The 144,179-nt window shown below is 34.0% G+C and overlaps 1 protein-coding gene across 1 annotated transcript; it reads left to right on the top strand.

Annotated features, from left to right (window-relative positions):
• The first annotated feature begins 32,088 nt into the window (after positions 1–32,088).
• On the top strand, positions 32,089–136,423 carry FAT4 (FAT atypical cadherin 4). Its single transcript, XM_026698017.2, has 17 exons — positions 32,089–38,609; positions 81,277–81,408; positions 83,099–83,360; positions 84,735–85,085; positions 88,813–89,735; positions 90,311–90,485; positions 97,619–97,799; positions 102,335–102,585; positions 103,457–107,806; positions 111,253–111,357; positions 113,932–114,239; positions 118,904–118,989; positions 120,824–121,003; positions 121,574–121,698; positions 122,124–122,341; positions 123,919–124,180; positions 131,710–136,423. The coding sequence occupies exons 1-17, from the start codon at positions 33,324–33,326 to the stop codon at positions 133,578–133,580; spliced, it is 15,066 nt and encodes a 5,021-aa protein (XP_026553802.2). The 5' UTR covers positions 32,089–33,323; the 3' UTR covers positions 133,581–136,423.
• The last annotated feature ends 7,756 nt before the right edge of the window (positions 136,424–144,179 follow it).

The following is a 144,179-nucleotide window of genomic DNA, read 5'->3' as shown; positions in this document are numbered from 1 at the left end:
TTTACACAGCTATTTATATATGTATTTATTTATATTTCTCTGATTTTTGACATGGTTCTTGTGCTATAGCTGTTTGTTATGTGGCAGATCTTTAGAATGACCAAAAAAGATCACAGCAATGTCATTTTTTAAAAAGCGGAGGATACCAAATTATTTTTTTTATAAAGTAGTAATGTATTCAAGTTTGAAGCAAATTCCAATTAATATGATTGTTTTTGAAATACATAGTTGAAATATTTTTTTCATATTTCCATTCAAAAATGTTTTTGAAGAAAGAAAAAGTACTGGATGTTTGGAAAACGAGTGTTTGAAAAGTGAGGCTTATTAATAAGTCGCTATTATTCTGAAAATACATCTGGATGCATAAGTATATTTGTTACCTTTCTGCTTGCTTCCACTCTGTCTTTCAGAAATGTACTTTCAAAGACTGTTAAAAATGAATGCAGAAACTGTTGCTGCTTTAAATTAATTATTTTCAATAGTTTTTTGGAAAAAAATGAATTTTAAAAAATATAAACTATTTTAATATATTTTAAAATAGAAAATTTGAATGGATCTGTGTTTATACATTAGGACAAAAATGCACATCATTTTATGTTGAAATTCAGTATTGTTTCATTTGTATACATATAAACATGATTGTAACTATAAATTTTAAAATACAAATACAGTTTGGAATTAAGTGGCCCAAGAATTCCACTTCATCTAAGACCATGCAGAGGGGTACAGTTGTAATGAAAATAAATTTCTATTAGCATGGCTATATCAGAAAATCTTTTTAATTATATCCAAGATAGTTTTAATTTTCTCCCATCTGCTGCTAGAGTGAGTTGAGAGATATTCATATAATACTTTACCAAACTAAGAATTATATTGCTATATTGTGATTCATTTGATAAAATGATGTATCTATCACAGTACCTCACCATACATTTTGGGGTTCACTGTGTTACTGATGTTTTACCTTTCCGCAGATCAAATCTGTATGACTGCAAATGTCCTCTTGTTGTTTTCTTACACTATTAGCATAATGTAATACCCACAGTTAACATCACTTAACAAGAAGGGATACCTCATGCCTTCCACTGTTTTAAAAGGGCAGTGCATATTATGCGGAATAATTTGTTCTGTCTGGGTTCCATGCATGGCATATGGATATAATGTTGTGGAGATTGAAAAAGCCATTTACTGTGTATCCTTTCACCACATCCCCACCCTGTGGGCTTATAGAACAGCTGTTATCTTTGTAATACCAGGGTAGCTTTCCCAGGCACTTAATCTGCATGACATTGGATTTCATTCTCTTCATACTCAGCTGCTAAATCCTGGCAGACAGCCCACTTACACACATAGTGTGTGTGTGAGAGAGAGAGAGAGAGTGAGGGGGGGAAGAGAGAGAGAGAGGAAGAGAGAACTCTGTAGTTATTTTCTGTGACAGTTTCTTGACAGACTTTTACATAGAGATTGGTGGAAATCTTTCTCAGTTTTCTTGTTTATAGAATAGCATTCTTTATTGGCCCAATGTGATTGGACACACAAGGAATTTGTCTTTGGTGCATATGCTCTCAGTGTACATAAAGGAAAAAAATATCATCTTTATTGGCATGCAAGTATATCAAGGTCCCATCAATGCTGTGAATAGCTACATTATATTGAACTGAGAAACTGGTCTGGTTTATATTTAATTTAATTTATTTATTTATTTGTCAAAAGCTTATAATATAACAGAAATAAGAATAAATATAAGTTTAAATACAAGAAATAGGAACTAATTATTGGGGACAATAGGACAGGGACGGTAGGCATGATTGTAAGCTTAAACAAAAAAAATACCAACATTTACTCATTTGTTCATAAACTTGAAATAAAGATATATTAATTGTGAAATGCTGACCATCAGATAATTTCTGGATTGGAAATTCTTATCTTAATTTAGGACTTTTATAAAACACACAGTTGACAAGGTGTGGAACAACTTATTGTCAGAAGTTGTGGGCGCTTCATTATTGAAGGTTTTTAAGAAAATCTTGGACAGTCACTTGTCTCAAATGGCGAAGAGTCTCCTGCTTGAGCAGGGAGGTTAACTGGAAGACCTTCCAGCTCTATGCTGATTTTAACAATAATTTGTTGACTGTTTTTATGACTTTAATGTGTGATCCCAATCTACAGATTCTTCATGTAAATGATAAAAACTGGTCCAGGTATCCTATAATTTAAAATATAAAAACAAGCCTTATTGCAATTTGTTCAATATATAATGTACATAGTCAGAACTGCCCTTTTTTCAGTCAAAAGTGCAGAAGAGTTAGCACTATCAAACTTGAAGAAGCTGTGCCATTAAGTTTATTAATAAGTACATTAAGTATATTATTTCTGAAAAACCTTGCCAAGAAATATGAAGGGAACAACAAAAAAAGTCCAAATCAATAGACTGAGGATTTAACCTTTGTAATTTGGTGATATTCCAAGCTGTGTAATCATTTTCTGTCTTCATATTCTATTATTCCCTATCAGTAGAAGAGAGCGAAACTTTAATTTCATTCATAAAATAAACCTATTCGTCTGTCTGAACAGAATGCTAATTGTATCAAGTGACTGAAGAACAGAAAACAACTTGCCATTTGTAAACATATATTTGATTATTCATGAAATTCTTTGGAGAAATTGTCAATTGCAATTAGCTGTCATGAGAAAGGGATTGGAAATGTGCATCCAATATTATCATATTTCAGTTTTACATTTCTTAAGTTATAGTTTATAATTGTAAACATTAAAAAGAAGAGTTGTAATTTGTTGGATATTCATGTATGGCAGGCAAAATCTTGTAAAAATTGGGGTAAGTTGACAAAGTGAATGAAACAAGCCTTAGCATCTTCTCTTTCACCACCATTGAACCAGAGGTGATATTCAGCCAATTCAGACCGGTTCTGGCAAACCAGTGGCAAAAATTTTGACTGGTTCGGAAACCACCAAATACCACCTTTGGCTGGCCCTGCCCACCCACCCCTGCTCTCTGAACCAGTTGGAAAAAATTTTTTAAACCCACCATTGCACTGAACCCTCTGAAATTTTCAGGCATGCTTGCAGAAAACCCCATGCTTCAAAGATTTCAACTCTCTTTATTAAGACTCCTGAGAAGGAGAAGCAAGAAAAAGAAATCAATCCTTAAAGAACACATAGTAAGAACTGTTTTGTTTTTTCTTCTTGAGGGCATGGAGAAATTTTCAGGTATAACTTTATTTATATTGTTAAACAGCACATGTTTTATGGCATATTTTTCCAAAGAAAATTGCCTATCTGAGTCAAATCAGGCCAATAATTTCATTAGTATCTATTGTAGAAGCCACAGAATATAGATATTCTCATACAGGAGAGTGAAATTTTAATTTTTAGTTTTAATCATATATATATATATATATATATATATATATATATATATATATATATATATATATATATATATATATAGATCTTTGGTTGTTCGGGTTTTCTCCCGCGTAAGATTCAAGTATCTAGGCAACATTTCGATGAAGTCTCATTCATCATCTTCAGGCTTCTGTCTCCGGCTCTGTGCTTCTCAGAGTAATGTGAGATTGCAGCTGCTTCCTCCTTTTAACTGCCAGTGGGGGTGGGACTTGATTGGGTGGGGGCTTGGCTGTGTTCTGATTGGGTGGGGGTGTGTTCTCATTGGTAGGGGTTTGGCTGTGTTCTGATTGGTTGGGGGTTAGCCGTGTTCTGATTGGTTGGAGGCGTGTTCTGTTCAGGTGGGGGCTTGGTTGTGCTCAGGTTAGTCTTAGTTGCTGGGGGATTTGAGCTGGTGAGTTTTGATCTTGCTGTTTGGCTTCGGGTTCTTGGTCGTGCTGCATCTTCATAGTGGGTGTCGGTTTGCTTCATGTATGGCTCGGAGGGGTTTGAAGTGGGTAGTGATGCAGCTGCAGTGCAGCTTCTGGTCCATGGTCGTGTCTCATCTTCTGAGTGGGTGGGAGTCTGTTTTCTACATGGAAGTGTGGTGGTGGCATCTTGTGTGGCTCTCATGGGTGTGGGTCTGGTGTCCTTCTTCATGTTAGGTACTCGTCTGTTCATGAGGGCGGGTTTCCAAATGGCTGGAAGGCGGGAGGTGTCATCTCGTTTGTTCATGCTGTGTGGGCGTTTTTCTATCTCTATGGCTTCTCTGATTATTCTGCTGTTGAAGTGTTCGGTTTTGGCGATAGTTCTGGTATTTTTAAAATCAATTTCATGTCCTGTGGCTTTGAGGTGTTGGACCAGGGAAGAGGTCGTTTCTTCTTTTTTTTTTGATTGAGTTCTTATGTTCTTCAATGCGTACACTTATTCTTCTGTTAGTTTGTCCAATGTATGTGGTAGGGCAGGCAGTGCAGGGGATTTCGTATACTCCTTGGTTTTCTAATTCGATTTTGTCTTTGGGGTTGCTTAGGATGGTGGATATTTTTCTGTTTGTGCAGAATGCTGTTTTGAACCGAACAACCAAAGATCCACATATAAATACCCGCGAGAACCTCAGAAAACATATATATATATATATATATATATATATATATATATATATATGTATATGTATATGTATATGTATATGTATATGTATATGTATATGTATATGTATATGTATATGTATATGTATATGTATGTATATGAAATAACTTTATTCTCCTTTTATGGAAAACACCATAACATAATAGTATGGTGTTATGATTAAGGCACTGGATTGGAGTTCAGGAGATCCAGGTTCAAATCCCTATGCCTATATAATCACAAAATGATTCTGTGTTGGCCACTATCTCTCAGTCCAACAATCTGACATGTTTTGTCCAGATGAATGACATAATATAACAATCAATTAATCAATCAATCAACCAGGTGATACTAAAGGCTTATATGAAATAACATTTTGTTCCAATAATGATCAACTTGATAGTTATGTGAAAGCCACATAAAAGACCTGAAGTCTAGAGTATATTTCCATTTATGTTTATGGATAAAGTGATAGTTAGAAACATGCCAGATATACACACAAAAAGAGAGAGGGGAGGGAGGGAGGGAGATGGAGAGAGAGAGAGAGAAAGAGAGGAGAAATTTAAAGAATAAAAAATAAACAAGATAAGTAATAAGACAGACCTGCTGCATACATGTAGTTGAAAAAAGTGTAAAAAACCAGCTTGCTGTCAGAAGTTGTGGGTGCTTCATCACTGAAGGTTTTTAAGAACAGTCACTTGTCTGAAATAGTGAAGGGTCTCCTGCTTGAGCAAGGATAGACTAGAAGACCTCCAACACCCTTCCAGCTCTATTCTGATTGAGTAATTGATTGATTGATTGATATAGGTTTCAAGAATATAAGGATATTGTGGTAGAATGTAGTTTGGATTTCCAGGAGGGAAGGGCAGCATTTTAGAGAGCAAGGGGGCAGCTTGGTCAGAAGAAAGAGAATTAAAAAGACTCCTCCCGAGCAATTCTCAGAATATATCTTTAGTGATGCAAATAGTTCCTTTGATTTGGCAGGATTTTGTCTATCAAGAGGAACAATAAAGGAAACTGTTTAGCAGTAATTCTGTCTGCCTTTCTTTGTCCTTGGGGTCTGAAAAAGTATAGCTATAGTGAATGGTATTGTAGATTTCTTCTTGCATATAATCATTACTACCCCTTAACAATTTTATACTCCAAAACAATAGCTATTGCTGCACATCGAAGCAAGTATTAAACTAAATTAATTTCTTCAGCATGTGGTTTTAAAAGAATTATGGGGAAAATACTAGTTTTTATTTCTTTCTGAAAAGAGATGAAAATGTGAGTGCATTTAATATGTTAATTCTATTGTGATGGGGTGTAAAGGCTCAGTGGTTAAAGGCACCAAGCTTGTCAGCTAGAAAGCTGACTGCCTGGGTGCGAGACTCAAATATATTTTATTTGTAATATTTTACTTATTTATAAAAATAATAAAGGCCAGATATAAATAAATAAAATAAAAATAATTTTATTTATTGCTAAATCAGATTACAAATACATGTGCACATACATGCACATATACATACCATACATACTCTACATTTGGAATTAGAGAAACAGTTAGAGAGCTGGCTCAAATTACACATGGTTGAACAGATGCTTTGCATTTTGAAGAAGAAATTGTGGTCAAAGGGTAGCTGGATGTGAGATCCAGACTGCTGATAATTCTCTATGGACTAATGGAAGATATTGAAATCACCCTCATATTTCTGATATAGCTGTTTTTAGTTGTTTGTTTTGGGAGTCAACAACAGAAACTGAGATACCCACTTGCAATCAGCTGGGAATCATCGGTTTCACCAAGCTCTGAGCCATTCATGTAGCCTTTTCAAGGACTCAAAATTCAACCTAACCTCACTTTTTTAATCACCTTGGCATTTAATTTTCTGTTAATTGCCTTTTCAAGATTGAAAAGCTTTCAAAAATTGCCGCTTTTTTGCTGGAGTGAGTCTCCCTTTAGTCCATTTACAAAGAAAGAAGTATGTGTTTCCAGATTTGTAAGATTTTATTTTTTGTAATATGCAGCAAAAATGTTGTTTTTTCAGAAAGTTCTTTGAAGAAATGTAAAGAATATGAATGAAATTGATTTAAAAACAACATGTTGAACTTAATTAAAAATATCCTCTCCCGTGGGAAAGAAATTCTGTGTTTATAAGTTGCTGATAGGAAGGCTTTGAAGGTTAACCACCAGATGGCTGCATTAAAAGGAAATTTATGATTTGTGGACTCCAAAACTGAGTAAGTTACTTAACCCTATAGTGCAACCAAAAAGTGCTAAAGAGAATCAAGCCTCCTTGAATAAAATTGAAAAGTAAATTATTAAGGATTCCTAATATTCTAACCTAAAAAAATTAGATAGGAATATTGGATTTAACAATAGATGGAAGATTATTTAAACAACAACAACAGAGATAGATAAACAAGATATCAAAAGAATGGTGTGGATTATTTAGTTAAACTGAAATACAAGAGATTCACTGGAGAGGCTGCACTGAAATTACAGTGGGCTTTGATAAAGATGACAAGGAATAAAGATAGAAGAAAGCAGATGTTAGAATTTTATGTATGGGATTTAAAGACTATTGGGAAAAAGAAAAAATGTAAAATTGATTTGTGGCTATGTAGGATATACTATGAAAAGGAAGCTAACCACCAGATTGTAAGAACACATGCAAATGGTCAGACAAGGAGAGCTGAATTTACCAGTAGCCTCAGATTGCAATGAACAAGGACATACATTCAATTTCACAGCTACTAAGATTGTTGGATGAGAGGTATAAAAATAGCTAGGGAATGATTGAAGCCTGGGAAAAGGGCCCCTGGTCAGTCAACAAGGGTGCTAATTTATCACCAGCTTATCTGGCACTTAGAGCTGAGGAAGCACAAGGAAACAACTTAATAGCCATCCATCCATACTCCAATCAACCAATAAGAAGCCACATTCAAACCAGGCACTACAGAAATATGACATATAGAATAGCCCAAAGCATAAATTCTGGTGAAGAGAAGTTTCTTGAAGATGGGCTCCAGCACAAGTCCAAAAACTGCAACATTATCCTGAGAAATGTATATTTGCTTTCATTAATGGATTATTATTTCTGGTGCTGTTCAATGGATGCTGTTCAATGGATAATTTGACTGTCTGGGTGCAATGGTTTACTCTGCAATATATAGATTATTACCTTTAGTATATAACTATGAGTTATTATAATGAAATGATTAAATCTCTGATCATTTTTACTGGTTATTTTAACCAGATAGTTTTCACTTTGGAAATATTTAATTAATACAATATTACCAATTTTATTAATTGTTAATATTGTACTGCTAACTAAAGTATACAAAACATTTGTTAGACCAATTCTCAAATACAGCTCATCTGTCTGGAACCTGCACTGCATATTGGACATTAATACAATTGAGAATGATATTTCACAAAAAGAGTCTTCCATTCTTCTGCTTGTAACAGAATACTTATATCACCAAAGTTGAAATTTTGGGCTTAGACTGCTTAGAACTATGCTTTGACTTAAGCATAGTACATAAAATTACCTGCTATAATGTCCTACCTATCAATGACTATTTCAGCTTCAACCACAACAAAACACAAGCATACAATAGATACAAACTTAAGGTAAAATTTTGTAAACTTGATTGCAGAAAGTATGACTTCAGCAACAGAGTTGTCAATGCCTCGAATGCACTACCTGACGCTGTGGTCTCTTTCCCAAACCCCCAAACTTTAACCTTATTAGACTGTCTACTGTTGACATCACCCTATTCCTAAGAGGTCTGTAAGGGGCTTGCATAAGAGCACCAACGTGCCTACCATCCCTGTCCTAATTTACCCTGTTATTTGTACCCATTTCATGTACTCTTAATCATGTTTCCGATTATATCTGTTATCAAAAACATGCTTGACAAAATAAATAAATACATACATACATACATACATACATACATACATACATACATACATAAATAAAGTAAATAAATAATAAATAGCCTGGAATATCTGTGTTAATATTTTTTTAGATAAATAAGGGTTTATTATTTCAGATAATACTTATCAATGCCTAATTTTTCCAATGTTTAATTGTTATTTGAGATTAGATGTTATCTATTAGCAAGAGGCAATATGAGGATAAGGTTTTAAATAGAGGTGAGAATAGCTATGTTGTTAGATACGTTTGTTAACTTTTAGTGGACCTTTACTATAACATAAGCTGAGAATTTAGAGATGAGTTTATAGACAATGCAGTGGGATATGAAATGAAGATGTATCTGATGGTAGTTTAAAAAAGGTGATAAATTGTTAATGTAGAATGTACTTGCTGGAGATGGAGGGGGAAGTTTCTTTTTTTAGGTTGTTTTTCCTGTACAGTATATATCCCTTTAATGTATTTTTGTATCAGTTTTCCTGTTTAATATAATCCCTAACAAAAATCAGTGTAAAAAATAATGATGGTAACACATGGATCAGAAATGAATAGTAACAAATCCACATTGCAATAAGATTTGATGTATCAGTGAGATGGATGGAATAAAAATGTAATAAATAAATAAATAAAAGAAATAAATAATGGAAGCTCAAAACACAAAATACAATTCTAATGCTCCCCAAGAATAGAATATATTAATACTAACTATTATGGTAATTATGAGCCTTGGTGACATAGTGGTTAGAGTGCATTACTGCAGGCTACTTCTGCTGCCTGCCACCTGCCTGCAATTTGGCAGTTCAAATCCTACTAGGCTCAAGGTGGACTCAGGCTTCCATTCTTCCAAGGTGGGTAAAATGACAACCTAGATTGTTGGAGGCAATATGCTGACGCTGTAAACCACTTAGAGAGGACTGTAAGTCTGCTACTGTTCTCCACATTTTCCAATCTTGTACAGCTTTTCTCAATAGTTTTATGCTCTGGCTGGTGTCGGCTATGATGGTGTCTAGCCACTATACATTTTGGCTACCTCATTTCCTTTTAACATAACTGCCTTTTCCAGTGGTTTGATTACATGCCATAGCCAAACGAAGTAAGTTATAATTATGTGGGGTTTTTTTTTTTTGTTATTTTTAACACTTATTTTACAACAAGTAAATATTCCTATAAGAAATAGTAGGAAAATTGAAAGACAGTTTCAATATGGGAAAATGATAATACTTTTTCTGCACTTTCTACACACTATGCATACTTTTGTATTTTTGTATCATTTTTATCTTCACTATTTTCTCACATTAAAACATCTGCATAACCTTCATTTACAGAGAAGTCACTGCACCCTCCTGATCATTTTGGGTGAACATTTTTGTACATTTCTCATTTTACAATATTATTTTTTAATTTAGGTGTTCAGGGATGTGCATGATATTCCAAATATGGTTACCTCATAATTTTACTTTAACATTGCCTAGGCTTAGGTTCCTGTTTTATTTTAATGGAGCAAATCACCAGGTTACAGGAACAATTTGCATGAAAAGAAAAAAATGTCTACAATGAGGCCTGGTTGCATAGTTGACATGGTTGCTACCTGCCATGGGATGCAAGGATGTATTCAGACATCTTTATTGCCAGTTCAACTTTGAAACTGAACAAAATGCCTGTATTATTAAAATGACAAAAACAATTAGAAAGAAATTAATGAAGTGATCACAGTTCTTCAGTTGACAAGAGAGTAGTCACCACAGGAAATTAAATTAAATTGAATTAAATCTATGCAGATACTGTGGGGATTTCTGGTTTTATCAAATTGTATTTGTGAATATAAAATGTAGTTTTAAATCAGGCTCTGTGCTAAAGCTCATTAATGATGAAACAGTGATATTCTTCATTTAACAGTTTATATTATTGATAATTACCTTTTCAAGACTGATTTTTTCATAATTAATTTAATTAAGGTATGATTTTATGATGTTAAGATAACAGTTAAGATAATAATGATTATCCATGTATATTCATGAAATATCAAAATATTTAGAACTATTTTTTTTCTTTATTAAAAGAAGCAATTTGAAAACTATGCACATATGCTTCTCTTGTTGTTATTCCAAGACTACATACTTTCCCTGTCCAATAATGAGCTAGAATGAGAATAAGAAAAAATAAATATTAACAATCTATCCACTTGTATATATGTGCTGGCTACAGTCCCTCTGGCATTTAGTTATATGTTGTATGAGATATGTTCTTTTAAATTTTACTTATACAAATATTAACCTTTAATTATTGCCTTACCATTAAAAATAACAAAATCTATTTCATTATCTGCATTTCAGAGATGAGATGAGATGAACTGAATTTATCAATACAGAATCTGGTAGGTGTGATGTATCATAACGTCAATGACTTCTACCCTGCAGGCTATTAGTAACTGGAATTTTATGGCAACTGCAGTTCATATTATTTTAATGAAAATCACAAATAAAACATTAAAATAGTTTTATATATGAGTCTGTAATGCTATGCTCAAAGCCTGAGAGAAATTTCATGCTCACCACTCGGACATGCCTTGTTTATCAAGGAAGAGAAGCGCCCCTTTACCAATTGATACAAAGATCATGAATAACATTCTGAAAAAGAATCTCCTCAACCACCTGAAACATGTGCACTTCTAAAATGATTCAATTATTGATATTTCTGTAACGTTTTCTTTTTACTATAAATTTGTTAAATAAAAACTTTAGGTAAATCTTGATTTCTATTGATGTAGGTTGCCAAGACTCTAACCCAGGGGTCTTCAAATTTGACAGCTTTAAGACTTGTGGACTTCAACTCCCAGAATTCTTTCTCTAGTCATGTTAGCTCAGGAATTCTGGGAGTTAAAATCCACAAGTGTTAAACTTGCCAAGTTTGAGGACCCTTGCTCTAACAGAAGCTTTCATAGTATTAAAATCTGTTAGTTGAGATAGCTTTAACTGTCATAGTTATTGACAAGAATTCAACAAGCTTTCTAGAACCATAGGCTGCCCAATCATTTCATTTTTTTTACAAATGTCCATCGTTTAAAGCACTTTCTTGAAATGCTAAAATTAATCTATTGGATCAACAATTCTATTCTGTGTCCACCTTCCATAGTTAGATAGTGAAACAATGTTTCACTGAAACATAGAGAACAAATATGTTTTGTTGCTTTATTATTTATCAGAAAAACAACTTGTCTGATTTCAGCCTTTTTGCATATGATTACTTGGCTCATCTCTCCACTCATGTTGGGAGATGGGATATTACTATTTCTCATATCATTGCCAATTCAGTCTGAACACATATGCTGGTTTCCAATCTTCTTTCCTAATCTTGGAATGCATCCATCTGTTTTCATACACTTGTCCCGCCACTACTTCCTACTTCAGATAAGAGATATGTAGAATTTGAGATGGAATACACTTGAACTTTCAATGCAGAAGAAACAATCTTTCTCAATCTTTACCCCAAAACTGGATAGAAATCACTTATACAAATCTTACAAAAATTCAAACATAGAAATCCATAACCTAAGAATTTTAGCAATCACCAGATTTAACAACAAAGAACAAGTCCTATGCATAGAAGCAATAGCCAACCATTTTTGCATTTATTTCTTCTTCCAGTTCCACATAACATATTTTTTGATCTCTTTATTTAAATGTTCTGGCTGGCTGCCATCTGCCCTTTGTTTTTGCATAGATCATATTTGCTATTATAATTTTTTACTGACTGTGTGAGAACTAACTTGTTGATTATTCATGTTTCAAAATAATTCCTCTGCCTTCACCCATACTTTCAAAACTCTGCTATTGTTCCTTCCCACTTTCAGTGGAAATTTATGATAACCAATGGGTACTCCACCTTTTTTTTCCTAAAGAGGCAGAGGATAGAAAAAAAAATAAGTTTCACCGGAGAGGAAAGTGCAGGCAGAAGAAATGCCCGACATGCCAAGGAAATCTTGGCAGAGTCCACTTGTTCCTTGAGAAATCAGTGAACAGCCTGAAACTCCTATAGAAAATGTAAGGTTTTAGGTACTTAGGTAAGATGTGCCAGAATTCAAGTATGTAATGGTCATGACTTAAAAGGACAGATGCATAAAAATGAATGGAGTTAAAAGCAGTGATAAATACAGTTTACAGCTGACATGAACTGAATTACACAGTAACAGACTAGGATTTATTAAACTTCATATAAAAAGGTTATATACAGTGTGAGAGAGAAAGAAAATGATTTCTGCTTTTATATACAGAGACATTTGAGTGTACATATAAATAAATTGACAGTTGTCTCATATTTGCATGGTCACAAATTAGACAGTTTTCTTCTTACATTGCAGTACTTGTTAAAGGATATTTTACTTTTTGTCTAAAAGATGCACTCTTCCTGTTTTATGTTGGCAAAATGCCAGCTAAAATGCTGTTACCAACCACATCGTCAAGAAACATATGTTGGTTCAATAGACCTAACCTCTTTTTTGTTTGTGTGAAGAAAACTTGTTATCTAGAAATTTTCAACTTCAGAAATGTTGGAAGACACATATTCTTCAGATTGAAAAACTGCCTTGGAGATGGCTAGAAATATCCCCATCGCTACTCAAATGACTCATTGGCAAAGCATAAGCTATGGTTAGACAAAACCAAAATCCTGGGTGATTTTTCAGATCAAATAAATGTACCAACACTTAAATCAAAAGCATTAGTTTTGTTTTGCTTTAGAGAGAATCAGAATTCCCTGTTCCAAAAATTATTATCTTATGACTATATAACATTGCTGTATTCAGTCATCAATAGGTTTAAGCCTCAAATCCTCAACATTATTTTTGTATCATCTTAGATCAGGGGTGTCAAACTGGATTTCTTTGAGGACAGGATCAGTATTGTAGTTCTCCTCTGTGTGCCAGTCTGGGGGGGGGGGGCAGGGAGCGGGAGGAGGTGGAACATACACCTCCAGCAGAACTGGCTAAAAACAGGCCGTGTTTTCGGCTTTCCCAGCCTCCAGTAGCGAGGCTCTGAAACAGTACATTTTTGGCCAGCAGAGTGCTGCTGAAGCCTGGGAAGGCTAAAAATGAGCTGTGTGGGGGCCTCGCAGGGCTTCTTCCACATGGCTCTATTTGACCAGCAAATTCCAAAGGAGGCCGTGGAAGCTGAAAACGGCCCCCATAGTGAAATTTTGTAGACAGCTTTGTTTAGGATGACAAACATTTCTTTGGAGAGTTGTCATTATAGAGATCTTCTGGCTGCTGTGATAAATTTGCATGGGGTTTTGCCAGCTAAATAACTTAGATTTACTAAAATCTTCAGTTTTCATCAGTAAATGGTGACTAGTAAATGATACTATTTGCCATATTAATTTGGACTCCTTTTGATTTGTGATCTCTGAGGAATATTTAGTTTGGATCCCTTTTCATCCTGGCTGTTCCAAGTAGAATAGTGGCCACCTCGATCTAAACTTGAAGATTTGCCAAAAACTGTAAAGGAAGTTGTGGTGTGCTCCTTTGAACGAGATCCTTTAAATTAGGGCAGTCAAACTCCCGGCCCATGAGCCGAACACGTCATGTGCTAGCCACGCCCATGTCTGATTTAGCAAAGGGGAAAAATCCCGATGTGTGACACCGCCATGATGAAGTGAGTTTGACACCCCTGTTTTATATTGTTTAGTACTAACAATTAGTACAAATTAACTATGCAGCTCTCTAAAAGGAGCAGATTATGTTTGCTTATTATCAGCTTCAGGCCTGGATATGAAATTAAGGCATTTTTGTTATTGTTGCAGATTATTCCTATCAGGCCAGGATAGCAGTAGTAACACTCTGTTAGTGTTTTTAAAGCTCGGGTTGGGTGTTGAACATTATCGACCATGATATCTTACAGTACTAGGGGAGTTGGTGATAGTAGATACTGTCTTTCAGTGATTTTACTCCTTCTTCAATGAATAATTTTTGTCTATTATGGAATGAGAAGTTGGCCTAGTGGCCCCTCATTTACACCCTGTTACAAGGATTAGTTCTTTTTCCATCTGTTTTTTAACACATATATGAAACTGTTGGGGAATGTTGTATGCTGGTTTGATATGTAGTTTCATTAATATTCTGATGATAGTCAATGGTATAGAGTATAAGTAGCAGCAATCTCTTTATTTTATTTATTTTATTTTTTATTTGCATATGTAATCTTTTCTATTATTTTATTACAGATAACTATTTTTTTCTAGTAAAATAAAACAGTTGAAAAAAAAATCTGCCCTGAAGTTTTTAATGAAAATTAATAAAGTCTGGAATTTTGTCTATTTAATGTATTACATCTACTTATTTTCATAAATGACAAAACAAATGACATCTGACATCCAATCTGAATGAAATTTCTTTTATATATGAAAACAAGACTTCTTGTTTTTATAACATTAGCCCTGGAAATGGTCTATCTGTATGACCACTAAGACGCAACACTGACTTGGTTAGACATAAACAATGAATTAATCTAAGAATAAATCCTACTTACACCAACAGAACAAAATAACTATGATATGTAAAATCATAACACTATTCATAACTTCATGACCATCACAGTTTTGGACTTGAATTATGACTTAGGATGAAGTACGTTCACCAAAACATTGTTCTATTTGTGTGATGAGCTAAAGAGTCAAAAGAGAAAAGGGAAAATAATTTTGTGTCAATATTTCTGAATATCTTTTCATTATAGGAAGTTTTTTTTTTATAGTCCATCCAGCATACAGTGCTTTAACTGATCATATACTGAAAAACAAATGATGCAATATTAATTAGGGTTATGTATCTGACATTTTCATCTGAATCAAATTTGTTCAAGGTTGCATGCTGACAGATTTGTGGTTGAATCTGAAATGAGATTTAGGAAAGTACTGACTATTATGCAAAGGCTATCATGCATTCTACATTGAATTGCCGGAAGCTTTTGCAAACATGATGGTTGGTTTGCTTTCCAAACATCTTAGCAAAACTGAATAAATCAGTAATAATCAATTAATGTTCTGTGTCTAAGGACAATTAACTAATTTGAACTTTTATTAGGCTAAAAATATTTACACATTGTTTCTAATAAATTATTCTGGCAAGTAAAAATAAAGACCAATACTCAGAATTACAAAGTTAATGAGTACAGATAACTGTACAGTGGCTTCCATACAATCCAAAAAGCTAATAATTTAAAAACTATTAGTGTTGTGTAGATCCATTAATCTGCATGCTTACTCTATAAAAACTTACAACAATGTCCTAACTGAAAAGGTCCAGCAACTTTAAATAAGTCCAATAATTAATGCTTCCTTATACATTTGGGGTGCATCATTTTAGTACAGGTATAAAGAACATTCAGAAAGATTCCCATTTTATGCCTTTTGCTATAATATTTGAAGAGCCCCACTTTCTCACACATATATATGATTAGGAAACTGTAACTGAAGTTTAAAGTTGTGGCTTAACATAAATGGCAATGAAACAGATTTTTCTGCTTATTTGTTCATGTTTGCTACTATCTAAAGGTTATTTGAATTTTTGCAGTACAGGTGCAGATGAATTGGGAGCTTTTCAATGAAAATTGAAATTTTGCTATTGATCAGAACATAAAGAAGGAAACTAGAAGTAGGATCATTATATTGGGGTTTTCCCTCAGCTGCTTCTAATCCAGACATATATGAAATATTATTTACATTTAGAATGTGTAATTATGTTTCCCTATTCTGTTCTTCCTTTTCCTTTCTTGTTTTTATTGCCTTGCTTTTTAGATTAAAAACCATTTTGTATTCAGGAAGATTCTTGTTATATTAATTGTATGCAATCAGATGTACTGGGAATATTTTTCAATTGAATATCAGATAAACACAAAGAAATAAGTCAATAAATAATAAATTAGCCTAGAATCTTTCTCACAGTTACCAAGTCTGGGTTACGAATTCAAGATGACTATTAGATAGCAGAAAAGAACAAATGAAAATAAAATTTACCATTAACAATTTGTTCCCACTTTAGAGTGGCACAGAAAAAGAGAATTTCTTTTTCTTTTTAATTTGCTCATGATTGTCAATTATTTTGACAAGTTTCTGTCCACTATCTGAGACTCAGCGTTTATACTAGATGCTCCACATAGATTAAAGTGTTTTTATTGGATGCAGCATTAAGTTTTTGTAAACAACTTTATCACTGAGCAGCAAATGGAATAAGGGTTACTTGCTATCAAGTAGGAGAAGACAATCATTTGATTATTGTCTACAACATCACACAACTTTTACTCAACCCACACATTAGGAGAGAGTCTAAACATATTTGCAGAATTGGAATTTGAAACAATGCAGCAGTTTTCATTAGATACTGTATATACTGTATAAACTGAAAAATCTGGCCAATACAAAATGCTTTGAGTCCAGTTTTTGAAATTTTAATTCCAAAGTGTTCCCAGAATTGTTTCTGGGTGGGGTGTGTGTGTGTGTGTGTGTGTGTGTGTGTGTGTGTGTGTGTGTGATATAAATCACTTTTAGTTTATATTGTGTATGTGTGTAAACACACAGATGTTTGTATGTATGTACGGTATGTATGTTAAACAGAAGTATAGAAATATCAAGGGTTCTATAGAAGAGTCCTATTGTATAGAAAGTATCAGAACATAATAATGAAAATATGAATATTAAACATAGCTTAATGATTCTGATTATAATAGTAATAATATGTAGCGACATCTTTAGATCGAATAATAATACATTGCTTGCTAGAACTATTTAAAAATTAAATAGCATGAGCGCCCTCTACTGTTACACTGCTTTTTTAACATGCTCAAGAAACCCAGGCATGGCTTTGTGTTTCTACATGAATACATTGATGAGTACAGTGTTGTGCTTATTTCAGATGCTCATATAATTTAATATGGACAAATCAAAGGTTCTTTAAAAAGAATCAATATCATCTTTAAAGAAGTTGTAGAAAAGCAGGAGAAAGAGAAAGAGACAGAGAGAGAAATTATATTTTATCAGAATTATACCCTTAAGCTGTCATTCACACATAATTTCTGCAGTAAGGTCTCATTTCTTATTTATTTTTCTAAACAAACACAGACAAAACAATACATAAAAACAAAAAAAACATCTTTCAATTACATACAGTCTGTCGACTGATTGCAAGTCTTTTGTCCTACGTGTCCATAGTCCTCCTTCACAAGTCCCATAAATTCTCATATTTTACATTTTATGTATGTATATATATATATATATATATATATATATATGTATGTATTATTATCATTGTGGTTCTTTCATTTAACAATAACTATTTGTTCCACCACTTCATATAGGATATTCAACATTTTAAACCAATATGTAATGTAACTTCCATTGCCACTTCATCTAATAAAAAATACATTATCATTTTCTCTTAAATTCTATTATTTTTATATTGTAAAGTTATCTATAAATATATCATTTCCACACTTTTTTTCCTAACCACTGATAGAATAAATCCCATATCTTATAATATTGTTTTTCTTCTTGTTTTCTAATTTCAAATGTCAATTTACTCATTTCAGCACATTCCATTATTTTCTTAATAATTTCCTCCTGTGTTGGTATTTTCTCATTTTTCTAATTCTTTGCAAATACAATTCTAGCTGCTGTTAGTACATTCACAATCAAATATATCAGTTCTCTACTGTATATTTCTGGTACAATACCCAATAAAAATATTTCTGGTTTAAAATCAATATGACTTTTTGTCATTTTTTCCAACCATGTGTGGATTGTAGTCCAATATTTTTCCACCTCTGTGCATGTCCGCCACATATGGTAAAATGAGCCAGGTATCTGATGACATTTCCAACATTTTTCGGATTTATTCTTAAACATTCTTGCTATTCTCGTTGGGGGAAGATGCCACCTGTAAAACATCTTATACAAATTTTCTTTATATGCAGTTGACATTGTCATTTTATAATTTTGATACCATAGTTTTTGCCATCTCTCTAGGTCAATCCTGTATCCAAAATTTTCTCCCTATACAATCATTGTTTCTTAACTTGTTCTTCTTCTAATTTAACCTCTAATAAATATCCATATAATTTCTTAATCACCTTTTCATCAGTACCTGTTAAAATTTTATCTAAGGCAGTCAGTTTATCATAAAAACCTTCTGTTTTGAGAGCTTTATCATATCTAGAATGTATTTGCGCATATGAAAACCAATTCATCCTTATATCTTGTTGCTCCAGTTCTTGCATAGATTTAAGTTCACCCTTCTCATGCATAATTTCACCATATCTATTTGTTCCATTTTATATATCACTGGATATGAAAATGCTTCTATAATTGAAAGCCAGACTGGAATTTTCAGATAGTGTTGTCTTTTAATCTTCTCCCAATATAATAATAAAGCCTCTTGTATATAGTGTCCTCTAAAATATCCATGTGTTTTAGTTTCCTTGTATCATAGGAAAACATGCCAACCCAACAACAAATCATGTCCTTCAAGTGTCAATAGTCTAGTATTTCTCAATGTAATCCACTCCTTGACCCACATCAGAGTTGTCACTTGATAATATAACTCCCAATTTGGCAGACCGAACCCACCTCTTATTCTAGCATCTTGTAATAACTTTAATTTTATTCTTGCTTTTTTCCCTTGCCAGATATATTTCAGGACTATTTTATTCAACTCATCAAAATACTCTTTCCCTAATCTAATTGGAATTGTCTGGAACAAATATAAAATTCTTGGTAAAATATTCATTTTAATTGTTGATATTCTCCCTATTAATGATAATTGTAAGTTTTCCCATTTTGCCAAGACTGTCACAATCTGTTGCTTGAGTTTGTTATAATTATTCTCTTTAAGTGTGCCACATCTTGCTGTCAAATGTATTCCCAAGTATTTAACCTTATTTGTGATCTGGATTTCCAGGACTTCCGCCAATTCTTCCCTCTGTTTTACTAGCATATTCTTCGTCAGAATCTTTGTTTTATCTTTATTTATTTTTAAACCAGCTACCACTCCATATTCCTCTATCTTTTCTATCAGCCTAGTCGCTATTGCCAGTGGGTCTTCTAATATAAAAACCAGGTCATCTGCAAATGCTTCTAATTTGTATTCTTCTTTCTTAATTTTCATTCCTTTTATTTCCTATGGTTCCTTTATATCTCTAGTTAGCACTTCTCATGTTAACACAAACAACAGAGGTGACTGTGGGCAACCTTGTCTTGTACCTTTCTTTATAGCAATAGAATCTGTTAATTCCCCATTAATCATTACCTTTGCTGTTTGATCATGATTTTTAGCTTCTATGGCTTGAATAAATTTCTTACTAAAGCCCATCTGTTCCAATTGCAATAACATAAATTGTCAATTTACATTATCAAAGGCTTTCTGTGCATCTAAGAATATCAAGGCCATTTGTTTTTCAGGATGTGCCTCGTAGTATTCCAATGTGTCCAGGATAGTTCTCATATTGTCTTTAATATGTCTCTTTGGTAGAAATCTATTTTGATCGGGGTGAATAAAATTATTTAAATATCATTTGAGTCTTTCTGCCATTATTGAAACAAAAATTTTATAGTCTGAGTTCAATAAAGAAATGGGTCAATAGTTCTTAATTAGTTGCAAGTCTGCTTCCTAGTTTGGCACAAGTGTAATATATGCTTCTGACCATGATTTAGGTGTCCTCTTTTTTAACATAACTTCATTCATAACTTCCAGAAGCAAAAGGTTCAACTGCTCCTGTAATGTCTTATAAAATTCAGCTGGCAATCTGTCCAGGCTCGGTGCTTTTCCATTATTTTGTTTTTTAATTGCTTCCATTAGTTCCATCATCGTTATGTTTCCTTCTAACATCATTCAATATCTTTTGGTATCAGAGGCAAATTCGCTTTCTGTAGATATTGTTTAACCTTCCCTTCCTCTATTATCTCTTGTTCATATAACTCTACATTTTTCTCTACATTTTTTTTTCTTCTCTGTGTTTCCATAGCAGGTTTGCCTTGGTCATCTATCAATTGAGCTATTTTTCTTGATTCTTTCTCCTTTTTCAATTTATATGCTAACCATCTGCCTGGCTTATTTGCATCTTCAAAATAGTTTTGCTTAGCATTTCTAATTTTCCGTACTAGTTCCTCTTTTTCCATTAGTCCCATTTTGTGTTTAACTATGTTCATTTGTATTTTCACATCTTTTATTAATGGTGATTTTTGTAGTTCTTTTTCAAGTCTCTTGTAATCATCCTCTAACATTTTCAACACTTGCCTTTTCTTTTTATTTCTTATCTTTGTATAGTCTATTATTAAACCCCTAAGGTAAGCCTTCATTGTATCCCACAAGTTTTGTAATGAAGTATCTTCTGTTCTATTCTCCTTGAAAAAGAAATCCAACTCTTTCTCCATTTTCTGTGTGAAGTCCTTTTCTTTTAATAAAGCATTATTTAAAGTCCATCTAGATCTTTTTCTTTGTCCTTTCCACTTAATTGTTATTGGGTTGTGGTCTGCCCAGGTATCAGTTTCTATCTTGATTTCCTGTATGTTAATAATCAATTCTGCTGACATCCATAACATATCTGTTCTGGACCATGATGAGTGTCTATTTGAATAAAAAGTATATTATCTATTTTGAATATTTCTTTCTCTCCAAGCGTCCTTTAGGTTTAATTCATCTGTCATTTAAAAAAAACATTTTGGCAAGATCTTTCTGTTTTGTTTTATTATTTTCTGTGTTTTATAGTCCATCTTCTTGTTAATTATTCCATTAAAGTCCCCCAACATACATATATTGTCGTATTCTAAGCCAATTATTGTTCTGTGTAATTTTTTATAAAATCCTTCTTGATTGTCATTTGGAGCATAAATTGCAGTTAAAAGTAATTTCACATTATTGTCTGTTATCTTTACCATCAAGGTCCATATAAATTTGTTTTGTTGGAATTGTATCTTTAATGTATAAGACTACTCCTCTTTTCTTAACTCGTGTCAGTGAAGTAAATATTTTCCCTAATTTTGGCTATACCAGTAGTTATTGTTTTTTAATGTGTACTTCTTATAGGCAAATTATATCAAATTTCAATTTTTCTAATTTATGAAATGTTTTCCTTCTTTTAATAGCAGAATTGAGTCCATTTATATTAATTGTAATCAATTTTTTCTCTTCCATGTTTTATACTTTTTAAGAGGGGTTAGCAGCTCTGGTTGATCTCACCTCCCGTTGTTCTTTAGGTTCCCCGTTACCTCCTACAGCTCCTTGTTTCTTTTGAATCACTTCAAGGCACTCCTCTTGTAGTTTGAGTATTGCTTCTTGTCTTTCCCTCTCATCTTCCTTGTCTCTGAAATATTCTGCATAAAATAGTTCTGCTTTCTCAATTGAATCAATTATATGTCTTTGCTCTTGCCATGTAAACTGAAGGCCTTCTGGTATCAGCCATCTGTAGCTCACACCTTTCTTCAAAAGAATTTTAGTCAGGAATTGATATTCTCTTCTCATCTCTCTTATTTGTCTAGGTACTCGTTTCAAGACCATAATCTCCTTGCCTTTATTTCTCAGTGCTTTCTCTCTTGCTCTCTGTAATATTTGCATTTTAATGGCCCTCTTCGTAAATTTTATATGTACTTCTCTTGGTAGATTATTTCTCACTGCATATCTTGTAAAGACACAAAAAAATTCATCTTACTAAGGCTTTATAGAGTGGTATTAATACCTCACTTGATCTTGATTGTATCCCTCTGTTAACGCAACCTAGGATTGCATTAGCTTTTTTGGCTGCTGCTGCACACAGCTGGCTCATATTTAGCTGGTTCTCCACTAAGAATCCAAGATCCCTCTGACAGTTACTGCTATTAAGCCTGTTTCACCAGTCCATATGTGTGACGATTAATGTCAAAAACCAGGTATACACATGAATGTTCAAAGTAACAAATTTATTGCTAAAAGCCAATGCACTAACTTCTCAACTAATGATCAGCACATAGTTAGATAAGGGGCAATGGCATTCAAGATTGGTTGGACTTCATTCTTTTGTAGCTATGTAAGAATTCTAAACTGATACCTCACTTCACTCCAACTCCTGACTCTACCAGTCTCTCTCCTACAGTATTGCATATTTTTTAAAACAAAACAAAAATGATTCAAGAATGAAATAAATTATATTTGATAAACAATATATTAGATCATACTTGGAAGTTAGCCTAATACAGAGTAAACTCTTATTTGCATACCATCTTTGCAGAAGCACAATTATTATGTTGCAAAAGGGATTGGAACAATGCTATTTATCATTTAATAATTAGGCATAAAAGCTTAATTCCTTCAGAACAGAGACTGTAGCCAGTGTTTGTTACTTTTATGAACCCAAGAAATATATGCAGTATCTTGTTATATATTTTATTAGAAAGAAAAATATTTATGATCAGTAATTTCAATTAAGGCAAATGGGTATAGAATTGTGGCTTTCTATTTCAATTCTGTAGGCACATATGTACAGGTAAAGCCTAAAGAAGTTTTCAACTAAAATGTACACGTAGAATATTATATACTGACACCACTGTTTAAATGATGTCTCTTGGAACAATGTTATTAAAACTTCCTGGAATGTAACTTGCAGTTTAAATTGACAGGTGGCTCACTTGATAAAGAAATAATATAGATGAGGTCAAAGTTGTATTTAAGTGCAGCAGTAAAAATATAAAGTAGAATTGGCTCACATAATTTGTTGCGCCCATAGTATGGGATCAGCAATTGATGAATGCTAGTGTTAGTAGTAAATAGAGAAATTTAGCTACAAAAAGCACTTATTGAAATCAACTCATATAAATTTTTGTACAATTAATTTTTATAATAAAAAAGATAAAGTGTTACTGGTTTTAAGTAAATAGCACATGAATGCAAACATACTGCAACCTATCAAACATGCAGACTCTTATTCATCACATGGCTAGCCAATGCCTGACTCAGAAGACAGATTATGCCCATCACTTTTCTGGAAAATAAAAGGCATGGCTTTAGAGAGGTGCAAGATATATCATATTCTATAGAAAAGGAAAAGCCAAGAAAAGTTACCAATATATGTTCTTTCATTTGAGCATTACCAGGCCCAGCCAGCCTGGCCAATAGTGAATGATAAAATAACCTTAAATTCAACAAAATCTGGATACATTGCTATGTGATAATAGCCCAGTTTAACTCCTATAGTAAGGGCATAGATGCTCAAAAAAAATAAAAGGCCTATTGATTATTACTTTTCTATTTATATTGTAACGTCTTTCTCTTTCTCTAACTATCTTTCTCTTTTCCCTATCTTTGGATTTATTCCTATTGTTATAGATTCAAATCAAATAGACTCTTTTCATCATCATGTGAAAATCAACCAACCACCAGGGGAAAGTAGATCATAGGTAGAAGACTTAAACTTCATGCATCTACCTAATACTCTGCCTGCTCTTTGTTTAAAATGTTGCTAAATTTAGGTCATTTTCTTCTGCATTCTTCTTAGTCACACTTGCATGCAACACATAATCACTGACTGTTCTCCCAAGATGCTTTTTATGGCCATTCTTATATTTCATGAAAATAAGATATCTTTTCTTTTAGAGTAATAAAACTTGCTTCATTAATCGTTAGATAATATAGATTTCTATTCCCAGGAACACACATACAAAGAACACATAAATGTCTACCAATAACAGGGTTGTAGGTTTTGAACTACAAGTGCAAAGAGGTTCCTTGAAGAAGAGAGAAAAGGCAAATCTCATCATTAGCTAAAATAAAGATTCAAAAATAAAGTGGGAACATTCAATATGAAGCCTAAAATTTAACCCAGTAGAAAAACTAAAAAGATCAGAATTTTCCTTCTAGTTAATCATGATAAAAACAAAGAAAGAATCATATTTATGCTGCACAGTCCAATAGAAACATAGCAAGACAGGATAATTTGGGATATTGCAAGGACGAGAACTGGGATTATCTGGTGAGAGCGAGTCTGTTACTCTGTTCCCATTATTCTCAAGTTAAATTCCCACACTAAAGAATATTCAAATGCACACAAGGAACACTTCACCAACACCTAGATGGATGTGTCTTCTCTCTTTGGTCTCCTTCCTGCCACTAGTCCTTCATCAGTCTTAATGAGTCAACAACTCTTGGTGATCATCCATAAGTCTAACATAGCCATTTTCAGCCTTTTTGGCTCCATATGTCTTTGACAATCTTCCTTCTGTTCTACCTGTTATCTGAACTTTTACAATATTTCATTTGTCAACTGAAGGCTAAATTCTCCCTCTCTGCAATATATATTCCTGCAGGCCAAGTTTCAGAAGGCCAAGACTGCCAATTCTTTCAATGTCTCAGGGAAGATGAATTATTTTTGTTGGCTCAATATTTGGCATTTTTGTCCACCCCAAGTATTATATCTTTGAAGAACTAGGTGCTAGACATACAGCTCTGATAAACAAGTATAAGTTGTTCAAAATCATAAAGCACTTTATTCACTATCTTCTCGTTACTCTAGACTATTTTATTTTTATAAGACTGAATACTTCCTTTGATCTGCTTCCTTCCCAAGCTCCTTCTTCTTATGTAAGCTATTTTTTCCCTAATCTTTCCTATTTAGTTGTCACCCACCAATTTATGATAGTCGATGAAATTCAGAAGCATTGAATGTGGTAGTTTGGACATATCGGTCGCATGGCACAATGCCAATTTCCTTATTGATAGCTCTGGAAATCACATCCTGTGGACTGGAAAGTGTAGAAATCAGCTCCACTTGGCTGAAGAAAAAAATATCTAGTTAAATTGACTCAACCATATATAAGGGAAACAACATGTCTGCAACAAATGAAAATGGAAAAACATGCCATGGGTTGTCAGCATACCCATAGTGCCTACAACTGCATATGAGTTTTGCTGTGTGTAATTACCAAGTGTGACTTAAGGAATTCAGGTTCAGGTTATGTGCTACAGCCCAATCTCCTCACAGAGCTGTTTTTAAAAATTTTCTATTCAAAATAAAGTTAAAACACAAAACACCAAAAAAATTAAAAAGTCGATATTTCTTTGGTCTGCAACTTTCAAATCAGATTCCTTTTGGGAATATAACTTGTTCAAAGCTACATATTTCTGAATATTTTCTATGGCCATTATTATCTCAACAATTATTATTTTTTTTGCTTGTCTGTAATCTGATACATTGTTGCTTTGTGTAACTTAATCAGGGAACAAACGCTGAAGCAGAAAGAAAGAGTAAAGATATTTTCTGGATATTTTTTGGATAACATTAAAAGTAAAAGTCCAATATTAATGTAAACCAAAAGCACTTCACCATCCAATGCCACACCGTGTTTCCTTATGGAGAAAATTAAAATTATTCAAGGCAACAACATAAACCAAAGGGAAAAAGAAAAAAAGAAGAACAACTAGAGTTCTCAGAGTTGTTGTTGCAGGAAAAATAGGACTAGGAATATTAGCGAAGTTTGCCACCTTAAGTTATATACTTTTTAGAGGGCAAGTATAGAAAACAGCTTATATCCTACAATGATACCTTTAATATTATTTTAAAAAATAAATAACATCTTCCTATCCCAGATCCTTTATTAAAAATCATCCAAAATAGGTCACATAAGTGTCAATACATAATGAGAATCTAAACCAGAATTGAACTAAATTCAAATACCAGGGATCTTGATCTAGGGTCAAATAACCAGTGGCTAGGTCTGTCCAAGTCCAAGTGAATAGAGTTCAAAGGCAATCAAGTTATTCTGCCATATACAGTAAAATAGACCACCACTTGTATTTCTTCCAATAAATATGCCAGATAAATATACCAAATATCCAGTACAGTTAATATTTTCCCAATGTTTTATTTGCTATTATCTACTTCATTTTTCTCCTGGTAGGTTTTCAGAAACATTCTTATAAATAAAAGTAACTTTCTTTAGATTCAATAGAACTGAGTTTGCAGGAGATAATAGACCAAAATATCCTTTTCTGCATGATCATCATCTTTGAATATGTTCTTTTCTTTCTTCTACTGAAGAAATATTGTTTTGGTTATGAAAAGACAAGAATAGTAAAAGTATGAGTTATTTCTATAGAGGACATTAGATCCAAGAAGAGCAAAGGAAACAGTAATAGCCACTCTTTAAGAGATGAGGTGGTAACATAATCAAATTGACTTCAAAGTTTTTTCTCTTTTACAGTAAATATTTCTTTCATTCTGATTCTGAAAGAGTCTAATCTTTAAAGTTTTGCTGCTGTCTTATATTTATGCCAGATGCCAATTAAAAGAAAAGAGACTTGCAAGGATTAATGACCTGTGATATCTCTTTGTTTTCCAGAGCAAACTCATCCAAACATTTTCAGACAAAACTCCTTGTAATGGTTATATTTGATCTCCCACTTTCATTGCAGCTTTAGGAAAACACCACAACTAAGAAAAAGGAAGAAGACAGGGCATTTCATACTGATATGGAAAGAGCTGTCAGTGTTTTTTGGGGATTTCCTTTATTATTTTTCTCTTACCATTCTTCAGAAATACTCTTTTATGTTTTGCATTCACTGTTGGATGTTGGATACAAAATAAAAATAGTAACATGAATTTATTAGCGGTTTATTATCTTGTTCTTAGGGGGAAAAAGGCCTGTTGTATAACTTTAATTCACAAAATTATATTCTGTTTTTTTTGTAGTTATATGACTGCATGTAATATTAAGACACACACACACACACACACACACACACACACACACACACACACATTAAGTAACATTTTATAAACTGTAGCAATCAGGGGGTTATTTCCAGAACATAAATTCATATTCAATTCATATTTGTCTCCTGCAAAAACAAATACTGGTATTTTTAAAAACTTTAAATCTTTTAGAAATTCTAGAATAATTAATGGACCATCAATTTAGAAGCAACCATCTTAAGCAGGGGTGGGCAACTATGGCCCTTTTATGAATTATGGACTTCAGCTCCCAGAATTCCTGGCAGTTGAAGTCCATAATTCATAAAAGGGCCATAGTTGCCCACCCCTGATCTTAAGCAACAGGAGTTCTTTTAACATAAGATATTCTTTCCTGTTGCACATATTTCATTGGCAGAAATAATTTTCTTTCACTAACAAAAGATTTATAGGCCCATTCAGAGTGAAAAATAAAATATTTTAATTCTTGACCATTGTTATTTAAGGTATACAGTTATAGGGTATAATTGGCTCTAGATTTACTTATTCAATAGTAGTTTCCTTTTATCACTTCTCTGTAGATGGAAAATCTTACTTCAAGAGTCCTTTTCAACCGCCACTCTTGGGAGAGCCACCACTTTTAACTTTGGGTGTAAAGTTTGGGTATTTACTAGATGAGAGCCCTCCTACCTTAGAACAGTACTATCTTTATGCTTATAGAGGCTGATGGAACATGTTCACCTCTTAAGGAACACCATATATTCTTAGAAAGGTAGTAGACTGCAATGAAATAAACTTCTTAGTGTTGCTGTACAATGTGTATAATAAATAATAAATAATACCAAACTTGCATATTCATATTTGTCCAACAATTTTACAAGAAACTAAAACAGAAGATATTAAATAGAAGTCAATGGAAACCTTGCCACTATTTTGACAACATTGCCCTATGATATTGACTTGTGTGGTCAGTGTCCATGAAAACAGTGCTTATCAGGTGTGCCATATTTTAATTTTGTTCCAGAATGTATTTTTATAAATGCCCGTGTTCTTTTGACATATATCAATAATGGGAAAGCTAACAGGAAGAGAACAGAAAAGGGCAAAATTCCCTTTGTACTTTTTAATAATAAAAGAAAGTAAAAAATAAAACCAAACAGTGTCCTAATTATGGGGGAGTTATAAGTAATGATTAAATATTTAGACAATTCTGTCTTACAGAATTTCAGAATATCAAACTGTTTTTTAAAATGTTTGAATATTTAATCACTACTTATACACTCTCAGCCCAAATAAATCATACTTTTATAGAAGTATCACTATATATTTAGAATTTTCTGAGATCAAATTCTATACAGGATATACAAGAGTCTAAGGAGGAATGCTAGGCTCCAAATTGGAATGTTATTTTTAAATTCCTTTGGACAATGAAAGGCAGGAAATGCTTATCACATTCATAGATAACAAATTCCTGAATAGCTAAGATTAGAGGAAACAGAAAATGGCATATATATTTCATTATAAGTAATAAAATTTAACAAAATTTCAAAATAACAAAAACATTGGACCAACACAGATAAGAGGATTAGGTTTTCATCTCTGTTATCCAGTTTTTAGGGGTGGAATCATCAATATCCAAACAGAAGCTGTAATTTAAGTGCTATTGCTATTGTTATTATTAAAAAAGGAGTTTGATAAGTACTTATGTGGTGGTAGAATTGCTGAATACGTTTAAGTAAATATTTAGCCACTTAAATGGCTATTATAACTATTAATTTCATTTGTATTCCTGTTTGTATGGCCCCTTCCAAATACATGATGAGAAGGTGGATGAAGAATTATATTGAAGTTAATGATAGTTATTCTTAATGCTATGGATTTGATTAAGTTAAAAGATATAATCTGGTTAATTTGGCTGAAGTTTTTTTTTTCTTCAGTTCCTAAATAATCTATCTAGACTTTACAGTCCTGGATCTTTATTATTATACAAGCCAAATGCTTCACAAACATTTCTTTTACTAGGCTTTGCATTTATTTATATATTTAACTTGTTGGTGTTTCCTGATTTTATTTCTTTATTTACTTTCTACTTTCAAAGTCAAAAGTTGGAAATTTCTTCAGGAACCAGAGGAAGAAGATGTCAACTACATTGACAAGAAAATGATGTCATATGAATAGAAGTCTTGGCCTTTCATACTTTTGTCATGATATCAGTCCAAATATGTAAGTCAGAAAATTTTGTTACCATACTTTGGTCAATTGGTCCCTGGATGTCTATGCCACTGATTGAATACAATTTGAAGTTTTTCTAGAAAAGATACTTTCTGCAAATTATATATCTTCCAACTAATTTTGTCCCAAGGCAACTACAAAGAAATGTCATTAATCTCTCTGTCTCTCTCTGTCTCTCTGTCTCTCTGTCTCTCTCTCTCTTTCTCTCTCTCTCTCTCTCTCTCTCTCTCTCTCACACACACACACACACACACACACACACACACACACACACACGAATGACAAATGACCAAATGACAGTTGAAAAAAATCAAATCCTAGGTTTTCATGGTATAAAAAAACATCAGGGGGCGCTCTTTGCCTGCTGTTGAATTTCTGACCATGAACCCTGGGCATACATGTCTGCAAAGTTGAAAACCAACGAAACTTTATTTCTATATAGCTTACAATTGCTGATTTGACTGTGCTTTTCTAAATAAAAAGGCCCCTACCAGACAAAAGCAACCAGAGAATTTTGCAGGAGTAGAATAATTGTTCTCATTCTATTGTTGTCCCACTTGTTTTTTTTAAAAAAGTTCCAATAAACTGGAAGGAAGAAGGAGGAAACTGCAAGGGGAAAATCCAACATTTTTCAAGTGGGGAATTATAATGGCAAACCATTTATCAGAAGATACTGGGCCGGCTCTGCTCGTCATCATCTCCTGTGTATGTTGTGGGTGCTGATTGTACTCCTAACATTTATTTGTTAGACTATGATACCAATTCTCTCTCTCTTTCAACTCAAGTTAGGGTTACTTTGAAAATTTACTCCACAGCAGCATTTCCTATTTAATAAGGTTATTATTCTTATTGTTGTAAAGATAAAAGCCCAAGTCCATTTTCCATTTTTTTTGTTTTTTTCTTGTCATCTCAATTTTACACACACACACACACACACACACACACACACACACACTTATAATTGTAAAAATACTTGTAGTTCCAAAAATGATGGGGATGTATGTACACCCACCCACACAATAATATTGGTCACTGACTTCAATAAACAATGATCAACAACCCATCTGGAAATTTCCACATGCTTTCTCTTCTGTATCTATGTGTGGTTAAAGTCCAGTCTTTTAACTCATTTGTAGTATCTGCTTTCAGTTTGAGCTCAACTTCATAAATCATAAGAGAGATAATATATGAACCACCCAAAGGAGAATTTTCAGTCAGATTAGTTTGGGTGGAGAGTTCACATACCCTTAAACCTTTCTCCTTGAAAAATGGGATTTAAATGTGCAGCTTTCTTACCAGCTGCTTTGGAGTGGTACTAGCCACACCAGAGTTGGGGTAGCAACATTACTGATCCCATACCTTCCCCTTCCCTACTAAAGGAGCAATCAAGGCTGCTCTATCCCTACTATCTCCCCATAAAGCATAGTGGAAACGGCCACCATTCATCAAAGCAAGTTCTGTCCTTAGGGGTCAAGTGACAATCAAAAGAGCAGGTGCATTTTTAAACATTTATTTATTCCACTCTCCTACTGAGTGGCACTGTGGGAAAGAGGGAGTGCTCAAATGCCACCAGCAGCTGTTCTTTGGCATCACACCTGCTGTTGGGCCACCCACTTGAAGGCACAGCAGCCGAAACATCACCCATCCTCTCTCTTCACTTGTTGCCGATCTTAGTCCTTGTGGTGGCCTCACAACACTCATTTCACCTTCTGAGGCGAACGGTGTGTGAGAGAATATGCTACGAAGGGTATATGCTAGGAAGATATGCTGCAAAGAATATGCTGCAAAGGAGGAAGCCTTTGAAAACTGTCTGATGTCTTCTGCCCTTACCTGAAGAAACCCAACTGCAGCACCTCATAAGGAAGAAAATAGTCTTTACTACTAACGGTTCCTTGCCCAGACATCCATTGCCTTTTGCTTTTATTTATTTTACTGGAGCGGCTGGGAGCTGGGAATTACTGGAAACCCCTTCGCCAAAGGCAGGATCCCTCCCTCAAGCACTGATCCGCAGGAATAATTGACCAACAGAAAAGTGTACAGTATGCATGGATGATGGGAACTGCAATCCCACACATCTGGATGTTAACAGTTTAGGGGAAACTTGTACCGCTGCGCAAGAAAGCAACTTCGGCCAAACTTTTTATTATTCTCGCCCGGGTGAGAAAATTGAAAGCAACCCACCCCCTTCCAACGGAGATAATATAGTTCAAATTAAATCCGCGTCGCCCCTTTCCCAGACATGCTTGCTTAATAATCCTTTTCGGACTTATTGTTGATTGCGGGCCATTCAGTGTGGATTTAGCTTCCACCCTATCCTTTCCCTTTTCTTCTCTCTTTCTCTGCGCAAAGCTGACATCTAAGCAGAGACGCGGACAGACTCCCCAGCTTCCCGGCTCTACTTCAGCCAAAAAAATAATAATAAAAATAAAATAAAATACCCTAGCAGACCAGATTCCCCCTTCTCAGCCTCGTGTTCCCCACCCCCCTCTCCTGGCTGCCAATTTATTTGATTGACAGCCTATGGAGCCATTGGGGCTCAGGTCAAAAAAAAGTGGGGGGAGAGCTTCTCGAAAGCAGGCGATGAAGAGGCGGAGAGTCGATTTACTCCGACTCAATGAAAAGAAAGGTGGGCGGGGTGGGAGAGGAAAGACCAATTGGAGGAGGAGATGAAGATAGCGCGGACCCGCAGGGGAAACGGGGGGGGAGTCGCCTCTGAAAGTAAAGAGGAAAGAGCTTAATGAGTACCGTACAAAGTTTCTGCCTGGCTCGCTGCTGTGCGGTGTGTGCGGGCAAGGAGGCTTTCCCCCTCCCGCCCTCCTTTCTTTTCTTCCCGCGGAATCAAGCAGCTCATCTGAGGGTGCGAGGGGGCTCGCAACGCCGAAGCGAGAGGCTGCCTGTATTGTCTTCCAAGGCAAACCTTCGGGATTCCAAAAGTGGGCAACTGATTTTAACAGAGTCAGAGGACCAGTTGCTTCCCTTCCCCGCTTCCTCTCTGCCTGGCTCTCTCGCATTCACTCCGGGATCCCTGCCTTTCACTTGCTTCCCTTCCCTTCCTTCCTTTCTTTCTTTTTGACACTCTTCCCTCCCTCCTCCCCTCAACCTCTCGAGAGAAAACGCTGAGCTCAGCGAATTTGCAAAAGCGGCTCGCCTGTCAAGAGCCCAGCCTGGAACCGAGCTGGTTGCGCCGCCGAAGGAGGCACGGAGGAGCGGCTCGCTTTAGCCCAGCGGAGAACTTTTTCTTTCTAACAATGCCCGGCAGCAGCCTGGACCGCGCGGACGTCCCCGAAGTCTTCTTCGACCGACGGCGGCAATTCCAGCTTCGGCCGGACGGGGAAAGAGAAAAGTAAAGCTACGGAGCAGCAGCAGCAGCAGCAGCAACAGCAGCCCGTAAGTGAAGGAGGGACTGCTGGCACATCTTCCCTTTGGAAGGCGCTTTCGGTTGCCTGCCAGCAAAGCCGGGGAGGCAGGAGGGAACTCGGCTCAACTCCTCTCCCCTTCAGCGGGGCATTTTGTGGAAGGGAACCGGCTCCCCGTCCTTTTTGCGCCGACCTCGGGGGCTGCGGAGTGTTCTTGGGCATGCAAACGCTCCCCGGTCGCACAAGTAGCTTGGGGAGGGAAACTGGTATCAGCCTGGCTCTCGTTGGAAGGCGGCAGCAGCAGCAGCAGCAGCAGCAGCTCCTGGACCCTCCGCCGACTCTTCGCCTTGGGCTGGCCTTCGTCTGCAGCGGGGAGAGAGGGCGAGAGATGCCCGCGGGGGCGGAGGTGTTGACAGCCCTTCTCTTCCACCTGAGCGCTCCCGGTAATGTGGATTTGACGCTGCTTGCCTGACGCTCGCTGGACTTTCCGCCTTGTTGGGTTGGTTTGCCTTGGTTTGCGGGCTGTCCTGGACTGTGGCTGTTATTAGACAGATTTGCTTCGCTTCCCCACGTTGTCCCTCATCTGCATCATGGGCTGCTGGGGGGTGGGCAGCGCTTCTTCTTTTTTGCTTCCTTGCCTTGCGGTCTTCCTCCTGCTGCCGCTTCGTGCCTCCACTGAGCCCAGGCAGCTTTTCAAGGTGCTGGAAGAGCAGCCACCAGGCACCTGGATAGGCACCATTGCCACCCGGCCGGGCTTCACCTATCGCTTAAGTGAGCACCATGCTCTTTTCTCCATAAATGCTACATCCGGAGATCTGCACACACTTGCCACTATTGACCGGGAGAGCCTGACCAGCGATGTGATGGACCTTGTGGTGCTTTCCAGCCAGCCAACGTACCCAAGTGAAGTGCGCATCATGGTGCTTGACCTCAACGACAATGCACCTGTCTTCCCAGATCCTTCTATTGTGGTGACTTTCAAAGAGGACACAGGTAGCGGCCGACAGCTTATCTTGGACACAGCTACAGATGCAGACAGTGGAACTAATGGGGTAGACCATAGCTCTTACCGCATTGTGGGTGGCAATGAAGAAGGCCGATTCCGACTTAACATCACTCTTAATCCTAGTGGAGAAGGGGCCTTCCTGCACTTGGTCTCTCGTGGTGGGCTGGATAGGGAAGCTACTTCAGCCTATCAGCTGCTGGTGCAGGTAGATGACAAAGGGGAACCTCAGAAACATGGATTCCTACAAGTCAATGTCACTGTTCAGGATATCAATGACAACCCACCTGCTTTTAGCCAGACTCTCTACCAAACTCGAGTGCGTGAAGATGCACCAGTTGGGGCCAGTATTCTTCAGGTAATGGCAGCAGATGCTGATGAGGGCACCAATGCTGATATCCAGTATCGTCTGGAGAGGGCAGAGAGTACTGGAGGAGATGGGATATTTCCTTTTGAGGTGGACCCTGAAAGTGGGGTCATCCGTATCCGGGAGGTTTTGGACTATGAATCTCAACGGCAATACTCACTAACAGTTCAGGCTATTGACCGTGGAATACCAGCTTTGAGTGGCCGTGCTGAGGCTCTAATCCACCTGCTTGATGTGAATGATAATGAGCCAAGGGTCAAATTTCGCTATTTCCCAGCCACCTCCCGTTTTGCCTCTGTAGATGAGAATGCAGCACCTGGCACAGTTGTGGCATTGCTGACTGTGAGTGATGCTGATTCACCAGAAGCCAATGGGAATATTTCTGTATCCATCTTGGGTGGGAATGAACAGCGCCATTTCGAGGTCCAGAGCAGCAAAGTACCCAATCTCAGTCTTATCAAAGTGGCAGCTGCTCTTGATCGAGAACGCATTTCCACCTATAATCTCACCGTGGCTGTGACTGACAACTTTGGACGTTCTCCTCCATCACCTGATTCAGTCCCTTCTTCTCTGAGTCCAGATGGCGCCTCTCCTGCCCCAGTGAGCCGCTCTTCTGTGGCCAGCCTTGTCATCTTTGTGAATGATATCAATGATCACCCACCTGTTTTTGGGCAGTCGGTATATCAAGTCAATATTAGTGAGGAAGTACCACCAGGCAGCTATGTACAGGGCTTAAGTGCTACAGATCATGATTCTGGTCTTAATGCCAACCTGAAGTACAGCATAGTTTCTGGAAACGAGTTGGGTTGGTTTTGTATTAGTGAACACAGTGGCCTAGTTACTACTAAGAGTGTTGATACTGTCATGGCTACATCTCTGCTAGGTATTTCTGGTCAAGACATGGCAGCATCTGGTGGGCTGGACCGGGAAATAGCTTCACAAGTGGTTTTGAATATTAGTGCCCGTGATCAGGGTGTGCAACCTAAAATTTCCTTCGCAAAACTGGTAGTGAATATCCTGGATGTTAATGATGAAAAGCCCCAATTTAGTAAGCCAGATGGGTATCATGTTTCAATAGCAGAAAATACCCCTCCAGGAACTGAGTTGCTAGTCCTCACTGCTGTGGATGGTGACTTGGGAGACAATGGGACTGTGACATTCATCCTGCAAGAGAGCGAAATTGGGGGAAATTCAGGTGGTTTTCCAATAGTTAGTTGGGGAGCCTTTCACTTGGATCCTGTTTCAGGTAGACTTAGCACAATCTCACAGTTAGACAGGGAAGAACAAGAACACTATTCACTGCATGTCCTGGCCACTGATCTGGGCAATCCTGCTCTCTCTTCAGTGGCTCTGGTCAATGTGAGCTTGCTTGATGTGAATGATAACAGCCCTTTATTCTACCCTATTCAGTATTTTGCTCACATCCAAGAAAACGAACCTGCAGGCAGCTACATTGTCACTGTGTCTGCTAGTGACCCAGATCTTGGACTCAATGGCAGAGTTAGGTATAGTATCTCAGCAGGAGATACTTCCAGGTTTCAAATTCATAGTCAGACAGGGGTTATCACCACAAAAACCACTCTAGACAGAGAAGAAAAAACTGCTTATCAATTACAAGTAGTAGCCAGTGATGGTGGCAATTTGCAGTCCCAGAATCAGGCCATAGTTACAGTCACTGTTTTGGATACTCAGGATAACCCCCCAGTATTCACTCAGGAAATCTACAGCTTTGTGGTGTTTGAAAATGTTGCCCTGGGTTATCATGTAGGCAGTGTTTCTGCCCACACTATGGATCTCAACATCAACATCACATATCTGATCACTACAGGTGACCAAAGGGGTATGTTTGAAATTAACAAAATGACTGGCTTGATCACCACTGCTGGTATTATTGACAGGGAAGAGCAAGCATTTTACCAGCTGAAAGCAGTGGCCAGTTGTGGAACAATAACTGGAGATGCTCTGGTCAATATAACAGTTAGAGATTTAAATGACAATTCAGCCCACTTTCTTCATGCAGTGGAAAGTGTGAATGTGGTTGAAAATTGGAATACGGGGCATACCATTTTCCAAGCCAAAGCTGTTGACCCTGATGAAGGTGCAAATGGCAGGGTTGCTTACAGCCTAAAACAAAATCCTAAAAACCTGTTTAGTATTGATGAACAAAGTGGTGCTATCAGTTTGACAGGGCTTCTTGATGTAAACGATGGGTCTTATCAAGTGGAGATTATGGCCTCTGATTTGGGAGTTCCAGAACATTCCTCTAGTTTCATTTTAACTGTTTCTGTTCATGATGTAAATGATAACCCACCAGTATTTGATCAGATTTCTTATGAAGTCATTATTTCTGAATTGGAGCCTGTGAATTCCAGATTTTTTAGTGTGCATGCTTCCGACAAGGATTCAGGTACAAATGGTGAAATAACTTATAACATAATTGAAGGAAATACAGGAGATGCCTTTGGCGTATTTCCAGATGGCCAGCTGTACATAAAAAGTGAACTAGACCGTGAAGTGCAGGACAGATATACACTATTGGTTGAGGCTTCTGACAGAGCAGTAGAACCGCTCAGTGCCACAGTAAATGTTACTGTTATTCTGCAAGATGTAAATGACAACAGACCACTGTTTAACAGCACCAATTATGTTTTTTATTTTGAAGAGGAACAGAAAGGTGAATCCTTTGTAGGTAAAATAAGTGCTGTTGACAAAGATTGTGGATCTAATGGGGAAGTCAGATATTTGTTTGCACACATGCAGCCTGATTTTGAATTGAATGCTCTAAGTGGAGAAATAAAAAGTACTCATCAGTTGGACAGAGAATCCCTGATGAGACAAAGGGGAGTTGCTGTATTTACACTTACAGTTATTGCAGTAGATCAAGGGTTGCCAAAGCCTCTAAGAGATCAGGCAATAGTGCAGGTGTACATGAAGGATATAAATGATAATGCGCCAAAGTTTTTGAAAGAACTGTACCAAGCAACAATATCAGAATTAGCCCCAAACCTAACACAAGTTTTAAGAGTTTCTGCTTCAGATGTCGATGAAGGTAATAACGGACTAATCCACTATTCTATAATTGAAGGAAATGAAGAAAACCAGTTTGCGATAGACACTGGCACTGGCCAGGTGACTTTAATTGGGAAATTGGACCATGAAGCTACTGCATTTTACTCACTTACAATCCAAGCAGTGGATTCTGGGACAGATCCCCTAAGCTCCCTTTCTATGCTGAACATCAATGTGTTGGATGAAAATGACAACAGTCCTTCATTCCCTAAAACTGTTTTATTTGTTGATATCTTGGAAAACATGAGAATTGGAGAACTTGTAACTTCAGCCACTGCTACAGACTCAGATTCAGGTGACAATGCTGACCTTAATTACAGTATTACAGGAACGAATAATCATGGCACATTTAGCATCAGTCCTAATACTGCCAGTATTTTCCTTTCAAAAAAGTTGGATTTTGAAACACAGTCATTGTATAAACTAAACATAACAGCAAAAGACAAAGGGAGGCCTCCGCGGTCTTCCACCATGTCAGTTGTAATATATGTCAGGGATTATAATGACAACCCACCCATGTTTACAGCTGGAGACATATTTAAGTCTATTGTTGAAAACATTCCTATTGGGACCTCGGTCATTTCTGTAGAGGCTCATGATCCTGATGCAGACATTAATGGGCAGTTGGCATATACAATCATCCAGCAGATGCCAAGGGGAAACCATTTCCATATAGATGAAGTCAAAGGGACAATATATACAAGTGCTGAAATAGACCGTGAATTTGCTAATCTCTTTGAATTAACAGTCAAAGCCATGGATCAGGCTGTACCTATCGAATCTAGAAGATTTGCTTTGAAGAATGTGACAGTTCTTATAACTGACCAAAATGACAATGTTCCAACTTTTGTATCCCCAAATGCTTTGGCTGTAGAACCTTCTGTTGTAATAGGTACAGTCCTAACTACAATTGTGGCTGCCGATCCTGATGAAGGAGCAAATGGGGAAGTTGAATATGAAATAATTAATGGGGTCACCGACATATTTATTCTGGATCGCTACAGCGGAGAACTGAGAGTGTCATCAGCTTTAGTGCTATCCCAGCTTATGTACAGCTTCATCATTTCAGCCACAGACCTTGGCCCTGAAAGAAGAAAATCAACCACTGAGATGACTGTAATTCTACAAGGACTTGATGGCCCTATTTTCACTCATCCAAAATATATTACTATTTTAAAAGAAGGCGAACCTATTGGGACAAACGTGATATCCATTGAAGCAGCTAGTCCTCGAGGGCCAGAAATTCTGGTGGAGTATTTCATTGTATCAGTACGTGGTGAGGACAAAAAGTTTGGCCGCCTCTTTACTATTGGCCGCCACACTGGGGTGATTCAGACTGCTGCTGTTTTGGACAGGGAGCAAGGAGCACGCCTGTATCTGGTGGATGTTTATGCCATTGAAAAATCTGCAGCTTCCCCTCGGACCCAGAAAGCTGAGGTAAAGATTTTTGCTTATTTCGTTATTTTTTTTTCCTGTCCTTGTCCTCTCTCTCCATATACCTTTTAATCTCCAAAATACAACACTATTGTTTGTTTGCTTTCTTATCATCTTAAACTCTCATTGTGTGCAGTATTTATTAGTACTAGTTCTTTCTGAATTCATTGTGACTTCTGAATCAACACTTTTAATCTTGGAAGTGTTACTTTCTTTAGAATTAACAAGATACTGTCACACTTCAGAAGTAATTTGTGTGATGGTATATGAACAAAGATTTCTCTGCATAATTAGTACTTGCCCCAAATATTTTGCTAGTTTTGAACTAAAGTGAACTAAAGTGAACTAAAGTGTAGAGTTTGAATATTTTTGTGTTATACTCATTTAAGTAATAAATATGAAGTGTAAGGGTATTTATTATTGTTCTATCTCTATTGCCCTGCAATTAGAGGAAAGAAATTTTGCTTTAGGATTGATTTCAGCTTAAATTGTTGTATATGGATTTTTTTTTTACTGTACCACACTGTGACTTTTTCTTCTTAATCATTATACAATAATACAGTGTTGGATGAGACCCAAGGAAACTTAGCTGGTTCTTCCAAATGAGTTTCCCTTTACCATTCTTTCCAGTTTCTATTTCTCAAGCCTTGCCAATATTCAGCTTTATAAAAACATGCAGAAAAGATGAGAGTTACAGAAGCCAAATGGTGAATATCAGAATGATTTTTTTATTTCAGTGGTTCAGGCTACATGGATTCCAAAACATTACAAGGACATCACTACTATCACTACTACTACTAGTACTAGTACTAGTACTAGTACTAGTACTATTATTGTTATTATTATTGTTATTGCTATTATTGTTATTTTGTGTCATGGATATGTTGATTTACATAACTTTCCTAAGCTAGAGCCTGCTTTGTCTGTTGAGGACATAAAGAAAATACAGTGCCAGCTAAGGTGGGGGCTTTCCTTTTCCGTTTGACATTGTTTGAGCCCTCATTTCTGCATAGTATTCTGACTTGTGTTTTTACTCACAAAAACCTGGAACACTCAGTCAGCAGGGGATGCCGGAAGTGGAGAATGACTCATTGGCTTCTGTTATGGTGTAAGAACTTGAGCTCTGAACTCAAAACAGAATTGGACAGTATAAAAATTGCACCCAAGGAATATTACCTTAAGCATATGGTCTCACTTAATTAAGTGATCATGTGAAATTCACCTCATAAACATACTTAATTTTGGATTGTAAAAATGCTATATTTTAAATTGAAATAAGCATGATATATGCCTGTTATCATATGCAGTGATTTGATTCCAGTTATGACATTATTCTTGATTAAGTATTTGAAGCTGCAGAATTCTGAGATCTTGATTAACCCATATAACAGAATTATTTACTCTGGAGTAGTCCCTGAACTACATTTTCCCTTTGCCTAGGATGTGCTTGGTTTTTTTTTTCTCCAAATATGTCAATGAAGTCACCAGAAATCAAGTCTGATTCTAATTTGTCTTTAAAGGCTTATTTATTTGTTTGTTTGTTTTTGTTTGTTTGTTTTATTAGGAGAGAAATTATGCAAGCCTAACCACATAATTTCTTGCATCATTTTATAATTGCATTAAAAATAAATGCATTTTAACTAAATAGTAATTTAACTATTGTTATTGGAAGGAATCTTACCATATTTTATATATTCAATGAATATTACTGTATAATATGATAAAAAAAGGATGACACTGTTTTGTACTATTTGTCCTCAAGTTCAGTCCAGTTCAACCAAGGCAGTTAAAGCAAAATAAATTTTAAATTTCAGCATGGGCTGTGATTTTACATGCATTCATATTAGCTTGGTCCCACTGAACTTAATGTGGTTTAACATTTCATAGAACTATATGGAATTATTAACTTGTTTTTATACTTGAATCATAATGAAATTATATATGATTGTATAGCAAATAGTTCATTAAGTGAGGCATCAAAATTATTTGAGTAATGACATTCCTGTGAAAACAGCACATTATTGCAAAGAAAAAAGATTTGAGCAAAATAATTACATTATTTGTACCTTATTTTATATTGTTACAATAAAAACACAGTTTAATATGAAAAATGAATTTATTGTATATACTCAAATCTAGTATTTGTTGTTAGTGCTAGATTGTGCTTACTTTATATCGACAGTGATACTTTTTAGAACAAAGTCTTATTGACTTGCACACTTGCATAAGCTTGCATAGCATAGAATTCCAAACCCTAATAATACATTAAATGCTTCAAGGTGTGCAACTTTAGAATTGACATATAACAAGAGGAAGCTCATATTTCCTTTTTTATTTTTTAATGTCTTTTTCTAATACAGCAATAGCAATTGCACTTAGACTTATATATCACTTCACAGCCCTCTCTCTAAGCGGTTTCATAGAGTCCAACAATCTGGGTCCTCATTTTACCTATCTCAGAAGGATGGAAGGCTTAGGCTGCTCAGAATCAAACTCCTGGAGTGAACAGTGAGTTAGCCTATTTTAACAAGAAGCATTCTAACCACTGCACCACCACGGCTCTTATATGCCTAAATGTGCTGTTTCAATAAAATTTGCACAAATTATTACAAAGGAATGTCATTTTTCCCAATGCCATATCTAAAGACTGTCATCTTCCCTATCTCCTGTCTCCCTTTGGGGGACTTTTTTGCTTAGTAATGGTTTCATTGTCATCAATTTCAATTGATAGCCTTTATAGCAACAAAAATACCACTTGATCTTCTGTCAGCAATAAAACTAGCAGTTCTTAAATCCAAAAAGTGTAAGAGCCCGATCTTTGTTTGATTTTTCATGTTTTGAAATAAGAGTACAATTTATAAAGCTATGTTAACTTTCAGAAAGCTGGTCCAGATATTATGATAAAAGAGCTTATTGAATCTGCCCAATACTAATTTTAGGTAAATGGCAGTATCAACAGCTTTATTGAACATCTTTACAGTAAGGTGGTACAATATGAAAGAAAAGAAAAGAAAACACCCAGTCATTGTTGCTGCTGGATCCACTGGTTCCTGGATTATGCCTGGCACTAATATTGTTGGTGCACCTATCCTTAATGAGAAAAGAATGTTTCACAATAGATTATAAATTAGGAAACAGATATGAAGCCCTATATCAGTCTTTGATTGGGAAATTCTTGATCAGGAAATTTTTAAGATGTCCCATGATAAAGCAGGCAGTTTTAGAATCTTTACTAGGGTTAAAGTTTCATGTATGGTTTGCTTTCCAAGAACTGTGTGCTTTAGGATAATGGGTAAAATAATCATTATTTAAAAAAAGATTCTTTTAAGGATTTGGGATTTTTGCCTAAAATTCACTTTTTAAGAGTAGGGGAAACATGTGATAACAAGCTTGAAAGATTCTGCAAAAGCAGAGTTTATGCTTCTGGATAAAATAGATAGAGCAATATGTATGCAAGATTTTTTCTTGTGTATTTTCCATCCCAAATCCATTTAAAACAATTCTGCAATTTTATCTAGGCAGGCATTTATTAACTGGCATTTATTGCTGTACTATCTTTATTTTAACAAGAAGCATTTTTGATGGTCTTAAACAAACACTAGTATAAAGTTGTGGAAACATTTTGATTAAATTCATGTGAAGAAAACTAATCTCATGTAGAAATTTCAAATGTTCTTTAACTGCTTACACAATAGAAGTGTTAGATTTGTTTAGCAGGGTGTATTGGAGCATCCTTTTTTCACACAATTGAATGTTTTGTTAATTTCTCACGTATTTTTATTGTAATTATATATAGACAAAGATAAATATAGAACAATTACTTAAGTGATATGTGCTTTCACTGATTTTGAAATATTAGTACCAGCATAGGGCTGCAACTCTCTGCACTAATTGAAAGATGATTCCAAAGCAGACACTTCTCTCTCTTTCTTTCTGTCTCCCTCCCTCCCCCCTCCCCCTCTCCTTCCCTTCCTCTATCCCTCCCTGCCTCTCTCCTCCTCTGCACAGATCTTCTCTATTTGGAATAGAAAATGATACTGCCTTTAAAAGGTCATGTAATCTATTCACGAGTAACAATACAATTTAATTGTGTAAAACTGAATATACTATGTAAAGTTACCATATCTGGGCTGCAAAAATCTGGGTGATCACCATGTTTATTGTGTCCATTTCAGCATCCTGTCTTTGCGGTAACTTTAGTCTTGAGATATGCCCCTGTAAATGCATTTGTTATTTAGTTGTACATAACTTATTGGTCTAACTTTACAGTGTGTAAGATTAAAAATTCCTTATGATGGTATGGTAGGTTCATTAAAATGATCGCTTTTTAAAAGTCCTCTGCAATGATTAAGGTAGATGTTTTTCTTGGAATTTTCATATAACCATTTAGATTCCCTGTTGATCTGTCTGTTTCTCCATTTTATTTCCACCACTGGTGTTTCTGTAATCCATCATGAAGCGTCTTGCTGTGTGAATGAGAAAAGAAATATTTCCACCACAGGTGGACCAGATTGCCTTCACTTCTCAATTGTTTATTGGCTTTCTCCCTTTGGCTTATATCTAGACTGGTTTCTACTGGCTCCTTGCAAGATCAACAAAAAGCATTTGATTTCTAGTAGGAGATACTTTAGAACTTTTTAAAATTAACCCCAGTAGGGGAAAGGAAAGTAATATACCAAAGACTGGCATGTTTGGAGAATATTATTAGCAGTTTAATAAAACACAAGCATGATTCCTTTTACTTATTTCAGTAGGATTTAATCCTACATAATATAGGCTTGATTCACTTGTAAAATGCAACATACTGGTATGTGTTCATTTTTTCATGAAATTGTCCTTAGATGAATTATTGTTTGAATGTAGCAGAGTAAGACTTTTTGTCTCAGATTATGGAGCCTTGGGTATATTTCCCCCAATCCATAGTTCAAAGTGAAAACTTCAGATTCTGAGTAGTGAGAAGTAACAAATCAACTCATTTGCATACTTTCTTGGTGATTTAGTTTCCCTCTCAGTTTTTCCTTTTATATTACTGAGATGCCTGGAATCCAATAATAACAATATGCTACTCATAGGGAAGATAATAACCTAGACATTGTTATTTTGGACTACCATATTTAGAGAACTGGTTTACTTTCTCCAAGTATATGATAAAACCTATGAAAATTAATCCATACATTAAGGTAGAGGATCAGGTAAAAGTATTTTTTTTTAAATTGCAGAGTTTTGATTGAAATTTTTATATGGTTCTAAAGGTTTTTTTTTTTTCAAACGTGAGAATGTTTGGAATGTTACTGAGATTTTCAAAACTTCCTTTGTTTGACATTTCCATTATCTTAGTTGGAAGCCAGGTAGTGTCCACCTAAGGTTTTCTGAACTGTATTGCAAAATACAACATTCCACTAGATGGCAGCAAAGTGGTACAGAACTTCCAAAGTCTGCTGCCACCTAGTTTTCTTTTTTCTTTTTAAAAGCAGAGATATGTTAGTTCTAATCCATTTTCATCCCTAGATGGCAAAAAATAGCTAAGGATGATAACGTTAATAAAATGGGATCATTTTAAATTATATTGGAAATCCATATATACTTTCTTTTTCTTTCACCCCACCCCATGTGTTAGTGTGTGTGTGTGTGAAGTCTGCACACATGTTTGTGTGTATGTTTAAATAAATTTCTAAGCAGATAGAATGGCAATTTATAGGAGTGAGGAGGCAAGATAATTAAAGGTTCTTATTTATAGCAAAAAATAGGTTATATCAACTAAAGTTCAACAGAAAAATAATGTAAGTTTTCAATAACTTGTTTTATGGAAGAAAAAAGAGCATTTTGAAATGTTAGACGTCTTTTTTCAATTATAGACTGTTTTCATTTTTGTAAAAAGGTTGGGAAAAAATAACTATACAATTGTGTGTAAAATGTAGTTTGGCACAAGTTCCTTTATCTGTCAAAGAACTAAAAGTTTCAGTTACCAACTCATAATGCATAATTAACTATAATTAAACAAGAGTCAATAATACCAAGCTATTTTAATCATATCCTTGACAGGGATAATTATAGTAATACATTGTTTAATGAATTTATAGTAAAGAATAATGCAAAGACTACAGTTTATGGAGAAGAGAGAGAGAGAAAAAAATGTGCTTGCCAAAATACTTGGCCTCAAACAAAATGAAGAAGGAATAGTAACTGATTAATAGGAATTACTATTATTGTTACTGTTATTATTAGTATTATTTTTCTCTGATCAGTTCTTTGCATATGTCTTCTCTACATAGTATGTGTGCAGTAGAAAAACTATAAAATAATAAAAAGCAATTACAAAATAAATAAGGATAAACAGATTCCAGAAACCATTGTTCTGCTGTGACTTCATTTAACAAGGGGCACAACAATCCTGCTTTAACAAACAAGGCTGGGAGTACTTGAAATTAAGACTCCATGAAAAATATGTATAATTAGGGTTGAATTTGTAGCAAAGTAATATTAATGCCTCTTGCACGACACTTAAATAAGAGACCATATGATATAAAACAGATCACCACCTCTAATGCTAAGTCTCAGGAGCTTTTCATAGAAATAAAAATAGTGAATTGCTGCAACCTAGCCCTTGTTTGGAAATAAGCACAACTCTTTAAAATGAAACAAAATGTAATTTGAATTTGTAATTTGGAAGCATATAGGAGGGCTAGAGAGAACAACTCATCCATTTGTTTACAATTAAATGGATGCATAATTATCTTTTATGTTAATATTCTTAAGTTTTTAAATGGGCTCATTTGTTTGGAAAGATATTTAATCCATTTAGCTTTCCACCTTTATGTTTATATTTTGTAAAGAGTTCATACAGTGGTACTACAAATAATGAGCAAGTCATGAAAACTCAATTTTTTGTTTTCAAATATCTGATCTAATATGAGTCCATTGAGATTCTGGTATAAAATAGGAATTTCCTTATCAGAAAGAGCTATTATCATCATAAATTAATGTTCAACTTTGGTTTGTATAAGAAATAACTCATAAAGTGTTTTCTATTAATTTTATTCAATAACTAAATGTCATTATTGTACAAACAGGGAGCATGTATTGTCTCTACCTTTTAACGTTTAAGTTTTAAGATTAAATCTTAACTTTATGTTCATAGTAATCTTGAAACTAATCATGAAAAAATAAATAAAAAGGCACTTCAAGTGTCTTATTAAAATGTGATGAAAATAAATATTTTATCTTGATTACTTATGAACACCCATATCTTCAAATCTCATGTACCACATTTCTACAAATTATTTGACTTTTAAAATTTTCTTTTCTTTTACTGAAATCTGATGTATACAAGAGCATTTTTCTAAAGCATTTCATAGAGGTTCCAATATTTGGATGAGAAAAAAAAAACTGAACTATGACAAATGTCGATGATTACAATTCCATTTGTACATGTTTATAAAGCTGTTAGAGAATGCATATTTATCTATTTTTGTCTTGAAATTATATATTGCTGATATTACTTCTAGCTGCTATAGAACTATAAGGAATCAGAAAATTGAACTATTTTGGGGGGTAGTGAATGCATTCACACTATTGCTATACACAAGAAAAAGTTTATTGGAGAAGAGTGTATTTGACAGATTGTATAAAATGGAACCCTCCATATTGATTTTTGTAGATTTGCTTTATGTATGAAATATATCAAAAAGCAAATATTTTTCCTTTCTAATTTCTAACATTTTCTTAATTTTTTTTTCAGAAGTCATAGATTCCTGGGTAAAAATCCTTCCTTAAAATAAATGTTGCAATGTGCAATCAATTTGGAAGGAAGGATTTTCCATTGTGGAAGCTCCTCCTTTTCCCATCCAAAATTAATTTGTCTTCCTGAAAATATGTGGAAGCTTGTTTTGCCAGTTGAACCACTGGATTTTTCTTATTTCAGTTTAAGGTTCACAGATCATTTTATCAAAATCAGCATATTAAATTATGGGAAAAGCTTTATCTAACTATAGCATTTGGATTTATTGTACAATCATATATATGTACAGGGCTCACTGATTTCTTATATTAAAAATAACCATGTTTAGGGAAATCTAAAACATACTGTATAAAGTTACACTTGTAGTGCTTGTTTTTATATACAGTACAGTGTTTGAGGGTTTGTACTTCCAAGCAAATACATCTTCAATAAATAGCATATATATCTATATGTATACAGAGAGAGAGAGAGAGAGAGAGAGAGAGAGAGAGAGAGAGAGAGAGAATATATAGTATATACCCAGAACAATCTTTACTTTGTGTATGAACAACCTTAGAACTTGATCACTCTTAATAGATCTATCATGTAATAATTTCTTTTTTATGATCTTTAGCTTAAAATATTCATTACTGAGTCTACTGATTGTTCAGCCAAGTATTAAAGTACTTTGGCTATTCAGTTCTTTCTTTCCTCTCAAAGAAAGAACTTGGAGAAGATTGACTGATGTTCTGTTTGGTTTAAATGTTGCCACATAGCCCAGGGGAATAGTGGTGGTTTTAATTTATATTTTTTAGTTGGATCATGAGTGGTTTTACATACTTTAGAGTCATTGTATATTACCTATCATTGGTATGGTTATGTAATGGTTTCTATTGGCTGATATGAATGACCTCAAATCATATTGTCCAATGATTTTGATGCAGACTCACAAGGTTAATGTAAAATAAGTTTCTATAGAAGACAGTAATCAGTACTAGATCAGTGGTTCTTAACCTTTTTAAAATGTGTGGCACAGAATTGAATGCAGTACTGGTTCAATGACTCATCAGAAAAATATTTTAGATACGTAACACATAGTTCAGGGGGAAGTTTCACAGTCTTAAGTTATACATTTCAGACATAGAAAAGAAGATAAAAATCTTGTGGCACAGTAGAAATAAGTCCCTGGCACAACTACGTCGCAACACGCCTGTTGAAAAGAACTTCTAAAAACTACCTTAAAAGGGCATATCCTGTTGATCCAGGTAAATCAAGGGTGTTTATAGCAGGAGAAAAACATCCCTCAGATAATCAAGCCCAAATTGGATAGAGTCCAATGCATTCATTTTACAGTTGAAGCTCAATTTTTTTTAAGTTTCTAACATCATTTAACAAATCAATTTTTATTATATAAAATTTAAAGGGAAAACGAAGCAGCTTAGCCTTTCTCTATTAAAATAAGTGGAGCCAAAGAGCACTCCACTTTCATTGAATTGTTCTTCTATTGTGTTTCAGGTTTTATAGCACTGGAGATCATGAAATGGGCAATTTAGTTAATAGATTGGGTTGTTAAATCTTCATTCTCTCCACCCCTCTTTCATTATCTCCTCCTTCCCCATCATACACTATAGAATATTATGAACAAAAATGATTATAGTTTATTTACCTGCATATGATCTAATAGTTGTTAATATTTATCAACAGATAATCTGTTATTGTAACAATAATGTTAACCTTCTGCAAAAAGTATGTTTTGTATCTTAAAGAAATGTTCTTAAAAGGTCAATAGACTTTGGAGTACTATTATCTTATTTGGCATTAACACTCAAACTCTGGATGCTGATTAGTTATGCTTTAAAATAAAATCGTTTGAAGTTCTGTGGACTGCTTCTTCCATCATTTATAATGTTTTCTCTGGTCACAAAGAAGAAACACTTATTCAAACCTCTTTACAAACTTTTTTTAGTGAAAACTTTTGGAAAGTTAAAAGGCTGTTGGGCATAGATGGGTTTCAACTGTCTGAATTTTCAAACTACTACAGAAGTTGATTTCTCTTTCTTTTTAATTGTTTTCTTTTTATCTTTTTTATTTTAAATCAGAAAGCACTTGACTAACATTGCTCTTTTGGGGTAACAAAAGTGTTGGAAAATCTTTAGACATTTTATTGCTGCACTTTTTCACAATAGAAAATAGCAAATAAAGGCCCTTTCCACTTGATTAGATAGTAAGGCGAACATCGTCTGAGTGAAGAAATACCTTAACATTCCCTGATTTTCCTCTCTTTTATATTATTGTCCCTCTCTATTTAATTTGACAAAATAAGAAAACTGTGCCTAATCAGCCACAATGCAGTCATTCAGAAAGAACTTAACTTTGCAGGAATTGATGCATTTTTATATTGCCTAATGACTTGAGGGAACTATTGCAACATGTGAAAAGTAAGGTTGGGGAAGAGAAAAAGAAAAATTATAGCCATCTTTTGGTTCACAGGAGCAAGAGATGCAGGTCATTGACTTGATTTTCATGGGAAGACTGACTCTGGCTTGCTCGCAGCCTTGTTGACTGAACAACCTGATATTGACAGTCCTGGTTTGGGTGGGTGATGTGCAACATTATGCAGTGATTCATTAAAGCGAAGTAAGGCAAGATCTAAAAGAAAGATTTGAATGGAGAACAACAGTTCTAGTGTCCAGAACTGGACTTCTGCTTTCTTAGTGAAAATGTTTTTTAGTATACTGAAAAAATATTAATTATTAAAATGAGATATCCTTGTTAATTAACTGAATTGAAATACAGAAATGATAAATAAGCTGAAATCTATCCAATTTTTTAAAAAGTGTTTTTTTTTAAAAAGCATGGAACAACAACTATATATAGAGATTGGTTCTTTTATAAAGCAGTTTTTATAAAATATTCCTTGCGGTATTTGTTGGTTACCCAATTTTTTAGTCCAGGGCAGTCACATTAATTCATTCATGAACAAATCTGATTTCCCTTGCCTACATTCCTCACTTTTATCTTTCTAAATATAATTAATTTTTATGCTCATAAATATAAATTTATGAATTAACCTTTATTCTTAGGTATGGTTATGAATTCTTATCCATCAGCATTTGGTGTCAGTTTGGACATTTCTTATTTTTGATTAAATAAATCCATCTGCCTACTATATATGTATTTCACTTTTCACACTTCATATCTTTGTATAAAGAACTAAGTCAGTATTTGTATTTCTGTCTATTGTGTTCACATAGCTATGGAATTTCCCAGAATAAAAGAGACTACAAAATCATTTTCTATAAACAAAAATAAAATCTTATTTTATTTGCATTTTCTGCCAGAATTAATGTCCTGTTCATACATCATTGATGATACCAGATACGCAAATAGTTATAAGTATATGTTATATGATTATAGTAGTGTATAGGAAAGCCAACCACTGTTCTTCTATTCTAAAATACCTGTTGCGGGAAGACATTGAAAAATTAGAATTGGTTTGATCAATAATCTTGAGAAATTCTCTCTGTTTATTTGCAAAACATGAGTTAAGTAATTCTAATTTTTTAACTTAATAAATATCTTTTTATTTTCCAGCAGTCAGTTAGAACTCAGTGTCCCACAACCAAATGGAGATTTTGGTCATTTCTGAAAGGAATCAGTCAAGCTTCAAATGATCTTGCTAATTAAAAATAAATATAGAGAAAATATAAACAATGCTGTAACCTATAGATTCACATATTTATACTTACAAGTCACTTCTTTACAATCCTTTTTCTTTTCTTTGATTTCAGAACTTCTGTCTTTGGTATTCTCTTCTTTTTTTTTTCTTCTTTTTCATTTTAAATATTATTTCTTGTTAATTTTTGTTCTGCATTCAAAACTCTAATAAAGTTATAAAGTATAAATAAATTTATAAAGTGATCTTGATAATCAAATACAGTGTTAATGAAAGTTATGTTACTTCTCTATGTAAAGATTCCTAGATCAAACATATTTTCAGAGGAGACATTTATGTCACGATACAATGAAACAACCAATACTATTGGTTATTTTTTGGTACATTCAAAGATATTTGTATTATTACAGTTCTTCATTTGGAGCAACAGAGGGTTGTCTTTATAGAGAAAATACTTCCTGAAAACCTGTTATTTTTTTAAATACTTCTACCAGAGCATACTTTAGCTAAAGGTAAATCTAGCATGGCCTGACATTCTTAAGTAGTTATATGTGCTACAGCTGTGTATCCTGATTGATATAGTAATTCCCTAAAATGAGTAGTCCTGCTGATTTAACTGCGTGTGTATGTGGGTGTCGGCAGTATATCTACAGTCCTTTCTTCCAAGGGGCACAAAAATGTTGCTGATAAAAGCTGTTTTGTCACTGTAACTCTCTTTGAATTTTTCAAAGGCCAAGATGACAGCTGCCTTTTTGCTTACAGGGACATCAAGGGTGGTCTCATTTTTGCACAAGCTAATAATTTGTCTTAAGCAAAGTGGTGTCTGCCATTATTTACTTCAACCACATTCTCCTTTTTATCTGGTAATAGTTGCAGATAAAGAATTGTTGAAGGCAGTGTTAACAATTCCTTATAAACTTTTTTATGATGTTAAATTATTTATATTGGCAAAGGTGGCAAATTATTTATATTATGCACCTCTCAGAAAGCCTCCCTGAGAGAGATCTGAGGCTGTTAAGAAATAGGAAATATAAATGAATGCATAATAAATAAATAAATAAATAAATAAATTGGGCTTCATGAGTTGAATCATATTTAAATGTCTTATGAACACCATTCCATACTGTTTAGATCAATAGTAATCCGCCAAATACAAACACTTGGATTTTTATACCATTGAATTTTAATCCTAATATTAATTTTTTTACAAAATATACCATTTCATGATTACAATTTCTTCAGGTATTATAGAACCTTATAATTCACAAGCAATTATTAGTAATACCAGATAGAATAATAAGATGCTATTTCTTTCAGGTGTCCCCTTCTCTGTCTATATACTTCATTTTCCATTTCTGAAATCTACCTTTGTCTTTGTTGGACTGGTGGCTGGTCCAAGATCAGCCAGTTAGCTTTCATGGTTAGGCAAACTTGAACTTGTGGTCTCTTGCTTTCTAGCCTGGTGCCTTAACTGCTAGACCATACTGGCTCTGATGGGAATATCTGTAAATAATAAACATAGTAATACTCTCAAAATACTTGATAGTTACAATAACAGTTTTCATACATTAATCAGCACTTTACATTTAAAAATAATTAAAAAGAAAAACAGCAACAGCTTTGCACTAGCTGTTGCTTATTTACATTGTGGGAACACAAAATTTAACTACCATATAGAAGTTATATAGATATTGTAATGGTTCTTTTTAGTTGAAAATAGTTAAAATATTCAAGTAATGAGAGCACAAATAAAACATTTCTTAAAAGATTACATAAAACCTTACTCCCTAGCATATATCTTGCATTCAGTCTTACAATCAGCAACTTGAACAAATTATAGGTATTCATTGTGGTTATTTTCTTATGAATTATCGCCTTAATTGTACTGTCAAATATAATCCTTAATTCATATGAAATTTAGTTACATTGAAATAATACATTTTAATACAGTTTTACAATTGGAGTGACTGTTTTGGGATAATACAGTATGGGTTAAATTATATTTCAAGGTAATAAAATTATTTCTGAATATGAATTTAAGAGAAAAATTGGAATAAAAAGACATTGTTCTATTGATATTACTTTTCATCTATATCCAATACATCATGAAGGTAATATACTGCTGTCATTATTGTTACAGATTATGAACAATCTATTGGTGCTATCTTTTCATTGGTCATAGAATCCTTCCTGATTGCCTTAGTCTCTTTCACCTTTCCTTCTCTAAAAGCAAAAACTAAACTTATTTTTCAGTTGATTATATTTCTGTTTGAACAACTTGGCTTTTTTTGTGTAATGTTTTTGTAGTTTTTGCTGTTCACTGATTATTTTTCTTGTATTCTTAATTCATTAGAACTGAAGTATTTTCTAATAATGTGGGTGATATCCGAGTTGTCAAGTTATATACCTCTTTTGTCAAATTGTCAAGCCTTGAATGAGTAATGACCTTAGAAAGAGTTGAAATATTGACCTCAAGGTGAAAAGACTTATATCCATTACAAACTTTACAACACTCACATCTTCCTAAATTCCAACTGGAATAAGTAAAATTCTGGGAATAAGCTTCACAAAGTTTTTCTTCAAAAAAGGAAAATATGCTTAACATTGTAAAAATATAAAATTGTAGTTCTACCCATGTCTCCTCAGAATTAAAACACACTTTGTGAAGCTTATTCCCAGAATTTTACTTATTCCAGTTGGAATTTAGTACAAATAAATTTAACACATATATGTAAATTAAGCTATTTAGTCTAAATAGTGTCAATATCAGGAAGAAATTAATTTATTAAGTTAACAGTAATTAGTTAACAGGGTTAGACATTTGGAGATGAAATTTCTATGCACAGTGGGATAATTGGTCTGAATTATCATTTTAAAATAGGCTAAAGAAATAAAACTATGATTTTGTGGATACAATATAAAAGGGAAACATTAACAATCTGTGGCTTTAAAAATATATAGCCTTTTAGTGGTAGATTCTCCTGCAGCCTAATGGTAAACTATAATCAGGAAGTGTAAAGGGTCTTAGAAAGGGTGGTAGCTTCTTCTCCCACAGCAAGAGTACAAAGGATACTCTAACCACAAGCATAAAAGATCCTTGGCAATTTCCTATTCCACTGGTGTATGGATGTTTGTTCAGTGCAGTCCTATGTTCTGACAGCGACATTTTTCCAAGTAGCTAATCAGTAGACTGTCAAAATCCATGTCACCACTTTTCCCTTGAGATTTGGCTGGCCCTAACCCTGCCAGCCTTTTTAAAAACTCTTAGATATGGTTATGTTCCCAGACATGGAGATTGGAGTGTTAGTGGAGCCTATAGTATACAATGTTGTTTAGATTGGTTTGGTCTCTTGGCTTTTGCATTTGTGCTGCTGTGTTTTATACTATGAGTTGTATTATTTTTTACCTGCTAAAGCTCCTCAGAGTCACTGTGTGGACTTATATAATATAACTGATAAGTGTGCAAAGCATTGCATTAGTGGTTCGCTTAATACCTAAGTGTTAATGAGAGTGTAAAATCCATGATCATCCTGGCACCATCACAGTGCAAACGAATGTAAATTAAAAATGGGCTACTTAAAAAAAATAACCTTCAAATCAGGCTCAACTTCTGGTAACTTAGTCAATATTTCATATAGTTTCTTAGCTTTTCTGTTCAAATACAAATTTTTGTCACAGTCCCAGAATGTTTGAAGAAACTTTCAGAAATGAAATATTGTTACTGTAACAAGCACAGTGTCAATACATTACGTTTTGAAAATAAAAATAATTACATACAGCACATCTCCCAGACACAGATCTGAATTAATAATGCATAATAATAAGGACAAGGAAGAAGATACTAAAGAATTTCTACTGAATATTATGCTTTGGAAGACTGTTGTATTAACAAATGGCTTTTCATGCCTTATTGCCAGATTTTTTTTCTACTTTCCTGTCTATATCCTTAAGGTGTATCAGGCCTTCCATACAAGTGCTAGTTATACCCAAGTCTGCTTGAATTATAATGAAAATCAGACTGGCACCTTATGTAACATGGATTACAGAGGTAAAGCCATTTTTAAGTGGTTATATAGTGTCTGGAGCTTTATAAGCAAAAATTGATGGTAATATTTGATGCTGATAGCAAATGACTAAAATAAATTAAGTCATAACCTCAAAGCAGAGAAAATAATAATCCTGATAGCTGCTGCAAGGCCTTTCAAAAACTAGATAAGAATTATAGCACTATTGTCTAACATTCTAAATATTCTATTTTTGTATTTCATCATTCAGCCATTGATAGAAAAGATCCCAAATTATATAAAATTGTTTATCTTCTTGCTCTCTAATTTCAATAGACAATAAGGAATAATATTGATTTCACTTTCTCTTTTTCTTTTTTGGTATTTGATAGTATATTTATAAAATGGTTTTTCTTTTCTTTTTTTCTTCTATTTAGGATAGAACTGGTAGGACTACATGATTTGTTACAGAATAAATTACTTAAAATATAGTTATCTCATAAGGCATGATTGAATAAAAGTATAGTCAAATCTTTTTTTCTTTAATAATGATATGAGGATATATAAGTTTGCATTGACAATAAGAGTTATTATATAAGGTAATTGTAATTGTGACTACGAAATGAATGCACAAAACTGATGAACCAACCGACTCACTGTTTGTATATAAATACGGGAGAGCTGATGTTTTTATGTTTTGTCTGTTTGTTTGTTAAAAAAACAATAAAATTCTTTAAAAAAAAAAGAATTATAGCACTATTGGTTATATTGATTAACATTGATGGAAGACATACAGAATGAAGTGCACCCATTTGAAGAAAACCGATGTTCTGTATGCTACAAATTATACAATATGTTAAAACAATCATCTAAAACCCAAAACTAATCATTACTCATTCTGCAGTAAGCAGGTATCATTTCTTTCTTCATTCTTTGTTTCAGACTGAACTGTTCTTATAAAAGCTTTTACATTTGAATGTTTTATTCATGTTTACTATTTAAGGGAAACTTAATGATTTACCATAATAGTCTTCATGCCTTTGCTTATGATGCAAGTGTTCTATGGCTTGGATAAGAAGAATAACAAAGTAATTCAGGGAACAGGACAAAAACATGAAAGTGAACGTATTAAGAAATTGCTTACATCCATCTATGAAATTTCCTTGAGTTGACATGTGAAAAAAAAAGATATGTGACATCCTTGTTTTTAATAGATTTAGTTTTTATTTAGTTTCCTTGTCTTTTCAGTTAAATTCTTTGCATAAATAGCAAGTAACAATAATGGAAAAACCCCAAAAGCAAAGAAAACTATGAAAAAAATGTTTAACAGAAAAAAATTCTGAAATAGAATCTCCCAAGTAGCTTCTGTGAAGAAATCCCACACCCAGGTTTTGTATATATTGTTTACTGATAATGATAGACTTCCTTCCTTCCATTGAGCATTAGATACTCCATGAGTAAACGTATTACAAAGACAGGGTGTGCATATGCATGAAATTACTATAATATTTTTAAAGGTTAATTAAAATTGGAGACTAAGATTAGCCTTAATCCTGTTTTCTCCTTGGGGAAACAATTACTTCGTTCAGTTGTAAAACAATATCTTGCCTTCTTTAAAATCCCCAGCTCTAACCAGAAGTGCTATAACAAATATAGCTTGTAGCCCTTAACAGCAACCCAAATGTGCTTGCTCATATTTCCCAATAATAATAAACTAATCTTTATGTTTTGGATACTTAAAGGTTTTTTTAAATCCTCTCACAGTTGGAGAAACATCATTGTCAATAACCTTGAAATAAATAATCATAAATTGGCAATAAAAAAATGATACAGAGGAATCAATAAAAGAAACAAACTAGATCTACAGAAGATTGTATAATACAACTTTGAGGCTGTATCTTATACTGCTTTATGTATATGTGTATATATCTATGTGTGTGCGCGTGCAGTTTTATTGGATTGTGGTATACCACCCAAAGCTACTTTTTATAAAATAGGCAGGCATACAGATTTGTTAAATAAATAAACATTAGTTAATTGACTATTGGTACTAATTACATTATCTACAAAAATTACTAACCAAAAAATTAAGAGGTTTTTTAAAATCTTTTTTATTGTTTCTTTTGAATGGTGCATCGGTGTGGTTTATTCCTGCATTTTTGTTGATGGTTTATTTGTCTGATTGTCATGCTTTTCTATTATTTTGGATTTAACTTGGTCTAGGATGCTGTTTCCCAGTTGAAACTATACAGTAGTTAAGTATGTGTTGTTCAATTAAGACATTTTTTGTGTCTGAGCATGTCTTCTGACTACTACTTGGCATTCATGATGTCCTCTGCTAGTCTTCTCCTTTTTTGGAAGCTGTTATATAAGCAGTCTGTTTCCTATTTCTGGTGTTCCTGGTTGCAGAGTGTTTGTGTTTGATGAGTACATTTGTACATAGAGATAAACCACACATTCATTTGTGCTCATCTGAACAGTGTTTTTTTGAAGCTCCTTTTGTTGGATCTAGAGCTATGGTTGTTACTTGAATAATGGAACAATTGGTTGGTATAATGATTTTGCAATAAACTTGTGTTTCTACTTTGTCGTTATTGTGATAAGGATACCTGTTTTTTCTTCCTGTCCTTGTGAAGATTGTTAGTTGTGTTATGTATTTTCTCTAGTAGTTTCTTTTTATTTTAATAAACATACCATCTACATACCAGATCTATACTTTTGATTGTATATTTGGGAGTACTGTACAATCAAAGAGTGTATTACAGTTTTTGTTATGAATCCTGAGGGTGATGATCCTTTGGGTGTTCTTCTGATTTGTTGGTATGTTTGTCCAATAAAGTAAATTCTATGGCAGAGATTGATAAGTTTCATGATTTGGGGTATTTTGATCTCAGTATATTTGGCTAGATTGGATATGTTGTATAGCAGTGGCCACCAACCATTTTTGTACCACGGCCCGGTACCGGCATCACAAAATGATCCACAGACTGGTACCGGCATCAGCATGCATGACCAAGGCAAGGCGAGCCGAGCGACCGGCCAGCCAGCCATCCCCCGCTTCTCCCCGCCACCTTCAAGTCCTCCTTTGTACCTTCTCGTGGTCGATGGGCTTTTCGGGCTCTTTCTTAATCTCCTCCTGAGTAACGCGAGACTCCACCGCCATCGGGACGGCTCTTCGTTTGAAGCCGCCCCCCCTTTGACGAAAATAAGGTGCGAGGATTCCTTCAGCACCCAAACGCCGCTTTCCAACTGACGACCGATAAGCTCACCCGGAAGCACTTTCTCAAGCGCCGTTGAAACAAGATGGCGGCGCCCAAGCAAAATAGGCGGCCCGGTACAAAATGATCCATGGATCGGTACCGGTCTGGGGCCTGGTGGTTGGGGACCACTGTCGTATAGTATTGTATAGCCATTTTCTGAGCGTACTATAGTTGAGAGTTCATAGAATGTTCATTCCTTCTGTAAGATGTTCAAGCTTTTTGGTAAGTTCTTTAGTTACAGTACATTGTATGTTGGGATGCCTGGTAACAATACATTTGAATGTCTCAAAGGTGCTTTTTTCTTGAAAAGTCAACTGTACTGTTTTTACTTTGAGGAAGAAGAAGAAAATGTTTCATTTCTCATCCAAGAAACTTGGTTGTGGAATGTTCTTGGAACTGCTGCAAGGACTGTTTTGTAAACTGGAGATATGTGGTATCTTACTCCTCCCCCTCTGTTGAGGGAAGTGTGTTCAATTCTAACATAGATGGATTATTTTACCTCTCTTTCAAACCGATGATTATGTCTATCCAAAATCCATAAACAATTTCACCCTAACTCAGCTGACCCTGAGGGCACAGATCAACTTCCAAATGGCTTCAAAAGCTGTTAGAGAGTGCTCATAATCAGATGACTGCAAAGAAATACAATTCTTCCATCCCACCCAACATACAGTCTCAGTTAGCAGTACTTATCCTTCCATCTCCTCGCCATCAGAGGAAAAAAAAAACAGTCCAAATGCTTTTTTAAGAAAAAAGCACCTTTGAGACAACTTTGATCTGGTGACTGAGAATCTCCAGAGATAAATACCTTTGGTAAGTAAGTCAGGTTGTATGTTTTTTGATGTCCATAGAAGAGTGAGATATTAGATCTACATTTTCACTCATCATTATTCTTTTGTGATTTGACCTTAAACCCTTATGTCATTAGGGTTCTCTTGATCAGGTAGTCTAGTTTCTATATTGGGGGTGGTATTTACTGGAACAGAGGTTTCTTGGTCTTCCACCAATGCTTTGGATTTTGTACATATTGTGTTCTATCCATTAGGATTATGGTACAGTCTTTGTCTGCTGGAAGGATGATGATGGTTTGGTCCTTCTTTAGGATTTGAGGGCTGTCCTATCATCTGTTTTGAGTTGGTTCTGATTCTTTGTTCTTCTGGTATGTGGTATAATTATCTATCTTATGTTTTCTTGGATTTCTATGGTAAGTCTGGTGGTTTTAAAGTGCTTATTCTAAGATTGCAAATAATTCAAACTTATTAGAATTATTTATGTTACAGTTGAGGCCTTTTTGTAGGTTATTGTGTTCGGTAGTGGATAATGGATGCCTAGATATAAAATCTATTCTGGTATCTCTGCTTCTGGGCTTTAGTTTGAGCAATTTGATTTGGAGTTTAGTTTCCTTTTTTCCAGGTTATCTTAGGGATGTAGTCTTGATGGTGCAAGCATTTTGTGTGTTTTGGTGACATGATTTGTTCTTCTTGTACATGCTTAATCTCAGGTGACCATCCATGAACCTTAGCTATATCAATTTCACCCAATTATTATTTTATTGTAGACTTAATTTTAAAACTGCATTTTTATGTATTCTACCACTAATTTGAACTTCAGCAAATTATAAATAGATCTATCTAGAAGTTGTTACATTGCTTATAAGCAGGAATCCAGATCCAATTCAAGTGTTGGTTATAATCCTTTAATGTCTGTATAGCATAGCACTGAGATATATTACACTATAGTTGCCAGAATTAAATTAACACATAGTGTGAGAATGCTTCCTTGCAGGTCTATCCTCTTCATTAAGACACAAGGGCTATAAACCAGGCAATTGGTGTTGTTGCAAACAGCTCACATTTTATGGAATTTGCTGTTCTAGAGGCACAGATGGGTCAAAGACAGCAAGAAATGTGGGACTCAAAGCAATGCACACAATTTGGAGTGGAGGTTACTTGTTTTTCTTACATTAATGTAGTGACATCTATGAAGATTTTTTTATTCCAATAGAGACAGCCAGAATTGAGCTGGGCGATAAATACGGGAAAAAGTTAGCATTTTGCTGTTTGGTTTGATGATCACAGACTTTCAGAATTTTCACATTGTGCAAATTATATAGTTTAAACAGAAGAAATCCAGAACTGTGAGTGCTGAAGAATTGTTTGCTTTAGAGCAGACTGGTGTCTGAAAGAACTCTAAGTTGCATATCCAAACTCCAAAATATTTGGGATTTTAGAATAAAATAAATCTAAATGTCATAAAGTCAACAACTTCTTACGTCTTTGCCTCATCTTTAATTTTAATGGCTAGGCCATAATGCTGTTTAATGGCATGCTTTGTGTGATCAGGTTGTCAATTTCAGCTCTTCTTAAATTGTTTTTTTCTAGTTTGATCCACAGATGTTATCAGTATTCAGACTATGGATTCTAGATTCAAGCATAGAGATTTAGGGAATACTGGCTTTATGAAATCAGAAACATTGTGATTGAAATCATATGTAAATAATAAATGGAGGGGAAAAAGTATACTGGCAAAAATTGGTTTCTTACAATTTAATAAATGAATAAAGATAGTTATCTATTCAGATTAAACAGAAAATAGAAAATTTGTAATTTAAACCTCTGTTTTAAAACAAAATGCATCATACATTAATCCAAAGAAATCAATTTCATTATTTTTCATTTGTTATTTATTCTTGGATTATGTATTATGACACCTCTTTTTGAATGTTTTAATTATTGTGCAATGGTTATAATTGTACTTTCAAAAATAGTAAGTAATTCAACCATACCTTAAACTTTTTTTAAGGCTGAAACAGAAAGTTATAATAGCAACTGACATTCATACTAGAAATGTAAAACAAATCTGTCTGGTTCTTCTTTTCAAGCCAAAAAATATGGATGCCAAAAGAAGAATGTGTTACAGTATAAGTAGATGTGCAATTAAGGGTTAGCTAGAGAACTTAACAAAATGACTGGGATCCTAATTAAATTCAAACAAAGTGACATAGTGAATAAGTATTTCATAAAGTTATATTAAAATGTGCATTATGGGGTATATTATATTCACATTTCATATACTAATATAAAAGGTACAGAATATATGGTAGGGAGAATTGAAAGCGACAATAATTATAGAAATATTTTTATTGGTTTCATTTATCTGTTTGCTTAGTTTGCAGAAAAATGATCAAATTAATGTTACTGAGTGATTTGCATATTCCTAATTTGGATAGTCCCTGTTTTTTGTAAGAAAGGCTAGTCCTCTCTACTAAATTATAATTATAGTAGGATTTCTAATTAGGCATTAATAGAGTTATATTATGATTTTTTTTAAAAAAATAAAATAAAATTAGTGTGGAATGTTTACAATAAAGCTTACTCTTTGCTTTTAGTTCTCTGCTTCTTTGCCAGCCCATCCTAGAATGACATGTGATGAAAATATGTAGTTAGGATAAAACTACAATATGTAGTAAGGATAAAACTATAATAATACAAATGTATAACTGTTATTTGGTTTGTTTGGCTGTTAATCTTGGGACATTGTTTATTTTCATAGTTTTTTCCCCAATGTTTTAGGATTAGTTTATGGTCTCCATAGAATAGGCCAAATAGATTACAGATGTGTTTGCAGAAAGCCGATCGTATGCCAAATGGAAAATTTTAGGAATGTTGAGCAGGCACTATATGAATAAAAAGTTATTGAACTTGCAGAGTTATATTTCTCTAAGCCAGATAGCCATACATAGAGGATTTCTTTAGTGTTTTAATAATGCTTTATATGTTGAATTGCTTTTCAAATAGAACATAGCCTATAACTTAAGTTTATGGCTAAGTTCCTTTCTACCTTTTAATTTCTAGATAATAGTTTTTATATTGTCTTAGCCTCTTCATAATATTTCTAATTCAGAAGATGGCTGAATTATTATAAGGGATTTTTTTATAATTAAAATGATAATTCTGTCCTTTATTGTCAGTCTTCATTTCAGTTATAGCTAATACTTTCAGCTTTCCAGGTAACACCCTGCAATTGACTTCATGAAGTTATTCTATAGTCGAAATAAAGAAGTCATATATATTGAAAAGATCTGCCACTCCAGGACACAGATGTCACTGGATATAAATATTTGAATATATGTGTGCATTGATATTACCCCCAGTTTAAATCTAACCATCTTCCTCCTGTCCTTTTGAGTCAGCAGTCTTTTAAACATTATATTTCTAGCTTTGACATTTGTGGGGACCTATTCATGTGCTTGAGCACATTTGGTTCCTATGTCAGCCACTTCAAGGCTTACATTTCTTTACATTTTTTTACATATAGCTGTAATAAACAATCTGGAGTCTTTTGGTTATTTTGGATTCACTAGCTCTAGGAGAGGGCTGTCAAACTCCTGGCCCAGAGGCTGGATGCGTCACCCACTGGCCATGCCCAAGCCTGGTTTAGCAAAAGGAGAAAAAGTCTTGATACATCATGTGACACTGCCGTGCTGACATGAGTTTATACTTCCTGCTCTAGGAACTACAGGAAGGCCTTGCTTGCCAGAATTCTGTTGCTAAGCTATGTAGTTTTAAGCCATGACATCAAATGACTGCACCAACCTATAAGGGCAGTTCCAGCAGTCCCAGCTGTCATTTTTAGGCAGATCTTGCCTGATTGCCATTTCCAATATCCTGTCCCCATTAATTTTGCTTGTTGGAAGCCAGCAGTGAATGTCGCAAATATTTATCATGTGACACCAGAATGTGTAATGTTGTAATTGCCAAGCATCTGAATATCAGTCATATAACTGTGGGGATGCTGTGTTGGCCACAAATACAAGGATTCATCAAAGGCACATCTGTTCAATGCCATCATAATTTCAAATATTTGCCAAACAAGCTAATATTAAGAGAACGCTACCTGCATTAATAATGGGAGATGATTCTATGAATAAAAGGCCAAATGACATAGAATCACTAATAACTTTGATGTATAATTTTTGTATGTATGTATATATGTGTATATATATCTGCAAACTATCAATAACAAATACAATAAAAACTTTGTCAGTATATAAATTATGACCTGGGATAGACATAATAAGTCAGCCAATGGGAACTGTTTGGTGACTAAGAAACAGCAGCTGTTGTGAGCCATGCCAGACAGCTTTGGAGACTGGGCATGGCTTAGGACCATGATGGTGAACCTATGGCATGCGTGCTGGAAGTGGCACATAGAGCCACTTCTGCTAACACGTGAGAGGTTGCCCAGAAGAGTCTCATTGTGCATGCGTGCATGCACCTCGCCAGCCAGCTGATTGTTGGGTATCTGCCACACATGTGCAGGAGGAGATATGCGTGGGGGAGACACGTGCACATGCACAGAAGCATGTGGCATGTAGGGGGGGTTGTATGCGCATAGGCAGAGGCATGCAGTGCGGGGATCATGCATGCATGTGCAGAGGCATGCAATGTGCACACACAGGGTCACATACGCATGTGCAGGGGGCGGGGGGAGTACCTTAATGAGAAAAAACTAAGGAGAAAACATATTGCACATATATATATGTAATTATTTTAAAACAAATATATAACCAAATAGTAATCTAATTACTAAAACGTGGTATTTCTAATCACATTTTTCTGCAGAGCTGAACTGAATTTTGAATTTTAAAACTGTATTGATTACAGCAAGATGCACAGTAGTGTAGAAAGCAACATAGGCCTTAATATACTTTATATAAAAGCCACAAAATACATATCAGGTACTAAGATAGCAAAAGCTGATAAAATATTCATGTAACACATAATATAATCTACAAGGAGACAAGTATATTGTTTGCAGATATTGAGTAAACAAGTAATGTTGATAGCTTCTGGATATATATTGAGAATCAGATTACTGAGGTTTAAGTACACTGGTCCATTTATAGGCTTCAAGTACAATCTATCATTCAATGATACTTAGTTAAATATGATATGTAAGACTGCTTTTTCCATCTTAGTCTTAGCCCAGACTCATGTTGAATTTCAAATTTAGAACATTGTGTCTGGAAAGATGCCATCATTTAACCATTTATATAATTCTTGATTAGATATTAAAATTATAGACATAATATTTTACATGAAAATAATAAAATTTTATAAAATCAATTATGTGCCATGAAGTTGGGATCAAATCTTAGCATAATTTATAAAACACGAATATTGTAAATGTTGCTTTTAAAATTGTCCTAATTCTGACAAACAAGTGTTTTAGTATCCACATGTAGGTTATTCAATTTACACCCACAGCTTAGCCCAAATTTCTGTTGCTAACCAAAACAGTCGCTAAGTGAGTTGTATCCCCACTTTATGATCTTTATTGCCACAGTTGTTACATAAATCACTGCAGTTGTAAAGTAAATCATGTGGTTATTATGTACATGTGGCTTTCTCCATTTGATTTTACTTATCGAAAGCCATCTGTGAAAGTTATAAATGGTGATCGCATGTTGCCAGCACCTGAATTTTGATCATTTTGCTGCTATGGACACATGCAGGAAAACCAATCAAAAGTCACTTTTTTCAGTGATGTTGTAACTTTGAACAGTCAGTAAACATATGGTCAAGGAAAGGATTACCTATACAAACTCCAGCGTTTATCATCTATGATTTATAATTAGACAATCTTAGGCATAAAGAGAATATAGAGCTGAGACAGAAAATAAAAATTCTGTGCAAAGCAATATCAGAACAGATTAAAGAGAAGAATATTTGAAAGAAAAATATCAATTCTTTGTTTAATTGTTTTGATTCAAAATTGTGATTAAGAAAATCATTGTTAACCAGATTTAATTACACCTTAAAAACAATACTAGAACTAGAAGAGGTGTAAAAAAAGGTGGCAGGAGATGAGTTACTAGAATAGTTCCCTAGGGCATCTTGGTAGATTAAGTCATGTATATGTAAGGTATCATATGTCAGGGGTGCTTAACCTCCCGTGCAAGAGTCGGGTGAGCACACAAGCGTACAAAGCTACATTTGCATGCCAAACTATCCCCTTACCAGTTCTTGTCAGTGCTGTTGATCCGCAAAACCGGAAAGATTGGGGACCACTGGCGTGTATAACATGAACAGAGATAAGTTTTCTTATCTCACTCTATCCAAATTCAAAGTTTCACTAAAACTAAGTTCAGGCAGGCTCAAGGTGATGGAAGAAAATAATTCTTTATATGCAGTGCACAGCTAAAGTGTATTGATCTATTAACTTGTTCCAGTAATTGTAACAGCAGCCAGGTTGGGTGTTTTGAAAAGGAGATTATACCATTACATGGATGATTGGGTTATCTGTGATTCTCAATACTAATGGATATTTAGTTCGTCATTATTTGCATGCTTTTAATGCGTTTGCTGGGAAATGACCATAATGTTCTCCCATTCAAATTTGTGGACTTTCCAAATAGATCCAGTGGTTCCTGAATTAGATAGACCTATTGATTGATCTTACTAGACTCTTATGTTTTTAACCTAAATGAACCTAAATCTCATTTTACAGTGAAGTTAAAATTAAAATTGTGATGATTTGGGTGCTACATTTCCAGTTTAGTAAGTTTATTTTATTTGCTTTATTATTTATCATTTCCTTTGTGCTCAATTTTATCCACCCAAAGTCACCTTGCAAGTAGACAATCATATAAACGATCAAATAAATAAATGAAGAACTAAATAAGAGCTGTTTTGGAACAGTGGTTAGAGCTAGGAGTTTGATCCTGACTAATTCAAGGTTAACTCAGCCTTCTATCTGTCAAAACTCAGTAAAATGATGATCCAGATTATTGGGGCAATATGTTTATATTGTAAACCACCCAGAGAGTGTTATTAAAGCACTATGGAATGGTATGCAGGTCTAAGTGTTATTGTTGTTTTACTTACGGCAACCAATCACAGTGTAGATTGCATCAGGCATGAGTCAGTACTCTCTAACTAATTCAACTACAATTGTATGTTCTGGCCTACTGCACACTTTACTATTCCAGCTACTAAAGTCAATATCCTAACATATTGCTATAATTACATTGTGTGCCAATGTTCACTTTTGAATTTCTCTTTCTGGAATCCTATGGCCCATAGGTTATCAATGGAATTTGTGCTTGGGAAGTAGAATGAGAAAAAAAAATCATGTGACTACAGGAAACAAAATATTATTAACAGAAAAATGTATTTCCTCTTCTTCTTATCCATTTGAAAATTGTGTTAGGTTGTTAAGGTTTCCATTTGGAATGGGATTTAGCATAAAGTGAGTTTCATTCTTTCTTCCCTGCTGTGGAAATTTTCCATACATAGAATAAAGCTTGAATGATTTTAGTCTTAAGAATGAAAAGAAGTCTCTGCTGAACCTTAACCCTAACCTTGTTGAGGATCCAAACTTTGTTAAGGACCTTGGAGTACTCATCTCAAATGATCTAAGTGCTAAAGCCCACTGTAACTACATAGCCAAAAAGGCATTAAGAGTTGTTAATCTAATCCTACGTAGCTTCTTCTCTGGTAATATCACACTACTAACTAGAGCATACAAAACATTTGCTAGACCTATATTTGAATACAGCTCATCAGTCTGGAACCCTTATCGTGTATCTGATATTAACACAACTGAAAACATCCAGAAATATTTCACAAGAAGAGCTCTCCGCTCCTCTACTCATTGCAGAATACCTTATGCCACCAGACTTGAAACTTTAGACCTAGAAAACCTAGAATTACGCTGCCTCTAGTCCAATCTAAATATAGTATATAAAATCATACATTGCAATGTCCTACCTGAAAATGAATACTTCGGCTTTAATCATAACAATACAAGAGCACACAATAGATACTCAAGGTAAGTCAAGCTTACTCAAAAATGCAACCTACCCTCTTTTCTAAGAAGGGCTTTGCTAACTTAGAACACAGATAAAAGAAATTAAGCTTAGATATTATGGAAATATAAGATGGAAAAAAATAGCATACTGAAGATGGCTCTGTGAAATGCGAAGATGACAGCTGCAGTTATAAGAAAGGAGACAATGAGTAGATTAGATCCTACAACCCTGTCTGAAGAACGAAAGGACATGAGATACCACATAGTATTCCATATGATGCTTCTCATGAAGAGACTACAAGATAGCAGTTTCCAAAGGTGGGAGGATTTCAGGAAGAGGGAACAAGAATTGTCAATTAGAAAAGATTTTGTGTATGCTTATAGTAAAGAGTTATGGAATGAAGAATTTTAGGTCTATTAATTAAGAGGAAGTAAAAATAATAATAAAACTGTCTGTACTTGTGATCAGTCTGAAAAGTTTCTTTTTTCTTTTTCTTCCCTCTTTTTTTTGCTTTCTAACATTATATCTGTTCTTTTTAATTTGTATTATATTTTACTGTTGTAGTTAAAACTGAAATAAAAACATTACTTTAAAAAAAGAGAATATGGAAAAATATTTGTAAATAATAAGATAAAGATATTCATAGATAAGCTGGTTCTTACAACTGTAAATAAAATTGGTCCAGACAAATTAAATGAAGGAAAATGATTATTCATACCTGTAGTTGTGGTCTGAGGGGAGCAGTCCACAATGGATAGTAGTATTGTCAATTATTTTTTTTCAGTTTAATACAATTATACAGATTTTGCTGTTAAAAAAGTTAGGAAGCAGAGACTTTATTTAATTCGCAAGTTATAAGACACATATTTTAACAGCGTGGAGAAGTGGGAGACTGGACTGGCCATAATGAATAACATGCAGTTTGTTGTTATAGGCATCTGTAACCAGGTTAAGTCCTTAGAGGGTCACGATGAATCAGAAGATGTACAGAAGTGACTGTAACCTAATAACTTTATTTGTAGTAAAACTCAGGAGGAACATTTGGCAGAATTCCTGTGTAAACACAATTCCCCTCCTCTTGATGTTAAATAACTATGGAGCTTTTTGTCTGAGGCTTTGTTTTGGAGTCTGTTCTCTAGCAAGTGGCCGCTGGGGAGAAAAAAAGGAACCCACTCCAGAATGGAGTGAAGTCTAACATTCAAAAGGGACGAAAGAATCAAGCACAAGCAGGCTTGTTTGTAGGTGCAAATGTAAGCCAGATTGAGTAGTGGTGTTATAACGATTAAATTTTAGATGCACCCAAAGCTTTCCTCAGTTCCTTTCACAACTGTTTTTCCACAATGCTCAATCTCTATTTTGGATTAGTTTACCTATGGTTAGTTTGTTTATACATGGTCTTTTACATGTATAAACATCCCTTTTTTTCCTCCAAGTCCAAAAGCCATGCAGGTTTCCCATTGCTGCTAGGTGCTTGCAAATGAAGTAAATACTTTCTATGTTTAGTCTCTTAACATATTGCAGATGGGCTAAGTTTTGCAATTTGAATACAAACTGGGCTTAAGCTGACCTTGTGTTGTTTTCTTGTTTTTTCCCCCTCATAAAGATTTGTAAAACAAATCAGATTTCATTTCTTCCATCTTATACAAAGTGTTCATGAGTTTATAAAACAAGCACATTTAAATTTTTTGAAATACATCTTGGTTAGATTTAAATTCTATCAATCAAATATTTATTACTGCTATAGAGCAGCATGTTAAGTCCTACCATGCTAAAGGGGGAACTATATTTCATGTTACCTTTTTAAAGAATTACATAATGTTGCATTCATAATTTGGTAACACTGACTGACAACTTGTTTGGAAAATAGTTGGGGACAGGGATTACCGCTATACTGATATTAGAGTGAGCCTTCCAATTTTTTTTTTAGCAGTTTCAAGATATTCCAAGAAGAGAAAAGAACTGGCAAAATACTTAATATGAAAAGTATGTTGGCCTAGTGGTGAAAACTCTCAGTGCCCCCTTGGAAGATTTAGCGTTTAGTCCTGAGTAATGGCAGATATTTCTCTCCTGAGGCACAAAGAAAAAATATCAGCTGTGAACTGTGTGTGGCATCAGAAAGGGTATCTGGACAGTAAACTGTTAGTTCCATCAGTTGCCCCAACTATCCTGAATTAAAGGATTACAGGGTCATAAAAAACGAGTTTTTTTACTTCCTGATTAATATGCTGTGAACAACAATACATGATCTTGAAAAGTCATGGCTATATTAGAGCCATAGGTGCATAGAAAGTAAGCACACATTTGGCATAAAACTTGAGCAGAAGTTTTTGAGAGAAGACGAAGAGAAAATGATAAGAAATCAATATGCGGGATAGAATTTGAAGGAATTAAAGTTTAAGTTTTTTAATATGTTGCTGCTGCTGGTAGATATTAATGGATTTTTTTTTACTAAGTTCAAATGATGAGGCTTTAAAGATGTGTTTATGGTTCAGATATCTCTATAGTTGTGTCCAGGAGAGAAAAAGTTAGATCAGTATTCCCAAATGAGTTTAGAATAAAAATGTTTTTTTTTTCAGTTTTTCTTCTTTGACTGTTGATGTTTAGAATATGTGATTTCATACATACAAACACACATTATAAAATATTACATAAATATTATTGATAAGATACAGTGTCCTAAGAGTGAATGAGAGAGACATTCAAGATTGCAAGCTTAACATAATGTTCCAGCTGTATTAAAAAGAATAAATTGGAAAACATAAGTAATATAAGCAGAAGAACAAATTGTTTAGCATGGAGACTTTTCTTTTTTTCCAACTATTTCTTGCTTTCAAGTTGCAATCCTAAATGATTATGAAACATTATGAATGAGATATTTTATATGATCAACTTCTTTAACTTTTTATGGTAAAAGATTAAAGTAATTGAGGCGAGATAATGAGAATACCCCTGACTATTTTAATGGCCTTAGAATATCTATATATGTAAATCTTGTTGTTCATAATTAAATGTTTATATATTAAAATGCCTGCCAAAATATAAAAGTAGAAAAAAATCTACTAAAGAAAAAGATAGGATATATTTTATTTGTATTAAACTTTGCTAGAATTATTATAAAAAATGAAAGTAATCACAGGCAATATTTGAAACTACTAGATTCTCTCTAATGAAACTACTTGTCTTTTCTAGAGACTTCTTTTGTGACATATGAAATACACAGTATGTGTCTGTGCAGGTGTGTATGCTTGTGTCTGCAATATATATATACAGATATTGATTATACCTAGAGATATATGAGTATGTATGCTTGTCTCTGAAATATACAGGTGAAACTCAAAAAAATTAGAATATCGTGCAAAAGTTCATTTATTTCAGGAATGCAATGTAAAAGGTGAACCTAATATATGAGATAGACTCATTACATGCAAAGCAAGATAGTTCAAGCCATCATGTGTCATAATTGTGATGGGTATGGCTTACAGCTCATGAAAACCCCAAATCCACAATCTCAGAAAATTAGAATATTGTGAAAAGGTTCAATATTCTAGGCTCAAAGTGTCCCACTCTAATCAGCTAATTAAGCCATAACACCTGCAAAGGGTTCCTGGGCCTCTCAGTCTGGTTCAGTAGGAATCACAATCATGGAAAAGACTGCTGACCTGACAGTTGTGTAGAAAACCCTCATTGACACCCTCCATAAGGAGGGAAAGCCTCAAAAGGTAATTGCAAAAGAAGTTGCATGTTCCCAATGTGCCATATCAAAGCACGTTAATAGAAAGTTATGTAGAAGGGAAAAGTGTGGAAGAAAAAGGTGCACAAGTAGCAGGAATGACCGCAGCTTGGAGAGGATTGTCAGGAAAAGGCCATTCAAAAGTGTTGGGGACTTTCACAGGGAGTGGACTGAGGCTGGAGTCAGTGCATCAAGAGCCACCACACACAGACAGATCCTGGACATGGGCTTCAATGAACAACAAACAACGTCAGAAACGTCTTACCTGGGCTAAAGAAAAACAGAACTGGTCTGTTGCTCAGTGGTCCAAAGTCCTCTTTTCTGATGAGAGCAACTCATTTGGAAAACAAGGACCCAGAGTCTGGAGGAAGAATGGAGAGGCACATACTGCAAGATGCTTGAAGTCCAGTGTGAAGTTTCCACAGTCTGTGTTGATTTGGGGACCCATGTCATCTGCTGTGCTTCATTAAGTCCAGGTAAGGTCAACCCAGCCATCTACCAGGAGATTTTGGAGCACTTCATGCTTCCTTCTGCAGACAAGCTTTATGGAGATACTGAATTCATTTTCCAGCAGGACTTGGCACCTGCCCACATGGCCAAAAGCACCAACTTGGTTCAATGACCATGGGATTACTGTGCTGACTTATATTTATATTACATAATCCATTTAAAAACAAGTTTGTAGGAATAGTTAAAAGAAAATTTTATGTTCTAAATCATATATTTGTGAATTCCATTGCTTTTTACATTATCCTCAAGAAAGGTTCAGCTGAAAGATAGAAATCATAGTTTCTTCACTAGAAAAAATATTTCGCTAAAACTGGTTTTAGTCAAACTATATTGGTTTGGCTGAATGAAATAGTTTTCTGAAATTTTCCAAAACAAAATAAACAGAAAAGCAAGTGTTTTGATTTGTTTTTTGTAATTTGTTAAAAAGTTTGAACATATTTAAATGTTAAATATGCACTTTAACATGTTTCCACATAGTTTCAGTATCATGATTAAGTACATTAAAAACATTTATCTGTTTACATTTATGGATGTGTGCTGTATCTCGGCTTGTTCCTGAAAAGTGAAACTTCTGCAGAATGCATCCACAATATAAATTCAGTAAAAATTTTCCAGTGTCTTTTTTAAACCATTTTAAACCATTGTAGAGCTGAGATATAGTTTGTAACTTTCAGTTTATTGTTCCAAGTACCAAATTACGCATGACTCTTCCTCACTGTTTTCCTATATTTAGAAAATGTATAGGTAGAAGTCAAATTAGTATTCAAACTTTCTCATTATTAATATGTGTACTGACTTTTTATGCTATTTCAGTATTAATAATGTATCGTTTTATATAGTAACTTGAAAACAGAGATACCTGAAAGGGCAGGAATTATGCCAAACGTGTCCTTCATTCACATAATTAATTTCTCAGCATTTTTATTCAACAATGTTCTTGGTTTCCTTTCAAAGGTTGACACTGATAAAATTTGTTACTGATCTACTAAGATCTCTGGAAAAACCATTAGTACTATTATATTTCACTGCTAGGATGTCCTTTTTACAAAATAAATTTGCTCTGGGAATGAATGGTATGGAAAGCGAAAGAAGAATTAATCAGTTTCATTGTTATACTATGTCTCTAGGATGATTAAGTAGTGATTAAGATTGAAGAAATGGGTGGGAATCTTTTTTAAAAATATGTAAGTTAGTAAAATATTTTTGTAACATTAATTGTTCCATTATTCCATATTTTTCACTTTAATTAAATATTTATTATTACTGTTTTAGATTGCTCTGCTTTATCTGTTTTTATATGATCTCCTGTCATGATATTTCAGTAAAGCCTATAAATTATGAATATAGCAATATTTTTTAAAAAAAATTAAAAAAAATTGAAATAAACTTATGTTTTTCAAAAAATATCAAAGATTTAAGTAGACTATTTGTTTTCAGAAGCCTATTGTGAAGAATTAAAATGGAAATATAGACTTTAGGAGTGTAAATGGACACATTTCAGAAATAATGTAAAAATTGCAAATTAAATGAATACTTTCTTGAAACTAAATTTTTTGTGTACCTCATCTACAATATTATTTCAAATTATGTGATATATTTGCTCAAATACAAAACTATTTCTTTTGAAAACGTTGAAGTCTGGTAGCTGAAAATCATCTAAAGGTTTCCTACAGACAGGAAAACAGAAATGCAACATATTAAGAAAAGAGAAATTAGTATTAGTGGGTATTTAAATAAAACCACAGATAAATTGCATTTTTGTATGTTGTTAGAAGTTACAGTGTTAATTTAATACAGTATGTTAAATAATAATTAGCCATTGATTCAGCAGTGTGAGAAATCAGTGCTTAACTCATGCTTAAACATCTGGCATACAAGCATATCAGGTGTGCGGAAGTATGATAAAGGTAATGTTAAGTGATTTTTACTAAGTATTGTAGTAGGAAAGGACCAAGGTATGTGTAGAAGTCAAAAAATAAATATGAAGAGAAGAAAAAAAATCAGATAAATAAGATAGATTCAGCAAAATAAATTTTATTTGTTATATTTATTTTGATATAATGGACCATTTGGGGAGAAGAGGGTCATCTAAAACCAAATTAAATTAAATTAATATAGTAAGAGTCATTGTGTCATTTGCCTCTTTGTTATAACAATGTAGTTTATACCTTTATGTTATTTATGCAAACTTGATTCATTTATTTAATGACACAATTAGTATCTTTTTTAAATACATCAATTTATATCAGCTGTAAATAAGCATTCACACAATAATGTAAAATTCAAATGGTCAAAATATCAATAACTGGACATAGATTTTAAGATTAAAATTTGTTTCTAAGTGGAATGAGAGTCTTTAACAACCCCCATTTCCAGGAAATAGTTTTTAAATTGTTTTAATAGAATTATTATATAACAATCAGCCATGTTCAGATACAAGTGCTATTTTTGGAAAAAAAACCTTAACCATTGACTTCTTAAAATTGGAGGGAGGGAGGGAGGGGGGAAGGTAGGGAGGGAGGAAATATGTATATTTGTTATTGCTTGCACTAATTTGTTATTGCTTGCACTAAGACACTATTCAGAGTTTTAGTTAATATTGTCCCAATCTAACCAGTATCTCTTTTTAACATTGAACTGGGAAAATCTTGGATTATGGCTTTTTTATCTTTGTTGTTCCTTCCACCATACAGTTTGAGGCATGTTCATTCCCCCACTGTTCACACATTCATGGTCCAATCTTTATAATCCTACATATTTTTACTATTCAAATACCACATTCAGCTAGAATTCCATTGGCTTCATCTGGGTTCTTAATTTTAAAAAAGTCTTTATGCTGCAGAAAAGGCAGCAGTTGTCTGGAAAGGTTGGCAAATAATTCAAACAATTATGAAGGTATATTAATTTCATTGGAGCTAAACATAGCTGTATGAGGGGCTATCACTTTGGGGAGAAAAAAGAACTTATTCAGTTCCTGCTTTTCAAGCCACATGAGAAACACACAACTTTGTTATATCACTACACACTCAGTGGGCTTTCAAAGGCATTTCACTGTCAAGAGTATTGCTAACTACTTATCCACACTTGTGGCTGTTCTTGCGGTTCTTGGCTGAATGCCCAGTTTGCCTGTCATTCAGAGGGCTTCCCCACTCATCCCCCTCTGCACTGCTCCATTCTTCTTGATAACAGATATGCTCAAGCTGCAGGAACACAGGCTTCTGGCTGCTTGTGATGCATAGTGATTCATAGACAGAATCGTCTTAGTTTGTGAAATAAAAGCGGTGCCTGGCCCATGCCTGAGACTTAGACAAGGGAAACTTTTCTTTATTGCCGCCTCATGTTAAATTGACATGGTGCTTAAGTTTACTATTTGTTTTGCGTTTTCCTCCTCTGCTTGCCATGTAAACCCTTGCACAAACTGATTTGGCAGAATACTTTACACTTATAAAAGAGTACGCTTCATCATGGAAGTCTAACTTTGGGCGTTCAAATCAGGAATTATACAGTTGGGTAGAAAGATTTGGCTCACTCTTTGGATTTAGTTTTTGTTTCATTAGATTTCTCACTCCTATCCAGCCCTGTACTCAAACTGGAGAACATGGTAGGGATAAGTGAGGCAAATAATAGTATGATGTTTATCTTTTTACACAGATTTGCAAAAGAAAATATTGCTGTCCTACTAATAAATTGGTTTCCCTTGCCACAGACAAGAGCTTTTTCTCTGTATTACATATTTTTAATAAATGTATTTATTCAACATTTAAAAAAGACAATTTATACTTTTTACAATGATTCTGTAATGATGTTAACACAAATTAATAGTCTAAAATTGTATCAATTACTTCTCCATTCTTATTCACTTATATTCTTATTTCTCGATCTAACTTATAAAACTATTAACATCTGTATACATATATGTACATACATACATCATTAATTAATACTTTCTCATTTTTGATGTCTATTGATGCCTTTGCGTCTTCTTTCTAACCACTCATACCAAAAATTCCATATCTTATACTACTATTTCTCTTCTTTACCTTTTAATATCATCGTTAGTCTATCCATTTCAGCGCATTCGAGGATCTTCTTTATTATGACTGTCTCAGCGGAGATAGTGTCCTATTTCCAATTTTGTGCAAATGAGATTCTGGCAGTGGTTAGTATATAGAGTATAATATATTGGAAATTCTTACTAACTTTTCGTTAGTAGTTGCAGTTGATAAGTTAGTAACCTGGCTATTAAGTGAACCTGGCTTCCCCATTGACTTTGCTTGTCAGAAGTTTGTTAAAGGGGATCATATGACCTTGGGACACAGTAATGGACCCATTGCCAAGAATCTGAATTTTAATCACATGACCATGGGGATGCTTCAAAGCTCATAACTGTGAAAAATGGTCACGTCACTTTTTTCAGTGCCATTGTCATTTAGAAATGGCCACTAAATGAACTGTTGTATGTCGAGGACTATCTGTAGTTTTTAGTCAATGCAGATAAATTTCAACTTATGACCACAATCAGCACCAGACCACCTGATGCTAAGCGAGGCAGTTAATTGAGTCATGCCCAATATTATAAACTTTCTTGCTGTGATCAATAAGTAACTTACTATGATCATTAAGTGAGTCATGTGATTGTTAAGTGAATCTGGTTTTCCACAATGACTTTGCTTGTCAAAGCCCATCTGGGAAGTTGCAAATGGTGATCACATGCAACCATCAAGTACATGTCAGTTCCCAAGCACACAATTTCGTATTACGTGACTAAGGGGACGCTCTGATGATCATAAGTGTGAAGATCAGGTGCAAGTAACTTTTTTCAGTGCCATTGTAACTTCAAACAGTCACTAAATGAATGGTCATAAGTACAGGACTACCTGTATTGGGTTGAAAGATTAAAGCTGAAGAATATATGGCAATGATATGACAAGCTATAGATTCACAGGAGTATAACCAAATTCTAGCAGAATTAGTTCTCCTACATACAAAATATTATCCAACAAGTGTTAACAACTTAAGACACTTTGAATATAGTTTTAAATGAAAACTGAAACATATAAATAAGTATCCCTAATAATCAATTAGAAATAAGCAATGATATCCAAAGTGTAGAATAATACTTATAAATGAATAATTTATAAATATAAAGCATAAAGCAAGTTTCATTTAGTCATTAAGGCATCAGGGTAAAAAGTGGTAGACTGAATTCAAGTCCTGCCTTAGCCATGAAAGTCAGCTGGGTAATTTTGTCTCTGTCTCTCAGTTCAACCCATCTGACAGGATTGTTGTGGGGAAAATAGGAGGAAAAGGGTGTGTTGGATATGTTTGCTGCCTTGAGTGAAAATGGGATATATATATATATAAAAACAAATAATTAAATAGTAGTTAGGGCAGTGATGGCTAACCTTTTCCGGATTGAGTGTAAAGTATGCACATGTGTGAATACGCACGCGTGCCCGAACCCCCAAAAGGCATTGTGCAAACTCCTGCGCATGAGCCTTGCTCCATGCATGCGCATGTGACCTCCCATGATCCCGGGGATGCGTATGCAACCCCAAACATGCTTATGTGACCCTGCGCATGCACGCATGACCTTGCGCATACATGCATGACATCATGCATTTGCACATGCCCCAACACATGCACCCCACTCCTCCATGCCTGCATGGCACCCAAAGGCCAGCTGGCCAGCGGGAGGCACATGCCCATGTACGTTAGAGCTGAACTAGGGCGATGGTTTACATGCTATCAGAGAGGGCGCTGTTTGCCACTTCTGGCATGTGTACCATATGTTCTCAATCATAGAGTTAGGGGAAAAGGGGGCAAAGAAAGACGGAGGGCTTCAAGAATACTTTTTTTTCATAAAGTTTTTAAACATGAGGTTGTTTCCTTTTATAAAAAGAGTTTTGTGACCATCACATTTTCATTTCAGCCTTCACATCTATGCAAACTACACAAAACATGCACAATATATAAAATGAAAACATTCATTTCATGAATTTATCTTTGTTTGTTTTTTCTTGTGATGAGTTTTGTATTTAATTAAGAATGTTGCTTTGAAAGTACAATGGTAAAATAAGGAAGAGAAAGTGAGAGAAGAAATATTTTTCTCTCCCAACTTGTAGATTCAAAATTTCTCCTCATTAGAATATAAGTGAAATAATTTTTAACATACATTTTTTGTTTGTTTTCTTTTGTTTATGGTGAAAGGAACTGACAAACAATAAAAAATTGAATTTTAAATAATAAAACTTACTGAGACAACTGAGACAATAGCAAGAAACAAGAAAAAAGGTATTGTAGAAAGAAAGGAGTTCAAATTATATTGGACAATAAAAGGATTTTTGCTGTGATACACAGAAAATTAGAAGATGCATTAGGTGGACTGTCTACTTAACATGAACTATTCTATAGGTCCTTTGAGCCCAAACCATTGGCTCAGTGAATTTAGGCATTTTTTTTCCCCTTCATCTTGGCCCACCATATTCTATATTGGTATCTGAAATAATCTTATGTTCCTTCATAAGGCAAACTCTTATTTTCTTGAAGGCCTCTTGCAAAGGACATTTACTAGAAATTGCCAGACTTCTATGGAAGGTTTAGGCATTCAAGTGGAAGATAACATTTGTCCCCATTTAACTAGACAGCTGTCTTTTTTTTCTCCTAACATAATACCAGTAGTATGCAAATAAACAAATAAACAAATAAATGTAAGACATCTGGTGACCTCTTTCTACTTGAGTCACAATCCATCTGTAAGTCTCTGATGAGGCACATGCATAAGACCGCTGTGGTTAGAAGAAAGAATTATCAAATAGAGTTTTGCCTTGTGAGTGCAAACTATATTTACCACATTTAAGCTAGCTCAGCATATTTGTGGCTTTTTTCCTTGGTTTCACAAGACAGTTGAAAATATTATTGAGAAGCAGTATTGTTTCTATTTCATAAGTGGAGGATGTCATTGTTTTGCTCAGTGCATAGCAAACTATGGAACTATTGACATTAAAAGATCGAAAAGAAGAACCAAAATTGGATGTGTGTGTGTGTGCATGTGTGTGTGTGTATGTATGTATGTATGCATGCATGTATGTATTTATGTATACTGTATCTCACAGAAGTGAGTATACCCCTTCACATTTTGTAAATATAATAGTGCCTTATTTACTCCAGTGCTGTAGGATACTAGGATATTAATCTTCTATATTATGCAAAAGCAGAATTTTTATGGATATATAAATAAATATATACTGTATGTTTGTGTTTTGTGACTGACCACTAAGTAAGCAACTTTGTAGACTAGAACTTAGCTTGACTATTAAGCACTGTCCTAGTATAGCTTTGGTTGGCCTAGTTACATTGTTGCACACAAGATTCTTCAAGGATAAAGAACAATTTGGGGAGAACAAAGGGTCATACATTTGAATTAGGTAATTAGAAAGTCTGTAAGGAGTAGAATTTCTTCCATTGGAATAAATTATCAGTTTGACAGTTTGAAAGTGCTAGTTTGTAAGTGACAGATCAGATGATAAACGATGGGGCCTTTGGCTTTCTAGCTGAAGAAGCAGAGGTCAGAGCTGTAAAACGATCAAGTGGTACTTTAACTAGACAACTGATCTAATAATAAAAGACTGCAGAAAACAATTGACAAGAGCAAAGTTAAGCCAAAACCCTCATGCTTAAATTTCATGAAAAAGCATAAGAGAGCTAAAAGCAAAAAAAAAAAAAAGGCTTGTGCTGCATCTGATCTTGTGGATATGAATTGATAACGTCAAGTTCAAGAAAATCTGAAGAACTATTCCTGCTATTATTCATTGAACAAGATCAAAGAAACTCCTTTAAGTTTACAAGAAACTTGTCTAAACTTATATGATAGTGAAGCTTTGGCAATGTTCTGTTTCAAATTAATACTCATTTCATGATTTTTCATAATAATGTCATTTTTTCAGTTTCCCAAGCTACAGTGTTGATTAATGGTTGTTATTGGCTGACAGCAGGACACCTAAGTTCAAGTTTGCTTCCAACCATGGAAGCAGTGAGTTTGGGCCTATCTATCTATCTATCTATCCATCCATCCATCCATCCATCCATCCATCCATCTATCTATCTATAATCTATCTGTCATCTACCTACCTATCTACATCTATCATCTATCTATATAATTTGTATGTCATATGGGTTCCAATGACTATGTTATTCACAGCAACTAAAACAAGAAGAATATAATTTATAATAAATGAAAAATAAATGGAATAGAATGAATAGAATAGAATAGAATAGAATAGAATAGAATAGAATAGAATAGAATTTTTATTGGCCAAGTGTTGGACACACGAGGAATTTGTTTTGGTGCATATGTTCTCAGTGTACATAAAAGATACATTCATCAAGAGTCAAGTATGACAAACCAGGCTGGAACAAAGCTAAGAAATTACACTTTCCTTGACAAAGACCTGACTAACAATTAAGTATTCAACTCTCTACTAAATGACCATCTGGACATCAGAGGAAGCTTTTTTCAGAGGGCCTCTTCAGAGAGGCTATATGTCTGGTATCCTGATACACGGTTGAATTGAACGACTATAAAATTGAAATGGTTGGGCAGATATATGGGAGACAGTCCTCAAGTAATAAGGCCCTATGCCATAGTTTGTTTTTGTGGGGATCATCTGAAGAATTGTTATGCCACTTTACTTTCTGAAATAGAGATTTAGTTTAATGACAATTAAAGTTTTGCATTTTGATATAAAATAAAATATCAGATAAAGTAAATATGCCCATCTGTCCATCCATCCATCATCCATAATTCAACTTAATCATGCCACCCATGAATTATTAAGTTAAATACCAAATGAAAAAATGTTTTTAAAAACCATAATTATCCAAGATGCTTTTTATTTCACTTTCAAAAGAATTGTTAGGCCTCTGACTGTACATGGGATTTCCAGTGCTACATACAAAGTTCACTGAATTTTAAGTTACATCACATTGTCATCAGTCATTTATATTTATTCCTTTTTAATCATTCTGAATGCTAATTATCCAGACTTTATTTCAATCTGCATACTTATGATTTTTGCATAAAATAACAACTATGGGTTGGCTACAAATATTTTAGACTAAAAGGGATATTGTGAAATTGGATCTGGTAAAATATCAGTGACTATCTGAAATATCAGTTATGCATGAAAGTATAGTATGAATAAATAAACTGGAGAGAACTACCTTAAGACACAATCTGTTGAAATTTAATAGGCTTCTTTATTCTTTGTTATTTTAAAGGACAGAACCTGATTGGTAATAAAGACTTTGGTTTATCGTCTGCTGAGTATTATCTGTATCTATACCTTGGAACTTGGGACCATCAACAATTATAAACTAACATATCCATGCCTTGTTAATATCAGGCTAAAATATAGAAAGGAATGTTTATGGAGATTCTCAGTCATCTAGGTCATGGTTGTCCCAAAGGTGCTTTTTCAAGGGACAACTGGACTTTCTGGTTTTTCTTTGAAGATGTTTCATTTCTCATCCAAGAAGCTTCTTCAGAGCTTGAAAAAGCACCTTTAGGACTATAGAAAGGAATGTTTGTTAGTTTGAGCTTCTTGGAGCAAAGGTGAAATCAAAATTAATAATAATTAGTAATTTATTATTTATAATTAATAATAAATAAAAATATTGCACATTTAGGAATGTATTTCTATTTGGATTTACTAATTCATATTAACTGAATTAACTATTCAGATTTGATTTTATTTGAAATAAAATATATATTTATAGGACAAGATCAATAGCCTTGTAGATCATATCCATGCCTCTCATACCAAAAGTATATAAATTAGTTTGAAAACTATATATAGGAGCATAAGTTCACAAGATAATGAGTGCTGGTGTATGTCTTTGCATAAGTGATTCTAATTCATGTCTTTTAAATCAAGTTGAGGGAAATCTCAAGTGAATAGAGGTAGAAGTGCTGAAATACAATTACTTTCAGTCTGTCTACTTCTTCAACTATTGACTTGTTCCTTACTTGGTTTCTTTTTTCATTTACATGCTTTCTGTCTTTACTGAAGGGAGCTCTATCAGAACTGTGACATTATCTCCTTGGTGGTCTTCAGGTTTGTTAAAGTTATTGCTTAGGGCCCTCTTACTTTCACTATAGATATAAACCAGCTGTTGTCTGTCTCTTCTTTATTGGGAGATAATTAGTATGTGTCTACCTAAGAATGGAAATCTAAGCCTTTTAAATGCTGCATCAGCAATCCTGCGAGAATTAAACAAACTTGCTTACATAGAAGAAAGAGTAAACAACTTCAGCAGATCTTTCAGATGCTACCATTAATGTCTCCAAAGAATATAAACAGAACTTGTGAAAAATAAAATATGTTTGGGTTAAAGGTGAAGAAAGAGATTCCAAAAGAATGTTCAAATGGCATGCCTCTAATACTAATTTTTAAGTTTTTAAGATTTCTTTCATATAGAAGAGTCTATCATGTCCCATTTTTATGCTAAAAGTTGCATTCCTTGTTTCAGTTGTGATACTTGCCAATATATAAATAGTCAGGGAGAATTTTACACCACCTTGTCTTTATGTCAGGCAGCATTTAATGGTTGAGTGATCTTGTGCCCTGGGTCTTGGCAGCTGTCCTCTAGAGGCCAACTTTTGGGGATTACATTGACAGTCAATCAGTGGACCATGTCCAATGTAAACTAGACTAGGACCATTTAAATTTAGTTACTATCAACAAGTCAAATTAGCTTTATGGAAGCTAGAAGCTTTTTTTGGAAGATTTAATAACAATGTGGAATTTTAACAGACCCTGTCTTATTTCTTGTTTTTGTTTGAGAAACTTTTTAAAGGATTAAATGATGCACTGTTTATCTGAATTGATACAAACATAAATAATTTTCAGGAAATACTTTTTTTCAATTAATTCTATTTTTCTTTACTTTCATTGTAGGTTGAAATAACTCTGCAGGATGTCAATGACAATCCACCAGTGTTTCCTACAGATATGCTTGATCTGACTGTAGAAGAGAATATAGGGGATGGATCTAAAATAATGCAGCTAACAGCTACAGATGCTGATGAGGTAAGAAGTGGCTACTTTTCTGAATGGTGAAATTTTGTTGGTGTTACAGTGATTTGAATACCAGGATTTATTTTCTACAATATAACTGAAAAAAATAGAGTTGTTTGGAGAATAGGACATAGAATGTGGTTACTTACCAATTAAAAATGGAGATTGATATAATTTACCACCAATATGTGAAGCTGAAGATTCCCAAACACTTGAGTTAGGCAGGGAAGCTTAAGGGCATGTCTCTTTGCTTATATCATTTGTCTTTTCTTATGCCAATCTTCCTGATCATGATTTATGTGCAGCTTCTTTGCCCATTAACAAAAAAGCTATGCAATCCTGGAAGGCAATTTCAAAGAAGTGTTGTGAATTTCTGAATAAAAAAGTTCTTTCTTGATATCTGTACTGACCTGTGTTTTCTCAACTGTGATATGATTAACAAGACTAATTAAAGGCACAACTAAGGGTTGACATCAGGTTAATGGAACCCAATCAATCAATCAATTATTATTCAATCGGGCACCAAAGGGGACTGGACAAGATTCTCTAACTATATCTCAGGTCATACCCACATGGCCTCACCTCTGAGATAAGGAGTAGTAAACATTGTGGGTTTTTAGAACCTGCATTAGAGTTGCTCAGTTTCAGTGCAAAATAATAAATTTAGAAGACAAAGTAATGAGTTTAAATTACTGTTGATATAGGGAAGAACTTCACCCTCATGTTGGCTGACATCTATTTCATTTGGCTTAATTGCTTACAATAAAAATTTTTTTAGCCAAGTCTTGAAAGTCATGTCAAGTCCTAGCATGAAATCCTAAGATCCATATAAAATTAGGAGCTTGTGATTTATTGTCATTTTGGACAGCTTTATACTTGAAAGTTTTGGTGAAATAATGTCACCTTAAGAGTGAAAATATTATATTTTATATTGATGTTATCGTTATCTGTTGCTGTCACGGATTGGGTATAAGATGAGAACACCCTTGTGAAATCAAGAGAAAAGATTCCAGTAGTCAGGTACGATTATGTCATGATAAACTATAGTTAAGTACAGCATATGAATTTTTCCTTTATACTGTGAAATAAATTCCTGGGTACAAAGAAAAGCAAAACAGCACCAAACTTTTGTTCATAAACATATGGAAAGAAATCACATTTTCAGTTGCATATAAATATCAATTTAAAAATACTTAATGTTTTTTCATTTAGTTCCAAGAAGTTTTCCAGTTATTGTACACAGTTTTTGACACACAGTACGGTACTTTGCACATACTCGGGAATTTTCCTAAGTAAATTCAAGACATTCAAGAATCAAATAGATCATGGGCTGGATCTAGGCTTATTTACACAAAATTCTTACACTAATTTAGATCTTACACTAATTTAATTTAATTTAATTTAGATAGTACTTTATCACAGGATCTGCTTCACTATAAAAGATAATACCTTGTCACAGTGACTTCTATCCATTTTGTTGCCAGGACAAAGATGAAACAGCTACTAATATGATCCAAAAGTATTATTGACATGTTTCAGGTCATGGTTCTTTATCAAGAAACACTTTAATGATTCACTCACTAGAAAACCATGTTTTACATTTTAAAATATGTCTGTTTTAATGCAAAATATATAATTTCATTGTTTACTTCATAGTTTAGATAAAATATAAAATCATCTTAGGTTTTTTTTTTTTTTTCAGGGTGCAAATGCTTTGGTAACTTACACCATTATTAGTGGTGCAGAAGATAGTTTTCATATTGATCCAGAATCAGGTGAATTGATAGCTACGAAGCGGTTGGATCGAGAACGCCGTTCCAAATATTCTCTACTTGTTCGTGCTGATGATGGTCTACAATCTTCAGATATGAGAATCAACATTACTGTTAGTGATATTAATGATCATATACCTAAGTTCTCCAAACCATGGTATTCTTTTGATATAGGAGAAGATACCACTCCAGGTAAACTGAATATGAAATTAACGCTACTATTTTAATTAGTTGAAGTAGATGAATTATTTTTTGAATGTTAAAATTAGATATAGATGATATAGATACAGATATTTAATTGTATTCTTGAATATTTAAGGTAATGTATCTCTATTATCAGAGCTTTATGAAGGAAAAGGAAGTAAATTCAACCAAATTCATTCTATTATTTTTTACTACAATAAAAACATACTAAAGAGACTTGTATTTTGTCTGCAGTACAGTTTAATCCTTAACTTCAAAAAAAGAAGGAAATTCAAAGGCAGGAAGCACAGCGATAGCCACTGATATTTTATAACCTCTCATTATATAAGAAGGCTGCAATAAAAAAAAAACCCAGTATGTTCTATTTTAAAGAAACTGTGCAAATTCCAAAAAAGGGCATTTTGCCAAAAAGGTCATAGCCAATTTTGAAGTATATTTTTCAAAAAACTATTATTCGACTTCAGGAAATACAGGTGTCACTGAGTCAAATTACCCCACATATATCTTGTTTTTTCTCTCTTTCCATTTCTCTCTATGTATCTTTCCTATATTAGAAAAGCAGTTGTTTCCCCAGGTTGGGTTATCTCAAAAATAAATGTTCCTTTACATTAAACTTTTCTTCTTCTGCATCTCAAAGATGTTGCATATTAGTGATCAAAAGATCTTGAAATAAACCCTGGAACCCTTTGCTCATTTCCATAAATCTAATGCAAAGTATTACATACATAATCATTGGTCATCTGTATATGTTTTTGGCTTTGTATTTACAAAATATTTCCATTTACAAAAAGCACTTTTTTTGAGGAAGAGGCATATGTGAGAAAATAAAACCAAAACATTTTTGCCAATTCCCTTCTTTTTTTAAAAAAAAAAACAAGTTTTATTCAGTTTTTCCAAACAAAGTAAAAAAGAGCTCTTTTCAATGTACAACATAATTCCGAGTTACCACTTTTGCATGCAAATATGACAGTAATTATATATTCATTTTAACATTCAACTTCCTATCTTATCCATTTTTAACTTAATTCTATTATTACCTGTCCATTTCAACTTTTACATGAGAAAAGGAACAAACAAATTAAATCTATTCATTGATATTACTTTCATTCTAAACATCTTCTCAATTCATTTCAATTTACAATAAATCTTTTCCAATCAGTTCCCTTGCGACCAGATTTTCTTCCTGCTGATTTTAAGCATTGCTTCAAACATCATGGGATGTAACACAGGAAATGAAGCTTTAGGAGAATAGCAACTTTTTGTCATTCTCATTCACTTGAGGTGTTGTTGATCTAAAATAGTAATAGAAGCTCTGATCCCATTTTTTTTCTATTGTTTTCTTTCTCCCTGTTCCCTATTTAGGTTCTTTAGTAGCAGCTATATTAGCTACTGATGAAGATTCAGGCGTAAATGGAGAAATAACATATATTGTGAGTGAAGATGATGGTGATGGAACATTTTTTTTGAACCCAGTTACTGGTGTTTTTAACTTAACCTGTGCATTGGACTATGAAGTACAGCAGTATTATATCCTTACAGTTTGTGCACAAGATGGAGGTGGACAATCCACCATTAACAGAGTTTATTTTAATATATTAGATGTAAATGATAATTCACCAATATTCAGCATGGCGTCCTACAGCACTTCTTTGATGGAAAATGTACCTCCAGGCTCTACTATCCTTATTTTTAATGTTACGGATGCAGATGATGGTACGTATTCTTCAATATTTTAGCAATGTGTATGTTATAGCACAAGTATAGTATTCAGATACCATGGCATACAAAATATAATAATACTCTCTCCTGTAATTATACTAACTGTTCTGTGCCCATAATATACAAGGTCATTGCTAGTTTAATATTGTTTACTCTTTATGATAGTAGCTTTGCAGCACCACAGAAAAAACTCTCCATTCCAGGTTGTGGCATTTTTTAAAAAAAAATATTGGTAGCTTGTCTAGATATACATTCAGGGGTGGGATTCTGCCGGTTTGCACCTATCCGCTAGAACCGGTTGTTAACATTCTAAGCAGTTCAGAGAACTGGTTGTTAGAAGAAATTACTGGCCTAATCCTGTAAGGAAGGCAGGAAGGAAACATTCTGGTGCTGCTTACAGAAACTGCCTCTCCGTTAACCCTTATTACATTCTTGGCAGGACTAGACTTCCTTTCTCTGGAACGTCTCTGGAGGTTTTTTTCCCTTCTTTTGCTGGTACTTTGCTTGTGTTGAGTGAACATTCAAAGTTACAATGGCACTGAAAAAAGTGACTTATGACCATTTTTCACACTTACGACTGTTGCAGCATCCCCACAGTCATGAGAGGCCAGGCGAGGAGATGGGTGCCTCAATGTGAGTGATGTTGAGTTGGCCACACCCAGCCAGTCACATGACCACAAGCCACACCCACCTACTAAGCCACGCCCACAGAACCAGTTGTTAAAAAATTTGAATCCCACCCCTGTATACATTCTCTGTATGAAACTATAAAACTGTCATGCTAGTTCCATTAATGCCATTGCCAAAAACTATAATATAAATACAGTCTGAGTGAAAGTCTTATTTCCATATATTTATAGACATACACACACACACGTGGCTCTTACTTACTGACTATGATTGGGATTGGAAACCTGTTGCTAAGCCTCACAGATGTAAGGCACAATGTCACATGACCATACCATTTTACAACAGCTATTCTTGTAGTCCCAATTACTATCATTAGGTAAACCCCACACAGTTACAGCCTGCAATAATGTGATCATTATATGCAGCTACATATCATCTTATTAATTTCATTGGAAGCTGACAGTGAAGGTTACAATTGGCAATCAAGTGACCATGGACATGCCGTGATGGCTGCAACTACAAAGACCCATTGTAAATTGTCTTCATTTAGCACTTAATAATGTCAGTCTCTGAATGAGTGCATGTTAATCAAGGATTATTTATATTTATTTTATAATATTTATAATCTTTCTAGTGGTTTCTGGGTAGGATACAAGAAAATCAAGTCCAAAATACAAAAGGCAAAGTAAAATTTCAATGCAGCACTTTAAAATAGCACAATAAAAAGCCAGCGATGATGATCATAAGTATCTTACAACTAACCCAATTCAAGGTAAACATACTTGAAGGAAACTGCTTGGAACAAATGTTCAGCCTGATTTCAATATTATCAGTACTTAACAATCCCTTCTATAACACATTGCCCAATTTTTATTTTCAGAGAATTATGCTTGAACAAAGTATGAAATATATATGTAATTAGCATAAAATATATTCAGAACACTTTTATCCATAAGCATCTGTAAATTTTAGAATAATACATAGCAGTGATTAATAATTGAATATTAGAGTTTGAATTCATATTTCATATTCCTTCTTCTGAGAAACGGTTGATTCTTTTAATATCTGATATTTGTTACAATGTGAAAAAGTAAAATGATTAAAAAGGACAAACTAGAAAATAAAAATCCATTAAAAATAAACTTGAGCTTTTTTATATTAAATTAGGTAGATAATTTTTCCACATTATTTATTTAATGCTATGAATGCTTTGCTTTTAGCATAAGGATGTAATAGGTAATGGGTATTAATTTCAGTTCAATATACTACGCATTGTAAAAATATAAGATGACATTTAAACTCAAGAGTTATTGCTGTCTGTATTATTCATTATGAGTTCAAATGTCATCTCCTATGTTTTACAATGTGTAATACATTCACCAGCTTTTATTGCAGTGTTGTGCAGAGGACGGTATAATCTTACTGAAATTAGGATACACAACTTTTCTTTCCTTTATTTATAATAACTGTTTAGAAAGATTCATTTGAATAATTTATGTAGCTGCCTACAGAAATAACTCTGGATGGCTATAAGATATAAGATATAAGAAATGCATCAACTCCAAAGTACCTGCCAACTTCTGTGTATCCAAGGATAAAGTGTCAACCCCAGTCACCACCAGTAGTAACTTTTGATTATGGCACAATCATATAATCAAATACATATTTTCCACATTTAATTGCTAATAATCAAACTGCTGATGAATAATAAAATCTGTTAAAATTAGATATTAATTTTCTTTAAGGAACTGTGTAAATCTAACTTTGGATATTTACTTCAAACAATAATCTGAAATACAATTATTCAGGATGCAGTAGTTCATTCATGAGTGATTGCCTTCAACCTGAAGGTCATGTCCTGGTTTACTTCTACCACATAAAATTCCCTTTTGCCAGTGGAAATATCAACTATCAAAGGAGAGAATATTTTGTTAGTGAAGTGAAACAGTAGATTGGAAAATATGTGGAACAAGGAAGAAACTGAATTATCCATGCCCAAATTCTAGTCATACCAGCAAGATTTCTGTCAGCACAAAATTAAGCTGAACTGAATCTGGTAAGAGTTCTGAAGTGTTAATTTCCATATGGTTTGGATTCAACTTAGATTCAGGCAAAAATTCAGCTGTAACTTGATGGTTTTGCTACATACAGCCTAAACATAGCCAACTGTATTGATAAATGACTTGGATATAGTTGTATATCCAAGATTTGTACTGGAGAGCTAACTAAAAGGCCTGTCTCTCTGTTGATCAATTATACCTATACAAAATCAGTGTTATATCAATATATTTATGATTGTTAATCTGAATTATGCAGTAGGCAACTCTTCTTAACTTTAAGTAAATACTAAATATTTGCTAACCCATTCCATTAAAAAGTTTTCAGATAAAGAAACAATTGAATCAATACAATAATAGCTATTTGATCTGATAAATTTGTTACAATCTCCAACTCTTACTGCAACACTGGATATTGGCTTAAAATACACTAAATTGGGACATTTGCTTAATCAGGACCAAAATATCTTCAACAGGACCCTGATTTTTTTAAAAAAAAAACAATAAAAGACAGATTACTGTAATTTTTCATTTTTATTTATTTATCAAATTTATATAGCCAACTTTCTTGCAGAAAAGTCACTCCAGGCAGTGTAAAACAAAGGTAGAACAATAAATACCAAGCTAATTATTAGCTTTGAAAACATCTCCATAATTCACCAGTCCCTGGGGTCTCCAGGTATGACTGTTCACCCAAGTTCCGACTGACTGTTCACTTGGGTTCCAACTGACTACATCTGGATTCACACAGGTTCTGACTGATTGTTCACCATGTTTCTCCAAGCCTATTTTTTCACTGTTTCTCAGGACTGACTGTTCAATCCAGTTTTGAGGAACCTGTGATAAAACTAGTCTCCCTTCAGGGATAGGGGGAAACATTTCATAATACCACAGCAAAAAATACCTGGTACTTAGGATCCACCAAATGTAGCTATGTATAAATTATATAAATGCAGTCTTATATAAGTTTGTATTGTTTTATGTTTGTAATGATTGGAATTATGATTTTTTTTCTTTTTAACTTCTTTTTTTAGGTTCTAACGCACAGTTGTCCTATAGTATTACTTCTGGAGATAGCCTAGGACAATTTAGTATTGACAAAAATGGTGTTCTAAGCATCAAGCAAACATTGGATCGTGAAAGCCAATCTTTCTATAGCCTGATTGTTCAAGTTAATGATATGTCTTTTCCTCCAGCCTTCAGATATACAAGCACAGCACAAGTATCTATTATTCTTCTTGATGTCAATGACAATCCTCCCAGTTTTATCTCTCCAAGACTGACATATATTCCAGAGAATACTCCCATTGACACCATTATATTTAAAGCCCAAGCAACTGATCCAGATAGCGGTCCAAATAGCTATATTGAATATAATTTATTAAATCCTTCAGGAAACAAATTCAGTATTGGAACTATAGATGGAGAAGTAAGGCTGATTGGAGAACTTGACAGAGAAACAGTTTCTAATTACACCTTGACTATAATTGCCACAGATAAAGGACAACCATTTCTTTCTTCATCTACAGATATAGTTGCAATAATCCTTGACATCAATGATAATAACCCTCTTTTTGCTCAAAAATTATACAAAGTTGAGATTGCAGAAAATACTCTGACGGGGACAGATATAGTCCAAGTATTTGCTACAGATAACGATGAAGGTTCCAATGGGCAAGTTCGCTATACTATAATCAGTGGAAATACAAATAGTGATTTTCGGATCGACTCTGTCACAGGAGTAATAACAATAGCAAAACCTTTGGACCGAGAAAAAATAGCATCTTACTCATTAACAATCCAATCAACTGATCGTGGAAGTAGTCCCCGGATTGATACCACTACCGTCAACATTTTTTTGTTGGATATTAATGATTACATTCCTACATTTGAGATGTCGCCCTATACTGTAAATGTCCCAGAAAATCTAGAAACATTACCAAAGATCATTCTTCAGGTTAGTATATTTTAGCAAGGAATAATAATATTTACTAAGATCAGAATGTATACATTATTGCACACACACACGCGCACACGGACACGCACACACACAAACACAAAGCATATAGGAGTGTCTAACTGACTTTGAGTTAACTTGAAAAAATCAAGCAAGATTTGCCCCAATTAGCTAGACTGTGTTTTGTACTGTCTTCAGATAGATAGATAGATAAATAGATAGATAGATAGATAGATAGATAGATAGATAGATAGATAGATAGATAGATAGATAGATAGATAGATAGATATAGGTATAGGTATAGATATAGATATAGATATATAGATATCTATCTATGTAATGCTTTTCTTGTTAGGATTCAGAAGCAAGTTCAGAAAAGTTTTAAGTAGCTTAAAATAATATTTAAATATGTGTAATTAATTGCACACATAATAAGTTTTATTTTAAATCAATGAAAAGTTTTTAATGGATAGATTTTTGTCAAATAAGAAACCATAAACATAAAAAATGTTTGAATGAAGAGAACATAAACAAAGCCATTATATTCAAAGTAACGTACTTCATTGCTCCTATAGGTTGTGGCAAGAGATGATGATCAAGGAATAAATAGCAAACTAACCTATTTTCTTATTTATGGAAATGAAGATGGTGCCTTTACTCTCTCAGCAAATGGAGAGCTTCACCTTGTACAGAGCTTAGACAGGGAAAAAAAGAAGCAATATATCATGTTGGTCACAGCTGTTGATTCAGGTAAGCAGCTTACAAGCTTTTAACATTTTAATGGCATGAAAAAGTTCAGTGAGCAAAGGATTATTCTCTTGAATTTTTAAATGTGCTACATTGTAGTATATATGGGTGGATACATAATTTATTTTGTTTTATTTTCAAAGCTCAATTTCTTTACTCAAATATAAATGCAATGTGGGCCTAGCTCTGTCAAAGATAATTAAATGTATAATGTTATAGTCATATTAACACTGTAAATATTGTCCCATACTTCCAGGTTTCTAGTACGGATGATGATCTGCATAATATCTGCATATATATTACATAATGACATATGTAATACTTTATCTTTGGTAGATTTTTGTTATGTTGATAAGATTCACAGGAAATTTTACTGGCATAAACTGCAGAAAAGTCTTCTCACAAATTGGTTGTTTCATAGAGCTTTATTCATGTGGTATGGAAGCTATTCACAAAGCATTGACTGATAATTCTTGTTTTCATAAAAAAAATGAACTGAATATTTTTAAAAAATTTCTACTAATTAGTTTTAAGGTAAAATAAGGAGGGCTGTTCTCAATTGTTTGTGAAATAAGCTATAATAGTGATGGCTAACCTTTTTGGCTCCTGTGCCAAAAATTGTGTGTGTGCTTGCGCTCGCATGCTCGCATGCCAGCACTCAGAAGGCAATGCACGCAATCCCCCCATGCCACTTCATGCCACCCCCCTTACCTGCACTGAGTTTCCCAGCTGATTTTCAGCCCAGTTGAGGCCCTTTTTGGCCTCCAAGAGGCCTTGTTTTGTCACTTCTGGTATTTCCAGAAATACAGGAAGTGACAAAACGGGCCTATTTTTCAGCCTCCAAAGGCTGCAAAGGCTTCCCTCAAGTCTTTGGGAGGCCGAAAAAGGCCCCCAAATCAACTGGGAGGTGCGCACATGTTCAGTGAGGTAAGTTTGCCTGGGACTTGCGTGCCTGCACAAATGGCTCTGCGTGCCACCTGTGGTACGCGTGTCATAGGTTCGCCATCACGGAGCTATAATATTTATTTCTATTTTTGTAAAGAGTATTGGAAATTACACCAAACAGTCAATTTACACCAAACTTGATTTTAGCTAAAATACCAAGAAGGAATTTTGAGGGGAGAGAAGGGAAATGAAGAGAAACTGAAATTTGACTGGATAAGCAGGAGCTAATGGAAGCCACAAAAAAAGAGAGTTATGGATCCAGGTCTGTTATATATATTTTTAAAAAGTTGATTGAGACCAAATTTATATTTAGAATAAGAAATTGATTCATTTTTCTTTTTATCCTTTTATCTTATGCAGTTTTTAACAAGATGAGTGGAACTTTAGAACTCTTCAGAAAGTAGACAGTGCACTGGCTTTTATTTTTTGGAATAATCATAGGATAAATAAAAATATTCTCCTTTGAATGTTACAATATATAATCTTCTCACAATCCATTTCTAAGGCCTTCCAGTGTTGTCAAAATCTATCACTAGCCATATTTTTGAATCTGATTCAGAGTCAGAAATAAAGCTAGCTAAATTTTTTACTAGTTTTCTGTAGGATAAGAAGAAAAATGTAGTGTTTTCCTTTGACATGATGGTACATAGGAACTTCTTTAATTTGTTTTAACTGTGAAAGAGATGGAAATTTGCATTATATTTTAGAAATATGATATGCTTATTTATATCACCTTTGCAAAATAGAATGTATGCAAAGTATCATTGTAATATATTAATTGACAATATTAAGAAAATAACCAAAGATAATAAATTAAGTGATTTATAGACTTCCTTTTCTTATCTTATTCTCAACTTTATTTTTCTGTGTCTGTTATCCAATGGTTTATATCCCTTTTCAGATTAGTTAGAGGGCATGCCAGTAACTGAACCTGGGAGTTTCTTTATGAAAAGTCTATGAAATAATAATTCAATATCATAGGAAAATATTTATCTTTTAAACAATTAAAACTTCTGTTTTTGTTTCTCAGTATCACCTATGCAAGCAAAGCTATACAGATCAAAACTTTTTTTAAAAAAGAACAGCTTGTCAAAATTATACTCATTCATTCAATCACTGAGCATAAATCAAGCCTTGGATATTACCTCAAAGAGTTTTATTACCTGTAAAAAATGTCATTTGGTTATTTTCAATACAGCAGTTAGTTTTCCTTATACAGGGCCTCCTTTATAAATTCTGGAGTCTTTTGTTGCCTGTTTATTTTCCTTTTCTAAGAACATCTGTGACTGATATAGTTGAGTTGACATATGTGAATATAAACACTCGCATCAACATGTCATTTGATAACTAATTCTTAATGTGTATTATTTTGTTTGCTGTGATGACAAACATGAAATCAAATAAGGCAGATAGAGAAGATAAATGGGAAATGAAAATGAAAAGGCCTTAAGGCATTTTAATTTTATTTCCTTTAAGGGCTTTTGCCCTGCTTTTCTATTAAATATGCTCATATTAAAATGATCTGCAATTAATATGAATTCAGGGTGTTGTTTTTTTTTTGTGTGTGTGTGTGTATGTGTGTGTATGTATGTATATCTATCTATCTATCTATCTATCTATCTATCTATCTATCTATCTATCTATCTATCTATCTCATGGTATTTTCCCACGTCATAGTAGCTGTGCTTTTAAAGTTGTAGCGACGTTTCAGCAGAATCTCATCTGCCATCATCAGGCTTCTGTAGGCTATCTGTATAGGGGCAATTAAACAAACTCTGTATTACACAATTTTGCAAATCTGTAAATACACAATTTGCATTAACACAAAGACAATTTTGTAAAGTTCTCAAACTGTTGCTCTTGCATGTGGCTCCCTACATAGAAGGGTTATGAAGCCAATCTGTCAGGTAATTGGCAAATGGATTTTGACCTAACAATTAAGTAAGCATTTTCAACTTTTGCCAATAATTGCCTTGCTTCATGAAGCTATAAGCAAGATAAGACTTATCTGTTCTTAAGTAGCCCAACAGTGTTTTGCAAAACTGGTGTCAGAGAATTATTGCTTATTCCTTGCACTGTTGTGGAAAACTTAGAAAGCAAAAAAGCAGGAATTTTTAAGTGATTGGAACTGTGAGATAATCTGTTCTCTCAATAAAGGGAATTGGCATTTCTTTAAAAAAATCTTGTCCTTACACTGAACTTAATTATATTTTTGCTCTGTATATATACATGCATGGCCATGTGTACAAGCCTTTACAGTGTGTACATATGTGTCAGTACATTTCCTTTGTGATTTCAACTCATTTCAAGTTTGAAAAAGTCAACATGAATTGCTCCAAAGAATGGAGAGCTTAATCTGCAGTTAGTTTTCACTAAACACTAATGTTGTAACAAGCTGAATCTCAAATGTGAGTGGTTTTTTTAAGTCTGCCTCTAAAATTTATGTGGCTGAAATCATCATGAGATGACTTTTCCCCATGGCTGTTAGTGGCTATGATTCATATAAGCCAGGAATGGGAAATGGGCAGGTTTCCAAATGTTACTGAATTGCAGATGAGGCAGGGATATTGGGCATTGTTGTTAATTTGGATGATCACAGATTGGTCATCATTGACATAAGCCCTTAATCTGAAGTCTAGAAGCTGAAATTGAGTCATAAAATTAGCAAGGCCAAAAGCTTGGTATATGTCCATTTTGTTAATAATTAAAACACCACCAATACCCTTTCATTTAGTTTATGTAAGCCACAAAGGAGAAATGTGATTTAAAGAAAAGCACTAGGCACAAGTGAAATACTGTTACAGCAATTAGAATGCAATTCCCAATGGCATTTAAAAAATTAATAAATTCTGATACATGCGACATTGTTTAGAGTAGTACTGTTCTTCTTTTTTAGGGGTGGGGGAGAATAAGAAAAGCAAAGTTTATCACAATCTTTACACTGAAATTTAAAATATGGGAAAATACATAACGGTTGTTAAGAAAGGAACAACTTTTATCTTGACTTAAAATGTTGACATTTGTTTTTTTATTTTATTAATAACCTGTTGCTGCCTAGTGATTCTGAACAGAATCACTCCCAGTGATTCTGAACAGTTTATAATTAGAAAAGTAGGATGACAAAACTAGATAGGAACAAATGACAATGAACAATTCAAAAATGAGGCTTCAAAGGGCTGGGTGAATAGTCAAATCTTCAAGAAGGTTTGAAACAGCAGAAGATTAGGGGTCTCCAGATCTTTGTGGGGGGAGGGCTTCATTCCAGACAACAGGTTCTGATACAGAGTAAGTGCACTTACGGGGTCCTGATAATTTAATTTCGTTTAATTGGAGAATCTGGAATTCACTACAACTACCAAGTCAAATAAATTAGGCAGATACTGTGTGAATTAGGCTCCTTCAGGTAACCAGGCTCTATGCCATGTAGGACTTTATAGGTAATGACCAACACCTTGAATTATGCCTGGAAGCAAGTTGGCAACCGGTGCACATTAGAATGCATGGGTGTTACATGGGTTTACTAATGGCTATCTGGATGATCTTCAAGGGCAGAGAGCCAAGTGTGCAATTTCAAAGAAATGAATGACTAGGAATCCCTGAGCTAGGAAAGGGCAGAAGTGGTGCATCAGATAAAACTGCAAAGGCTTTCCTGGGCACAGCTGTCACCTGCTCATTAAACAGAGCTGGGATTCTAGGAAGACCTTTCCCCCCAAGTTCTGTTCCATCCTTGAATGAAAAAGTGCCACCTCACCAAAGGTCAGAAATAAAATATAGGTTCTTTCTGTCTTTCTAACTCCATTTATTACTGTGAATTTTACCCAAAGCACATTTAGTGAACTGTTTCTTAATTTTTGGCTGTTATTTTTTTAAAACTGTGTTGCTAACCAGATTATATGGTTTCTAGGGTGACCTCAGTAACTTTTTACACTTATTGTTTGGTCTTTCTGTTTCCAATGCCTTTCATGCAAAATCATATTGAGCTTCTTTTGTCCTTCTATGTATAAGGAAGGGTTACATTTATAGTCAGCATGCTTTCTTGGTATACTTTTTTGTAGGCTTAAAATAAACCCAAACCATACTGCTTCACAATCTTGATTTGTTACAGCTTACTTGGTTCCATTAAGTGGTTTGGCAAATTACACATTTCCAAAAAAACTTGTTCTAATTTCCCCCCTTGTGCATTCCATGCTGTGGTTTTCAAATAACTATTCCTTTTAAAGGAATTCTGTTAAAATTAAAATGTTTGCATATTTCTACTATGTGCTTTCCCTTGCATCATATGGGGCTTTCTATTTTGTAAATCTTACAATGAATAGCATTATTTGACTTTGTATCCATAATTCTTAAACTATGCCAGATTGTAAATTATTATATTTGACTTCTTGTTATGTGTTTGGAGAATAACATATGAAGTAGTCCCTTTATCCAAAATTTGGAGAAATAAAAAAAGATATTAAAACCCATTGAAATTAATTAGACTGTTAAATTTGTTTTTTCATATGGTTTGTTATATATATCTTATGTAATTATTGAAGAGTTTTTTTTAAAAAAAGAAACCATCTGTTAACTGTTCCACTTAATTTTTGACTCAATCTTCAATAATCCATATTCAACAACTAAATATAATTTACTAGCAAAAATAAATAAGTTAACTATGAGGTTCTCAAACTATCAGGGTGTCTTATTTCATTGAATTTTAATGCATGTATTGTAATATGAATTAAAATAATGCTGGACCAAAATTCCAGAGATCATTACTATTGTGATGACTAGGTCTTCCTCTTTGAACTTGAGCAGACCATAGTTTTTCACACAAAACTAAGAAAACGGAACCTAGCATCTGTTGCTAGAAATCCACATGACAGTTCTACCTAACTAGCACAACTGAAGTCTATCTAGAATTGGTGCTATTTATTTTACATTCAGAATCCAGGACTCTCTAGTGACAATAGACTAATTGTAGTCCATAATGCATTTATGAAGCAGTTGTTGACCTTTTACCATGATGTCACAAAAGAAAGTTATGTCAGTCAGTATGTTTTATTAAAGTGACAGTTTTCATGAAGGAAATGCCTCCTAAATAATTTTATTAATAATCCTTCCAACTTGACTGATTATATCAAAGGCTCCACTATAAGTCAATTTTTCAGGGCTCTACTTATATGTGGAACTAGACTTTCTCTGTATTTGCTGTATTTATTACTATTCACAATTCTAAATGATTTAATGAAAACAAAAGAAATGCTGCCTGGATGTTAAAAAAATATATGATTTACGAATCTTCCTTGAATTTTACATTTTAGCCATTATCTAAAACTGTTTTAACAAATATCACTTGCAACCATCTGCAAAACTTATTCAGCTTCAGGAGTGAAATATGTGCTTACTTTACTTATGCTTAAATAGTTCACTAAATCATGATTGACTATATATGTTCAAGAGTGGAGAAAGGCATGGAAAATGTAGCATAGGACAAAACTTGAAAACAAGCATGTTCAATAGATTTTGAATGTTCAAGTAATTGTTTGGGCAACGGGTCATTCCTTTGGAATGTTTTGTTTTATGATTTGTTTTACAGCACAGCTAAACACACACTATCTAAATATCTATAGATGTGTGTATACACATACACACACAAATAATGTTGCCATAGAGGACAAATTCAGCAAAGATTTAGGAAAGGAAAAAGAGGGTTTTATTGCTTCCTGTACTCTTACTGTACTTCCATCAAGCCACATACTGAACTTTCTAATCCATCTCTAAGCCTAAGAATAGAGAAATGACTTTACTAACATATTTTTTTGCAATTTCTGAGCATAACTTTCCTTTCTCTGCCTTTCTCCACTCTGGGGTTATCAAATTCTACCTTGGTTTTTACCAGCCAAATTGTACAAACAGTGCATACAACATTATTATGTGAATAGTCTCAGCCAGCCAGTATCTATCGATTGAGACAGACCCATCATTTTAAATTTCAAGTAGCAAACATCTCACTTCATAATAAGGTATTCAAAATTTTCCTGTGTAATTTTCCTGTCAGAAAGGATCTTATTTTTTAAATTATTTTGGCTTTCTAAATTGGTAAATTGTGAAGTATTAAATGTGATATAATAAATAAAGATTGGGGTAGTGAGTATTAACATTGTCCCCTACGTAACTTCCAGTATTTCAAATCCTTTTTATTTTTCTAGGAATTCCCAGTCTTACTGGTACAGGAACCATTTCTGTCAAAGTAGATGATGTCAATGACAACATGCCCAAGTTTGCCTTTAATATGTATTCTAAAACCATTCCAGAGGATGCACCTACTGGGACAGATGTTTTGCTTGTAAATGCCTCAGATTCTGATGGCTCTGTGAACGCTGTCATCAGGTATGAATACTTATTTTGGTGCTTATCAGTGAGTTCCTTTAGACTTTGTTTGTCCTTATTCTGGAACTGATTTAATAGAGGGTTCCTTGGTGCTCTTTCAGCTTGCTTGTTTTCTTGCAGATGTTTTATTACCCTAACTAGGTAACATCATGGTAATGAAACATCTGCAAGAAAACAAGCAAGCTCAGAAAGCACCCCTCATTTCAATCCTAAACTACAAATATTCCCCTTCATTGATTTAATAGAGCCTGAAGATTTGATATTTCACTGAACAGTTTCCTTATGCTTTACTTTAACCTGAAATAGATTGTTAAAAATATGCAAAATGTGCTTTTCCAAATTTTAATACTTTTATAGTTCACGGTAACATACCAACTTTAGCATCGCATGTTAGTGTCTTCTGTAGAGTTATGGAATTTATTCTGTTGGGAGGTACTTAGGTGTATCATTACTAGTATAATTTGTACGATCTTACATCCTTTTTAAGATGAACGTAAACTTTATTTTTGGAATGAAGTGAACAAAGCTTTTGCAAAGAGTGTACTTTTCTGCCTTAAAACTACATTGGCTTTTAATAAGGGTATAGTAATTTGAAGGGGGGAAAATTGAGAAACAAAAATTCCAAATGCTTGCAAAACTATAATTATTATGTACTAAAATTAGGTTCATAATTTTTTACAAAATATTTTTTCTTGATTTATAAAGGTATAATTCTGCATTTAGTGATAAATTAATGAATGCCATGCTGCTACATTTCAGTTTTGTGTTGATAACATTAATGTATATTTTAAATCTGATATAGGACTAAAAAAGTGTAAATAAGTTTCCATTGGCATGTAAGGTTTTATCCAATTATAAATGAATGATAAATAAGAATAGTGTGGGCAATAGAGTGTAGTTGTCTTTCAAATCCACTTAAGCCTTCCTTTATCCCAACACCAATGAAATAACATTGTAAACCCTCGCATGAGATCACAAGAATCATTTTCTCACTGAACTCTCCTGTGCTTTTGGTAGTGATTTGACTGTTCTCATGAGAGTTTTGTTAATGCCCAATGTAATAATATCATTAAAATTTATGATGATAGAGGAAATGCATACTGTATATATGTTTGCATTTATATACAGAGAAAGCTTGCCAACACTTGGATAAGAAATTATAAATATAATTGGTCATAATCTGTATATACTAACGGTTTCTGGATTTGTTGAAAACAACAGTTGTAGGTCAAAGAATCGTATTTTCTTTTCAAAGATGGATTTTCTTTCCAAAGATCTACAACAAATTAGGAAATATTCCCCCACTACCCTTCAGAAAGCTTATTAATATCCAGTATTATGGCCCAGTGATTTTTACATTTTTTTCATAATATTTTTTTTCTTTTGGAAATTAGAAAATTCCTATAATTTATTATTACCAGGAAACAAGGGAGGGTTACATAAGAATTTAAGTGGCAGTAGCAGATTTAACATTTTACTCAGTGGGTTTATGTGTTTTTAATAGAATGCAGAGAAGCTTCATGTTTGTTTCTAATAACTTTTGTCATTCAAAAAAACCAGAATAAGCTCTTTTCCATTTCAGTTAATGTGAACATCAGCTTGTTGTTTCCCAAAAAACATGGAAATGGAATTTAAGATGCTTGCCTCATTTTTTGAAAAAACTAGTCTTTTCAAAAAAGCAAATTCAATATCATAATCAGTTTAACCCTTACTCTAGTTCATTCTTAAAATACAGAATGAATAAAGATGCTTAATTTAAAATATTCATATATTTTTATTTGATTGACAACAAGCTTAAAACTGAGTACTGCTGTGATCGCTATCATTTGTCTAAAATGTGATGTAATGAAATTACACATTATTTTATTCTACAGGATTATACATCATTTACACTCCATAGGAAATTATTTGTATAAAACCTTACATATGCTAGAAATAATACTAGAAAATAGAGTTTTGGTATCTTAATTTACTGTAATTTTTAATTAAGAATTTTTTTGCACAGGCCTATTTTATTCATTTTTGCTGTAACCTTCAAATAGTCATAAAGGTAAAAGTCCAGTCCCTGCCAGTCATGTGCAAATCTAGGGGGCAATACTCATTTCTGTTTCTTAACCAAGAGAGAGCAAGCACTGTCCAAATGCATTTCCCTGGTCATGTGATAACATGACTACATGCTAAAGGTGCATGGAACATTGTGACCTTCCCATTGAAGTGGTACTTATTTATCCACTTCACATTTACATGCTTTTGAACTGCTAGATGGTCAGGAGCTGGGACAAGTAATATGAGCATGGTGCTTGAGTCTTGAACTTATGCTGTCAAATTTCCAGCTGACAAGCTCAACATCTTTAATCACTGAACCATCGGACCCTCTTTCAAAAATTCATACCAAACATTAATGTAATATGTTATATTTTGACTCTGAGGTCCACTCCTACAGAATAACCATGTAATAATTCTCATGAGCATAGTTTGATCCAAGTTTCCCTAAATTTGTGTCTTTCAAATGTATTTCCAGTATTTCCATTCATTCCTAGTTATTCCAATGTAATGTGAATTGCACTTCAATATATATTTGGAGGGTATCTGTTTGTAAAAAGCTGCCTTATAGTTTATTGAATTAGTTCTTGAGACATTCCTCAACATTACAATTAGAAGGGATATATATGCAACATATGTAAAAATAAAATGTCATTTTGCTAGAGTTGCTGGACAATGTGCAGAATATAGAGTACTTGTTTGCTTACTTTGGTAGTGAGATACTCAAGTCATGTTCCTTTAGCATTTGGTCTGATCTAATAGTATTCTTCTATTTCTGTACATTTGAAAAACTCAAAACAGTCTTGAACAATAATTTTTGCACAATATATTCTGGATCAAACCTATCAGTCTGGGTTTCTTTTTTAGCCATTGAGTATGCAAAAGAGATTAGATCGAGATCAACATATGAAAGGATATAGTGAAATATTTAGGGAAGGAAGTATTGCCACTGAGCATTCACCTAATCAAATATTTCTTCTCTCCAGTCTACCAAGCAGGCAGTCCTTCTTGGTAACATAGACAATGGTATGCATGAATACTTGTAGATTTTATGGGAAATGGTTGTGTCAGATTATGATTAAAATGAATTCAGTTCTGAGTTATGTAAGAATTCACTTTGTAGTTTTCTACCAACTAAAAAAAAATGACATCATGTCCAATTGTTAAGTGAAAAAAAACTGGCAAGAGTAACAGTCTGGGCCACATGAAAACATAAGAGATTATATTCAGCATAGCCACTGCTGAAAGTTCTAACCATTTTGGTTGCTGCTGCAGGCTCAGTGGATAATGCAGTAGAAAGCTAGTGGTGTTACCTTCATTGTTAAAAGATTTGTACATTAAAATAAAAGAACTTTGCTTTTCTTCACAATTTTAGGTTAATAGTGTTTCGGTAAATAGCTCTTCATTAGAAACTCATACATTCTTATTAATAATAAATGATAAATTTTTGAAGGCATGCTTGTTACCACTTGTATCATCTATACATGATTTTAGACATTTTCTATTCTTTTCATACCCTATTTTGAGCTAAAATTAATAGTAACTTTAATAACTATTATTGATAAATTTTAAAGAATTTTTTTTCTTTGATTCTGTTTTCCTAATTGTAAGAGCTGCTCATCAATTGAACAGATTGCTATGAGTTGCAGTGGACTTTCTTTTCCTGGAAATGTGTAACCCAGGATGCTATCATAGTGGATTTATACAATGAACAAGGGAGCTTAGGCCATAAGACTTCAAAAATCCCTATCATTCTTTACCTACTATGATTCTTTGATTTATAACTGTGCTGAATTTTATATATATGTACATATGTATATACACATGCATGTACATATGCATGTACATATTGTTATACATGTATAGGCAACATCTAGATTGTATAGCATTATAAGGTATTAATTAATTTTTAAAAATTAAATATTTATTATGCTCATAGAACAGTATGTGGGTGGGGTATTATCACTGAGAAAGAATAGGCAATACATCAGAATCTTTAAAAATAGAAACTTATAAACAAAGAATATATAAAGAAATATATGAATTTAAACAGAAAGTATACATAAGAAACAAGACACCAAAAGACTCTAAAAGGGGAATTAGATAAGTGTAGGAGAGCATAAACGTTAGTATGTGGAAGACTATATCTATGAAATTATAAAGCACTCTAGTATAGAAAAACTAGATGCTCATTAAGTCTAGTTTATGGCATAGGTCATCATCCAACAAATTTTAAGCACTGTTGTATAGAATATGGTAATGCTGTATATTGTCACAGGATTGGTATGTGAAAGCAGAAGAGGTGTAGAATTTTTCTGTATTCCCTTGATATTTATGCAGTAATGGTGAGATAAGGCTGTTACAAATGTCTCTGTTATACAGGAAATGGAGAAGATTGGCAGATCATACAATTTATTCAAATATGAATTATAAATCCATATATTTCATAACACAATCAGTATGGAAAATGTTTTCTCTTTGAATTTATGCAGCTATAGTCTCAGTGGTGGAAATTCACAATTCACAATCAACCCTTCCACTGGACAGATCATTACAAGTGCTCTGTTGGACAGAGAGACTAAAGAGAATTACACTTTGATCGTTATAGCCAAGGATGGTGGCATTCCAACTCCTCTTTCCAGTTCAGCCAGTGTTTTTGTCACAATTGCAGATGTCAATGACAATCCCCCTAAATTTCAACATCATCCTTACGTCACTCATATACCATCACCAACAAGTACAGGTAAGATAATAATAAAAGCATGATTCTAAAGCATCTATTCCTAAGAGATAATAAGGAAACAATGCTAATTTGATTAAGCCAGTCCCTGAGTATTTCACATACAATAATTTAACATTTAAATTAGAATAATTTAAATAGAATAATATTTTCTTGTTTTATTATAATATTTTTTCAAGTTTTGTTATTAATGTTTATTAATACTCTTTGTATTTACATATAATTAAGATGGCATATCTGATTTATGTACACTAAATTCTAAATAGGTCTCATTCAGTATAATTATAATTCTTCACTTGGAATAAACATGTCACAATATGCTACAATATATATTTATTGGAGTGAAATTTTGCAATAAAAAAATTAAATTCAAACACTCTTTAAAATTGTTTCATACTTCTGATTTTCAAAATACATTTTACTGAATAAGTTTTTCATGAAAAATCCTGACCAAACATGGTTAAAATTAATGTTGTCAAAGGCATTTCAAATTGCAACAGTTTGTTTTGAAGGGGGAAAAAGTTACATTCTTCATAAAGCAATCTGTGGTTGAAATAGAATAACTTAAGAGACAGTTAAGCTAGTATAAAAGTTTTTGAAATACCACAAAATATCTACATCTGCTTATAACTGGCAGCTGAATATAAAAGATTACTCAGAATCCAGTGCCATTGTGTTTGCTGCCATGAATGTTGGGGATTTTCTTTTAACAAAAACATTCACCAATTTCTGCCTGTAACTTTTTTCACTCAAGTTTGTTGTTGGGAATAAGAGATGATTCAATGTTATTCAAAGCATAACATTTCAAGACTGAATAAATTACTGAAGTTCATTGTTACAGCACTGATGTGAACTTTTTAATTGCTTTTTGTAGGTACTTTTGTATTTGCAGTGACAGTGACAGATTCTGACACAGGTCCTAATGCTAAACTTCATTATTCCCTTTCGGGAAAGAATTCTGAAAAATTCCACATTGATCCATCAAGAGGGGCAATTATGGTTGCTGACAGACTTTCTGGAACATCCGAAATTACCTTTACTGTGAATGTCAATGATTGCGGCCTGCTTCCAAAGATTGATTCCACAACTGTGACTGTAAGATTTGTAAACAGAGCTGATTTTCCTCAAGTGCATACCAAACAACACAAATTCATGTTCCCTGAAAACCAAGCAGTTGGCACTTTTATCACTTCTGTTTCTGGGGTGTCATCGAGAGGTGATTCTTTGTCCTACTTTATCGCTAGTGGCAACCTTGGAGGTACCTTTCAGATTGACCAATTAACAGGGCAATTATCAATCAGCCAGCCTTTAGATTATGAAGCTGTACAGAAATACATTGTCTGGATTGAGGCTAGAGATATGGGCTTCCCACCATTCTCTTCTTATTTAAAACTGGAAATAACAGTGATAGATATAAATGATAACGCACCATTATTTGAACAAGATCCATTCTTTGTTGAAGTATTGGAAAACCTTTCACCTTTTAAAATAATTACTGTAGCTGCAGTTGACAATGATAATGGGCCAAATGGACAGTTGAATTATGAAATAATTAATGGTAATATAGAGAACAGCTTCACTATTCATCATACAACTGGTGAAATTAGAAGTGTCAGGCCTTTAGACAGGGAACGAGTAGGCCAATATACCCTAACTGTAAAAGCTTCAGATAGAGGTACTCCTACACAAAGTGCAGTTGTCCAAGTACTTATCAATGTTTTAGATGAAAATGACAATGCACCCAAATTTTCTCAGATATTTAGTGCTCTTGTGCCTGAAAATGCACCTTTGGGCTACACTGTTACACGAGTCACAACATCAGATGAAGATGCTGGAATAAATGCAATCAGCAGATATTCAATAAGGAATACAAATATACCATTTGTTATAAATCCTAACACAGGAGATATAACAATTAGCAGGCTTCTAAACAGAGAAGATACAGATCGCTACAGGATTCGAGTTTCAGCACATGACTCTGGATGGACTGTTAGCACAGATGTGACCATATTTGTGACAGACATCAATGACAATTCTCCACGATTTACAAAACCATCTTACTACTTGGATTATCCTGAAAGTAATGAAGTTGGATCCAGAGTGACCCAAATATCTGCCACAGATCCAGATGAGGGAACTAATGGACAAGTCTTCTATTTCATAAAATCTCAATCAGAGTTTTTCAGAATTAATGCATCTACAGGGGAGATTTTCAGTAAGCAGCCTTTAAAGTTCCAAAACTCCAGTGCTTCTAATCATGTCAATCTTAATAGACACAGCTTTATAGTTATCTCCTCAGATCGAGGTAGCCCCGCATTGGTGAGTGAGACTACAGTCACAATAAATATTGTGGATAGCAATGACAATGTACCCCAGTTTGTCTTCAATCAATATTTTACACCTGTTACTAAAAATGTTGCCATTGGGACCAAACTAATTAAAGTAACTGCAGTTGATTCTAAAGACTTTGGTCTGAATGCAGAAATTGAATACAGTATTTCAAATAAAAACCCTACAGATAAATTTATTTTAGATAGTAAGACTGGATGGATTTCAGTGGCCTCTTCATTGATGAATGAAATGAATAAAAGCTTTCTAATAAAAATAAAAGCTAAGGACAAAGGTAATCCTCCTCTTTCATCAGAAGTGCCTGTACATATAGCAGTAACAGAGGAAAATTACTATACGCCAGAGTTTTCTGAAAGACATTTAAGTATTACTGTTCCTGAAAGTCATGCTGTTGGAGCGATTCTTAGGACCATGTCAGCAGGGGACAAAGATGCTGCTATGAATGGAGTAATCCATTATAATATTTCTTCTGGAAACGAGGCTGGATGCTTTGCAATTAATTCATCTACTGGTGCACTATATCTTGCCAAGTCCCTTGATTATGAGCTATGCCAAAAGCATGAGATTACTGTAAGTGCTATAGATGGAGGGTGGGTTGCTAGAACTGGATACTGTAGCATTATTGTGAATGTTATTGATGTGAATGATAATTCTCCAGCTTTTATTCCAGAAGAGTATTTTCCCAGTGTTTTAGAAAATGCTCCTAGTGGAACAACTGTTATTCATCTCAATGCATCCGACATGGATTCTGGACACAATGCTGTGATTGCCTATGCAGTTCAATCTTCAGACAGTGACTTGTTTGTTATCGATCCTAACACTGGAATTATAACCACTCAAGGCTTCCTAGATTATGAGACCAAGCAGAACTATCATTTAACCATAAAAGCATTTAATGTTCCTGATGAGGACAAATGCAGCTTTGCTAATGTCAACATACATTTAAGAGGAACAAATGAATATGTGCCACGATTTGTATCTAAGCTTTACTATTTTGAGATTTCTGAAGCTGCTTCTAAAGGAACTATTGTAGGAGAAATTTTTGCAAGTGATCGTGATTCAGGGATTGATGGAGATGTCCACTATTTAATATTTGGTAGTAGTAGAAAAAAAGGTTTTCAGATTGATGATAGGAGTGGGCAGATTTATGTCACAGGTCCTCTTGATAGAGAAAAAGAAGAACGGATCTCTCTGAAAGTGCTTGCAAAAAATGCTGGGAGCATTCGTGGTGCAGATATAGATGAAGTGGTTGTTAATATCACAATATTAGATGCCAATGATCCCCCCATCTTCAACTTGGAGTCCTATAATGTCCGAATCAGTGAAGGTGTTCCTGTTGGGACCCATGTCACATTTGTAAGTGCCTTTGACTCTGATTCTCTCCCTAGCTGGAATAGGTTCTCCTATTTTATTGGTAATGGAAACAACAACGGTGCCTTTTCAATTAACCCACAGACAGGGCAAGTCACAGTGATTGCAGAGCTTGATCGAGAAGCCTTGCCAGTTTACAACCTCTCTATATTAGCAATCGATTCAGGAAGCCCATCAGCAACAGGCAGTGCCTCTTTATTGGTAACTTTGGACGATATCAATGACAATGGCCCCATTCTTTCTACCACTGAAGGAGAAATAATGGAAAACAACCGGGCAGGGACATTTGTGATGACGCTTCAGTCCTCTGACCCTGATCTTGCTCCAAATCAAGGTCCCTTTTCTTATTATTTGCTTAGCAGTGGTACAGCGACCAATTATTTTAGTCTTAGTACTGCTGGAGTTTTAACCACAACTAGAGAAATTGACAGAGAACAAATCAGTGACTTCTATTTGTCAGTAATTACAAGAGACTCAGGCATTCCTCAGATGTCTTCCACAGGAACAGTTCATGTAAAGGTAATTGACAAAAATGATAACCCATCACAATCTAGAACAGTAGAGATCTTTGTTCACTATTATGGAAATCTATTTCCTGGAGGAACATTAGGCAGTGTAAAACCTCAGGATCCTGATATTTTAGATACCTTTCAATGTTCCCTTACATCGGGAATTACAAGCCTCTTCAATATTTTACCAAACACTTGTGACTTGAATTCCCTGGCAAGATCAACGGATGGAACATTTGACCTGACAGTTTTAAGCAATGATGGCTTGCACAACTCTGTTATTAATGTCATTAGAGTTTTCTTTTCAGGATTCAATAATGCCACTCTTGATAACAGCATTCTTCTTCAACTTAATGTGCCATCCTTGAAAGAATTTCTGACTAATCATTATCTTCATTTTCTACGGATTGCCAATTCCCAATTAACTGGACTAGGAACTACAGTACAACTCTATGGGATATTTGAGAACAACAATCAAACTTTTTTAATGGTAGCTGTGAAGCGGAACAACTACCAGTATGTGAGTTCTGGTAGTGTGACTACTTTCTTTGAAAGTATCAAGGAAATTATCTTTCGCCAAACTGGTGTGCAAATACGATCTGTGGATCATGATTCTTGCTTACAAAACCCTTGTCAAAATGGAGGTAGCTGCTTGAAGAAACTGGCTGTGAATCCTAAATTAAGAAGCTATGACAGTGTGCCAGTCATTATCATGGCAAATGAACCTCTTCAGCCTTTTACGTGCAGATGCATGCCAGGATATGATGGAGCATTGTGCGAAACTGATGTTGATGAATGCTTTCCATCTCCTTGCCACAATGGCGGAACTTGCCATAATCTGGTAGGAGGATTCTCTTGCAGTTGTCCCACAGGTTTTACTGGAATAGCCTGTGAGAGAGATGTAAATGAATGCCTATCCAGCCCTTGTAAAAACGGTGCCCTCTGCCAGAACTTCCCAGCAAACTTCAACTGTATTTGCAAACCTGGTTATACAGGTAAGAAATGGTTTCTGCATGTGTAGTTCCTATTAATTGAAAATAGAAATATGGTATCTATGGGCTTATTTTTTTATTATAACTTTTCATTCTAAAAACACTAATTCTGTTGAAGATAGTTGGGTCATACACCCAATGTTATTATCACGCAAGAAATCAGCATTAAATTCTGTCTAGAACAGTGGTAGCCAACCAGTGGGCCAGGGACCACTGGTAATCCATGAGAAAATGTTGGTGGTCTACAGAGAACTCACCCTCAAAGCAATTAATCCAGGCTGTGCTGGAACACAAGGCTGAGCTACCCACATGGCCCGCAGGAACACAAGGCTTGCGTCGCTTGCATTGCGAACAACAAGGGGTAGTGAGGGGAGGAGGGAAAGGCCAGAGGAGGGAAATTTCTCCACTTGCCCCATGCACCTGGCCTGGCCACTGGGCTGCTTCTTTCTGCTTCCATCTTCTTCTGCTTTTGGCTGCATGCAAGGAAAGCAGCAAAAGTATTTCGTTCTCTCCCCCAAACTCCACCAGAAATGAGTCTTTGAGACATTGCAAGGCATCCTGTTCCAAGAGGCTGTGCCGACACGACAAGTCTCACGAAGATTCATTTCTGGCAGAGTTTGGGGGAGAAAAAGAAAGATTTCTGCTGCTTCTGCTGCTTTCCTTGCATGAAGCCAAAAGTCCCTCTCCCCCCCTCCAAGAACGGAGCTGGACATAGCATCTTGTGATCCCAAATAAAGAACGATCGATCGGTAGGAAAACGGGGTGGGGAATTTTCCTGCAGACTTTTTGGGGGATTTTCCCAGGGTCTCTGGTCCATGAGAGTTGTAATTATGAGATTGGAGAACCTATACTATTTCAGGCAGGTGACTCTCCAGTTTCTTCTTAAAAACCTTCAGTGATGAAGTGTCCATGATTTCTGAAGGCAAGCTGTTCCTTTGGTTAATTGTCCTTGCTATTAGGAAGTTTGTCCTCAATTCCATTTTCCTTCTCTCTTTGGTTAGTTTCCAATCATTGTTTCTTGTCTGCCCTCTGGTGCTTTGGAGAATAATTTAACTCACCCTCTTCTTTGTGGCAGCACCTCAAATACTGGAATACTGCTATCATGTCACCCTTAATTTTTCTTTGTTTAGACTAGCCAAACCCAAAACCTGCAGGCGTTCTTCATATGGTTTAGTCTCCAGGCCTTTGATTATCTTAGTTGTTCTTCTCTGAACTGTCTCAACAACCTTTTTGTAGGATGGTGACCAAAATTGGTTGCAATATTCCAGGTGTGGTCTTGCTAAAGTGTGGTTTTGTAAAGTGACACTAATACTACAATTATAACAATTTTATTCTTTCCTGACTAGTTTCTTGCTTGCATAGATGAAAAGGAGACAACAAATCTGCTTCATGAGTACTTCATAATAAGCAAACAAATCTTTCTTCTTAAATACATAATTAAAAGGAAACTATATGGGTCATGGAGAAGATAGCCTTGTCTAACGCTTTCTCTTATATTTAGCTTTCCATATACTATATATTGTCATATGTTATTTATTATTAAATTAAGAACAATTCCATCAAATGTGTCCACACATACAATTTAGATGTAGTTTTATATCATCATTTACATATTTGAAAATTAATTTAATTTGAAAATTAAACTGTAGGTCTTGGAGACTTCCCTTAGAGATTGGAGTTCTGAGATGTGACAGAAAACAGCTTCAACCATGTCAAAGGTCCACTCTGTCCATCTGATAACTTTGTTGAATAATCAGGATATTAAGCCACTGTGTGAAATCTATTAATTCATCGACATAATTTCATGTAACATCTCAAAAGTGAAACAGCAAGAGCTGTCAGCTGCATCTCTGTTTAAAAAGCATACTGCAACTGGCATATGTTGCTAAGTCATTATTGGCATAGAAGCAGCTGTTGCATTTTTCTATGTAAATTCCAGCAGCATTGCCTACTATGCCTGAAGCTGTACATAATTCATAATTGATTGACTGATTTAATTCATCTAATTATATGAGATTGTGTTGCATATTGACTGAGCAAATCAGATTATTTGGGCAGCAGTATATAGCAGTTGCACAGCACAACTAAGTGATATTAGCTCCAGAGGTTAAATAACCATGTTCGTGTGTAGTAAGTAGTTAATGAAGATGCTGATTCCCAGACCTGACTATCATACTTACTTCTTGGCACAGCTATCTTTCTACATTACAGCTCTGTAATTTTCTTCATCTGTAAAACCATAGATACTGGAAATTTATATCTATATGTGGGTAACACTTATTGTACATTTTAGAAGTATATACATCTACCTCATATATGCACATAATATTATTCTGGGCATCATATTTTGTCTTTTCAAATTTCCAGTTTTAAATAATTGTGCATGAAAAAGTAAAAGAATGGGAAGCATACATCTTAAGAGCAGAACTTGTGCTTTTAACTTATATTTTAGGGTTAAAAATAGAAAATAGGGTTAGGGTTAAAAAAATAGAAAATAGAAATTTGAAAGGAACATTACTGCAAGGCAGCAAGGGTTTATAATCCTTTCTTAATGTGATAGTTTAATTCTAGAAAGGTTCCTGCCCCAGCAGCTTTTATTTTTCTGTGTCAAAAAAGATTCAGGTAAATATACATACCACATACTCACATACACCCAAACATACGACAGTGATATATTAAAGTGCCCTTCAAATTTCAATTTGTATTTGAATTCTAATATATGTTCATCCCATTGATTGAAATCTATCCAAATCTATCTTCTTGTGAGATTGCAACTTTCTCCGTTCCTCTTGTATCATACTAATTACTGGGGGCAATGCCATTCCTGCCATATTCTTCACATATGCACTATGCTTAGATGAATAGATGATTTATGCCATTGAGTTCAGGGCAACTTCTGTTTGAATCTTAACACTGGGATACAAATTTCTAATTTCTTTGAAACTATGACTGTTTCTTCCCATATTACCATATTTAATAAAAAGGTAAAGGTTTCCATATCAGGATTCCGCTTTAGCCGACAAAGTGCTGCAGAAGGCTGTCCAGGTTGAAAAGGGGTGCAGGGGGGCATGCATGCCCCCTCGGACCTCGTTTTGGCTGGCAAGGTGCTGCGGGAGGTGTCCATCCCATTTCCCCCCAGCTGACCCATGGAGGAGAACTACGATGTTGATCCAGCTCTTGAAGAAATCTAGTTTGACACCCCTGCTCTATGGCACGGTGCTCATATTCATTTCTTGGCCAAAGACAATTTCAATAATCTTGTGGCTATGAACTAACTATTATTTAGTCTCTTCCATTTTAACTGAAGTAGGCAAAATTAATAAACAAACAATAAGAATAGATAGATAGATAGATAGATAGATAGATAGATAGATAGATAGATAACTTTGAATGCAAATGTAATTATACATAGAATGAGTTTATAATAATAGATCTCTTGAACATTTCAGGAAAAACCTGTGAGTCCAGCATCAACTATTGTGAATGCAATCCCTGTTTCAATAGGGGATCCTGTCAAAATGGCGTGGAAGGATACTATTGTCATTGTCCATTTGGTGAGGAATGTTTCTGTTTCTGCTTCATACAGATTCACTCAGAGAACTTTACCATTTGTATTCTAGTCCTTAACACTGCATGCTCAGGCATTTTTTAAAATTCTAAATGCAAGTCCAGGTGCTAATAGACAATGCATAACAGCATGTTCCTCTGTTGTACTCCAAGAACTAAACAATATTCAGATTCCTTCTGCATATGATTCTAAATCCGTAAATAGAGTCATCCTCATCAATTTATCTAGTTCCTTCTTTAAGATAATTCCTGGCATTGAATTAAATTATCCTCTGTTAAATTACTCTCAATTTCTAATAGTAAAAGGAAAATTTATTCTCTCTATTATTTTTGTCTCTACTAAACTAAATTTTATAAATTATAGTGTTTAATAAGCTATTGTTTTCAAATTTTGTGGAATGTTTCAGTCTAATGTTTTTTTTTTTGTAGGTGTGGCAATTAGTAGACTGCTAAAGCAGTATAGTAAAAGGAAAGCATTTATTTTAGAAAGGAATTTCACAATCTAGCAAATTTTATAGAAAAACATGATTCATCAGGTTTTGTCCTTTCAAGATAAGGAATGCTACTTAAAGAGCAGAAATGACTAAGAAATGGTAAACTAAGTAAATAAAAGGCATAATATAAGAAAATGAAAGGAAATATAATTGAATCTGTTTTATATCAGTGCAATCCTTATTCCGTTTTACTCTAGAACAGGTAGTACTACCACCATCTGCAACTTTGCCATTTTTCAGCATTCTCAAAGCATGGACTAACATTAACAAATTAATATAAACAAATAGTTTATCCCTGATTAAATAGTCCAACTTTATATTACTTCTTTTTGTTGTGTTGCAGTCTTGACCTTTAAATCATTCCAAAGGCATCACAAAGTTGATTTTTCATCATTCTTTGAGATTTAAAAGAATGTAAATCTTGTAACTCCTGCTACAAGATTTATGTTTAAAAATAATATTTATAATTTCATAGTTATACAAATTTATCCTAACAAGTGTAAGATATGGCACCATCAAACTATATAATCCCTACAAAAGTTACATCTATTTATAAGTATTGCCAGACAATATTCTTTAAAAAATATATGCATAAAGCCAGAAAGACATTTTGCAGGACAAATGCTGAACACGGTAGTAATTATAGAAGAAGTCAGAAATTACTAGCTTAGACTGTGAGGCTACTATGTATAGAAAATGTAAAAGAAGATACAGCATCTGGCTATAATCATATACAAGTCTTGCATGAACTTAAAATCCATGTTAAATTACCACTGTTCATATAAAATAGAATTGTTGGATTTAGATATATTCCTAGGTTTTAGCTGGCTCAGTTTCCCTTCATTCCCAAAATTATTGTTACAGATTGAGGGGAGTTGGACTCATTCCAACTTTATAAAATGACTTAATTTTCTTCTAGTTAGTCCTCTAATCTTATCCGACTTTTTATTTGCAGTTCTTATCCTTTCTGTTTTGCTCAAATCCATCAAATTCAGTGTTCCATAACCCTCTTCGTTTTACTCTTATACCAATTTTCTCTTGCCCCAATATTTACTTCCACTCTTTTCTTATCATATAAGTTGCTATCTAAAGAATGCTATATCATTCCTACTACTAGTAGTAGTCCAGTAGTAATCAAGCCACTTCATTTAATACAGTTGAAGTTTTGAAAGCTTGTTTCATGCATACCCATGTAAAATCTATTACAATAGTCCAACTGGAATGTTTTCAAAGGATAAATAATTATAGCAATTTTAACTTACGCTTCCATAAATTAATATATCTTTCCCGCAAGACATTCTCCCAGGACTATAATCACAACGAGTATAAATTTATGTATCCAAATCAGAAAATATTTACTGCACACAAATAAAAAGTAACTCAAATAAAAAACTAAATAACTAAAATATATAAATCAAATAACTCAAAAGTAACTCAAAATTTACTCAATTTTTTTAAAAGTTTACTACACTCAAAAAGACCAAGTTATCCACAAAAGTAAGTTATCTTTACTTGAAACTATTGATTTTATAATTAGCTTTGTACCTTTATTTCAGGGTTTTATTTTTGTTTAAATAGCACCTTTACTCTAATTATGACAAAGTTATAAAAAAATTAAATATGATAAAACAATACTAATATCCTAAAGAAGAAACCATATAAATTAAATACAAGTATATATTTAATTCAACCAACAAAAATCTTACTTGAACTGCAGGCCTTTTTTAATAGATGTTGGACTATGTGTAATGTTAAATAAATTTTAAATTATTGCTCTGGGTATGCATTTAAAACTATATTAAATTGTTAATGGGACATGTTTCTCATACTTATAATTAAGGAGAAAAACAAAGTTTATTAAAATCCCAATATATAGAACTATATTTTTTACATATTAAAGAAATATTACTTTTTACATTTTATTGCTATTATTTAATATTAATAAGGAAGAAATATGACTGGAACATTCCTAATATTTTAGTTTTTGATAGAAACACTATCCATAACATTTAATTAGTTCTGGAATGTTGTACAAGAATACTGATGCTGATTGTGTTATTTTTATAGGTGCTTTTGGAAAACATTGTGAAGTAAATAGCTATGGATTTGAAGAATTATCATACATGGAATTCCCCAGTATGGATCCAAACAACAATTACATTTACATAAAGTTTTCAACAATCAAAAGTAATGCTCTTATGTTATATAATTATGATAACCAGACTGGTGATCGGGCAGAATTCTTGGCACTTGAGATAACAGAAGAAAGGTTGAGATTTTCATATAATCTTGGCAGTGGCACATATAAACTTACCACAGCAAAGAAGGTGTCTGATGGACAATTTCACACTGTTATTGCTCGGAGGGCAGGAATGGTAAGCATTGTTTTAATGAAAATTTAAGCTTTAATTTATTTCAGGGCCTTAAGCACAATTAGACAGGTTTTTCTAAAGCAGAATTAGAGCTGAAATTGGACAAGCTTCTTCGTTTTAAAAGAATGTTCTTAAGCATATAAATGACTACTTCAAAAGGAAAAAAAAAATCTAAAATGGGAATAATTATTGAAGTGGATTAATGACTACCCTACTCTAATTAATTGGTACACTTGGGTGGAATAATTACTGAAGTCTATTAAGAGATAATTTTAATTCTTCAGATAACTCAAGGACATAAACCATTTTATCTGAAGACTATATAATTAGCATTTTTTTTACAAAAAGAAATCAATAATAAAATTGGAACAATTGCAAAATAAACTATTATTTCATGGATCATATCTCCAAGCAATTTAATCTGACAAAATTTGTTTCATGAGGAAACTTTTACATTTACAGTAACATGCTTTAAGTTAATCATCATCAATAAATCAAACATTTTTTTTTCATCACCAGCAACAAGAAGATAATTAGGTTTTAAAGGAAATATCAAATAAACTTTTTTTTACAAATCGTGAAACAACACAACTTATTATTTTAAAATAGAGAATAATAAACCCACTAATTAATAATGATTAATATTGTTAAAAGTAAATGTATACTATATGAATCTGCATAACTTTAAAGCATAGTATATACAAGACAAACTACATCAAGACAAGTTCTGGGTTTTTCCATTAACTAAAACAAGTAGAAAATACAGGAAAATACAGGATCTACACTAAAATATAGCTGTCAAACTCCTGGTCTGCAGGCTGGATGTGTCACGTGCTGGCCACATGCATGCCCGGTATAGTAAAGGGGAAAAAAGTCCCAATGCATCATGTGATGCTACTGTGACGACATGAGTTTGACACTCTGGTCTAACAAATTATAGCATAATCAATAATGAAAAAAAGGATATTAATGCAGTTGCAGACACAATAGTTTGCCAGTGTTTTATTAAGCAGTATCATATCTTTGTATAGTAGAAGCAAGTTTGGCAGATATAATTTCCTAAAATAAATAATTTTAATGTCAGTGTAAAATCAAGACATGTTTAGCTAAACCTAATTTAGCATATTGAGGGTGCGTGCAATTGATATCCAGACGTATGTGTGAATAGAATATCATATAATTTTCATACATTTCCAGGCAAAAGCTACAATGAATTTAGTTATATCAGGGTATGGAGTCTTAGGAACTAATCACCAATTTCAAAAGAAATGTAACTTCTCCCTTCTCAGTAAATAAATTTCTCATGAACCTGACAACTTGCAAATGGTATAAATGGGAAATGAAAAAATGATATTTCAAACAGTATGATAAATATGTTGTTTTTTTATAATCTTGCTCTTACATTATAGAACGTTGTGTTTTCAGCATAATAATATTGTTGATACTTTCTAAAATACTAAAATTTTAGGACAAATAGAAGCAAACTATATAACTGATATTCTTTTCATGAAAACATATAGTTGAATATAACCAAGGAAACATTTTAGAAAATGAACTCTCATGAGTCAAAAGAGATATGCAATGCTTAAATCAGAAAATTGAATCATACCAATGTATTATTTATTTATTATTTATTTACATTTATAGGCTGTCCCATCTTATCACAAGGTAACTCTGGGTGGCTTATGATCATAAAAAGTAAAGTGCCAAAATTTAAGTACCATATCAATTAAAACCACATCATGTTTTTGTGTGTGTGTAGATCACAATGACTATAAAAGATCATACAACTGTTGAAAGGTTATAATCTTTTTGTAAACTTGTAGAAAACTGGACTCTTACAAAAGTGTACCTATATTTAATTCTCATGTAATTCCATGAATTATTACATTATTACATCTTGATGAGAATAGTAGCACCAATCTTTGAGAAGCCTTCTGTGTATCTGTATAGAGTCTAAGTTTGCCTTTGCCTTTAAGAAACACTTTGGAAGAAATAATAGATTGGTGCAATAAACTACAACAGTTGAAACATGCACAGATTATGCAAAAATAACTATCTAATAGTATACAGACAGTCCTCATTTTACAACTGGTCTCTTAGCAACTATTCAAAATTATGATGGACTCCCCCAAAAGGTACTTACAACTCTGATTTGAAATTCTGATAGTGGCCTCCCCCCACATTCAAGTATTTGCATTTTGAATACTTGGTAACCAACCTGTGTTTATGGCTGTTTGCAACAACCCATGGTCACATGAGCACAATGCTTACTGCAGACAATGATTTGCTTAACAACCATGGTATAATCACCTTTCAACTTTGTATCCTTCATAGATCTGTTAACTTGCAATATATACCAAAGAATCATCTTGTGTATGCCTTCTAAGTATGTATATGAAGGTAACGTACTAAAATACAGGAGGAAGAAGGGACTGCAGTGTTTCATTAAGACAGGGATCTCCAAACTTGGCAACTTTAAGATCTGTGGACTTCAACTCCCAGAATTCTGGGAGTTGAAGTCCACAAGTCTTAAAGTTGCTAAGTTTGGGGACCCCTGCATTAAGCAGATCAAGGTGAGAACAGATTTAAGTCTATTCATCAGGATTCTTAATTCAACTTCAGTAGTGTATTGTACTTTTGTGTGAGCTCTGAAACAGCATGTTTGTAGCTCTAGGCCAACAGCAAGTTGGAAGAACATCCATACTGTAGCAATTTCCTCTTATTCTTTTCATCCAAAATGACTGATAAAAAACAGCTTTAATATAATTAAAGATGTTGGTCCATTTCAGTCAGCTTTGACAATCCTGTTTCAGCGTGGAACGAAACATTTAAGTGATAGCTTGCCATCTGAAATAGTTTCCTGTATGATTGAGATGGAATAACATAAAACTTTTGGGGTAGTTTGGGGAAGATATATGGTCATTATATTTTACTGGGACTTTTTAAAAAACTCAGCATAAATATTTATATTTACAGCTAGATTATGTGCCCACTGTTGTTCCAGATTAGGTTTCTTGGCTTGTCTGCACCTTTTTCTTAAATTGAATCTGTGGAAACCACTCTACCAAAAAGATAATCAGGATCCTAATCAGCCGCTTAATCTTAATTGGGTCCATGATAAAATAACTGTACCATTTTGAATAACAAGATTGCATGATTTTTATTTGTAGTTTGAGGAGATATATCACAGTTTCATAGAGACTGATATGAAAATTAAATAGCTATGGAACATTAATTTAACATCAGTTTTTTTCTTTGGCATGCAAGTGTTACAGACTGCCACAATAAGAGGATATTGTTTGTTTGGATATTGTTTGTTTTTAGAAAAAAAAAAGCAGAACGTTTGCTCACTTCATTTTATGTTTTTATACTTGCATTGATGCAAAATCCTTGGAATGCCTAATCTGTTCAGTTCTTAAAATAATCATGTGTGTTAGGAATGTAAGTCACCTAACAGTTAGTTGGGTTGGAAAATATATAAACCAGGATAGACATTTTAATACTGTCTCTTTAAGGGAATGTTAAAATTGTAATTGGGTGTGGTTCCTCAAACGGCCATAAAATGGAGCCAGAAATCTGGGTTGTTTTAGTTCCTGTCCTGTTGCTGAGAATGTTGCTGCTCCTTATTGACTATTGACTGATCATAGTTCTTCTTGGGTTTGATGTAAGTCTGTTACTGAACTGTTTTTGATACTGGATTTTGCTATTGGATTATCCATGGACTGAAAACTGACTGCTTCAACTGTGAATGACTTGGACTGCTTGTTTTGGACATTGCTTAAACGTTTATTGGAAGTTAAAACCTACATTTTACTATACAGTGTATCTCTGTGCTATGTGTGTGTTATTCTTCACTACTCTCACTATGTCTCCCTGTGTGCACTCATTCTCCAAACGAGGAATTACCTCAACAATGTGTGATATATGAAGTTCTTGATACAAACTATATGGTTCCAGTGCTCTGCTTCACAGAGGGAAAAGCACATAGCCATATTTTTTTGACGAAAGCATTATGATTTTGTTTCCTGGAACAGGAACATAGTCTTTTGCCAATTGATTGTATCTCTCTCTTTCCATTTTTGCCTATAACTTCAAAATACACATTTACCTAATATTAATAATAGCAACAGAATTTAATGGGACTTACTTTGAATGGGCATGCATAGGAATGGTCAGATGTCATATATTATACTCTGAAAGGCCACAGACAACAAAACAATAATTTAACATGTGTGAAGTTATTTTTTTTCTTTTGAGGTAATCCCTCAGTTATTGTACAATTTCTACTATGGTTTTCATTTTTTTTTCTTTTGAAAAATGTTCCATCAATTTTCAACAATAAAATTCAGAGAGGGCTTTTTTCTTGAGGACATCATACAATTGTGAAGTAGTTGTAATCCAGCATTAACAAATAGGATTATAGAGTAAATTTTCTAGAAATAAAGGAATTCATATTTGGTCAGATAAACATTACATTTATTGTTGACAGCTGATAATACATTAATATATAATATTTATTTTTATAATGTATAAAGAAGTGCATTTTGGAAACACACCATCTAAAACCCAATTGTATTCGTTAAATAGTGGAATATTTACTATTAAAAGAATTGATTGATTGTTATGCATAAAGCAAAATGCTATTCTTGATTTCAATTTTGTAGGCAGCATCCTTGACTGTGGACTCTTGCTCTGATGAACAGGAACCAGGCTATTGCACTGTTAGCAATGTGGCTGTGTCTAGTGATTGGTAAAGATAATTTCATTTCATTTTTCACTATTAGGAACTTTGATCTTATAGACTCTGATCCACAAGAGATAAAAGACTGTTTTGAATAAGTTATTGGACAAAGCAAACTGCCATCTTTTCTCCACTCCCTTCTTTTAGAAATGACTAGAGCGAATATCTGTCATGAAAATGTCAAAGGTAGTCCTCGATGTATGACCATTTGTTTAGCAAAGTTTCTGAAGTTGTTAACATGACTGCAATTTAGGCATTTGGCAATGGCATGCATTTATGAATGTTGCAGTGTCTAGGGTCATTTGATGTCCATTTGTGATCTTTCTAGCTGCTTCTGACAAAGTCAGTGCAGGAAACTGGATTTACTTAATGAGTAAGTTATTTGCTTAATAATTGCAGCAAAAACAGTTTGTAAATCAGGTGCAGTCACAAACTTGTAATGCAGTCATTGGATCAATAACTACATTATTTAGCAACAGAAGTTCATAATTTGTGATTATAATTTGAGGACTATACTGTCAAGCTCTGTGATGAGTACAAAATTTTGTCATAACAGCTACTTAAATAGATTAAATGTATGCATAATTAACCAATTTCTGCATTACTAGTTTGAACTAGCAGTATTATTGTTATACATAATCTAAATCAATACTCAATGATAGACTAATCATTAAGCATTACTACAAATTATGACCACTAGGTGCTTGGTAGGTATAAAATATAATTAAAAATAATTAACAAGTATACATAATTTTACTCATAAGAAAAGTGAATTTGTAAAGCAACAGATAAGGATATTTTTAAAAAGTCTGTTTAAAGATGAAACATGAATAGTTCAATAGCCATTTAGAGGCAGAAGTTCATATTGGAGTGAATAAAGGTCAGCAGGAAGAGAGGCTACACTTTTAACAGAAGTGTGTCCTAAGGCATGTGACAATTACAAAGTCACAGAACCGTGAACAGAGTTTAGAGACACCCCTGAATACAATGTCATTTAGTTTTCTTCCCAATAATGTCCAACATTTGCTGTAGTTTCATATTCTGAGTATCAGAACAATTTTTTCTATTCCAATTTGCTTTTATATTATGGCAAATCTTTGAAAAATATACATGAAAATTTATGATGAAAAAAATTGTGCTTTGTTGAACTAACAGATGCTGGATTTTCAAAAGAAATCTGAATCTGTGGAATCTAGATTGATGCGGTATAATACCTTGACATAATTTCTATTTTCAAAAATGTTAACATATATACTAAACAATGATAGTCTCAAAATGACTCTGCATTGCAACAACATAATTGTGTGATTTACACAAATACATACTGGTATTTATTTTTAAAAGCAATATATATGATTAAATGCATAAGAAAAGATATTTATGACAATGTACACAAAATGGCTTGCGGTCATTGTCATTAATGGCTTGAATTAAATTAACTATAGATAAACCAATTAAAATTAAACATGTTAAAAATGATTTACTTGCATTCCTCTTTCAAAACGAATTTCATAGTTGACTTGCAGCATAGTTGACTCACCAAGAATCAAAATTTGGAAAAGAGAGTGGTATTAGTAAAAGATTTGTTGTAATTACTATTCAGTGTCAAAATTCAATAAAAATTTAAAATGAAATGTACATGTATAAAATGTAACATTTATGTTGACTAAAATTTTATTGCAGTACAGCTTTCTTTCTACATAAATATACAGAGAAAATTTTTGGTTTGATTTAAATATTTTTTTTGTAAATGATACTTTTGTCACAAAAATTACAAATTTGCTTATGTATAATGGTTAATTACTCTATTTTCATTGATTATTTCATTTTCCTCATTTCATAGGACCTTAGATGTACAGCCAAACAGAGTAACCATTGGAGGTATCAAATCTCTAGACCAAGTCCTTCAAAGAAAAGGACAGGTGGAAAGCCATGATTTTGTGGGTTGCATAATGGAATTTGCAGTCAATGGACGTCCCTTAGAACCAAGCCAAGCATTGTCAGCTGAAGGCATCTTAGATCAGTATGTCATTCTTTGATAAGTATTAAAAAAACCCAGATTTTAGTTACGCTTTTTATAATTGTTGTAAATTGTAATTTTATTGTGCTATAAATCAGAAGTGAGTAATAATGGACTTCACACTGTTTATAGTCTCCCTCCTTTTTTTGCATTTATTTCTATAACTTCACTGTCAGATACCAGACTAGATGCCCTATCTATTGTTCATTATTTTTGTTTCTATTTAATTTTAGACCCATATTTTTCACCATGTTCCTTGATTTTAATTACAAGAGCTTCAAGAACATTTACACTTCTAGCATAGCTTATTAATGTTTCTTGCTCCAATTTTTTAAACCACTCATTTTTGTTCTACACAGCTTCCCTCAATATACATTCAAGATATAGGATGAACAAATAAGAAAAAATATATAAATAATGTACCTAGGGAAATCTTCAGTTCAAATGTATATATCACACACTTTTGTTAGAAAACAGAGAACATATGTGGTATTCTGATCTGCATAAAAATATGGGATAGGTGGGTGTATATATATGTGGCTCAATTGCAATTAAATTACTTTGTTTATTTAGGTGTCCTAGACTGGAAGGAACATGTGCTATTAACCCTTGTCAACATGGTGGCACATGTGTGGATCATTGGTCATGGCAACAGTGTATTTGTAAAGAAGGACTGACAGGAAAGCACTGTGAAAAATGTAAATATAAAATTTATTTCTTTTTTCTGATAATTGGCATTTTGATTTTATGTATGGAATGAGTACATAATGATTGGAAGGTTAAATATTATACAAGTAACCAACATATTTTAAAAAAAAAACAATGTACAGTTGCAGATATTTTATCTCTTTTATCTAGTTTTTTTATCCAAGTGCTTAACCTGATTATACTACATAAAATAAGATAAACTGTTATGCAATGAAACATAATTATATAATCTATTTTTCTTTATTTTAAAAAGTAAAAAAAAAGATTTTTCTTTTTTGTAACTGCATAGAAACATTATTTTCTGCATAGCTGAATTGTCTTTAAAATAATATCTATAATTTTTCATCAGGAAAAGGGTGGAATGCAAACTGTAGATGACAAGAATTTACTAATGAAATATCTGTATTTATTTTAGATCTTACAGCTGACACTGCCTTGTCCTTAGGGGGCAAAGGACGTCTTGACTATCATCTGAGGCAAAATAGAAAATGGGAATATATGATGAGATATTACATTGGAAATGCCATTATAGAGCCTAGAAATATGGATAGTCTGGAAGTTAAATTCCGGACCAGGAGTAAAAGTGGAGTATTAATCCATATTCAGGAAAACAGCAACTATACTACTGTGAAGGTAAATAGACTTGATTAGGCAGCTGGCTATGTAATGTTCTTTGTGTATTCTAAATTCATTCTAATTATTTTAGCTTAGAAATACCAGAACGTTGACTAGTGCTGGGCAGAGCTCCAGCTACTAAAACAGTTGAATGATTTGGCTTCTAATCAGTTTAGTCTTGACTCCATGTGCTAGGTATTTGAATGGCAGTTGGAACAATGTTAGACACATATATTCTTAATGAAACATTGCACGCTACAGTTTTAAAAAACATTTTCTTTTATTAAGTTTTCTTCCTTATTCAGATTCCTATAAAAACATCATGTTCAAATTTGGAATCTTTTAAGCATACCAACACCGAAGTCAAATTTCATATTGAACTTTGCCTTCAATAAAAGCATTTATATTGAATTCTAGTTAACCATCTATATCAATACACTGTAAAATGAATTGATGATTGATTAACAAGAGAAAGCAACGGATTCAGTCCTTAGTAATGGCTTCAGTCATATTTGTACCATATCTTTAAATTGTTCCTGCTGTGTGTTCAGATCACCTCTAAGCTAGTAAAAAAAGAAAAAGAAGACATTTGGCAATACTTTGCAAGAGAATTAGCATGTCTTCCTGTAGAAATCTCATTTCTACATAAAACTGAAATAAGCTGTCCATTCTGACTTATTTACATATTAGCTATCTCTGGAATGCAAAATTACTTTATATGCTTTTTGGTTCACTTTTATAATGAACGATGGAAGAGAATAATGTAATAACACTTTTCTTGTAAACAGAAGCTTACTGGTTTAAAAAACAGCAAATTTTTAAAATTATTTGATTTGGCCAAGGTACATATTTTTCCTTGTGCATCTCTCTCTCTCTCTCTCTCTCTCTCTCTCTCTCTCTCTCCCTCCCTCCCTCCCTCCTTCCCTCCCTCCCTGCCTTCCTCCCCCTCCCTCATCCCCCCTGTTTTAGTGTTCAGTGCACCATTTCATCATTTTGTTTAATTTTGTTTAATTTTCCAGACACTCAACAAAGAAAAGTTTTTAAAGTGTCTTTAAAAATGATGAAATGAGAATGCACAAAGGCCTTGTGGAACACATACCAATGTTTTTAGGGATCTTCATGTTCATGATGAGAAGTGCTAAAGACAGTTTTAAAATTTGTATAATGTTCTACATATGGATTCACATTTCTGTGGAAACAATATTTCTTCATAAATCTGAAATCAATACAATTTTGAGTAATAGCTATTACTGTACATATTTATAGAATGCATAATTACTTGAATTGCATAATGTTTGAGGAAAAATTGGAGTAGTTTGTCCTGCAGTGACTTATGTGATCACACTGAAAATTGCTGTAGCACTTAAACCATTGCACATACAGTCTATAGCAGGGCTGTCAAATTCTTGGCCTGTGGGCCGGATGCATCACACGCTGGCCACGCCCACACCTGGTTTAGCAAAGGGGGGGAAAGTCCCAATATGTCACGTGACACCACCGTGACAATGTGAGTTTGATATCTCTGGTCTGTAGGTGTTTAAATCAACATCATAAACTTCTACTTCTTAAACATTTCTCTATTTTTTAAACTGCAGATAAAAAATGGCAAAGTGCAGTATATTTCTGATGCTGGAGTAGGTGGAAAGGTGGAAAGAAGTATTCCTGAAGCTTATGTTTCTGATGGTCACTGGCATCTTCTGTTAATTGAAAAGAATGGTACATCCACAATAATCACTGTTGACAAGATGTATAGTAGAGACATTCTACATGTCACACAAGATTTTGGAGGACTAAATGTCTTGACAATTTCTCTTGGTGGTATCCCAATTAACCAGCTGTCTAGAAGCAGTGAACCAGGTAAGATGAAAAATAATAACATGAATGGTCAATCACAGATAAGGAATATAGTAATAATACAAACACAGAACCAGTAAATACAAGGCTATCTTAATTTAAAATAGCAGAGAGACTGAACACACTTCCAAAGTTTCATAGTCCATTTATGCATTATATAAGACTCCTAGTCTTTGCAGAATCTCTGTGGAAATTGAAATCCTGAAATGCACTGTTTCTGAATTTCATCATAACGATGTAACAGAAATAATTTAAACTTCTTATAGATCAAAAAAATGGGCAGAATTTATCCATTACTTTTTTTAGTTTTATAATGATGTAGAATAGTCAATAATGCACAGTCTTTTCAGCAACCATCTTCTCATAACTCATTTAACCAGAAGTATACATTGTAATTTTTAATTAGCATATATTAGTATAGTTGTTTAATCTTTTTTACTATGCTAAAACAGCTTATTTATTATTATATTTTTCCTTGTTTATTTTTAAATATATAGAAGAATTATTCAGATACTAAGGCTAACAAAACTGTATAGATGATGTTTTAGATTTATTTATATTAAAATTGTCTATTTTAAGAATTTTTACCATATGAGGAATTCGTTGTAATTTTATTCTTCTTTTTCACTGGGTACAATATGAATAATTAAATAAACAAGAACCTCAATTCTTATAAGGTGTGATGTGAATAAAAACAACTTTCCCTCTAACACTGGATATTTTAAAGATAACAGATTGGACAACCATTTGTCTGAAATGGTGCAGGGTAGTGATCGCCAACCCGTGGGCCACAGCCCACTGGTGGGCCGTGAGAAAATTTTGGTGGGCTGCAGAAAAATCTCACCCCTAGAGCACCCCCACAAAGCAATTAATCCAGGCTTCACAGAAACACAAGGCTGAAACACCCACATGGCCTGCAGGAACCCTCCTGCCCACTCACTTCTTACCCGGTAAACTTGCCTGGTAAATTGCTATTTTTCCTTTTTCCAACCATCATCTGTTCTGTTGTGCCAGGAGATTTAGATTAGCTAGGAAGCAGGAAATAGTTGGATTTCTTGCTTTCTAGCTAGTCTTTAGATGTTCCGCTCAGCACAGCCAACCTCCCTTAGGACTGAAGGTTTGTTTGCAAGCAAATTCAATGCAGACTCACAGCAAACAGATTTGAGAGACTGAGCTAGCCGATGGCAGATCGATAGATCACTGAATGATTCTGTGAGCAACTCAATCTGTCTTCCTGCTTTGCCTGATTTTGGGTAAAAGTTGCTCTTTTTTATAAAAAATTCAATATTTACATGCATGGTGTGTTGTGAGTTAATTTTGTGAATTGGCTTGCAAGCAAATTTTATGTGACAGACTGAGCTAGCCAATGGCAGATAGATAGATCTCTGAATGAATCTGTGATTCTGTGAGCAACTCAATCTGCCTGCTTTGCCTGATTTTGAGTAAAAGTTGCTCTTTTTTAATAAAAATTCAATATTTATATAAATATCTATAATATTTACATACAAGCCATGCCCAATCAGTCACATGACCACCAAGCCACACCCACAAATTAGCCCACAAAACCGGTTAGTGGTCCCCAGGATCTAAAATTATGAGTTTGGTGGTCCCTTAGGTCCAAAAGGTTAGCGCCTCCTGGTGTAGGGTTTCCTGCAGGGAGCTGGACAAGAAGTCCTCCATGGTCCCTTCCAACCCTTTTATTCTATACACATGTATTGATTAATCAAATTATAATTACTACTTTAACAGGCAATAAGGCTGTGGGATATTATTTTCAGTGTAATGGGTACTCCATGTTTAAAAGCTACAGAAACCTGCCTTGTGGATTCCATTTTTATACCATGTTGCCTTAATATTGAATTGCACTTCATATCTCATGCCAAAGATTTATAGAAAGGTATAACTGCATGAACTTGTATGTTCATAAATATCAGCAGAACAAATTAAGCAAAAGTTACAATTCAAGATATATACAGAAGAAAAACGAAGAAAAATGTTCTAGAGAATTTTCCTACTGCACAGTAAATATTACTTAGTATCCATCTCTTTAGACCACATTGCAAATCCCTAAAGTTCTTTGAAATACTTCTGAAACTTAGAAATATTATTCTTCATTTCAATCACAATTCAATCTTCAATTGAATGCCTTCAATAAAATAAACAGTATTCTTTACTAGTTTTATGCAGACTTAATAATACATGGCAGACATTGATTCAGTCGATGACATGTATCATCTATGTTCAGAAAGATTTAAAAAACATATAATACAATATTGTTTAATCTTCATGTCATATATGTGCATATATTACATAGTTTGTTGGGAAATTTAATAATCAATTGTATGTAGCTGTCATTGTGGACACTTCTATACAAGAACAGTTTTTTTCCCGAAAGCCATCACTCTGCTAAACAAATAATTCCCTCAACACTGTTCAACTATTTACAAAGTGTGCACTACTATTACTGTTAATCTTCTCATCACTCCTTATCACCCATCCCCTCCCACTTGTAACTTTGTCACTTGTATCCTTACGATTTATATTGACTGTTTCCTAGTATGATTTGATTATTGGGACCAGAGTAGGACACCTTTCTGCCAAAGTATATTCCCAGTTCAGTTCAGCTTCCTTTGCTTAACCTGTATTAGTGTTTGAGATAAAGACTACTCCATTTGGGTTGGCTAGTTGTGAGCTAATTAATTATATTTAGCCCTGTAGGCTCGCCAATCACAAAAGGCAACAGCAACAGCATAGCTTTATTATTTAAGTCCTAACATAATATGTACACCTGGTCACAAAGCCCCAGGTCACAGACTACTTCCAGCCTTGAGCCATTTAGAACAGAGCTGTGGATGTGGCAGGTGATGTGTGTACACATGCATCCCACTAGCACAAACAGTGGGGCAGTGTGTGTGCACATGCATCATTTGCACGAGCTGCTTGTGTAGTTGAAGCTGCACACACACATGCTTGTCAAAAATTCGTACAGAACCACCACCTCCTGCTCTCTGCCAAGCCAAAAAGTTTGGGGAACTCTGATCTAATGGGTATATCTTTAATACAATTCCAGTACAAACCATTAGACATATTCATGGCTGATCAGAATGAGGCAGGTCAAAACCAGGTGATTTGGTAAAATGATCACTAATGGCAAGCCACAAGAAGGAAACTTGAATCATTCCTTTTGTCAGGCATTGCCAGATTTATACTGAGTAGATGTTAAATGAGTAGCTGTTTTCCATTATGACCAATGGGATTTCAATCTTGTACAGTATCCTGGTGAATAGGGAGGGTTTCTTACTAAACCAAAGAGAAATATCAGTCTTAACTGAAGCCACTAGGAATGTGTTCTCTTCTATCATGTAAAAAATCAAGTATCAAGAAATACACCACAGACTAGCACTGGGAAGAGAAGCAAAAAGGGGGCTTGGAAAAGCAATTCAGATGCTGTGATTATATCTGCAAAGATCAGTTGATGCAGGCTGGGGTTTCCCTCAGACACTGTATATAAAAGTGAATCTACAATTCTCACTACAAGAATAAAGACCAGACTCACATGATCATACTTTGAAAGACTTAGCTTTGTAAAAATGGCTATAACATTGGGAAAGGACAAAAGGAAGAAAAAAAAAGGATAGTTAGCAGTAAAATGGATGAATCCAGTTATAGCAATGATGGGTGCATTGCTGGAAGATATGAAGGGCCAGGCTTGGAACACATCATCCTGAGAAAATCTAATTTTGTGGTCCCAAATGATGGCCACAAAAATGACTTGAAGGCCCATAATTATCATTACAGGAAAGGGTAAGCACAGAAAGTCAATTTAGAATAACAAATCTAAAAGAATTGTGTAACTTTACTATCTTCATTGGTTCACACTTTCACTGCAAATAGTGTTTATTTTCCCATGATCCTTGACCTCACATAATTTACAACTTGTGGGATGGGCAGAAAACCATTCCTGTATCATTATACAGTAGAACCAGGATGAATGGGCTACCACTATCTTAGATGAACTACAACAGATTCCAAGACATGAAATATATGTTTGTCTACACAACACAGCTACTTATGTTTAGATGATGCTGGAATCCTGTAGGATTATGATTCTGCATGCTTCTTAAGTTCTCACCCACACAGACATTCATCAACTACATCAATAAAACACAATTACTCACATTACTTTTCTTGGTTTAATATGCCCATATTTAAGAAAAATAAGTTTTATAATTTCAAATTTTCTGTCCTTTTCTACTGCCCTTGATTAAAATAAGCAACTCTGTAAGGATATTCATCCATTGCTCTGTTTGCACAGAAATTAAAGCTGATGGAAGTAAGATGCTAGAGGATTTAGCAATAGCACTAGACTTATATCCTGCTGCAGCCCTCCCTAACCAGTTTACAGAGTCAGCATATTGCCCCCAACAATCTGGATCTACATTTGACTAACCTCGGAAAGATGGAAGGCTGAGTCAACCTTGAGCGGGTGAGGATTGAACTCCTGGCAGTCAGCAGAATTAGCCTGCACTAACCACTATACTACCAGGGCTCCTGGTTCATTTAAATTGGGATACAGCTAATTGAAGGGAAATCAACAGCTGAACTGAAGAACTGAATTATGGGCTTTCCCCCCCTCATGTTATGTACTGCTCAGCAGAATTCTGACCAGAATTTTTCAAATTCCAAATAATGTACTTTATTACAAATTTACTGTCTTTTTGGAAGAGAACAGGTTTTTTTTCTTTTCTGTTCTCAGAAACATTTTCTTCAGATTCAACTTTTTCACAAAGTGTCCATTCATCAGAAAGGACACCTACAAAATAATGTTTACTTTTCAGTCCTAAAAAGAGTTTAATTATTCAGTGACATTGTATTCACACACAATGTATGTAAGTTATTATTGTTGTTCCTTCAAGTCAGTCTTGACCCTGGTAAATGTCTGGACAAGTCCCTGAAGTTTTCCTGGCACCACTTTTGCAAACAATTTGCCATTACCATTTTCCTAAAGTTGGCAGAAAATGACTGATGCAAAGTCGTGCAACTATCTTCTGTGCCTAAGTTACCCCACTGTCTTTAATCATTTACAGTACACCAATGTGACATACTGCATTACAAGAGCTTTAAATGAATTTTCATTCTTTTATTGCTTCTATGTACAATTGGATGCATAGGCTATCCAGTGTTCATTCAAGACAAATGGTTTAAAAACATTATCAAAAACTAAGGATCAATATGACTGGTACTTACTAAATAATAATTATTAATTATTTGTCTCAAACTGGTTTTTGTCCATTAAACATTGCCAAATAATTGTCCCAAAAATGAGCTTGTGAACAAAATTGCTTGTCTCATTTCAAGCTACAAACGAGAGAATTAATAAATAGGAAGTATATGCTTGGATTACTTTTTTCATTTTTATTGTAGCTAAGTTAAAACCAAAAAAAAAAAATCTTAGAAAAATAATGCATGTGATTTGAAGAATCAGGAAGGTGGTATTTTTCTTTCAAACCTGATATAGTTGCTTTAATACAATGGTGGAGCATGGTGGCTCACGTGGTTAGGATACTGGGTTGGAGGTTAGCAAGCCTACATTTGAGATGCAAGTGCTTCTATATGGCAGGGTGAAGTCTCATCATCCAGTCAAGCTCCTTAATAGAAACATGAAAGGAGCCACCATGCACATCCATGGGGCAATGGTGATATCACCAACTAATTCTTTCAATCAGGAATCACCTTAAAAGGTGTGTATGACACCAACAGGATGGGGATACAATAATAATCATCCAAATGCATTCTAATCCCTAAATGTAAAAGAAAAAATCGGATCCCAGCTATGAAACCAGCTGGGTGATTTGGGGCCTTTCTCAGTCCAATTCGCCTTACAGAGTTGTTGTGAGGAACACAGTAGGAGGGAAGTATGTGGGATATATTCATCACCTGGAGTTATTTGCAAAATAATAAAGGCATGATACAAACAAATAGAAAAAAAAGAGCATCCACAGTTTAATGAGTTTTTTCCCCATTTTATTCTGTTTGTAAATGTAAACCAGACCTATGGCCTGTTGGGTCATAATTCCAGAGATATTTCTTTACCGGGTTTCTCAATGCCTTCATAAGAGCTTCTAATGTAACTCTCTTCAGAGATGCATCTGCCTTGAAAATAACCAATGTTGAACTATATAGTGCAGGTAGTCCTCGACTTACTCTTGCCACATTTGTTAAGCGAATCACTGCAGTTGTTAATTTAATAAGATAGTTGTTAATTGAATGTGGTTTCTCCATTGACTTTGCCTGTCAGAAGGTCTCAAAAGATGATCACGTAACCCTGGGACACTGCAATTGTCATAAATGTGAGTCAATTACCAAGCATCTGAATGTAGAATGGGTGAACATGGGGATGCTGCAAAGGTCATAGGTGTGAAAAATGGTCATGACTCATCTTTTTCAGTGCCATTGTAAATTTGAATGGTCACTAAATGAACTGTTGTAAGTCAAGGAGATCAGTACAGGAAGGGTTTTATGACATTTTATATTATGTCATAAACTAATTTCTGACAAATGTTTAGGCCATAAAATGTTTTATAAAATTTGCCAAATATCAATTCTATAGGAGTTATGGGTTTCGGATTTTTGATGCATTCTGTAACACAACCCATTTGAGATACTTTGCTTCAAACTGTTTACCCTATGGTGCATTGTTTTGGCCATTAATGGTAACAGGAATCAGACTTTTAATTGTATATAGATTAAAAATAATTTTTGAGAGAGTGTAAATGTTTTTTGGATGGTACAAGATGCTGAGGGATCTACACTACTTATTTATTTATTTATTTGTTTATTATTTATTTATTTATTATATCCTGTTTTTATGTTTTGTATAAATAACTCAAAGTGGCAAACATACCTAATCTTATTTCTGCCTCCTGTTTTGGGGTTGGGCTGAGAGAGACAGATTGGCCCAATGCCACTTAGCTGGTTTTCATGGTTAAGGAAGGACTAGAACTCACTGTCTAGTTTCTAGCCTGGTGCCTTGACATAAGCCTTGATTATGCTATGTTACTGACTTTCTGTAAGTGCTAAATGTTCAAATTTGGTAGTGATTAAAGTTGTTCTGATCCCTACCTAATTGACATAAATAAAGAGCCAGTTTGGTTTAGTGGTTATGGCACCAGGCAAAAAATGGTAGACTTCAAGTCCTACTTTAGCCACAAAAGCCACAAAATCCAGCAGGGTATCTTCAGGCCAATCTCTCTCTCAGCCTAAGCCACCTCATAGAGTTTTTGTTGTAGAAAGAACAGGAAAACAATTATATCTTGGATATTTGCCACCTTGAGTTATGTGAGAAAATAATAAAGGTAGGAAATAAAGTTTATTTGACACATAGTAGGTTTATTTTTTTTTAGGATGTGACATATCAATCCCATTTGATGATTATTGCATTATAAGGTTATTTTTATCCATTAGATTGCCAATTACAATTTTTAAATTGGTTAAACTGCAACTTTCAAATCTATTTTTTTCTATTTTCTTAGATTTTGATGGATGCGTTGCCTTCTTGAAATATGGTGAAGAAAGCCTTCCCTTCACAGGACAACATAGCCTTGCTACCATATCTAAATCAGATTCCTCTGTGAAGATTGGCTGTCGTGGTCCCAACATTTGTGCCAGCAATCCTTGTAGAGGAGAACTAATGTGCATTAACCAGTGGTATACGTATGAATGTGTTCATCCTGGAGCTTGTGCATCTAACCCCTGTCAGAATGGAGGTACTTGTGAACCTGATGAAAGAGCTGGATTTATTTGCAGTTGTCCAGAATCACACACTGGAGCAACATGTGAAATACTAGTTGTGTGCCTTGGTGTCATATGTGCCCAGGGACATGTATGCAAGGCAGGAATAAATGGTGCCTATGTATGTATCCCTCAGCTCTATCCAGCTGAACTTTCTTTACCACTGTGGGCTGTTCCAGCCATAGTGTGCAGCTGTGCTACTTTGTTGGCATTGCTTGTGCTTAGCTTGATCCTGTGCAATCAGTGCAAAGGAAAGAAGGCAAAAGTTCCAAAAGAGGAGAAGAAAACAAAGGAAAAGAAAAAGAAGGGCAGTGAGAACGATGCGTTTGATGATCCTGATAATATCCCACCCTATGGTGATGATATGACCATCCGGAAGCAACCTGAAGGAAACCCAAAACCTGACATAATTGAAAGAGAAAATCCTTATCTCATATTTGATGAAACAGATATATCACACAACACAGAGACTATACCCAGTGCTCCTCTAGCTTCCCCAGAAGCAGAGATAGAACACTATGACATTGATAATGCAAGCAGTATAGCTCCTTCAGATGCAGACATCATTCAGCATTATAAGCAGTTCCGAAGTCATACTCCTAAATTTTCCATTCAGAGGCATAGTCCATTAGGATTTGCCAGACAGTCACCTATGCCCTTGGGAGCAAGTAGCTTAACCTACCAGCCTTCATATAGTCAAGGTCTAAGGACAACTTCACTAAATCATTCTGCTTGCCCTACACCAAACCATCTTTCTCGTCATAGTCCTGCTCCATTCTCCAAAGCATCCACTTTCTACAGAAATAGTCCAGCAAGGGAAATGCATCTTTCTATAAGAGAAGGGAGCCCTTTAGAAATGCACAATGATGTCTGCCAAACTGCTATCTTTAATTATCCCAGTAGACTAGGGAGAAGAAGCAAAAGTCCCCAAATGATGACCGGTCATAGTTCGAGGCCTGGAAGTCGCTTAAAGCAACCAATAGGACAAATTTCTCTCGAAAGTGGTCCTCCTGTAGGGCTTTCCATTGAAGAGGTAGAAAGACTTAACACTCCACGCCCTAGAAATCCGAGCATCTGCAGTGCTGATCATGGAAGATCTTCTTCTGAGGAAGACTGCAGAAGGCCTCTGTCAAGAACAAGAAATCCAGCTGATGGTATTCCAGCTCCAGAATCATCATCTGACAGTGATTCCCATGACTCTTTTACATGTTCTGAGATGGAGTATGATCGAGAAAAACCCATGGTGTATACTTCAAGAATGCCCAAACTTTCTCAAGTTAATGAATCAGATGCTGATGATGAAGACAATTATGGTGCTAGACTTAAGCCTAGGAGATATCCAGGCCGCAGAGGAGAAGGTGGTGGTCCTGTGGGTGCACAAGCACCTGCACCTGCATCCAGCATTAATGATACTTCCCCTTTAAAACTTGGACCACAAGGAGGGAACTTCAACTGGGACAACCTTTTGAACTGGGGCCCTGGATTTGGGCATTATGTAGATGTTTTTAAAGATTTAGCATCTCTTCCAGAAAAGACAGGAACAAATGTAAGTGAGGAGTGCAGAAATGGTACAACGCAACCAAAAGATGGAGAAGCTGAACAGTATGTATAGAACTTCGTACTGACATTATCAAAATACAAGTACATAAAATACTCAAGACATTGTGTCAGTGTAGATAAAAAAGGACACACTTTGTTTTAGCCAGGGCCAGTGGTTAGACACATTTAAAATAATCACAACTATGCTGCTGAGAAGGACAAATACTTGTTGTTGTTGTTTTATTTAATTACAGTTGGTTAAATTTGTTTCTATTGCATGCATTATATTTTCAAGCAAGATATCTTATATTTGGCATCTGGATCTTTATTCTTTATTTCTTGTTTGGTTTGTGATTTTTAAGTTAAGAATGATTAGCTCTAAAGATGATTGCAAAATGTTTTGTTGTGAGGGGCGTGTTTGTACACAAGTTGAATATGTTGTTTTGAAATGTAAAAATATCAACTATGTTGATTTGTTGAGAGAAGCAATTTTGCAGATGATGAATGATGGAATGAAATTATTGTATTCTTCCTGAAACTATATTTCCTATCCCTCGGTTGCTCAAATATGAATATTTCAAAGAATGATAAGCTTAAGCTTATTATTGATCTATGTTCAAGGGGTCCTGTTAACCAGTTCAAGCTCATGAGCACTTTAGGATTTCATTATTTTTGACAAGGATGTGTGAGAACTTCTGAATGATTTTTTTTCCTTGTTTCCCCAAATTGCAGTATTTTTAGCTTGTATGGAAACTGATATATAGTACATTATAAAATTGAACAAACAACAGAGTTTATCGAACAGATAATGTGGTTGAATGCAAAGTGAGAATAGAAAACTGAGCTCTTTTGGTTCCAAATTAATACCAACTTTGGCTTGACAAACCACCCTATTGATATTTCAATTCTGTCATCTGGACAAATGAGAAGATACTATAAGTAATAAAAATGATGACTCTAACTCACAGGAGGCATAAGTATTAAAAAGGCATATAGCACTATACTAAGTATTATTATGGTTATTATTCTAAGCACTGCTTCCTGCAGGATCTTTGAGTGATCTTTTTGTTACACTGCAGAGTATTATATGATAGAAGAATTTGAAATAAACATATTTATTAAAAGTATAAGTTGTTGCACTCTTGGAACAGGAGACCAGTTTTAAAAATGTACTCATAGTGCAGCCATAGAAGTGTCTACTCAAGATCAAGTTCCATCAAATTCAGCATGTATAAATTTGAAATCTGGGTTGTAATTTCACTTCCTATCCTGGGGGTGGGGGTGGGGTGGGGTTAAATTATCTGAACTTAATGAGATTTTTGAGTAGCTGTGTATGATTGCCCTATTAGTAATGCAATACAGATACTCTAGTTTGGAAGATATACATGTGGAATCAGCTGTGAACAGCAGAAATAACTTTTATCTTTAAAATGCTTTGTGAAAATATGATAGCACAGTCTCTATCTGATGCTATTTTATGTATTTTAAAGACAAAAGCAGAAAGTTATGAATATTTGCATGCAACATTCTTTATTTCTATGATACATATATGTATTTTGCTCAGGTATTCATAACTGAGTATGAAGTTTATCTTAACAAGTTTATTCTAAGAATTGATCATGTAATAAGGGGAATCCTAAATGTCACTTATAAAAGATAATATTTTTAAACATCTCTGTTTTAAATTTGGGGGATGTATACAATGCCCTTATGTTTCCATGAAGCTTCTATTATACTGTGTAAAAAATGTGAGTTTTTTGTGGAGTGGGTTGTTTCTTGTTAATATTTTTCTTCGTTTCTTTCTTTCTGCCTGTTTCTTAATCTAAATTCTGTTTTTGGTATCAGCATTTTCCTATACAGAATAGTTTTCTTGCTTTCAGGAAAAGTAAGAAAAATACTCTTTTTTACATTTGTTACTTCTGTAACATTCATTTTTTCACATTTTGATAAAGTTGTAACAGACCATATGCTTTCTAAGTGTACAATGCCAATAATAGAATTAAAATATTTATTTAAAATATATTGTGTGCAGTAATGGAAACAAGTGCTAATGCAATTTTACAATGCAAATATGGGACCTCTAGCATATTTAAAGAGCACTAAATTGTCATTTTGGCTAAACACCCAGAGACTTCTAGTTCTAATAACATGAGCTTCAGCCAATCACTGTCAGTCCTACAAAGAAGACAATGGAAAACCTTTGGGAAATCATGCCAATAAAACTGGAGGGACTAGTCCAGCAGTCACCAGGGAACAAGATTGACTCCAAGGCACCCAAAAATAAAATTTAGAAAGCCCAGAGAAGAATTCCAGACAGTCGGCTATTATCCACTCATTAGTGCAACATTTACATGCAAAGAATATTGGTGAATAGAAAGCAACTTTATATATACCACATTCTGGACCAATATCATGAACTGTGATGAGTCACCTGAAGGTACAAGAAATATATAAACTTTGAGCTGGACAAAACCATATCCTTTAAGTGAAAATTTCCAGTGGAAAGTAGAAAAGCAACCTTTCTTTGGATTCAGTCTAAATTATTTGAACATCTATCTAGTAGTTGAAATAATCTTTCAATAATATTAATGCATCAGATAAACCAATAGCAAATTTCTATCATATTTCTTAGCTGTGTCATCTGATATACAGTCATGTGAAAAAGAAAGTACACCCTCTTTGAGTTCTATGGTTTTACGTATGGCTTTATAAGAATCATTAGCAGGTAAATCATTAAAAGTAGGTAAATAAAATCTCAGATGAACAACAACATATGACATATTAAACCATGTCACCATTTATTTTACAAAAAGGATCTGCTAAGGATCAGATGATTTTTTTTCTATGTCCTGACACATAAAACCCTAGAACTCAAAAAGAGTGTACTTTCTTTTTCACATTACTGTATATGGTATATTGTAGTATACATTCATCACCAGTCCTGTTCAACTGCCTGACAAATAATGTGGCATCAGACAATGAGTCTAAACCCAAATTGTGATGTGTCATCTAATATAAATCCTGTTATCATGGTTGACCAGATGCAAGGTACTTGGTAGAACTCCTGTTGATGGTACATATCATTTTTATTTATCGATTCCTACTCAACCTTACTGGATCTAAAATTTAGTATTTATTTAGAACAAACCTTTAGTACATTTCTGGTGAAAGACTGTGCCTGCATAGAGTTTATACCACTAGCTGTAACAAATATTTGGCTAGCCAATGAATCTGCACCTGGTTTTTGAAAAGTTCAGGCATTTAGTGATTGTCAACTTCCTATATCTGACAGTATATAGTAGTGGATAAATTAAACAGCAGGATATTATATATTCTGGTAATAATTTATAAAGAAAAATATCTTATCAGGATGTTGTTGAACATTACTATGTCATTGAAAGCTGGTGAGACAAAACAGTGTGCAGTTACTGTATTTCTAAGTTTCTATGAAATGGTGGATAGATTAACTGATCTATTTGCCTGGGACTTGTCAGTGGAGGTTTTCAAGAATAGAATAGACAGCCATTTATTAAGGATGGAATGAGGTCTCCTGCCTTGAGGTATTAAATATCTGTTTTAAAAAGTTGCTGTTTGGATCAAGTATTGTCGTCATAATACTGATTGTACAATGAACAAATGTTTTTGAAATTAATCCTAGGTATCATAAGATTTACAGTGTTCTGGAGAAAATCATCAATTTATATCAATTTACTGTACTTTGTTACAGGAAAAATATTCATGTTAGTAATGACTATATGAAATGTGTTTCTGTTTTTACATTCACAATACATGTATGTATTTTTATCTTGACTTCATATGTGAACCAAACATATTTTTGCATTGAACTGCCCAATGAAGAGTGGAAATCCTAACAGTACTTGAAGAATGTATTTTTAGAGAGAATTTCTTTTAGAAAGATTTCTAGATCTGTATATAATAGCACTAACTTCAAAGATGAAGGGTAGACATATATGTGACTGCTAATTCCATCTGTTGTGAAAGTTTTCATCTGTTGCATTCAGTGCTCTCTAGTCTCAAATTTGCTTCCCAATGAGGAACATTTTACCCTAGAAATACATGATTTATTTAGTCTTCCTAACTCAAACTAATAGAGTTTTATAAGTTCAATTCCAATACTACATATGTTCAATATGAAGTATTAGACAATTCCCTCTTCTTGCATAAGCTTTGCTTATGTTCATAATTTTTCTTTTTCAGGCTATAAAGATACAATACAAAACAATAAAGATCAGTCTAAAAAGCTTTAAAAGTACAGCTTCCTAAAGTATCATTTATTATATAGTTAATTATAGTAAATATTAAATATCATGAAAGTAGGTTCATAATAGATCAAATGCATTAATGGTATTTTACAATTTATGCAAACAAGGCTAAACATTACAACTAAACATGACTCTAAAGAACAAACATTAGAAGACAGTCAAAGAAGAATGAACTTAAGTTAAAAAATAATTTAACAGATGAGGAGAACCTGACAGACTCATTTCTAATTTGCAGCCTACATTTTGTTTTCATCATGGCTTTAAACAAATATGAGAAAAATTCACCTATATTGAATGGCCTTGACAAATTGGTTTTGCATCCAAATTATATAATGATCATTTAAGAATAAAGGAGCGAGTAAGTTCCACAATGAAAAAATATATAGACATATTACAATGTATCTATTCTCATCTAGCATAACTCCAACATAAGTACCAGAATAGATTCCAAAATATTGTCCAAGGTTTTTTTTTTTTAAGAAATTGCCATTTTCCCCCTCAATTTTGCATTATACAGGCAGCAGATGGCAGCAGATGGCCAGCATTGCTTGAGCTTGAAAGCTAAGCTGGGTGAAGCAGGTTAGTAGTTGGACGGGAGGCAAATTGAGACTATTAGGCTGTAAACTGTGTGAAGAAAAGGGACAAAAAAAATCCCTAAACACATCTAGGATTACATCATAGAAAGTGCCAAACAACTTTCATATTATCACCTGGAAAACAACAGTATGAATTCATTAAATCAGTATAGTTGAGTTTTATTGAAAGGAACCTAACTTTACGATTTCTAATATGTCTTTTTCAAGAGGTCTCCCTGGTACATAGTTCTATGAGAAAACGTAAGAAAGTCAGTTAAGAAAATCAGGGCAGATGTGGGTTTCAACAGAAAACTTAGTTTTTGGTTGTTTATATGTTCAGGTAGCAATAGTTCACTTCCCATCCATGCTTTCTTTTTTATGGCTTCTTCCTCTGGACACCAAGATTTCTAAGAGAAAACTAGAATCATGCCAAACAATGTCAAATAGCTAAAAGACAGTTTATTTAATTACGTATCCCATACAAAGTGAATGAGCTTATCCATGAAGACGCATTTTATCACCAAAGAGATACATTCCCATTATTGAGGTAAAGAAGACAAAATGATTCACGGGTGCCATCCATTGCTGACTAGAATTAGAAAATAATTTTGTGTATGTAGAAGTCTCCTCATCACTTTTTTCCAAAACCAAACACTACTTTGAAGGTTAGCATAATGCTATTATACTGTGGTTCTTTTGTTTCTTTTATCCAATTTTTGTACTATTTCTTACATCCAGGAGATCAATATTAAGCCATATATTGATAAGCTATATCAAATATACTTTTTTCTCTATTATTTTATGCAGCTTGGTATTTAACATTCACTCTTCTAAATACAAACTTGGTAGGACTGGGAAGTAACCCTGTAATCCTCAAGGGTAACAATAGCAGGGAAGAATGTTTTAATCATAACACTGCATGTTCCTTGTTACTGCTCCAAATTATTTTTTATATCTTGTGTTAGTTTCTGCCCTTCAGATCTATATTTTTTAAATACAAGTGCAAAGGATTACAAATAATATATATGCTTGCATGTATATCTGTATTCTTTGTGTAGTAAAAGCTTTTAAATATAATTTTATGGTGTCCTGTTTTGGAGGGAAAAAATCCTCATTTTTCTTCCTTATTTTCTCCTTTTCTATAAAAAACAATCTAGTGGAGCACAAGTTTCCAAGGCCCTAAATAACTGAGTCTGACAAGGTGGTTGTTTTTTTTCAGTGCAACTGAAGTTTTCTTTGCTTCATGATTTTAGTTGCTTCTGTTTTGACTTTATGATTTCCCATGATAGCTGTAATTGGATACACACTAGGCAATTTGTTGCGTTTCAAATGACATTTAATGCTAAAAAGAAGCCAGCAACAAAAGACAGCAAGTGCATCAGAAAACAAGATCCTTTTCATTCCAACTATGACATAATTGAATCTACAGTTATCTAAGTGATATAATGTATTCTGTGTTACTCTCTGCCTCCAATTTCAATAGTCAGTAGCTATCATTAGCTAAAGCAGTTTAATATGTTCTTTTTTACTAAATAATAAATTTTATTCACAGAAGATAGTTGCTATCATATAATCACTGGTTCAAGTAAAAATCATGCAACTGATCCAGAAATTAAAGGCAAACCAGTGTAGTACATGTTTCCTACATTATAGCAGTAGGAGAGAGGAAGGCAAGGACATTTTGTGAATTTATTAAACATAATAGCTCTTCAGACATTTCCCAAATTTAAGCAACTGTTTCAAATGGTTTCAGAACATCAATTTTCTGAAAGATAAATATATGTACATCAAATATAATTAGTGCCATCAAACTAGATCTAATATCTGATAACTGAATGGACAAATACTTTCTCAACTTGCCTTTGGTTAAAAAAATGTAGCTCTTGCAGGGTAGTCCAATAAATACTTTGAGCCCATTCATATACTTTACCTAGTATTTCACTTTTTCAATTTCCCAGGGACATTTGCAGCAGTGGTCTCTCACTTCAAAGGAGATATGACCTAAGCACCAGAGCTCATTATAACAACATTGCCAAAAAGGGATTAAGAGTTGTAAATCTAATCTTATGAAGCTTCTCCTCCAGAAATATTGAATTGCTAACTAGAGCATACAAAACTTTTGGTAGACCAATACTTGAATGCAGCTCACCAGTCTGGAATTTGCACTGTATATCAGACATTAATACAATTGAGTGAGTCCAGAAGTATTTCACAAGAAGAGAACTACACTCCTTTGCTTGCAACAGAATACCCCATATCACCAGCCTTGAGATTTTGGGCTTGGACAACCTTGAACTACACTGCTTAGTTTAGACTTAAGTGTAACACACAAAATTATCTGCTACAATGTCCTACTAGTCAATGACTACTTCAGCTTCAACCACAACAAAACAAGAGCACATACCAGATACAAACTTAATGTAAACTACTCCAAACTTGATTGAAGAAAGTATGACTTCAGCAACAAGGAGGTCAATGCCTGGAATGCACTACCTGACTGTTGTTAAATCCTCTAACCCCCACTCCTTTAACCTCAAACTATTCACTATTGACCTCACCCCATTCCTAAGAGATCTGTAAGGGACATGCATAAGTACACAATCACACCTACTGTCCCTGTCCTATTGTCTCTATTTGTTCATACCTATTTCCTGTATTCTTACTCATGTTTATACTTATACCTATTATCTTGTAAGCGATTGACAAATCAAATAAATAAAATCAAATAATAAATAAATATGAGTCTGATTAGGCAAAGTTCCATTCCTTTTCAGCACATTGACAGGAATGATTGTTCAGTTACTAAGTTATGTCTACTGTTCTGAAAACTCTCTACTTCTCTCAAGCTCGTCAAACTTGACTGCTAATTTTTTTGTCGAAAGATTGTATATTTCTGTTTGTTAATCATAATCTCAACACAGTAGTCAGTCTTTACTTGATCCATGTTTGACTGATTAATTGATTGATTGTTTTTTTTCTTATACTCTATGGTATTGTCTACCGCCATATGCATTACTCAAAAGTATGTTTCTTTCCCCGTTTTTTAAGAGTCTACTTTCACAACTATGAATTATTGTTATTTCTCTAATTATTCTGGGCTGTGATAAAAATAGTTCTATTTTCTATCAACCTGCATACATTTTCAATTAATATTATATTTATATATTCTGGACACAAAAGAAACCATTCTTAATTATTTCTTAAGATTTATTGACATCTTTGTTTTTTAACATTTAACAGTAACCCATTTTTATTTTTATAATAATCTTTTATAACATGTTTTAACTTTCAACTAATGGTGTCATCTGCATGGATTGTTTTCTTAACATGTAGACTTCCAGTTTTGAATAGAATTCTGCTGTCTTTTAATATATTTGTTGGATAAATTAATTAGGTGTGGAAACAACATGTATCCTTATTTTATGCCTTTTGGTGTTCATCCATGTTCAATTTTTGTATTAGTTTCTTGTACAGTATAAAGACTTCAAAAACATAATTAAATATATTTCATGTATCATATAAAACTGAATACAGTACTTCCCAGAGTGGTCTTACAGCAAATAGGACCATAGCTCAGAAATATGTATATATGGTATTTCTTTTTCACATCATATTTGTAGACTGTTTGGTGGATATCCTTTGGTGCATATTTTCTATAAATAATTTTTCAGTCTTGCATCAAATGATAAAGTTGTACCTATTAGTCTGATAAGTTATTTACAATCACCATGCACCTTTCATTCATTGAACTGACACTTTTGGTTTTCCCACAATTAAAAATATTAATATTTAGTATAAATTGGGCTGGAGAGAAGAATTGCCAATTTCCAAGTCACTGTTTTTTAATAATTTGTTTTAAATATTGAATGAATAATCAAATAAGCATCTAAGAAAAATTCTAGTCAAAATCTGAATAAAATGCATCAGAATAAGAAAAAACTTTTGTAGAATTATTGCAAACCAATGAGCATTATTTAATTATTCAGAATGTATGTGTTGGCTTATTATTTATAGAATTTAGATTATCAGAATATCTCAAACTTTTTGGAAAAATACGATTATTTAAAGATTCATGACAAGGCCAAGTTATATAAAGTTCCCTTTTTAAATCAATTTATAATATTCTAATGTTCATTCTCTTGGGAAATTTCTATAGAATAAGGTACATAAATTGTACATGAATCTCAGTACTAAGAACTGTTTGCAAAGATATAAGTTTTGCAGAGATAAAACGAAAGGTTTAATGTAAATTAAATATAGGCATATTAGCTTTTATTTTTTATTAATAATTTTTATTACTAGTCTTAATTTTCTAAACATTGCTTAAAATTTGTTATTATGAGTAGAGTGATGAGAATATAAATACTATATTTGTGTAAAAATTAAAATGTATATAATTTGTGGTGTTAAAATATGTATGTGTGTAGTACTCAGGCATGTTTGATATTTAAAATGTGTGTTGAAGAATCTTGTATTTAAAAATATGTAGCAAGGAAACAATATAAATTGAAAAGGTATTAATAAATGGATAATGATTCTTAAAAAAAAGTATATCCCTAAATACAGAAACAAAATAATTCTTCAATAATATGGATGCCAAATTTGAATAAATTTATTCTGATTCATGTACTCTTTCCCTTGACCAAATCAGTAAACCATAGATAGGCCTTAGTCAGTTAAAATGTTTGCTTGGAACATGATATCAAAACGTATTTTAACTACAGTAGGATCTCTCTCGTTATAATTGTTTCTTCAAATAATTTTGGTTTCCTAATCAAGTTTTCTGCTAAATCTGTGCAGTTTCAAGGCAATTAATCTAAATAATGCTGCGATTATAAGATCACTCAAAGGGAGTGTGTTTGGGGGTTTGCAGTGGCACTTAGCTCTTGAAAGTATGAAAGACTCTGTGTTTCCACAGCTGCAGCCTGCTATAAAAGATGCTGTGCCATTCTTTTATTCCTCTTGCTGGAAAAAATAAATTGCATCCAAGTGACCTAGATTTCTACTAGGGACCTTGTTTCTTGATTATCATGATCTCATGACTAGACAGAAGCAAGATTCAAATTGCCTACTGAGCACATTTACTTTTATTAGGGGGGGTGGGGTGGGGGATGTTCTCAAAGTTTGCCAAGATTGCAAACTGATACAGCAAACTAAAGTCAGCAAGAAAAAGAAAACCACACACACAGATTCCAGAGTGAAGCCGCCGTAAATCAAACCATTAAACTACATGTGGTCAAATGCTTGTTTCATGACTACTTTGTCTCATCTTACAAACTCCTCTCCCTCCCTCCCACCATCCACTGCATGAACACTGAAAAAAATAAGTATTTTGAAATCTTTTGGGATATTCAAAAAGGGAAAGAATGAAAAAATAATGGAATATAATATAATCCAGAAGTATTTCTTTGAGCCTTTTTTGACATACTTGTCTTTATTATTGTGTAGACTGCTAAGAATCATTGTATAGAAGTTGCCCCTAAAGTGGTTTCCTATATTTATAAAATAATTTATAGCAAAATTTAGCCCACTGAATTGAATCCCTTGTTCAGGCCAAGAATCACAAGAAATAAAGGATTGAAAGCTAACTCCACCATTTGAGTTACATGATGAAACTGGTCTTGTGCATTGGGAAATATTTTTTATTTCTCCTAATGTTTGGTGTGAACCTATCTGCCTATTATCTAATTTTATTATTTATTAAGTTTGAATACTAGTCAATTATAACTGACTTTGGGCAGCTCACAACAATAAATAACATAAAACACCAGAATACAAAAATTAACCAAACAAATTACAAAAATAACTACAAAA

The sequence above is a fragment of the Pseudonaja textilis genome, chromosome 6 (genome assembly GCF_049901715.1).
Source record: "Pseudonaja textilis isolate UNSWEBS1 chromosome 6, rPseTex1.2, whole genome shotgun sequence".
In the NCBI taxonomy this organism is placed as follows: Eukaryota; Metazoa; Chordata; class Lepidosauria; order Squamata; family Elapidae; genus Pseudonaja; species Pseudonaja textilis.
Note: the sequence above shows the minus strand (reverse complement) of the source record. Positions and strands in the feature narration are given on the sequence as shown.

What these genes read in the sequence shown, in the direction of transcription:
- FAT4 (XM_026698017.2), top strand. Translation starts at nt 33,324, where the DNA reads ATGGGCTGCTGGGGGGTGGGCAGCGCTTCTTCTTTTTTGCTTCCTTGC. An exon ending in CTCGGACCCAGAAAGCTGAG is followed by an intron (nt 38,610 to 81,276) that starts GTAAAGATTTTT and finishes CTTTCATTGTAG; the next exon opens with GTTGAAATAACTCTGCAGGA. An exon ending in GTGGCTGTGTCTAGTGATTG is followed by an intron (nt 118,990 to 120,823) that starts GTAAAGATAATT and finishes CTCATTTCATAG; the next exon opens with GACCTTAGATGTACAGCCAA.